Genomic DNA, 126,005 nt, shown 5'->3' with positions numbered 1-126,005 from the left:
CAAACAAGACAGTTGGGGAAATGAAACAAAGACAAAACCAAAATGAAATAATCCCTTCTCTCAATCAGTTTACAATACAATGGAGGATTGAGAGGTAAATGCCAAATACTGTACAAGAAAGCTCTGAGTTCAGATTCAGCCTTGGCCACTTACTGTATGACCTTGAGTAATTCACTTAAATTCTTTCTGCCTCAGTTCCCTCAACTGTAAAATGGGGGTAACAACAGCATCTACCTCTCAGGGTTATTGTGAGGATAAATATGAGATAATTTGCAAAGCATGTTTGTGAATAATTTGTCAACTTTAACGCTCTATGTAATTGTTTCTATTCAATTCAATTCAATAAATATTTAAGTTCCAAGTACTGTGCTAAGCATTGGGGATATAAATATGAAAAAAGAAAGATGGTTCCTGGCCTCAAGGAGCTTACAAGCTAACAGAAGAAGACAATACACAAAAGGAAGCTGAAAGGGGGGGAAGGGGAGGGAAGAAAAAAAAGGAAAAAAGACATTTACATGATAACTTTGTTGTATTTTTAGAGGGAATAGCGAGTTGTACATGGAAGATTTGCAGTTTCACGTGCAATCATCTTTTTTTATTGTACTGCGTTATGGAAATTCGTGTTTTGTTCCCTGGATTGAAAATATATATATATATTTTTTTGGCTAGGCAATTGGGGTTAAGTGACTTGCCCAGGGTCACACAGCTAGTAAGTGTTAAATGTCTGAGGCCAGATTTGAATTCAGGGCTTCCTGACTCCAGGGCTGGTGCTCTATCCACTGTGCCACCGAAAATAAAATATATTTTAAAAAAAGAAAAGAAAAAGGGGAGGGAGGTAACACCTGGGGATATAATGTTCCAGAGTAAAAACCAAGCAGAACTGCTAGTGGACAGTGGAATTATTTGCAAAATGCTAGCTGTTATTATTATAATTATTACAAAATAATAGGGGTGGCAGTAGAGTGGGTAGAGAGCTGGCCTTGGGGTCATTTCAGGTCTTGCCTCTGACACATACTTGCTGTCTGACTGTGGACAGATCTCTTAACGTCACATAAGATCATACAAAGCAGAGCAGTTGCTGAGCTGCTTCGGCAGAGGAGGGAATGCCTTCCAGATCCGGGGAGAACAGCCTAGATAAAAGCACAGAGTTGGGAGATAGAACCTCCTCTTAAAAGATCAGGCAGCAGGTTGGCTTGATCAACACGGAGAGTATGGGGAAAAGAATAGCAAATTCTGAGAAGCTATTGAAAAGCTGGGAGTTCTGGTTCCTGTTCAGCCACTGATTGACCTTGGGTGAAACCAAGGACCTCTCTGGGCCTTCCTTTCTTGTCTCCAAAACGGGGGGAATGATTTCTGTCCTGCCTCCCTCCCAGGTCTGTCAGGAGCATCACTGACGTCATGGTGCTTTGAACTCTTCCTGGGAAGGTACTCAATTAGCCCTAGGAACAAGGTGATGAGGAAGATGAAACAGATGTCCTGACCTATTTTCCTGGTTTCCCCTTCTAGGGTTTTGTGAGAATGACTCCCAACTGCCCCAGGCTGTTGTTTTACCCTAAAGGGAGAAGAACTAAATGTTTCTGGCACCGTCTGAAAAAGTCCTCTTGGCTACTGTGGAAGGAGCTTAAGGCAAACCTGGGATATATCATGGAGTGCAAGCTAGAACACATTGACCCCCAGGTCCCATTGCCTGCCAATATACTGAGTGGTCTGGTACTGGATCCCTGCTGCTGATTGACCAGAATTGATCAGAGGATTGACAGCTGGAAGACAGGGAAACTGAGCCCCAGAGGGAGGGAAGGAAGGAGGGAGTAAAAATAGTAAGTAGCAGAACCGAGATCCAAACTCAGTTCTTCAGATTTTGGCCCAGTGGAAAGAGCATGGACTTCATACCTGTGAGACCTTAGGCAAATCACTCAGCTTCCCTGGGACTCTGTTTGCTAATCTGTAATATAAGGGAACTGGACTAGATAGGTAGCCCCTGAAGTGTTTTCCAGCTCTCCAGTGAGGATCCACATTTAGGGCTCCTGTGTACATTGAAGTATTTGATCAAAAAATTCATTAAGTAGACAAGGTTGGTGGTGGGCAAGGAGAAAATTAACAGGCTTCTGGGAACAAACTATTTAGAAGCATCTGAGAAATTATTATTTGTGGGCCTGGGACAAGGACTGAGAAAGTGATCTCTGGGTCTCCCCCCCAAAAAAAATCTGTGAGGAAAAATGATCCTCTTCTCAATAATTCTCTGGAACTCAGCAGTGATGTGACAAAGTCTCATTTATTTCCTTCCTTCCTTCTCTTGAGAATTTGCACCCTATTGTGCAGCCAGTGGGTACAAAGAATGGAGGCTCATGGGCCCATTTTATCCTCTAGTCCCTAACGCAAATGGACCCTCCTCTTTTTCATCATTGATTTGATTACTCAAGGATTACAATCTATGTGCAAAAACTAGCTAATCAGAACACAGTATTCCCATCCCTAATTTCCATAATCATTCTTTTAGTTCTTAGCCAATGGGAGAGGTGATACAGGGACAATTCTTCAATCCTTCCTTATATGGACATAGCTCAGGATCGGACCTTATTGAGGCTCAGGGCTCCTTGAACCATGTGATTTTGTTAGCTGGAGGGGGAGGAGGGGATCTGAGACCTTTGTCCTAAAAACAGGTCAGGAGGAGTATGATTGACTGTTATATCCTCATTAAGAGGAGACAATTACCCATTTCCTCACAAATCTATTATTAATAATTATTTTCTTGGGGCAGCTAGGTGGCGCAGTGGATAGAGCACTGGCCCTGGATTCAGGAGTACCTGAGTTCAAATCCAGCCTCAGACACTTAACATTTACTAGCTGTGTGACCCTGGGCAAGTCACTTAACCCCAATTGCCTCGCTAAAAAAAAAAAAATAATAATTATTTTCTCACATTTGGAAATGTCTTGGATCATTGTATTGCTGAGAGGAGCTAAGTCTATCATAGTTGATCATCACACAATGTTACTCTTACTGTGTTCAGCGTTCTCCTGTAGACCATAGAATTTTAGAGCTGAAAGAGACCCTAGAACATAGCATATGAGCACTGAAAGGAACTTTAAGAAGATAGAATGCATTGCCCCGCCCCCCCAACCCCCCAAAGATAGCATGTCAGAGCTGGGCAGGCTCTTAGAACATAGAATATGAGCACTGAAAACAGAATGTCAGAACTAGAAGGTGATGTGGTGGGATGGAATTAATGTGATCAGATTGATCGTGAGTTGTCTCAAAGAATTACAAGACTTGGTGACTCAGTTTCCCAAGTTTTATTGAAAGACTGTTGACCACAGAGAGAGAACCAGAAAAATGGAAAGGTATCTCAAATAGGGAAAGAAAAGACAGTTATATTTATAGTATGGATAAACTGATTATCAATTTCATTATAATAAGCTATACCTTAGGGAGGTACAAGGGAGGGCTTATCCTAATTTAGAGTTCTTGGGGTCCTAGGCCAACCCCCAAGGTGGGTACCTTTTTCCATGGAGGTGTGTTTTGGGGGTTTGCACGTCATAAGGTGAACTAGGGACAAATTTGGCCTTTTCTTTGCATATTACCTCAACTTGCTAAGGTCAGAGTGTCCCTATGTTTTTCATTCCCAGGCCTAGTTTCTGGGTATTAACATTTATCAATTAGGATTTCCATAGCCTGTCTCTATGTTTTTGTTGCAGTTAGGGTCTCTGTGACCTGCCTCTTTATGTTTTTGTTGAATGGTGATTAAGGGGGTTAATTAATAGGAGCCAGATCTCCAGGTACCAGTTAACAAGAACCTAGGTCCTGACTTTGATGAGGGCCCAAATCTTAAGTTATCCATTAATCCCTTTCAGAACTGGGGTCTGAATCCCTCTTGGAGCTCTGATCTAAATTAGAGCTCAGGTCTTAGGTTTATCTATTAAGCCCTTCTAAGTACTAATGATAGTGACTATTGATGGGTTATCTGTTAAGCCTTTTAGCCTCCTGCATCAGAAGGGACTTAGAAGCTAGAATATTCTAAACTAGAATGTTAGCACCAAATCCAGACTGTAGAACAAATCATGTCCTAGCTGGAAGAGACTTTAATGACAAGACATAGAGTTGGAAGAGTTTTCTGAATATAGAATGTTATACCAGAAGAACTCTTTGAGGCTAAGCCCATACTCCTTATTTTATGGGTTTGTTTTTTTTTTTTTTGAGAAATACAAATTTTTTTTTTGGTGAAGCAATTGGGGTTAAGTGACTTGCCCAGGGTCATACAGCTAGTAAATGTTAAGTGTCTGAGGCCAGATTTGAACTCAGGTCCATCTGAATCCAGGGCCAGTGCTCTATCCACTGCACCACCTAGCTGCCCCTACTCCTTATTTTATAAGAACTAATTGAGACCCAGAGGGTAGCATAACTTGCTCAATACACTAATTAATGGTGGAGCTGGGCCTAGAACCTAGTGATTCCAGATTCATAGCCTAGTGACCTCTGACATGTGGCTTAGGATAAATCAGAAGTTTCTTCTGTGAGAAGTAAAACCAAAGATGACCAGAATAGGGCAGACATTTTGAGGAATCAAGGGACTATTAAAGGTTAGATTGACCAAATAGATATCAGGATAGACATACCTAAGTGCTGTAGGGATTGGGTTTAATTGATCAGATTGGCTGTGAGGCATCCCAAAGAATTACAAGTCTCAGTGACTCAGTTTCCTAAGTTTTATTGAAAGACTGTTGACCACAGGGAGATAGATGTCTTGAATAGGGGGACGAAAATGGTTATATTTAAATTAAAAAAAAATTTTTTTGTGGGGCAATGAGGGTTAAGTGACTTGCCCAGGGTCACACAGCTAGTAAGTGTCAAGTGTCTGGGGCCGGATTCGAACTCAGGTCCTCCTGAATCCAAGGCTGGCGCCACCTAGTTGCCCCATTTAAATTTTTTAAAAAATTTTTTATGGAAATTTCAGTTCTCTTGCCAATAAATTCTTTCTTTTTTTCTTTTCTTTTCTTTCTTTTTTTTTTTTTGTGTGCATGAGGCAATTGGGGTTAAGTGACTTGCCTAGGGTCACATAGCTAGTAATTATTAAGTGTCTGAGACCTGATTTGAACTCAGGGCCTCCTGAATCCAGGGCTGGTGCTCTATCCACTGTGCCATCTAGCTGCCCCAAATTATTTTTTTGTCTTTTTTTTTTTTTCAGGGCAATGAGGGTTAAGTGACTTGCACAGGGTCACACAGCTAGTAAGTGTCAAGTGGCTGAGGCTGGATTTGAACTCAGGTCCTCCTGAATCCAAGGCCAGTGCTTTATCCACTGCACCACCTAGCTGCCCTGAAAATTTATAGTGAGAAAAAATAGGTTATCTCCTCATTATCTTAATCTCCTCCTTGTTGGGAGGTCTCATTCTAATTTGGACTTCCTGGGGGTTCTAAGACAACTTCTGAGGTGGGTACCTTTTGACTTGAAGGTGTGTTTGGGGGTTTACATGTCATAAGGTGAACCTAAGGACACATTTGGTGTTTTCTGTGCATGTTCCTAAAAACATGATTAAACTTGTCAGACCCAGAGGGTCTGTGTTTTTGGTATCTCTTACTTTAAGATCTGGCTTCTAGGTGTCCTGTCATCTAGGAATATTAATAGCTATTATTGGTTAATGGTCCCTATTTACAGTCTCTGTTGATGGTGAGGGTTGATAGGGACTTGAACCCTCTTGGCAAACCTAAGTTTCGCTGTTAACCCTTTTAGGTACTATCGATAGCTACTTTTGATAGGTTATCTGTTAACTCTTTTAGCCTCCTCCATCATAAGGCATAAGGGGAGATAAAATGCTATAGCAGGAGAGTCAATTAGGCATGACTACCACCTGACCAGAGCTAGGAGACAGAGATAACCCCAAAGGTCAGGACCATCATTTCAATCCCATTCAACTCTCAGGAATATGACAAGCATCCAGGCTTTTCCCACCTTACCCCAAAAAGAATTTTCCATTTTCAGGTGGACACCCCATCTATCCTCTATAAAAGCTTTTGTTTTCCTTCTCTTCTCAGAGGGGGAGGATGTTTCTAAGTCCTCCCCAGGGGTGAAGTCTTTGACTCCCTACTCAGCCACTTTCTCTAGTGCCAACTAGAGAAAAGACCACTTTAATTCTAATTAGACTGTGTGTGAGTGTGATTCTTTATTGAGGAATACCCAAGGATCCCCACCTTCCCCATGACAACCTCCTAGTACCAAGTGTTCTAGTACCTCCCCTTCGCAATTCCCTCCTACTTTTTGATCTCCCTACATCCACTACTCAAAGTGTCTAATGCCCACTTGGTTTCCTGACCTCCCAGGCCTTGACATTCCTATGATGCTCACAATGCTCCATATCCAGCCCCCCCTCACACCGAGATCCCATAGCCACAATGTACTGACCACTCACTGCCCCCTGAGCGCTCTCTCCATCTTTACACTCATCCATTGCTCTAGAAAAAGCTGAAAGGGACTTAGAGGTCACCTCAGATTCTGGCTTATTCACACACACACTGGATTTCCCTCCATTGTCTGTCTCCTTATTCATTTCAAAGGGAGAACAGTTTCGGGTGATGCCCTCTGTCCTGGGAGGGGTGGTGTCTGTAACAGCAGGGGCTGGAGGCCTGTCAGGGCTGGCTGGGCTGTAGGGGGCGGGGTGGCCTTATGAAGTATCTGAGCCCCCACCCAAGTAAGTCAACAAGAGATGGGAGATGGGTGGTGCTCGTTGGAGAGGGAGCAAGGACATTTCGTTTATAGTGCTATGAACTTCAAAGCCCTTTCGTGGAAGGATCTCATTTTATTCTTGCTTGATGAGGATGGCAGGGAAGGGAGAATTATTCCCAGTTTCTAAAATGGTGGCAGTGAGGCCCAGAGAACCTTAATAACTTGTCTGATGTCACATAGCCTTGGGACATGGCTTAGACCAATCCTGGCTACCAAGGCACACAGCTCTCACAATCAGAGGGAGGAGGCAGAGGTGCCAGCAAGCATCCCCCCCACCCCATGCTTTGCATTCCTTCTTTATTTCCTTCTAGGTCTCAGGATAGGCAGGAAGTTCCAAATATGCCAGACTTTACAGAGAATCGTGAAGTTTTAGGGCGCTTGGAACATAGAATGTCAGAGCTGGGAGGGCCCTTAGAACACAGGATGTCAGAGCTGGGAGGGCCCTTAGAATACAGGATGTCATGGCTGCGAGGGCTCTTGGAACACAGGATGTTTGAGCTGGGAGGGCCCTTAGAAGACAGACTGTCAGAGATGGGAAGGCTCTTAGAACAGAGAATGTCAGAGCTGGGAGGGCCCTTAGGACACAGGATGTCTGAGCTGGGAGGGCCCTTGGAACACAGACTGTCAGAGCTGGGAAGGCTTTTAGAACACAGGATGTCAGAGTTGGGAGGGCCCTTGGAACAGAGAATGTCAGAGCTGGGAGGGCCCTTAGGACACAGGATGTCTGAGCTGGGAGGGCCCTTAGGACACAGGATGTCTGAGCTGGGAGGGCCCTTAGGACACAGGATGTCTGAGCTGGGAGGGCCCTTGGAACACAGAATATCAGCTGGGAGGGGCTTTAAAAGACCATCTAATCCAACGCCATTGTTTTACAGAAGAAGAAAGTCAAACAGGCAGAGAAGAGCAGTAATTTGCTCAAAGGCACTAACCAGGCCCTGTGTCTTCAAGTCTAGCCCACTTTCTAGATCCTGATTGGTGTGAATAGTAAATCCCTTCTATTGGCTGCATTATTTTGGATCTGCACTGCATACTGGCCTGGAACCAATGATCACATTCTACATCATTATCACTTTGAATAGTGTTAACTTTGAACCTATCGCCTCTCTTGGTCTCTATTAGTGATTCCTGAGGGTTGTGCTGAGGCCCTCACAGGGCACTCTGTTTCAGCTTGCTATGTAGTCTTTTTTTTTCTTCTTTTTTTTTGCAGGGCAATGAGGGTTAAGTGACTTGCCCAGGGTCACACAGCTAGTTAAGTGTCAAGTGTCTGAGGCTGGATTTGAACTCAGGTCCTCCTGAATCCAGGGCTGGTACTTTATCCCCTGCTTTGTAGTTTTAAATAATTAGAAGTAGACTTCAGAGATCACTTAGTTGACATCTCCCATTTTAAAGATGGCAAAACCAAGTCCCAGACAGGTTTAGTATGTTGCCTGAAGGCATGTAGTGAATTAATGGCAGAGTAAATACTCAAACCTAAGGGGGTGAATTTCCTCCACCTAAAACCTATGCCTCTCTACTTGGTTAAATAGATTAAAGGCTAAAAGTTGGGGCATGGTGGGGGTGCCAGAAGGGGCTAGCTGGGGGGATAAGAATGAGGGAGTCACACAGCCAACCATGAACAACGCAGGACCCATATAAGCTCGAAAATCCAAAAAAATTGTCTGAATTTACTGGTGATATTGATATAGGATCAGTTTTTTCCAGAATGTTGGTTGGGGCAGCTATATAGTACAGTGGATAGAGAACCAGCCCTGAAGTTAGGAGAACCTGAGTTTAAATCCTGCCTCAGATGCGTACTTACTGTATGACCCTGGGCAAGTCACTTGCCTCCCCCCAAACCCCAAAACACATTAGCCCCAAGATGTTAGTAAGCTGATAATGGTTTATAACATAGGCTTCACAGAGATAAACCTGAAATATCTATTTAAAAAATACAACTTAGATTCACATGACACTTAAATATATACATTGACTCAATGCCAAATGAAGGGAAAAGGGAACAAGCATTTATTAAACACCTACCAAACACTGTCCCAAGTGCTTTTTTTTTTTTTTAAGTGAGGCAATTGGGGTCAAGTGACCTGCCCAGGGTCACACAGCTAGTAAGTGTTAAGTGTCTGAGGTCGGACCTGAACCCAGGTACTCCCGAATCCAGGGCCGGTGCTCTACTCCCTGCGCCACCTAGCTGCCCCCTGTCCCAAGTGCTTTTACAATTATTATCTCATTTGATCCTCACAATAACCCTGTGAGGTAGGTGTTACTATTTCACAGATGAGGAAACTGAGACCAACAGAAGTCAAGTAACTTCTGCAGGGTCACATGACTAGTAAGTACTCCAAGACAGATTTGAACTCAGGTTTTCCTGACTCTAGGCTACCCCACTAAGGTGTCTAAATGAGGACCTTCTATCTAGGGAGTCTGATCTCATTTCCCTTCCTCCCCTTCCAACAGTTTTACGGATGAAACAACTGAGAGAAGCAGGTGACTCACCGAAGCTCAGTGAGTTTGTGGCAGGGCTAGAATGAACCTGGAGGTCTTGAGACTTGTAGTCTAGTGCTCTTCCCTTTGTTGATATTCTTTTTTTTTCTTGCCCATGCCTGTTTTCCAAAGGCATCACCAATGGTGATCACCCCAAGTGACTGGAAAGCCCAAGTTGGTATAAGTTGTCTCAGAGCCCTCCAACCCCGTGACTTTAGTGCTGGGAGCAGAGAGGGAAATAACTGGAAACACACACCCACATACACAGAATATATTTTATATAAATAAGTGTTTTCATATATAAAATTATATACATTATATATCATTTTAAAGGAGAGTGAGAGGAAGAAAACTTTTTAAAAAGGAAATGCCAAATCCTGAGCATTCAGAGAAAATCAGTTCATTCATTTGTTTCTTGAGTGAGGTCTGTCCCTGAGTTCTCACGTCAAAGATGTCCTGAAGGAGCACCCATAGACCAGAGTGCTTGCCTAGCACAGTGCTGAGTCCCCACGGGATATTAGTCCACAAATGTCAACTGGTAGAGTAAAGGATGGTGATCATTAGGGCACAGGGAACTCCAGTCCAGGTACAGTACAATCAACTGTTTGTAGGCCTGAGGCCACCATTCTAGTTCTCTAAGGCTTGAGTTTTTCTAGAAGACTCAGTTGTGTTCCAACTGGAAATCATAGAAGCATAGAGTACAAAATGTCAGAGCTGGGAGGGCTCTTGGAACATAGAATGTCAGAGGTAGGAGGATCCTTAGAACACAGGATGTTAGAGCTGGGAGGGCCCTTAGAACACAGGATGTCAGAGCTAGGAGGGTCCTTAGAATATGGACTGTCAGAGCTAGAAGGACATTAGAACACAAAATGTCAAAGTGGGGAGGGACCTCATGATTCATCTGGTATGCCCCTCATTTTTACAGAAATACAGAGTTATCTTAGCAACAGGCAGGAGACTTCTCTAACACCAGTAGCTGCTTTTCATTTCTTCCCAAGAAGATTTTTGGCATTTGTGTATGGATTTCTCTTGGGAAAAAATCAATATGCATAAAAAAAGTCATCCATCAATAGGCTTGTGAAACACAGGGGTTTAAGGCTTAGAAGGACCTTCATCTGACCCTGGCCTTCCTTCCCAGATAAACAGTCGTTGGAAAGGGGTGGAGGTTAGTGGTAAGGACTGTTGTATTTATGGCTTTTCTTATCTTTATGACAAAGCTCGAATGGGGATCCAAATGCCCGGAAGCGCACGAATCAGTTCTTCCCTAAATGAGAATCACACAATTATAGATTCCTAGGAAATCAGAACTATGGGAGACCTCAGACTGCAAAACACCAGGGCTCTTAGAATGTAAAGTGATAAGAACTGGGAGGGACCTTAGAACATAGAATGTTAGAACTGGGCAGGGTCTTAGAACATGGAGCATCAGAGCTAAGAACCTTAAAACCCAGATTGGGCCTTAGAATAAAGAAACATCAGAACAAAGTTTGTCAGAATTGGCCTACGACAATCCTTTCATTTTACAGAGAGAGGGTGAGAAACCCACCTACTAATCATTGTTCCAGTGCAAGGTAAAAAGTCAATATGGCAATACCCCCTGCTCTGGGAGTACTCTCCCTTTTCATCTATAGGCTCCCATCTTCACCCCAAACAGGTCTTATGTAAAGCCTAGGTGGAGGACTGGAGGCCAGCCAATATTGGTAAACAAAGGCAAGGAGAGCTGTTGGGTAGGCCTAATAGGGTCTTCACTTTCCAAACACACCTGCAGAACCAGACACCCTTCCAATGTTTGAATCCAATAAGGCAGGAGAATGTTTGGTTCAGGAGCTCATCCACTGTATCAGAGAGGACCCCCACTGCTTCTTGGTCCTTGTGAAATATAGAAGTCTCTGGCTGGAAGGAGTGAGTGAGTTTTCTCTTCTGGGGAGTCTTTCAATTGGCCCTTTCTCTATGCTAGGGAGCATGTCCCAGAAGGGACCAGTCAGGCAATCGAAGCCACATGGCTGTGTTTCTGCTGTCCAGGAAGGAGGGTTTTGGCAGGGTTGCAGCAGCCTCTGCCGCACGGTAGGCAGCAGAACATGGAGGAGAGCAACAGTGCTACACACAGAACGAAGACCAGGACCCACCGGATCATGCCAGGGTAGACGAAAGGGAGGATGAGGAAGATGAGAAGCACCAGCAGTAGCAAGTGGACAGCCAACCTCCGGGCAGCCACCTGATTGGCACTGGCCGAGTCCTCCCCGTCCTCCCCCGTCATGCTGGGCACCCCTCCTCCTGAGGGCTGAGTGAGCTGCTGGGGAGAGAGCTGCACTTCGGGACTGAGCCTCCCCATGACCTGTTCCTGGTCCCGAAGGTTGCAGATCAGCCCCCCGGGGACGGACGTGCCCATGCGGCACAGGGGGCAGATGACTCTCCAGGTGTCCTCCTGGATGGTCAGAAGGAACTTCAGGCACACGGCGCAGAAGACATGTTGGCAGCTGAGCACTTTGGGGGGCCGCTGACAGCTGTATCTGTGGCAGCACACCAGGCACTCCAACTCTCCGTCAGCAGGACTGGGGGAAGCCAGTGCCTCTGTTTCAGTGGCCAGTGCTCCCAGGGATTTAGGCTGGGGCATTTCTGCCTGCTCTGGGGCGTGGGCACAGACTCCTGGGGATGCTGCCGGGTCTGCTATACCTATTTCTGCTCCCTCGGAAAGTTGGCCTTCTGTCTCCTCCATTCCAGAAACTGCACTGACTGCAACCCACTTGGTTTGGCTGGGCTTGGATAAAGTTGTGCAGGGCTTTTTATCTGCTGCTTTTCCCTCACGTGCCTGAGCCTTTGATGATAGCTGCCTCTTGGGTTCGGCCCCTGTTGTGCTGTTACTGGTACCAGCCTAGGGCTGATTTTTTTTTTTTTAATTCATCATTAATCAGTAACCCAGAGGCTGGGAGACTTTGTCATGCTCGATAGCAGCCAAGCTCAGTCCCAGGGGGAATCAGATCTCACATGCAGGGGGCCAGGTGGAGCTGGGTCTTACCTGAAGGATTTGGGTTCTGGTATCCGGAGATCCGAAGGCATCAGGTTGGGCATCTGCCATGGGAGATGGGAAGCTCTTGGAATTTGTTGTGACTCCAGCTTGGAGCTGCAGAGCTGGGGACTGGCTCCCTTTCTGAACCTCTTTTTTTTTTTTTTTTTTTTTTGGTGAGGCAATTGGGGTTAAGTGACTTGCCCAGGGTCACACAGCTAGTAAGTGTCAAGTGTCTGAGGCCGAATTTGAACTCAGGTCCTTCTGAATCCAGGGCTGGTGCTTTATCCACTGCACCACCTAACTGCCCCCTGAACCTCTTTCTTCATGTGTCAAACGAGAGGGTTAGGCTAAATGACCTCTACAATCCTCTTTGGCTCCACATCTAATGGCCTCTTGTGCCATTCAGAAGAGGAGAATAATGGTGAATGGCATGTCTATAGGGCTTTTTTTTTTTTTTTTTTGCAGGGCAATGAGGGTTAAGTGACTTGCCCAGGGTCACACAGCTAGTTAAGTGTCAAGTGTCTGAGGCCAAATTTGAACTCAGGTCCTCCTGAATCCAGGGCCAGTGCTTTATCCACTGCGCCACCTAGCTGCCCCCCATAGGGCATTTTTAACACTTGCAAAATTCTTTATGTTTCTTATCTTTACATATATTACAAATACTATCTTTACACATATCATTTTATTTCAACAACTCTGTGGGGTAGGTGTTACAGATGGCATTATGACCATTTTCCAAATGAGGAAAAGGAGGATTACAGAGATTATGAAATAAAACCTGTGTATATCTGATGGAGGGGACAGGTAAGTGGTGCAGTGCATAGAGTACTGAGTCTGGATTCAGGAAGACTCCTCTTTCTGAGTTCAAATCTGGCCTCAGACACTTCCTAACTGTGTGACCCTGGGCAAGTTATCTCACCCTGTTTGCCTCAGTTTCCTCACCTGTAAAATGAGCTGGAGAAGGAAATGGCAAACCCCTCCAGTATCTTTGCAAAAAGCAAACAAATCCAAATGGGGTCATAAAGAGTTGGATATAACTGAACAAATCTGAAAGGTGGTGTTTGAACCCAGGGCTTCCTGACTTCCTGATAGTATTGGCATCTATTTCCCATGGTTGTTGCAAAACATTTCAGAAAACATAAAGCACTATCTAAATGATAGCTGTTATTATCGTTCTCCCCCCTTCCCCATCCTCCCTTCTTTCTTTTCTTTTTTTTTCTTTTGCAGGGCAATGGGGGTTAAGTGACTTGCCCAGGGTCACACAGCCATCCTCCCTTCTTTCTAACTTTCCTATTGCTTTAGAAGGCACTACCACGTTCTGTCAGCTAGAGTTCATTCTAGACTCCTCACTTATACACCCCCCATATCTGATTTATTGGCAAGTTATGTTGATATTATCTTTATAACTTCTCTCATTGTGACCTTCTCTCCTCTGACGATGACACCACCCTGGTGCAGGCCCTCATCACCTTGGGGGGGTGGGGGGGTGGGCTGCCTACATCAAGTCTCTCCCTAGTCCAGGCTATCTTCTTACTCAGAGGTCAAAAGGATCTTCCTAAAGCACCAGTTTGGCCACATCCCTCCTTTATTCCTTTATAAACTCCAGCAGGCCCCTTCTCCAGGACCTCCAGGATTGGATAGAAAGTCCTAGGAGCAGCTAGGTGGCACAGGAGATAAAGCACCAGCCCTGAATTCAGGAGGACCTGAGTTCAAATACAGCCTCAGACACTTGACACTTCAAATGCAGCCTTAGACACTTGATACTTACTAGCTGTGTGACCTTGGGCAAGTCACTTAACACTCATTGCCCCACTCAAAAAAGAAAGAAAGAAAGAAAGAAAGAAAGAAAGAAAGAAAGAAAGAAAGAAAGAAAGAAAGAAAGTCCCCTGCTTAGAATTAAAAAGCCTTCATAACCTGGCTGTCTCCCACCTTTCCAGCCTTCTTACTCCTTACCCAACCCTAGGTACTCTTGGGTCCGATGATACTGGTCTCCTTGGCCGTTCCTCCAATGGAACACTCCGTCTGGCTGCTCCAGGCATTTTCTCTGCCTTTCCCCTCCACGTCTACAATGCTCCCTCTCCTCCTTTCTGCCTCTTGGCTTACTTCAAGTCCCAACTAGAATCCCCCCTTTTCTAATCCCCCTTAATTATAGTGTTTCCCCTCTGCTGATTATTCCTAATTTATCCCATATAGAGCTTGACTGTGCCTACTTGTTTCCACATTGCCTCCCTCATTAGGTGGGGAGCTCCCAGGCTTTTTTTTTTTTAAACCTTTCTTTGCATCTTCAGCTTGTAGCACACTGCTTGGCACATGGTAAGGGCTTAATAAGTGCTGCTAGGTTGACTAACTGCCCGGAGGTCCAGTACTCTCAGAGAAACAGTTAGCATCACAAGGAATAGAGGAGGGGGCAGCTAGGTGGTGCAGTGGATAGAGCAGTGGCCCTGGATTCAGGAGGATCTGAGTTCAAATCCGGACTCAGACACTTGACACTTACTAGCTGTGTGACCCTGGGCAAGTCACTTAACCCCAATTGCCCTGCAAAAAACAAAAACAAAAAACAAGGAATAGAGGAGTGGTTAGAAGGGGCTCCTTGGTGTCTGTGTGGCAGAGACACTTGCTAATGAACACCTGCTTACTTACCCCAACCCCCTCAGGCAGATGGGGATCCACAGGGCCACCCCAGCTATGGAGGAGATGGAGGAAAGGTGGGATCTGAATCTGAAGGACCTGAATCCCCAGCTCTGCCACTTGCTGGCTGTGAGATCAGGCGCTTGCCTCCCTTTGCTTTTCTGAGCCTCAGTTTCCCCATCTGTAACATGAACACTCCCACTCCCACAGTTGCTTATTTGGGGTCTTATCACCATGACTTGGGGGTGGAGCTGGAGGTGGGGAAGAGGAGGGCAGGGTGGGGTGGGGTGGGTGGGAGGGACCAAAGTGAGAAGATCCAGATCCATTGATAACCTGAAGCAATCCTAGTTCAGGGGGCCTTCCATGAAGAGAATGCTGTGTGAACCTTAAAGTGCTATAAAATGGAAGTCTCCCTATAATTGGAATATCTTAGTTGAATTCTAAACTCACTTTCCCATTATGAAATGTGATCAGATGGGGGTCTGTAAGCATTGTGGTGCAGGAGACAGAGTGCTGGGCCTGGAGTCAGGAAGACCAGAGTGCAAATCCAGCCTCAGACACACTTACTAGCTGTGTGACCCTGGGCAAGTCACTTAACCTTATTTGCCTCTGTTCTTCATGTGTAAAATAAGTTGGAAGAAGGAAATGGCAAACCACTGCGGTATCTTTGCCAAGAAAACTCCAAATGAGGCATTGAAGAGTGGGACAGGACTGCAAAGTTTTTGTGAGCTAGCCTGGGAATTGAAACAGTTTAGTCCAATTTTTTCTCTGGGCAAATATGTCCTGAATTCTAAAGAAGTGTTTTAAAAGCAGAACTGCAGGACCACACTGCCTGTCAGTAGGAGAAAGCTGGTATCTCTAACCTGCCTGCCTGGTCAATGTATAACTTCTGTTCTAGGTTTCGGAGGCCCTGGCCTATGACAATTTGCTCAAGATTAGCAGAAGCCAAAAAGTGGTGAAGTACTTCTTGTCTGTTCTCCCCATTGAAAGTCCAGCCCTTTCTCTCTATTTTGAAATCAGAGGTTCTAGAAAGGGCAGTCAGTGAGCATCATAGTGCATAGAGTTCCTGAGCTCAAATCCAGCCCCAAACACTCACTATCTGTGTGACCCTGGGCAAGTCACTTCACCCTGTTTGTCTCAGTTTCCTCATCTGTAAATGAGTTGGAGAAGGAAATGGCAACCCCCTCCAGTATCTTTGCTATCTTTGTGATATCTTTTGTGACCCTAATGGGGTCACAGAGAGTCAGATACAAGTGAACAATAAAAAGGGGCTTAGAACTGGAAGAGATTTCAGAGGATGTCTGGTCCAGTATTTGCATTCACATATTAGAAAATGGAGGTTTGTGTGATTTGCCTAAGGCTGCTATAGTGGCAGAGTAAAGACTGGAATCCAGATCTTCTGACTCTTACTTAGTCTACTCCTCTTTCCAGAACTGCTGATGAGACATGAGGGATTCGTTCAACAGGCAGCTGGGTGGCACAGTGGATAGAGCACAAAACCTGGAGTCAGGAAGACCTGAGTTCAAATCCAGATACACTGCTTAAACTACCCTTCATGAGGGCAGGAGTTTGTTACAGATGGTTACAGTTTTCCTGACTGGCTTTAGGTCTGAAAGAAAGGGGGAGAGAGAGGGGGGGGGGCGGGGTGCTAATAACTATGTGAGCTGGGCAGCTCAGTTAACCTTGGTCTGCCTCAGTTTCCTCATGTGTAATAGCAGCTAAATAATAATAGCATCTATCTCCCATGGTTGTGAGCATCAAATGAGAAAATATTTGTAAAACACTTTGCAAATTTTAAAGTATTATATAGATGTTAGCTATTATTAATTCTTATTTAAGACTTTAGAGGTCGCAGACATATAGGAGAAGCATGCAAACACAGGTCTTTTAACTCTAACTCTAATTGTCTTTCCACTATACCACCCCACGTCTCTGAGCATGCTTCCTCATTTATAGTATGTGGCTGATAACACTTACTCCCACTAACGATTATGAAGAAAGCTCTTTGGAAATCGTAGAATGCTGTAGCAATAGGAGTGGTGATGACTTCAGCCTCTGTTCCTCCCAGCCAAGAGGAAGCCAGAGTGAAGTCAGTGCATTATCCATCTGGAATTTACTAGAAAAGGAGATGACTCAGCATATGCCATGAGCCAGATTCAAGATGAAAGCAGGTAATAGGTGGGCAAAGTCTGGGTGATCAGTGAACTAGAGAGAAAAGACTGAATCAGAGCCCAGTGAGGGTAGCTGACCTGATAGGCTTTTATTAGATTACTGATGGTAAGAAGTCAAGGGAAACGTTTCTGGAAGACAGAAAAAGGGGGGAAAAACAAGGCTGAAAATTAGCTTCCATTCACAATGCTTTGTTCATAGGACCTCCTGGAGGTGGGTAAGGGAAGGACTATTGACTCTATTTTCAGATGGATCATTGTTGTTATTATTGTTGATCTTTCATTTTCAAAGAGGACCAATGACATTATGGGGTGATATCTTGACTCATGGGCGGATTGGATTTAAGTGAAGCAGTTGTACAAAGTTATCAGCCTCACTCTCTCTTCTGTAGTCATCAAAGTTCTTTTGTAGGACAAAAGTCAGGCAACTGGTGATGGTACAAGATTCAGTGACCCTGGTGTCTTCAATGCCTGACCAAGCTCTAAGCACTCTACTCTTCAGCTGCCTTTAGGGCCATTAAAAAATAAAAAATGTTTTCATCTGCCCATTACACCAGGGAAGTCTTCAATGCTTGGGGTAGACATCCCCCTAACTAATGACGGGTTTGAGGCGTGTCGGTTACCCCCAGTCTCCTGAGATGATTTAAGTAGTGTGTGGCCACTGCCTCATGCTACAGCTTCTTGGAGCCACAGGTGAGAGCTGGTGAAGGTGGACAAAAAAGGAGAACGAGCAGTCCTTTTCAAAGGGCTTGGCAAGCCCTCCCACAAGAGGTCTGGATGGGGTATTCAGGGAGGATTAGCACCTCTGATTTGAGGGCTTTCAGATGGTTAAACCAAGGCTCCAGGAAACTGTCATGCAGTGTTGGCACTCATACACAGGTCTATCAGTCTCAAGGCTAGAGTCTTTTCCACTCTAACGTAGTTTCACTACAAGATAAGACCCAGTCATGGGGATGGTCAGTGCTGTCATTTTCCTTGTACCTATCCATCTATTGATTTCTCTGTCTTTCTACTTTTTTTTGTCCCCCTTTTTTGGCTCTTTTTGTTTCTCCATCCCTCCCTCTCCTCTTTGTCTTCCTCTGTTTCTTTCTCTAGCCTTTTCTGCTTTCTCCCTCTCTCCTCCCTCACTTTCTCCCCCTTTTCTTCTTTTTCTGCTCTCCTTTACCTCCCTCTAACTCTGGGCCTGTCTCTGACTACCTGTCTCCTATTTCTTCTTTCCCTCTCTTTTCTCCCTCTCTCTCTCTGTCTCTACCCCTCCCCACAAGCTGTTGCAGTCTCTCTCCCAAGCTCAGTTTATGCCTCACTCTCCCTCCATCCCTTCATCTTCTCTGTCTGTGCCTCACTTCCATCCCTTGCTTTCTTTTCTCTGTTCCTGCATTCCTTCCATCCTTCTTTTCTCACCCCACTGTCACACCTTCACACTTCTTTTGCATGACTAAGGACACACGTTTGTGAAGTAGCTGGCAGACCAGGGACCAGGAAGCCATTTTCTTGGTGCAAAGCTCACAGGACCCTATGGGAATCAAATTCACAACCTTGGAAGCACCACCCTCTGGCTGACTGGATTAACAGGATGACCATCAATGAAATCCTCTGCAGAAGGAAACCCAAGCTTCCTTTAGCAGCCAGGAACCCCCAGTGAATTCTGTCACCTCCCACACCAATCAGAACCAGCTTTTCTTTCTTTCCTTTTTAAAAAAATTTTTATTTTATTCTATCTATTTATCTATTCATTCATTCATCTATCTACTTATCCATTCATCCATTTACTTATTTATCTATTAATTTATTCACTTATTTATTTATTCATTTATCTGTTTATTTATTTATGCATTCATTCATTCATTCATTTACTTAGTTTTCAGGGAGGGCCAGCTTTTCAATCACCTCAGGCTGTCCAGTATCAGGCAGTGACCTAGAAGTAGGTGCTTTCTTTGCTTGCTTTTTTTTTTTTGAGGCAATTGGGGTTAAGTGACTTGCCCAGGGTCACACAGCTAATAAGTGTCAATGAGACTGGATTTGAACTCAGGTACTCCTGACTCCAGGGCTGGTGCTCTATCCACTGCACCACCTAGCTGCCCCTTTTCTTTGCTTTTTTTAAAGTAATAACTCCTTACATGAGTATACCCTTTTATAAGAGTATCAAGCTTCTTTAAAAAGTGTAATATCCTTTGGGAAGGTTAAGCTCATCAGTCATCTACACCTCTTTGTCTGTCTGTCTGATTCTCCACCTGCCCATCTTCCATCAGTGTGATGAGGTAAAGGAGCATTGTATCTGAGGTCGGTGGCCTGAGTTCAAATCCTGACTCTGCTTGTTTCTATCTTTTACATTGTGCAGGTTAATTCACCTCTCTGCGTCTTGGTTTTCTCATCTGGTGATAGAGAGTCGGACTAGATAATCCAACAATTGAACAACTCCCACTATGTGGAAGGCAGTTGGCATTGGGATTACAGGGACAAAAATCAAAGGAGTCTGCTTTCAAAGGGTTTGAATTCTATTGGGGATTACAGCACGCAAACAGATGCATGAAAATAACTTGAGGAAGTAGAAAACAACTGGAGATAACAGGAAAGGTTTCAGTGGGAGGTGGTACCTGCTAAGCCTTGGGGGAGGCTAAGGAGCCCAAGAGGCAGTAAGGTGGCACAGAGAGCTGTGCCTGGTGTCAGGAGGACCTGAATTCAAATCCAGCCTCAGACACTAAGCTGTGTGACCCTGGGCAAGTCAATGCTGTTTCCTCATCTGTAAAATGGGCTGGATGAGGAAATGGCAAACCACTCCAGTATCTTTGGCAATAAAAATTCTGAATCAGTTGTGAAGTCAGGCACAACTGAATGAGACGTGCCAGACCCCATGCTAGGTGCTTAATTGACAAGTGTTTGTTTGCCATTTCTATCGGGACCATTTATTAACTCAACAGTAATTTATTAAGTATTTACCATGTGTCATGGGGCTGGTGATGGAATGTATATCTTTGGTCCTAGGCCCAGCCTCTAGCTAAACGCTACAAGGTTCACATTTTTTTGCCTCATTTCTTATCTAGCCTTAAATCACTAAATGGTGTTGCCTCAGCCAGAATGAGAACTGGGAAAGACCTTAGCTTAAAAAGACCAAGGTCTTCCCACTGCATCGGGGCCATCTCCAGTTGTCCTGATCTCTATCTGGGTCCAGATGGCTCCAGAGGAAAGAGTTGGGCTGGTGACTGCACAGACCTCCCTCACTTAAATCCAATTCACTGCAAGTTATGACATCATCTCCCTATATCGTGGTCCTCTTTGAGAATGAAGGACGAACAACAAGAGGCTCATTATCACCAGTTTGGCTGCGGGAGATGGATGCTTCTCAAACAACATGCTTCCCAAGAGCCCAGAGTCATTCAGGATGTCACCCAAATTCCTCCCACCTCCTTTTTCTGTATTAGTCTAGCGGAGTAGGGGAAGGGTCGGTAATTTGTATGTGATGTTCAGGAGGACCAGCACGGCTGGTGTGAGAGCTGTCGAGTCCCTTTCAGGGCTGCTCCCCCACCTTGGTGTCTACCTGATACTCAACTCTCATCTCTGGCTCCAAGAGGTTGTAGCAAGCCCGGCGGCCACACCCTCGTAAACCGTCTTGGCAGATGGGCAAAACCAGGTTGAGGGTAACCAACAGGTTTGAGGTGAGTTAGGTGTCTATCCCACAAGCATGTGAAGACTTCCCTTGGCAGAATGGGTAGATAAGAACAGCTATGTTTAAACAATGTCCCAAGCCCTGTAATTTCACCAATTGGACAGCAGAGATTATTTTATTTTTTTGTTTTTGTATGCACCTAGGTGGTGTAGCATCAAGAGTGCCAAGTCTAGTGTCAGAACAACTCTTCTTGAGTCTAAAACCAGCTTCAGACACTTACTAGCTGTGTGACCTTGGGCAAGTCACTTATCCCCATTTGCCTCAGTTTCCTCATCTGTAAAATGAGCTAGAGAAGGAAATGGCACACCATGTGTTCTCTTTGCCAAGAAAACCCTAAATGGGGTCACAAAGAGTTATACCCAACTGAATGATTGAACAACAGCAACAACAATGCTTAGAAGACCCTTAACACACATAGTAGATGTGTAACAAAGGCACATTTATTTATTAGGAGTACTTCTTCATTTTGATTAGGGACTAACCAGGCCCCATGCCCTATAATCTTATCAGGTTGTTGGGGGTAGGAGGGGCTCAGGCACAAGAATCCTCCTCCTCTATGTTACAAATCTCATTTTTATGTTTGTCTTTTTTTTGGTTTTTTTGCAGGGCAACGGGGGTTAAGTGACTTGCCCAGGGTCACACAGCTAGTAAGTCTCAAGTGTCTGAGGCTGGATTTGAACTCAGGTCCTCCTGAATCCAGGGCCGGTGCTTTATCCACTGCGCCACCTAGCCGCCCCTGATGCCCTCTTTTTAAAAATGAAATTTGTAGGGGCAGCTAGATGGCTCAGTGGATAAAGCACCAGCCCTGGATTCAGGAGGACCTGAGTTCAAATCCGGCCTCAGACACTTGAGACTTACTAGCTGTGTGACCCTGGGCAAGTCACTTAACCCCCGTTGCCCTTAAAAAAAAAAAAAAGAGGGCATCAGCTAAGAATTTGAAGGAATCAACCAACTTTCCTTCGTGTATTTGCATTTTGAAAAAAGGATTGTTAATCTCAAGGGACAGATCTTGACCAGTGGAATTTCTGGCGTGGGTGAGGGTCTTTGGAGAGTTTTTTGGAGCGGGGGCAGGACAGGGCTTTTCTGTTGCCTGGCCTATCCTGGAGGTAGGATGGTGTGGTAGAAACAGCTTTGGTTGGAAGTGGAGTCAGGAGACCTGGCTCTGAGTTATAGCTCTTATTAACTTATTAACTATATGACCTTAGGCAAGTCACTTCTTACAGTCTCTTTTCCTCATCTGTAAAATTCAGGAGTTGGTTTAGATGATCTCTAAGGTCCCTTCTCGGGGCAGCTAGATGGTGCAGTGGTAAAGCACCGGCCCTGGATTCAGGAGTACCTGAGTTCAAATCCTACCTCAGACACTTAACACTTACTAGCTGTGTGACCCTGGGCAAGTCACTTAACCCCAATTGCCTCACTAAAAAAAAAAAAATTAAATTAAGGTCCCTTCTCTAACTAGCCACATACTATATTCTAAGACCCTTTCCATTTCTGACAATTTACTGTAAGATTTTTTCTGGCTCTATTTTCTCTTCTAAAGTCCCTCTCCGCATGAAAGGTGGGGAAAATTCTAAACAAACAAACAAATAAATGAATGAATAAATAGATAAGTAAGTAAACAGTTAAATAAATACATGAATAAGTAAATCAACAAGCAATCAAATAAATGAATGAATGAATGGATGGATGGACAAATGAATGAATAAACAAATAAATGAATAAACAAACGATCAATCAATGAATAAATGAATGCATAAAGTCACTCTCTGTCTTTTACATGGTCATTAATCAAACAACAATCTTTTATTAAGTGTTTACTCTGTGCCAGCTACTGGATTAAATACTGGGGAAACAAAGAAAAAGAAAAAAACAACAGATCCCTTCCAACTGGTAGATAATATACCTGGTCTGGAAATCAGAAGCACCTGAGTGTGTGACCCTGGTTGAGTCATTTAACTTCTGTCTGTCTCAGTTCTTTCACCCATAAAATGAGGACGAAAATAACACCTACCTCCCAGGATTGTTGTGAGAATCAAATGAGATAATATTTTAAAGTACTTAGCACAGTGCCCGGCACATAATAAGCAATTAGTAAATGGTTTCCCCTTCCTCTCCTCTTGCCATATCTTGCTAGATGTGTAATTGATCCTTATAAGCATTGGTCCCTCTCCATAGTAAACAGTGGTGGTGCTTAAGACTTAAATGTTTGCTAATCCTGATCTAAGAAATAGTGGGGAACATAAATGTTTGGCATTGGTCCTTGCAAAACCCCAGGCCTTGGAGCACATATAGGAAGGGGGTAATAATAGTAATACATATGATAACAATAATTGACATTTTTAATAGTATTTCAAGGTTAACACAAGGCATTTCTCACAACAACCCTGTTAAGTATTCTTATCTTCACTTTAAAGATTAGGAAACTGAGGCACAGAGATTTGCCCTAGGTCACAGAACTACTAGTATGTGTAAGCTAGTAAGGCCCTAGGACTCAAAAAACCAGATTTCCTTATCCTGCATTAGAGAGAAAATGTTATCACAGAGCATAAACTCTGTTCAAACTATTGACATTCTATTGACTAGGCATGTCTCCAGGTGTGTCCAGGTTGTTGTGTTGAAATTCACGTCACTCCACTGTTTCTAGGGAAATCCTCAGCTCTTCTATCCTGGGTTCAGCTACCTTGGAGGGCAACTCCCCATTGCTTCTCTATGCCCCACTGCAGGACTGTGAAACCTTACATTTCTTTTCCTGGGGCACATCGGGTGTCTACAGATTCTCCCCTGGACACAAGAAGGAAGCAGCTCTATCTGGTAAAGTCCCAGGGTTGGATCTGGGGACTCTGACTGACTCACTCTCTTTGATTCTGGGTCTGAAAGTTTGCGAAATAGGGACAATAAAACCCTTTTCTTCATTAACTCCCCAACAGATGAGACTGTTGAGAGGATTAATTAGTGCTATAAACTCCTCTGGGTTTACATACAAGGTGCATACCATATAATAGTTATGATTTTATATAGGACTGAAGATTTGCTTTGGAAAACAATCTTTAATGAGATCCAAATTTTCACAAGGTTTCATTCCTAAACTTAAGGGTTATAGTGTTCTGAATCTATAGTCACAGTGTCTGGGATTGATACCCAGCTTCATTATTTTTTTTTTTATTTTTTTTTCTTTTAGTGAGGCAATTGGGGTTAAGTGACTTGCCCAGGGTCACACAGCTAGTAAGTGTTATGTGTCTGAGGCCGGATTTGAACTCAGGTACTCCTGATTCCAAGGCCGGTGCTCTATCCTCTGTGCCACCTAGCTGCCCCGCCCAGCTTCATTATTAACCTTGGGGCCTTAGCTTTCTTATCTGTAAAATTAGGGAGTTGGACTAGATTATTTCTGTAATCTCTTCTATGCCTCAAAATCTATGATTCTGATTCTTCTGGGTGGCTGAATCCTGGGACCTGGTTTGGGAGTGAGCCAATGGGAAGTAATTGTCAAATACTCATACTGCACCAATTAAGTTTCAAAAATTGAGAAATAAAACACTACCAAAATTCTTTTATGAGGCAAAATATAGGCCAATAGATAAACAACAAAATAGTAAAACCAGGGAAGGATAAACAAAGAAAGAGAACTCTAGAGCAATAACTTGAATGAATGTTGATGCATATATTTTCTTTTGTTTGTTTGTTTTTTGCAGGGCAATGAGGGCTAAGTGACTTGCCCAGGGATGCACAGTTAGTAAGTGTCAAGTGTCTGAGGCTGTATTTGAACTCAGGTCCTCCTGAATCCAAGGCTGGTGCTTTATCCACTGTGCCACCTAGCTGCCCCCAAATATTTTCAATAAAATGATGATTAACAATGATCAAGTTGGATAAGGTAGTGTCTGTAAAGTTCTTTACAAATCTTAAAGAATTAAATAGGGGCAGCTAGGTGGCGCAGTGGATAGAGCGCCGGCCCTGGAGTCAGGAGTACCTGAGTTCAAATCCGGCCTCAGACACTTAACACTTACTAGCTGTGTGACCCTGGGCAAGTCACTTAACCCCAATTGCCTCACTAAAAAAAAAAAAGAAAAAAAAAAGAATTAAATAAATGTTAGATATTCTTATCATTATTGGATTTATATGAGGAATACAAGGATGGCCTAACATTAGGATGGTTAATAGCAGCTTGAGTTGAATACAACAGAGTCATGGATGTCTAGAGTGGGAAGAAGACTAAGTTTAGCATCAGAACACATGGGTTTGAGTGATGGTTCTGCTACTTACTAGCCATGAGACCTTGGGCAAGTCACTTCCTCTGTATAAAATGAGGATTATGATACTTGTGTTATCTATTTCACAGGGGAGTGTGAGGAAAGTGCTACATAAGTGTGACTGATTTATTATTACTTCAATTGAATGAGATGATTGACATGAGCTGTCATTAGCCTCTGATTGAGGAGGGGGACAGAGAAGTTGGGGGGGGTAGAGTCAAGGAAATACAGTTGGGACAAACATTGAGAGAAGAGACTAAAGACAGAGTGTATAGGGAGTTCAGACTCAGGGCAAGGGGCTTCTAGTGGAGGAACTGTGGTGTCAGAGGACTGGTCTGGATGCCAGTTCAGGTAGCTCTGCCCCTATTTCACTGGGTCATCATGAAGAAGTAATTTCTTTTTTAAAAAAGTATTTTATTATTTTCCAGTTACATGTAAGGATAGTTTCCAACATTTTTTTTCACAGAATTTTTAGTTCAAAATTTTTTCTCCCACCCTCCTTTCCCTCCTTCCTCCCCAAGACAGAAAGAAATCTGATATAGGTTGCATATGTACAATCACATTAAACATATTTCTGTTTGTTTGTTTTGCAGGGCAATGAGGGTTAAGTGACTTGCCCAGGGTCACACAGCTAGTAAGTGTCAAGTGTCTGAGGCCAGATTTGAACTCAGGTCCTCCTGAATCCAGGGCCTGTGCTTTATCCACTGCACCACCTAGCTGCCCTTGTTTGTTTGTTTGTTTTAAACATATTTCTACATTAGTCATCTTGTAAAAGAAGAATCAGAGCACAAGGGAATCAAAAAAGAAGGAAAAAAATCAGTCCAAAAGTAGAAACAGTATGGTTCAATCTGCATTCATAATTCACAGTTCTTTTTTCTGGATGTTGGGAACATTTTCTATCATGAGTTCCTTGAAACTGTTTTGGATCATTGCACTGCTGAGAAGAGTCAAGTCTATCACCATTGTTCATCACACAAGGTTGCTGTTACTGTGTACAATGTTCTCCTGGTTCTGCTCCTCTCACTCAGCATCAGTTCATGTAAGTCCTTCCAGGTTTCTCTGCAATCCTCCTGCTCATCGCGTCTTACAGCACAATAGCATTCCATCATATTCATATACCACAACTTGTTTAGCCATTCCCCAATTGATGGACATTCCTTCGATTTCCAATTCTTTGCCACTACAAAGAGAGCTGCTATAAATATTTTTGTACATGTGGGTCCTTTTCTCTTTTCTGAGGAAGTCATTTCTTGATGGGCCTATAGCTTCTCCATATCTTGCTGTTACATAGTTTGTTTACATGTTGTGTCCTTCATTAGATTGTAAGTGCCTTGAGGGCAGGGACTGTGCTTTTTGACTTTATATTTCCAGCTCTTAGCACAGTACCTGCCACATAGTAGGTGCTTTATAAATGCTTGTTGAATTATAAAGTAAGGAGGTTGAACTAACTGATCTCTAAGATGACTTCCAGCTCTAACAATCTGTGAACCATAATACCTGGTGAGGAGAGGGAGTCTTGGAGAATGTTAGGCAGGAAAAGTTGGTTTGGTATAGAGTACTGGGCTTGGAGTCTAGAAGACTTCGATTTGAATAGAATCGCTAGGATTGATGTAGCCCTTTAAGGTTTGCAAAGCACCTCATATACTTCATCTCCTTTGTTCCTCACAACCACCCTGGGTCACCCCCATTTTACAGATGGGAAAACTGAGGCAGAGAAAGATGGAATGACTTATCCAAAGTCATACAACTAGTATCTGAGGTAGCACTACATCGCCCAGTTTGTATCACAGATTTCGAACTGGAAAGGGATCTTACAATGAATGAGGGAATGAATGAATGAATGGATGGAGTGAACAAACTTTTATGAAGTGTTTGCTATATGAGGAGCACTGGGTTAAGCACTGGGGATACAAGGACAACAAAAAGGACGGTCCCTGTCCACAAGGAGCTTGCATTCTGATAGAAGGTAATCAATGAGGGGAACTGAAGTTGGAAGGGGCATAGGAGAGAAGTTGCATGGCCGTTGGGTTTCTAGTAAGAGAAGGAAATAGCACAGAGCCCATGGCCAGAGTCAGAACTGGGTGGGAACTAGAGGAGGAAGTGAAAGATCAGGCTAGATAGTTTAGAAAGGATCTGAGAGATGGCTGATACTCCCTCATTTTATTAATAAAAGAATTGTGAGTGGGTTAAGACCCAATTGGTGTGCCTTAGAATTGGTCCAGCTATTCTGGAAAACTCTTTGCAAGTATTCAAGAAAAGTAAATACACTCTCCATACCCTGAGATCTCACAACCGGGCATATTTCCCCTTTTTCCCAAAGTTAATTAATAAAGAAGGGTCCAATATATACAGAAACATTCATAATGAAGTGTGTGTGTGTGTGTTTGTGTGCGTGTGTTAGGAAAGAGCTAGAAACAAAGTGGTTACTAATTGTTTGGGGAATGGCTGAATGAACTGGAATATCCAAGTATAAGAAAACATCATTGAACAATAAGAAAAGGGGAATGATTGAGGTACTATGGGGCAGTGGAAATAGTATTTAATGTCTGAGGTCCTGGTTAAAATCCTAGTTCTGTCATATGTGAGTAGATGAAGGAATTGGGGAGTTTGGTCATTTGGTGGAATATCCATGTCTGTTGAAGTTCCCTAGAATGAGTGAGGGAGGTGGAGGAGCTGGAAGAAGAGTCAGATTATGAGCCAATCACTGAGCTTACTGAGAAAGGGAGTCAAGCATTCTGGGGGATAGGAGATAATGGCTCCTATAATGTGGTCTGGATGATAAATGTGGAGTGTACCTCAAAGGGGGAGAGGTTTCTGAGTGACAGTGGTGGGGGGAGAGGTGGGAACTGAGGACAGGGAGCAAGACGTAGAAGGATCCTCCCCCCATCCTGAGCATTTGAATTAGGGGCATGCATGGAAGTGCTAGAAAGAGTGGTCAGGTAAACAGTGTCATCCTGAGGTGACCAGATGTCATTAAGTGCCAGAAGATGGAAGGAGTGAGGAATGAAAAGTCTGATGAAGGATGCAAGCTTGTACCTTCTAGAACACTTGTTATAGAAGGTATAGAGACAAGGAAGGGTAAATCTCCAATGGCATTTGGGAGAGGGTGTGATTGGGGGAGATGAGGATGAGGGAGCAGATGGCTGAGGTTGGAGAGAGGCTTTACTCTTCTGCAGCTGAGGGTTTGGAATCACTGAGATGGGCAAGATAGAAGAGGGCAGGAGTGTGCTAATCATTGGGGAATGAATTGAGGCCTAGTAACAGTGAGGTTCTCTGCTGAAAGCAGGTGACTAACGATGATGGTTTGTGATGGCACAGTCTACATTGGCTTGATTTGCTCCATTGCTGTGAATTGGGACAAGTCCAGGAGTCTAGTAGCCCTAGTTTCGTTGTCCATTTGGGAAAACCAGAGAGGGGAGGAGGCAGAAGGTAATTTGTCCCAGTCCAGAAACCTCCCCAATAAACCCTGCATGGCCTAGTCAGCATGGCCTTGTCAGGGCATGCCCTTTGGCCAGTCCAGAAGACTTGGGAGGAGGTGGGAGGTGCTTTGCCCCGGTCCAGAAGATATTACTTTATTATTCCTATTAAATCTTGTACCAGCTTAGCCAGAGGTCCCCAGAGGGATGGATGATAAGAGCTTTAAATATGAATCATAAATAACTTTCCTATCAGACTGAACTTTACAAGATGCTACTGTTAAATTCTTACCATATAATCCCAAGTAATATGAGAAGAGTTAGGCACCCTGGTGGAAGTAACTCTGCTCAGTGTCTTCAAAGACTCTAGAGGGATCCTAAGCCTGGCTGTTACTGAATCCATTCATATCAGTTTGGCTGTAATTTTCTTACCTGTTAAAAAACAGAAAGCCAGAGCTGGACCTTAGATCATGAAATCAAATAGTATATAGAACATCAAAGCTCAAGTAGCTTTAGAAAGAACAACAAAAGCTAGGCGTAGAAGTACACACCTGCAATTCTAGGTAAGCTGAGGCTGGGAGATTGCTTATTTCATCTCAGGAGCTGTGAGCAGCAATGGGCTAACCTGACCAGATACCTGCATTATGTAGTGAACCCTGGGCACACACACACACACACACACACACACACACACACACACACACACACACACACACACACACACACACTGTGATAATTGGAGTGATGCCACTTGTTGGAGAATTACTGTAGGAAAGCTCCTCCATGAGGAGAAGGCGTCTGAGGGCAAGCCGTGTGACTTGGAAGGTCAGTTCCTTGGCGTCAGGAAGTGATGTTTGATGTTTCCAGTTTAGACAGGAGGTTTGTAGGATGAGAAGGGGCAAGGTTTTTTCTCTTTCATCAGGACTCTCGTGGAGAGAGGAGCAAAAATGCAGGCTCCCTGAGATATATAGATATAAACATCTAGGTCTTGTTCTCTCTCTTTGCCAAATTCCTATGCTCCTTAATAAATGCTTAAAAGTCTAAACTCTTGCTAAAGCTTCTAATTTATGGGCGACCACTCATTAGATTTTTAGACAGTATAGCTAGATAGCAACTTTACAACACACACATACATATATACACACATACATACACATATACACACACATATACACATATATACATATATATTGTGAGGGGCTAAAATTCTAGCTAGTCTGTCTAAAATATCTAATGAGTGGTTGCCAATAAATTATGAACTTTAACAAGAGTTTAGACTTTTAAGCATTTATTAAGGAGCATAAGAATTTGGCAAAGAGAGAGAACGAGGCCTAGATGCCTACATCTATCTATCTCAGGGAGCGCTCATTTTTGCTCCACTCTCCATGAGAGTCCTCATGAAAGAGAGTGAACCACACTTCCTTCATCCCACAAGCCTCTTGTGAAACTGGGAACATTCCATCCACTCACACACACATCTCCAAGTTAATTGGCTGCTAGCCTTGATTGACAGTACCCACGAGCAAACATCACTTCCTGACACCATGGAAAGCTGCATGGCTTGCCCTCAGGTGTCTTCTCCTTATGGCGGAGCTTTCCTACAGTAACTCTCCAGCAGGTGGCGTCATTCCAATCGTTTACACACACACACACACACACACACACACACACACACATACATACATATAAATGGGGGTGGGGTTGGGGGCAGGGTACCAGATTGCTCAACAAGGGATGAACTGACCCCGATTGGAAATGGAGCTGGTCAAAGCTTCCAGGCTGATGAAAATGGGACCAGGCCCATGGGGCACCTGAGTAGCTCCTGTATCTCCAGCCTAGGTGAGGAGATAGGGAGGGTCAGTCAAGGAAATGGAAGGAAATAAGCATTTATTAAGTGTCTACTATGTGTCAGGCACTGTGCTACCACTTTGCAAATATTATACATTTGATCCTCACAGTCCTGAGAGGTAGCTCAAAAAGCAAGGAAGGGGGTGCAGCTAGGTGGTACAGTGGATAAAGCACCAGCCCTGGATTCAGGAGGACCTGAGTTCAAATCCAGCCTCAGACACTTGACACTTACTAGTTGTGTGGCCCTGGGCAAGTCACTTAACCCTCATTGCCCCACCCCCCAAAATGTTGAAAAAAAAGCAAGGAAGGGACAGAGAGCAATGATTTTATCTTATGAATACCCTACAGACCAGCTAGGTAAGGAGTTTGGGGAACAGATTACAAGCCTGGTCCAGAGTCGGGACAGTAAGTCATGGGGGACTTCCATTATTTTCAAATTAGGTAGAGTTCACTCTTTGTCATGAGCGGGGGATTGAGTAACTTCTTGACTCGTTGAGTGATGATTTCATGCTTCCCGTGGTAAAGGACCCAGCAAAGGGAAGGATCAATTCTGGATCTGATTCTCACTAACAAAGAGGAAATGATTGCTGTGGTAAATAACGATGAAAACCTCAAGGTTGAAATGACCATCCTAGAGTTTGTTAAGCAGTCAGTCAACTTGTATTATTGTGATAGAGGAGGGGAAACGTGAGCATCATCTGACATGCATCCTAGCTTTAGGGAAAACAGATTCCAAAAAGTTAAGAGGAAAGATAAGCAGGAACCTATGGAATAAGATGCTTCAGGGAAATACTGAAGACACAAGAGGTCATAATTCCAATAAGAAAGAAAAAGAATTTGTCTCAAGAGATCTGACCTCCCGTTTCACATCTCCTACAGCCTATTAGATATCTTGAATTGAGTGTCCTATAGCCATCAAAAACTCAGCATGTCCAAAACTGAACTCATTTTTTTCCTAAAACCTCCCCCTTTACTAACTTCCTTATTACTATTGAGGATATCACCCTCCTCCCAGTCACTCCGGCTTGAAACCTAAGGGTCAGCTTGACTCCTTGCTGTTGCTCATCCTCATCTCATATTCAATACGTATCCAGTATTTTACCTTTGTAACATCTTTTGCATCTGTCCCCTTCTCTCCTATGACACTGCCACCACCCTGGTGCTGGACTTTCCCCTTATACAGCAGCCTGTTGGGGGATCTGCTTGCCTCAAGTATCTCCTCATTCTGGTCTGCCATCTACTCAACTGTCAAAATAGTCTGTCTAAAGCACAGGCCTTGCAATGTCACTCTTCACTACTCAATAAGCTCTAGTGACTTCCTCTCACCCACAGGATCAAATGTAAGATCATCTGTTTGGTTTTTAAAGCTTTTCATAAACTTGTTCCCTGCCTCCCACTACATTTCCAATTTTCTTAATCCTTATTCCCTCCTCTCCCCTCCTCCCACCACATATTCTTCTTTCTTTCTTTCTTTCTTTCTTTCTTTCTTTCTTTCTTTCTTTCTTTCTTTCTTTCTTTCTTTCTTTCTTTCTTTCTTTCTTTGTGTGAGGCAATTGGGGTTAAATGACTTGTCCAGGGTCACACAGCTAGTAAGTGTTAAGTGTCTGAGGCCGGATTTGAGCTCAGGTCCTCCTGACTCCAGAGCCGGTGCTCTATCTACTGCGCCACCTAGCTGCCCCCACAAATCCTTCTATTAGACAGCCTACCTCCCAAATCCAGACATTTTCTCTGGCAGTCCCCCATGCTTGGAATGCTTTCCCTCCTCATCTCTACCTCCTGTCCTCTCTGGCTTCCTCCAAGTCCCAGATAAAACCCAGCCTTCTAGAGAGGCTGGTGATTTTGCACAGCCCTGCCTCTCTTAGAGTGAATTCACTGCAAGTCATGATCTCATCTCCCTGATGTCACAGTCCTTTTCCAGAATGAAGGACAAACAACAATAACAAAAACTATGCCTTTCATAGGAAGTGTTTCCCAATCCCTCTTAATTCTAGTGCCTTCCCTTTGTGAATTAGTTCCAATTTATCCTGCATATTCTTTGTACACAGCTGTTTGCATAATGCCCCCTAGGTACAGAAATAAGAGTGGGGAGGCATGAATAGAAAGCAGTGGTCCTGAAAAAAGATCTCAGGGTTGTAGTGGACCACAAGCTCAATATTAGTTAGCAGTAAGATATGGCAGCTGACAAAGGTAATGGGATCTTGGGCTGCATTAAGAGGGCATAGTTTCCAGGGTTTTCTGCCCCCATCAGACCTCATTTGGATCTGGACCCCAGTTTAAGAAGGACAAGCTGGAGAATGTCTAGAGGAAGGCAGCTAGGAGGGGAAGGTCACATCAGAATTAATTGAAAGATCTAAATATGTTTACCCTAGAGAAGAGAAAACTTCATAAATCCTTTAGTTTCCTTTAAGTCTAGAGTCTTTTCTTTTTAATAAATCTATTATTTGTTTATTTTGGGCATTCATTTAAAATTTTTTCAAGTTCCTAATTCCTTCCCTCTCTCCTGTCCTTCTCTCACCTGTTGAGAAGTAAGCAATATGACATCAATTACACATGTGAAATCATGCAAAACATATTTCCATCTTGGCCATTTTGTAAAAAAGAAAGCAAGAAAAATAAAGTGAAAAAATTATACTTAAATTCACACTCAAGAGTTCATCAGTTCGCTCTCTGGAGGTGGAGAGCATTTTTCATCATAAATCCTTTGGAATCATCTTGGATCATTGTATTGATCACAGTAGCCAAGTCTTTCACAGTTGATCACTGTTACAATATAGCTATGACTATGTACAATGTTCTCCTGGTTCTGCTCACTTCTCTTTGCATTAGTTCATGTAAGTCTTCCTAGGTTTTTATGATACCATTCTACTTGTCATATCTTATGACAGTAGTATTCCATCACAATAATATACCACAGGGGCAGCTAGGTGGTGCGGTGGATAGAGCACCGGCCCTGGATTGAGAAGGACCTGAGTTCAAATCCAGTCTCAGACACTTGACACTTACTAGCTGTGTGACCCTGGGCAAGTCACTTAACCCCAATTGCCTCACCAAAAAAAACAAACAAAAAACCCCCAACACAATTATATACCACAACTTATTCAGCCATTCCCCAATTGATGGGCATCCCCTCAATATCCAATTCTTTGTCACCACAAAAAGAGCTGCAACAAATATTTTTGTACATGTGGGTCCTTTTCCTTTTTTAAAAAATCTCTTTGGGATACAGACTGAATAGTGGTATTATCAAGTCAAAGGATATGCAGAGTACCCAGAATGAGACACCTAGGAAGGGCCTTAGAGCTCAGAATGTCAGAGCTGGGAGGGCCCTTAGAACACAGAATGTCAGAGTTGGGAGGGCCCCTAGAACAGAGGATGTCAGAGTAGGGAGAACCCTTAGAACTTGGAAGGTCAGAGCTGGAACATAGTCCAACTCCCTCATTTTATAGATGAAGAAACTAAGATAGAGAGAAAGTGACTATCTCAAGGTCATCCATCCGGCTAACAACAAATCTGGGATCTGCTGACACCCAGATCAGTTTCCATTCTATGGCACCAGGAGCATAATTGAACAATCTGTGTTTGCCCATTCTATCTCCCTTTGATTATAAGCTATTTCAAGGGCAGGATTTGGGTCCAGAACATATGGTGCAGATCATTTTTCTCTAATCTTTTTAGCTTATATTTGAAATCGCCCAGCCTGTTACATCAGGTAGGTCCTGCCCACATCCACAATGCCACAGTGATACCCGATCTGATAACTGTGGGCCTGGTTGGCCTGAAGCAATGCTGCAGTGGGTGGGATTTAAAAGTCCTTAAAATGATTATTTCTTACAATCCAAATTTCCTTCATGGTCTTAGTTCATGCTGATCGGACAGGCGCCATACAGGGTCTGTAACCTGTTGTATCTGCTAGGTAAATATCACAAGTGACGTGGATTCACAAGGGTCCAAGCCAAGGTCGGCCGTAGTGGGATGAAGCCTGACTTTACAATTCAGCTGCCAACTCCTGTGGTGGCTGGAGCAAGCCTGGACTCCAGGCCTGGAAATCTCTTTCTTCCCCTGAAAACTAAGAGTCTGTGTTTCAGGCCTAGTTCTACCATCTATATTTCTCCAGCTCCATTTTTGTGTATAAAAATGTTGGCTAATTTTTTTGTGTGTGTGGTTTTTTTGTGTGTTTTTTATTTTTTGGTGGGGCTATGAGGGTTAAGTGACTTGCCCAGGGTCACACAGCTAGTAAGTGTCAAGTGTCTGAGGCCAGATTTGAACTCAGGAACTCCTGAGTCCAGGGCTAGTGCTTTAGCCACTGCGCCACTTAGCTGCCCCCAATGTTGGCTAATTTAAAAAAAAGTCATCTTAGGTGAAAGTATTCTGAAGTTGGTTACTAATACCCTAAGAAAGTTCATGGAATATTGGAACTAGAAGGGATCTTAGAACCCAGAATATCAGAGTTGTGAGGGGCCTTAGAATAATGGATGTCAGAGCTGGGAGGGACCTTAGACTAAAGAAAGGATGCCACACTTGGAAAGGACTTATAGAATATCAAAGTTAGAAGGGTCTTTAGAACATAGAATATCAGAGCTTAAGGGAACCTTAGAACAGAGAATGTCAAAATTGGAAGGGAACCTTAGAATCCAGGATGTCAGAAGTGAGAAGATACTTAAATGGGATTACCTAGTCTGCTTTAAAAATTTTGTACAGGAGGAACAGAATCAAAGAAGTCGTGGCCATTCTCTTTTCTCCAGTGCACCTAACCCCCCTACCCCAATAAAACCCCAACAACTTGACCATTGGGTTTTCTCTAGCTTCCTTTGTTCAGTTCCAAGGTCCCTTGACTAAGGTCGAAGAATAAGCTCGAGTCAGAGCTGGGAATAATAGCACACATTTATTTATATATATTATTTATATGCTTATTATGTGTCAGGTACTGTGCTAAGTACTGTCTAATTGTCTTGTCTGATCCTCACAACAACCTTGGGAGGTGGCTGCTGGTATTTTTCCCTTTTCACAGATGAGGAGACTAAGGCAAGCAGAGGTGAGGATAGCATTGACATAGCATTTACAGCTAGCATTTACATAGAACTCTAAGGTTTGCAAAACATTTTATAAATATTATCATATTGTTCTCACTACAATCCTGGGAGGTTGGTGCTATTATTATGCCTGTTTTGCAGAGGAGGAAAATGAGATAGACAGAGGTTAAGTGACTTGCCCAGGGTCACACAGCTACTAAGTATCTGAGACTGGATTTGAATTCAGGTCTTCCTGATTCTAGGCCCTATGCTTTGTGCACTGTGGTGGCCACCTAGGATAGAATTGGACAGGCTAAGGCTGTTTTCACTTAATCGTAGCTGTATCCCTCACCTGAATTCCTCTCCTGTGTTCCTGGTTCAGTAGAGAAAGGGCTTTCTGAAGTTATTTTCACTGAGATTCCTTCTTCTAGCTTAAGGAATGGAAGCATCTGTCCATTCTGGGCCAAAAAAGCCTTTCAGATAATGGGGCTGCCTGAACCCACCTTCCTCAGGTTAGTTACAAGACAGTGTTTTTGTTTGGGGCACATCAGAGGTGACTTCTAGATGGAGCATGGGCACATCCAATGTCCTAGAAATGGTATATCTGGAACAATGTGAGCCATTTGAGAGAGAGTCTTTCTGGATATTTTTATGGGGAAAAATCAAGAAATGCAGACTAGATCAAAACTTCTTAAACTGTGGATCATTAACCCATATGGGTATTATAAGGACTAAAATTCTAGCTATACTATATAAAATCTAATGAGTGGTTACCAATAAATTATAAGCTTTAGCAAGAATATTTAAGTGTTTAAGTATTTATTAAAGAGCATTAGGATAAGAGAGAAAGGTAAAAATCTAACTATATCTAAGAGACCCCAGCATCTGACCTGCCATGGTGAGGTCAGGAACAAAAAGGACCCCATGCCTCCTGTGGAGCTGGGAACATCTCCCCACATGCGCACACACAGCTCCAAGCTAATTGGCTAGCAGCTTTGATAGACAGCACCCAATAGCTTGTCCTCAAACGCCTTCTCCTCATGGCGGAGCTGTCCTACAGTAACTCCCCAGCAGGTGGTGTCATTCCAATCGTTAAAGTATGGAGGGTCGAGAATGTGAGGGTGGAGAAAAATTTGGCAGTGAATATTTGATTTATGTACCTATTTTATATACCTATATACTTGGGGCTGTGTAAAAATTACTCGGGCCTGTGGAAGGAGATTCTATGTGAGAATGGCTGCAAGGCTTGGTGGATCCAGAACCTGAGAGCTTTGTTCAAGCAGCTGAAGGACTGCTTATCAAGTAGAAGAGAGATTAGGCACATTCTGCTTGGATTCAGTGGGTGGAGCTAGGAGCCATGGGTAAGAATTATTGGGAGGAGGGGCAGCTAGGTGGCGCAATGGATAAAGCACTGGCCCTGGATTCAGGAGGACCTGAGTTCAAATCTGACCTCAGATACTTGACACTTACCGAGCAAGTCACTTAACCCCCATTGCCCAGCAAAAAAAAGAATTATTGGGAGGCAGATTTTGTCTCAATGGAAGGAAATGCTTCGTACAATCACAGCTGCTCAAAAGTGGGATGGGCTTTCTTGGGAGGCTGGATGGCTTCTCGTCAGGGATGATATAGAAGGGATTCTTGTTCAGGCCCAGGCTAGGTTCAGATGCCCAATGAGGACCCTTCTAGCATGGAAGTTCTTTTTTTTGGGGGGGGGGTGAGGCAGTTGGGGTTAAGTGACTTGCCCAGGGTCACACAGCTAGTAAGTGTCAAGTGTCTGAGGCCGGATTTGAACTCAGGGCCTTCTGAATCCAGGGCCGGTGCTCTATCCACTGTGCAACCTAGCTGCCCCTAGCATGGAAGTTCTAATAACATGAATGGTAGCTGACATTCATGGAGTGCTTCAAAGTATGCAAAGTTCTTTACAGACATAGTCCCATTAAATTCTTATAGCAATTCTGAAACAAAGGTACTATGTGTATTATCATTCCATTTCAGTGTTGAGAAAAAAGAGGCTAAGAAAGGTGTTCTTTTGCTACAGTTCCCCAGTTAGTAAGTGTCAGGTGGGCTTTGAACTCAGATTTTTCCCGGAATCCATGTCCAGACCTCTTCTCACTATGCCATTGCTCTCTGGGAACAGTCTTTGGGCTTTGTCACCAAATCATAATAAATCATAAACCACACCTTAAATATGCTTCTTTCTCTATCTGTGTGACAGCAGGAAAACACATGATAAGTAGTTCAGTTTGGCTGGAGCATATAATAAATAATGGGGAGCAGTGAAATGTAAGATAGGAAAGAGAGAGGGCCTATTCACGAGGATCCTGAATGCCAGGCTAAGGAATTTGAACTTTATATGAACACTAGTATCATGTCGTTCTTCATCTTCTCTGTGCCAGGAAAATCAACTCTGCTTCTTTCAAATGATCTTGTGATGGTGTGTTCTTCAGTACCTGATATTGTCATAGGAGTATAATGCAGACTACCTGGAAATTCAAAAGCAAGAGAAAGTCAATGAGGAAATTAGAAAACCACTCAATCATGAGTCTAGTATTGCAGCATGATAGACAATAGAGGATTTTTTTTTTCCTGAGGGGCAATAGGGGTTAAGTGACTTGCCCAGGGTCACACAGCTAGTAAGTCTTAAGTGTCTGAGGCTGGATTTGAACTCAGGTTGTCCTGAATCCAGGGCTGGTGCTTTATCCACTGCGCCACCTAGCTGTCCCCATAGGATAGAGGATTTTAATGTTGGCATTCTCTCCATGTCAAATGCAGAGTAACTAATACTTTCTTGATTTGCTTTAATTATCCTTTCATTGTTCAAAAAGTGGAGCAACCAAAGAAGGAAAGTTCTGGATCTGATTCTGATGAACTGGGAGGAATTGGTTTTTGTGTCAAGATGATGGGAACCTTGGGGGAAAGGATGACCTGTTCCATCTTAGAATGAATGGTGAGGAAAGTTGGGGCTACATTTAGGGAGAGCAGATTTCAAAGGGCTCAGACAAAAGGATAATTTGGGTCCTATGGGCTAAAATTGTACAGTGGAAGTCAGCTCAGGAAGGATGTGATGCTTTGAAGAATGAACATCTGAAGACAAAGAGAAACAATTCTGATGAGAAGAAAAAAGGGGATTTCTAAAATGAGACCTCATCAAGCAATGTGGATGAGATGCTTATGTCTGCAGAAAAGAAAGGGTCAGAGGTGAATATAAAGGAGGGGCATCAGTCTGTAAGATGTATCAAGAGAGCTAAGGTGTGAATGAGCTGAGGCTGGTAAAGTACAGCTAATGATATGATGGTTTTGGTTTTGTCTTTTGGCCATATTGGGGAACAGAAGAGGATCAAAGTTGAGAGAAAGACTTGCTTCAGAGATTAGGATGCTGAAGATCACTGGTGATGGAGAAAAGGCAGAGCTAGGTGTTCAGACTCTTGTCTTTATCTGCCAAGGGGAATTGTTTTTGGACTGGAAACAACAGAACAAAAATAGCCAATGGGGAGATGATACTCTAGAGAGGTTGGTCCTCTTCAAGAACAAAGGATAAAAAACAACAACAATATAGGTATATAGGTAAGGAGATAATATAGGTAAGGAGATAATAAGAAAGAACGTGGATACCCTTGATGAATTCAAATGCCTAGCTCAGATGAACTCAGGTAGGGGAAGAATTGGCAAATGTGAAAGCTGAGCCAGTGCCAGTCTTCAAGGATCACTGAAGTGTAAATGTAAAAAAGCATAGTAGAAGGGCAGCTAGGTGGTACAGTGGATAAAGCACCAGCCCTGAATTTAGGAAGACCTGAGTTCAAATCTCGCCTCAGACACTTGACACTAGCTGTGTGAGCCTGGGCAAGTAATTTAACCCTCATTGCCCCACCTCCCCTCCCCCACCCCAAAAAAAAGTATAATAGAGAACTGAGTACTGAACCTTGCATGGAGAGGTAGCTAAGGTTGCAACCAGAGTAGGAAGGACCAGAGAGTTAGATATCAAGCCAGTTCACTGTAATGTCATGGAAGTGAAGGAAGGAGATTCAAGAAGAGTTGTCAACAGAAGCTTGCTGCAGAGGAGTGAAGAATGAGAACTTTTAGAAAGCCATTCAAGTTTTTTTGAAGGAAATCTTTAAAGGGATATTTCAGTAGAATGATGGTGACAGAAGGCAAAATGTAAGGAAGTAATTTTATATTAGTAGATTTAGATAGTAAGTTTCATGAGGGGAGGGACCATGTCTCATTAGAATTTTCTGCCTCAGGGCAGCTAGGTGGCACAGTGGATAGAGCACCAGCCCTGGATTCAGGAGGACCTGAGTTCAAATGTGACCTCAGACACTTGACACTTACTAGCTGTGTGACCCTGGGCAAGTCACTTAACCCCAATTGCCTCACCAAAAAAAAAAAAATAATAATTTTTTGCCTCCTCCAGCAAATGTATGTGCTTCATGAATGGAAATGAACTGAGTTGATTGAAACAGCATACTACAACACAAAACACCTTGCCCTTGTAGTTAGGAGCCTGAATTCTAGTCTGGGCTTTGTTTCCTTGCTCTGTCACCTTGGACAAGTTATCTGTACTTCCTGAATTTCAGTTTCCTAATCTATGTGAACAGGGGAAGAAAGTAGTGGTATAGTGGAAAGTATAATTAAGCTGGAGTCAGAAAATTTGGGGTTATCGTACCAGTTCCTAGACTAACTAGCTTTGGGGCCATGGATGATATATATTTTTTTCTTTTGTAAATGTTTTCTCCAGTGCAGTCAAGATGGTAAAGTATCAGGGAAAAGTACAGTGAGCTTCCTTCCATAAAAACCCTTCAAAAAGATCTAGAAAATGCACCAGACTGAATCCTGATAGAGAAATCCAAGGAAGAGTCACAGGGAGTCATTTTTCTAGTCCTGGTTGGCATAGGGAGATAGAGAGGTCTATGGACACTGAGAGATGACATCTAGTTAGAAACCCAGGACCATCTGGAACATCCTAGGACTAGGGACTGAAAAAGGAATGAGGCTGTATACCAGGGCAAGAAGCACTTGGGCTGCAACAGGTCCCAGAAATTCCTCAAAGTAGTGCAGGTTTGGGGAAGAGAAACCAATGGGCAGTTTTGTTGCTGACTACCCAGTTCTGGTAATTCTAGGACAGTTAGGTGGCTAGGCCTGGAGTCAGGAAGACTCATCTTCTTGAATTCAAATTTGGCCTGGGCAAGTCACTTCACCCTGTTTGCCTCAGTTTCCTCATCTGTAAAATGAGCTGGAGAAGAAAATGGCAAACCATTCTAGTATCTCTTCCAAGAAAATCCCAAATGCATTCACAAAAAGTCAGACATTACTGAACAACAACTTCACCACCTTGTGCTGGGTCACAGATTCAGGATGGACTGAAGAAGGGACCTGCTCCCAAGGGTGGCAAGTTGAAGTAAGGAATGATTCAGGCCCAGGCTGTGTACTAAATGAGTAATGCTTGCAGCAGCTGTGTCTCAGACCCTGGTCTGGTGGATGGGAAAGGGATCTAGGTTCCAATTTCTAGGTCAGTCTGATGCCTGCTGTATAGTAACCAGGGTAGAAATCCGAACCCAAAGGGGAGCCTGTGCTTTTGTTTCTCTGAACAAGCAGTTTCCCAGCATTTTGATAGGGGCTAAGTCCAGCAGCACTCCAAAGGAGTCAAACCCACAGAAATGTTGCTCAGACCCAAACCTGGATTAGGAATTTTCAGAGTTCAGACTGGGAGTGAGGGTGGGGTGGTAATCAGACTTCCCCTGAATCAGATTACTTTGAGACCACTGAAAGCTTACACATCCCCAGTCCAAACAGTGCTGGAGATGCTTGAAAAACACAACAGTCAATACCTCCATGAAATGCAGCCCAGACCTTTCCTCTAGAAGTATACAGAGCCCAATCTGAAGTCAGAAAGTAGACTGGAAGAATCAGCAATCAAAAAAAAGAATCTCATCACAAATTGCTAATATGATGATAATGTCATTCAAGACACAAACCCAGAACGGCTCCAAGATATCTAAAAGCAAAGATTTAAAGAAAAACACAGAAAGGGCACACATTCAACTAGAATTCTTAAAAGAGTCAGTCGATAAACATTCATTAAGCACCTACTATGTTTGAGGCACTCTGCCACTCCAGGGATTCAAAGAAAGCCAAAAAAAAAAAAATTAGATCCTGCTCCCATGGAGTTCACAATCTAATAGGGGGAGATAACATGGAAACATTATATACAAACAAGATCTATAATGGGTAAATTGGAGATAATTAGTAGGGGGAAGTTTCCCTTGACAGTAATAGGGAAGCTTGGAAAGGAGGAGTTTTTTTGGAAATATAATAAGTTCAGTTTTGGACATGTTCAGTTTAAGATGTCTACAAGAATCCACTTTGAGATACCACATAGGCGATTGGAGATGTGCAACCAGAGGTCAGTAGAGAGGTTAGAGCTGGATTAGTAAATTTGAGAATCACTAGAATAGAGATGATAATTGAATCTATAGGAGCTCTATGGGAAAGCCATGGTCATTGGGTTGACCTGGACCAAGATCTAGCAAAGGAAACTGAGAAGGATCAGTCAGATAAGTAGAACCAAGAGAGAGTGTGTTCTGAAAACCTATAGAGAAAAGAGCATCAGGGAGAAGATGATCAACAGTGTCAAAGGCTGGAGAGAAATCAGGATGGATGAGGATTGAGAAGAGGTCACTGCCTTCGGCAATTATGACATCACTGGTAACCTACAATAGGTGTGTGGCTATGAAAGGGAGGAGAGATATGGGATGATGGTTAGCAGAGATGGAAGAATCAAGTGAGGGTTTGTTTTTTTTTTTCAGGATGAAGTTGACATGGGCATGTTTGTAGGCGGTAGAGAAATAGCCAATTTAGAGGGAGAGATTGAAGATAAATGAGAGAGCAAGACTGATAGAGGCGACAGTTTCCTGGAGGAAACAGGATGGAATGAGATCACTTGTGCAGGTAGAGGAGTTGGCCTTGACAAGGAGAAGTACCACCTAATCATGTGAGATGGGGTGAAGGAGGATATAGTGGTAGAAGGCATGTGGGGGATGTGAGAGAAAGAAGAGGGGAGAAGAGAGAAGAGAGAGCTCATGGTGAATGGCCTCAATGTTTTCATTAAAATAGGAGGCAACATTTTCAGCTTAGACCATAGGCAAGGGTGAAGCATGAGAGATTTGAGGGGGATAAAAAGATCTGGAAGAGTCAGAATGCTGAATGGGAAAGTAAGTTATTAAGGAGATATAAAAGGATTGCCTATCAATAGAGATGGCCCACTTGAGGTTATGAAACATAAATTCATATGTGCACCCACTGTGATTTTCTCTACCTTTGTTCAACAGTCCGTGTGTAAGAACAAAGGCAGCAGATGGTGGGAGTGACCCAAGGCTTGAAGCTTGGCAGGGAACTATTGGTGATATGATAAAGAGGCAAAGGGACTCAAGAAAAGGGCATGATAAAGATTTGAACTGATTTATCTAGGGGTCAAGATGGGGAAAGGAGAAGAGTGTGGCTAGTGCAGAGATGACAGCTTGGGAACCAACAGATCTTTTTTTTTTTTTTTAGTGAGGCAATTGGGGTTAAGTGACTTGCCCAGGGTCACACAGCTAGTAAGTGTTAAGTGTCTGAGGCCAGCTTTGAACTTGGGTCCTCCTGAATCCAGAGCCAGTGCTCTACCGACTATGCCACCTAGCTGCCCTGAAACAATGGATCTTAAAACTGAGGGATCAAGGGATTGGAGGTCTCACTGTGGACACAGAGCAGGATTTGATATTGGAAGGCAGAGAGAGAGGTAGAAATCCAATAGATGAAGCCAGAGTTTAAAAAAGTTTTTATAAATGAAATATAAGTACTAAAGAAAAAAAAATTGGAAAACCAATTTCCTCTTTAGAGGAAATAATTGGAAAGAGAAATAACTTGGGACAAGAGATACAAAATCTTATCCATGCAACAAACTCCTTGAAAATTAGAATTATTGGAGCAGCTAGGTGGTGCAGTAGATAAAGAACCAGCTCTGGATTCAGTAGGACCTGAGTTCAAATCCGGCCTCAGATACTTGACACTTACTAGCTGTGTGACCTTGGGCAAGTCACTTAACTCCCATTGCCCCCCCCCCAAAAAAAAAGAAAGAAAGAAAATTAGAATGTACCAAGTAGAAGCTAATGACTTCACAAGACAAGAAGAAATATTAAAAGAAAGCTAAAGGGGGGCAGCTAGGTGGCGCAGTGGATAAAGCACGGGCCCTGGATTCAGGAGTACCTGAGTTCAAATTTGGCCTCAGACACTTAACACTTACTGGCTGTATGACCCTGGGCAAGTCACTTAACCCCAGTTGCCCTGCAAAAATTAAATTAAATTAAATTAAAAAATAAAAGAAAAAAGAAAGTTAAAGGACCAAAAAATATAAAAGAAAATTTAAGGCATCTCATAGTAAAAACAACTGACCTGGAAAACAGATCAAGGAGAGGAAGTTTAGAGATCATTAGACTCCCTGAAAGCCAGAACAAAAGAAAAAAAAAAGCACGTAGACATCATATTTTAGGAAATCGTAAAAGAAAATTTCCCCAACCTCTTAGAAACAGAAAGCAAAGTGAAAATAGAGAATCCATTGGTCACCTCCTAAAAGAAACTCCCAAAGAAAGACTTCCAGGAACATTCTAGTCAATACCCAGAGTTTCCAGGTTAAAGAAAAAATACCATAAGCAGCCAGAAAGAAAGAATTCAAGTACTAAGGAGCCACAGTCAAGATTATACATGATTTAGCAACTATCCTAAAAAGGAGTGGAGGAACTAGAATTTAATATTCCAGAAGGCAAAGGATATAGGCTTACAGCCAAGAATAATTTACCCAGAAAAATTGAGTATAATCCTATGGGGGAAAATAGACTTTTAATGTAAAGACCAGAGCTATGTTGAAACTTTGAAGTACAAACCCAAGAGTCAAGAGAAACTTAAGAAGGTGAATGTGAATGAGCAATCATAATGAAATAAATACGGATAAACTGCTTATGTTCTAATATGGGGAGATGATATATTTGTTCCCTCCGGGGATTGTGGTCCATTGGGGATGATATACTGAGTCTAACCAGATAGAAGGCCTAGGGATGGTTCTGTTATGTGTTGATGATCTTAAACAAAGAGTGGAAAGGGAGGGGAAGAAGATTACCAGGAACATTAGGGAAAATATCTCCCATAATCAGGGTGTATAAGAAGTTTATAAAATAAGGAGGAAAGAATGGGGCGATCAAATGATCTTATCTGGATTGGTCAAAGGAGGGAAGAATACATAGACGCACATGAGTACAGAAATACATTTCACACAATAGAGAAATAGGAAGGAAAAGGGGATAAGGAGAAGGGAGAATTGGAGAGAAGATTAAGGGAGATATTAGTCCCAAACAAAACCACAAAATTTAACTAAAGATGTATAAAATTGTTTATAGCCCTTTTCACAGTAGCAAAGAATTAGAAACTCATCAATTGCTCATCAATTGGGGAATGACTGAACAAGTTATGATATATAAATATGATAGAATACTATTGTAAGAAATGAAGAAAGGGGTAGGTTCAAGGGGCAGCTAGGTGGCACAGTGGATAGAGCACCAGCCCTGGACTCAGGAGTACTTGAGTTCAAATCCAGCCTCAGACGCTTAACACTTACTAGCTGTATGACCCTGGGCAAGTCACTTAACCCCAATTGCCTCACTAAAAAAAAAAAAAAAAAGGGGTAGGTTCAGAGAAACCTGGAAAGACTTGTATGAAGCATTCCAGAGTAAAGTGAGCAGAACTAGGAGAACAATTTATGCAAAGACAATAATATTGTAAAGTCAAGCAACTTTGAAAGACTTAGGAACTCTGATCAGCATAATGGCCAACCATGATTCTAGAGGACTAATGATGAAACATGCTACCCACCTCCTAATAGAGAATGCAAAATGAGACAAAATTTTTTTGGACATGACCGGTATAGGAATTCATTATGTTTGACTATACATGTTTGTAAATTTTTTTTTTTTAGTGAGGCAATTGGGGTTAAGTGACTTGCCCAGGGTCACACAGCTAGTAAGTGTTAAGCATCTGAGGCTGGATTTGAACTCAGGTACTACTGACTCCAGGGCCGGTGCTCTATCCACTGCGCCACCTAGCTGCCCTTTCCTTTTTTTTTCTTAATGGTTCCCCCATTTTTCTGATTGGAAAAAAAATAAATAATGAGTTCCTTCATCTGTAAAAAAATAGACAATGATATTTTCACTGTGGCCCCCATAAGGTTGTTGTAAGAAAAGTAGAGTTTACCGAGTAGAGATGCTAGTGGTGGTGGCGGTGGCGGTGGCGGCAGTGGTGGTGCTTTATTGCAGTTACTTTGACAGTTGTATGGAGGACTGATTGGAGTAGGGAGACAGTTGAGGCAGGGGAAGCCAATTAAGGTGCTATGGTAAATCGTCCAGATGAGAAATGAGGAGGGCCTGAACTTGGGTAGTGATTGTGTAAATGGACAGAAGGGGAAGGAGGAGAGAGATGTGGGGGCCAGAGAAAGTGACATGCTTTGGCAACTGATTGGATATAGGAGCTGGGGAAAGTCAGATGTCAAGGATGACACTAAGGTGGTAAGAACTTGGGTGCCTGGAATAATGGTGGTGCCTCCAACTGTTGGAAGACAGGTGGGCTTTGGAGGAAAGTTAATCCAATGAGATCTTCCATGTGGTGCATCTCAGGCAATTCTAGTTTGTGCATCCTGTCTGACTCTCTCTGTACCGCCAAAAATGAAAAGGGAGGCAGGTTTCTTATTCATTGGTCACTGCTCCAGAGCATAGAAACCCAGGATCACCATAAGGTGATCTGGGATAGGGGTTACATATAGCTAGAATTTTTCCCCATTGCACCTACCCAGCTGTTGCTGTGAATCCCTGAGAGTCCCGAGGGTCTGAGTCTAGCTAAGAAGGGAGAAGGTGGGAGCTTGCACAGCAGAGGGAGGGAGCACAATGGGAAAGTACTGGGGGATAGGGGAAGATGTGGTTGTTTTGGAGACAAGTACCATGCCTGGCTATCATTCAAAGGTGGGATGTGACTCATCTTCTTTCCCTCCTGATCATACAACCTTTGGGATCTGTCCACTGCTACTCCAGGTTAAGGTCATGGCTCCCCAAGAGGCAAGACAGAGATGAGGGGAAGAGCATGCGAAACCACTGCATTATCCCACTCTTCCTTATTAACCTTAAGAAACACTATATAATACAGGTGGTTATTATGAGACAATGGGGGCCCTCTCATTTTTGACATTCTTCCACTTTGACATAAGTCCTTTGGTTCTTCTGTACTTCCTAGAAAGCAGGTGGAGCCAATGGCTTTTTATTGACTGTGGATCCAGATATCCAATGTGCTATTTTGCTGCCATCTGGTGTCCAGTGCAGGATCAGCATCTCATTTGAGTTAGTTTTCAATTGGGTGTAGCCTTAGAAATAAGTGCAGATGGTGCAATTAGGAGGCCATTGGTCTATGCTGAGTGACAATAAAAACATAAATCATGGAGTGGTTAATATTTTTAGTACTAGGAAAATACACAAAGGCAATCACCATGGAGTTATATAAGGTAAACTTGGGAAAGAAAGTATTAGAAAGTTCACTTAAAGGGTGTCTAGTCTGGCCGTGGGAACTTTTTATTTCTTTCCTAACAGGGTCCATTAACTCATAGCTGTCTTGTTCCCTCTCCACCCTTCTCTCAACCCTTTCAATTATAGAATGTCTTAGGTGAGAGGGCCCTTAGAACAGAGAATGTCAGAGCAGGGAGGAATCTTAGAACAGAGAATGTCAGAACTGGGAGGAATTTTAGAACAGAGAATGTCAGAGCTGAGAGGGTCCTTAGAACACAGAAGGTCAGAGCTGGGAGGGACCTTAGAACAGGGAATGTCAGAGCTGGGAGGTCTCTTAGAATACAGAAGGTCAGAGCTGGGAGGGGCCTTAGATCTAGAATTTTAGAGCTGATGGACATCTATTTAGCTGCACATAGTTGTTTGCATGTAGTCTCCCTCAGGAGACTTTGGGCTCCTTGAGAAAAGGGACTGTCTCTTGCCTTTTCTGTATCCTCAACACTTAGCACAGTGCCTGGAACATAGTAGGTGCTTAATAAATGTTTACCGACAGACTAACTGCCCTCAGGATAGAGAACTTGGGCATCTAGGTGGCACAGTAGATAGAGTACTGGCTCTGGGGTCAGAAGGATCTGAGTTCAAATTTAGCCTTAGACACTTACTAGCAGTGTGACCTTGGGCAAGTCACTTAACCCTAATTTCCTCCAAAAAATTAAAAAATATATATATTTTAAAAGTAGAGAACTTTAGAGTTGGAAGAAACTTTAGAATCTGGAGGCTCTGCTACTTCCTATTAGGGTGACCTTAAGCAAATTACTTAACCTTTCTGGGCCTTAGTTTAATTATCTGTGGAATCATACTTCAAAGAGATCTCTAAGTTCCCTTCCAGCTCTAAATCTATTATTCTACGGACATAGAATATTATATCTAGAAAGGATTTTCAAGTCCATTTAGTCAGACATATTATTTAATGAATGAGAAAATTGGGGTCCTGAGAAGTGAAGACATTTATTCAAAGTAACACCAGGTTATATAAATGTATATGTGGCACACTCCCTAAGGCAACTATCCCAATTCTCACTCTTTTTTTTTTTTTTTTTGGCGGGGCAATGAGGATTAAGTGACTTGCCCAGGGTCACACAGCTACTAAGTGTCAAGTGTCTGAGGCTGGATTTGAACTCAGGTCCTCCTGAATCCATGGCCAGTGCTTTATCCACTTTGCCACCCAGCTGCTCTACCCAACTCCCACTCTTAATTATGAGTCAGGTACCTGAACAAGGCAACATCTCCCCCTTACAGCTCTAGGGGTTACAGTGCCTTTCTCTAATGCTATTGACTTGAACCTCCATTCCAGTGTGTTCTCTCCAATGTCAGTCACTGGGATTTCGTGCCCAAGTCTCATTTAGTTGATTAACATCAGTTATCCTTTGCAAAGGGAAATTTACAGAGAAGATATAGTAAGAACAGAGAGTACAAAGCTTTCTCCCCAGCACCAGGAGGAACACTCTCCCCTGAGACATCTTGGTCTCTGAAGAGAGTAGGCTCAAACTTAAACCAATTTCTGCAGAGCATTTGACCCACAAAATTCAGTTTTGAATGTGGTATAACAGATGGTTCCTCTTCTTGGACTCAGAATCTTGGCTGTGAGGTCAATCCACTGATGGGTTGGGTTCTGGTCACTCTTCAAGGCTGTGCTGATAGACCACAGACTTAGTGTTTAATAACTGTATTAGTAAATATTCCTTTAAAAAATCTAATGGGCTGACTAACTGATGTCACTGAACATAATGGAAGGAAGTACCCCCCGGGGAACTTATGAGAAGGACATCCTCCTACTGCCCAATATAGCTATATCATTAATGCAGGGTGAGTAAATAAAATCCTATCTCAGTAAACAGATTTCATAATGGAAAATTTAGGTTATCAATTCAAATGATGAATTTCTATCTCAAATTTGTAACTGAATTTTTTTAACTTGGGTCAACAAGCACCACAAACCACATTTGAGACAAGTGAGACAAGGGGTATGGAACTGGGGAGTGGATACTCCCTAGTAGAAGGAGATACTAGGATGCTAGCTAGTACCCAGGGGGTACCTTGAGTCTACTCCCTACCCCCAAGGAAGTCATCTGGTAGCTTTCTGTTCTAACTAGTCTTTCTCTGAAGGAAATTTCCCACTCTTGGCAAAGCTCCTATTACCTTGCCTTGCTTATTCTTCTATGACTTCCTAAGAAATATTAACCCAAAGTGACAAAACATTACTCATATTTAGTGAAAGTTTGGTTTTCTCTCTTTGAACAATCTATAGTGTGGAAGATTCCATACCATCACCATCTACATTCACATTCAAAAATTAACACTATGTGATATATAACACTGAGTAAGGAAGAGATCCTAAGTGTGATTTTCATTACTGTAGGTGCTATAGGGCAGAACCATTAGGTTCCAAGAGTATTCTATGGAATGGGTCAAACCAAAATCACATCAGAAGAAATTGTAGAAAATTTTCCCAAGGCTAGAAAGATAGTTATTTTAAATGATCTCAGCATTTCAAATTAAATATTCATATCTTTTCTTTGTAATATCATTAAATTCTAAACTTTTAACATATATTTTCTACATGATTGCATTCTCTTTTTTTTAGTGAGGCAATTGGGGTTAAGTGACTTGCCCAGGGTCACACAGCTAGTGAGTGTTAAGTGTCTGAGGCCGGATTTGAACTCAGGTACTCCTGACTCCAGGGCCAGTGCTTTATCCACTGTGCCACCTAGCTGCCCCATGATTGCATTCTTGAAGTATTTGCCATTTGGAGTTTTTACATGGCATTTACCCTTATTTTTAGTTTGGGGTCTAAAAGGGGTTTTGGGGGTATCATTCTGATATCAAATTTGGAAATACTTGAATTGAATTGTTCTTGAATTAAATCTGAAATGCTAAAAAGAAAGGAAGAAAGAAATAATGAAAGAGACAAAGAAAAGAAGGAAGGAAAGAAGAAAGGAAGGAAGAAAAGAAAGAAAGGAGGACTTTCTCAACAATTCTTAGAACTCTAAGGCTAGCCATGCTCTGGGAACCTGTCTTGTCAATGCAAGTTAGAGTTGGGATAAGGGTCCCCAGTATCTACATTTGCTACACACATCTCGTGTGAAGTTTTCCCTAACTACTCAAAAAGGGAGCCATTTTCACTTTAGTTCCTTCCTTTCCTTACCATGCTGCTTCCATAGTAAGCTTCCTCCTAGTATTCATAGAATCATAGAATGTCAGACCTGGAATGCTGGATCTGGAAAGGATCCTATAATAGAATATAAAAGATTGGGTCCAGAAGAAAAGGAAATTCAAATAGCACAAGACTTGTCTGCATTCATCAGAAACTACAGGAGGGAATAGAATAGTGTGTTCCAATGAGCAAAGGAGCTCAAGATTCAAACCAAGATGACATCCTCTGCAAATCCGAGCCTAACCATTAATGAAAAAATATGGAAGTTTAACAAAAAAGAAGAAACATTTGAAACACCTACAAAGAAAACCAGAACTACTTAAATTATTTGCCTTGCAAACAACCCAGAAAACAGAAATACAAGAAAGGTAAACAAATACAACTAAGGAAGGCACAGCTAAATTACTCCAGAAAAAAAAAGAAAGAAAAACTAAAAAGAGATAGATGTCTCAGGAGTTAACAACAAAACAACAGCAATAACAGAATGATAATTGAGAGATCATTAAGAGATTTCTTCCTAAAAGTTCACAAGGAAACAAGAATGAAAACAGAAGCCAAATAGCAGAAGTTATGGTGGGAGGAATAGAACTCAAGCATCATGGACTAAACCTCACAACATCCTGTTTACAGGTGAATCAAAAGAAACTTTTTTTTTTGTGGGACTAAATTCTAGAATGGGAGGGTACATAAAAGGGAAGAGGGAAGAAAGCAGATAGAGGGAAATATGTGATGTACCTAATCAAGTTTAAGGCAAACAATGAAAGAAAAATAACTCCTGTAGTCTTTCAGGAAGAAGAAAGAACTGGAGAATTGACAAGGAGGCAAACGAAATAATTGAAAAAGGAGGGGAGGGGCAGCTAGGTGGCGCAGTGGATAGAGCACCAGCCCTGGATTCAGGAGTACCTGAGTTCAAATCTGGCCTCAGACACTTAACACTTACTAGCTGTGTGACCCTGGGCAAGTCACTTAACCCCAATTGCTTCACTAAAAAAAACAAAAACAAAACAAAAAAAGAAAAAGGAGAGGAAATCTTGTTTCAGTGGTGAGAGGGGGTACCACTCAAACATTCTCTCATAGAGTGAAGAGAGATCCTCTATAATGAGAGATGAGGACCTTACAAAGGTGTAACCTACAGAGTTTTGATGCTTAAAAGAACCACTCATTTTGCCTCCAAAGAACAACTGGCACCCCACAAAAGTGGGAATACATGGACCCAGAGAAGAGAATTCATGTCAAATGAGAAAAACATTCATGGAAAGGGAAAAAGGTAATGAAGAAGTGAACGTTCAGAGACATAGGAAATGGGAGGTGGTGGGTATTTGAGGGTAAGAGCTGGTGGGAATAGTGTTGTCTTAAAGTAGATTAAGCTAAAATAACTGAAGAGATAAAGTGCTATATTTACAGAGAAAGAAGAAAAAAATCCTAATTTGAAAGAACCTCCAATATTGGAGACAAAAAGAGGAAAAAAACAAACCTAACTCTCTTTTAAATATGAATAGAATAAGCAATCTAATAAAATGAAAAAGAATGACAGATTAGATAAGAAAACAAAACCCATAATTTGTTGCTTACAAGAAACACACCTAAAAAATAAAGGCATACACAAAACAAATATGAGAGACTGAAATAAAGTTTACTATGCATCAGGTAAATCCCTAAAACCAGGAGTTTCTATCAGATAAAGCAAAGCAACGCAAAACAAACTCCCAACATAAAAAGAGCTATGCAAGGAAATTACATTATGTTGAAAGGAATCACATGCAAAAAATATCAATAACAGCATTAAACTTATATGCTTCAAATGTCTTAGCATCTAAATTCATAAAGGAAAAATTATTGAATTATAAGCAGACATAGTAATTATAAGTCAACAATAGTTGCCGACGATTTAAATATCCCTCTCTTCATTTTAGAAAAATGTAACAGAAAGATAAACAAAGTAAAAATATGGAACTGAATAAATTGCTAAAAAACTATAACTAAAAGACTATTGGGTTCTAGCAAGTCCAGAGCAAGACCGCTCAAGGTGGACCGGGTGATGCGTGGTCAGAGAAAGGGTGCAGGCTCCGTCTTCCGCGCTCACGTGAAACACAGGAAAGGAGCCTCCAAGCTCCGGGCTGTTGACTTCGCCGAGAGGCATGGCTACATTAAGGGTATTGTAAAGGACATAAACCATGATCCAGGCCGAGGGGCTCCTCTTGCAAAAGTAGCTTTCCGAGATCCTTACCGATTTAAAAAGAGGACAGAGTTGTTCATTGCTGCTGAAGGCATCCATACCGGCTAGTTTGTGTACTGTGGTAAGAAAGCTCAGTTCAACATTGGCAATGTCTTCCCAGTTGGCACTATGCCTGAAGGGACCATTGTGTGCTGTCTTGAAGAAAAGCCTGGGGATCGGCGTAAGCTTGCTTGAGCATCTGGAAACTATGCCACAGTGATTTCCCACAATCCAGAAACCAAGAAAACACGGGTGAAGCTCCCGTCAGGCTCTAAAAAAGTCATTTCCTCTGCAAACAGAGCTGTTGTTGGTGTTGTTGCTGGAGGAGGTCGTATTGATAAACCTATCCTTAAGGCAGGTCGTGCCTACCACAAATACAAGGCCAAGAGAAACTGCTGGCCTCGTGTCCGGGTTGTGGCCATGAACATCCCTTCGGAGGAGGTAATCACCAGCATATTGGAAAACCATCCACCATTCGAAGAGATGCCCCAGATGGACGAAAGGTAGGTCTCATCGCTGCCCATCGTACTGGTCGCCTCCATGGTACAAAGACTGTACAGGAGAAGGAAAACTAAAGTACAAAATCCTGACAATAAAAATTATTTTGGAAATTGTAAAAAAAAAAAAGACTATTGGTAGCTTCTAAATGGATCTACTAAAAATAAATGTATTTCTCAGCACCACATAGAACTTGTATAAAAACTGACCATATATCAGGGCACAGAGATATGCAAATAAATGCAAAAAAGCAGAAATGGTAAATACATCCTTTGCAAAATAAAAATAGCAGTCACTTCAGAAAGCATGAACAAAAGGCATTGACCTAAAGGAAGATTTAATGATGAATCCTAAAGAAGTGGTTCAAAGAACAAATAATACTAACAATTCACAATTATGTTAAAGAAAATGATAATGATTGATTTGGAGAAGCCACAGCCTCTGAGATTCAGTTGCCTCATTTGTAAAATAGGAACAAAAAAATTGAAATTTGTGAAGATCAAATGAGAGAAAGTGCTTTGTTAACCTTAAGAAGCTATAAAAATGCCAATCATTCCTACTATGTTGCAATGAACTGTGCTAGTTTTAGCGGTTACAAAGATAGATAAGTATAAACTAGACCCTACTCTCAAAGATTTCTCAATTTAATCCAGAGGCAGGGTAAAAACATATATACTGATTACTATTCTTCAAAGGAGGAGTGAGTTAAGACCAAAGTAGGGGGTCCAGGAAAAGTCCTATGAGAAATATGAGATGGAAGGGGTTGTTTTCCCCTGCTGGGTATGGGGGAGGGGGAGGAAGGACAGAGGGGAAAGAATCACCATTCATAGAGAAGCTTTCCCTTTAACTGGGCCTTGAAAGAAGAGTGGGTGGAGATGAAGTTGGGGGGAGTCCATTTCAGACATGAGAAATTGCATAAACAAAACTAGAGAGGTACAAGGAAAGAAAAGGGGACAAAGGATCCAGTTTAGATGGAACACAGAGTGCATGAAGGAGAGTACTATGAGATCCTATGAACATACTTTTAGACCTAGAAGGTACTTTAGGTCACCTCATCCAACCCCCTTATTCTATTGATGAGGAAACTGAGGACCAGAGAGGTGAAGTATTCCTAAGATCATACAGGAGAGAATGCCAGGCTCTAGCCATTCCTTTGTTATCCTTCTTCACGCTTACCACATGACTAACCTATTTTCTCTTTCTGTCATACAATTATTTGATGACATCCTTTGCCATAGTCCTTTTTTGGAGTTGTTGGTTATACAGGGTTACATAAAGTTTATTAATTCAAAATTGCTTTTGGGATACTTTATGTGCTACAGTCTTCTCATACCTAGTATACACTTTCCATTGCTGTCTCTGTATTATTCATCATTAATTCTTCAGAGACATTCTAAATTTCATATAGCAAATTGTCATATAGCAACACTGGCAAAATGTTTCTATTGTAAAGATGGTCCTCTGCTTTCATGGGAAGCTCAGAGACAGTAAAAGAACTTTGCTATTTCCCTAAAGTAATGAAACCTGCTGTTCTCATCTTCAATTTTGTATTCAGTTCATCCTCCTTTTGTATTGTTTGTCCCAGATACACATACTGTTGGATAAACTCTATAGGTTATTCATTCAAGTAAATGTAGTATCCATGCAATAGGCATTCTTCATCCACTTAGTCTCTCTAGTGTGGATGGTTGGGTCAAACTCCTTTGAGTGATTACAGATCTCGGCTGGGAGTTCTGTAGTATCTTGGAGATTGATGCAATAAACACAATGGCATCCACAAACAAGAACATCTAGATGACTTCATCATCTACAGGGAATACCATGAAAGAAAGCCACAATTAAAAAAAAAAATAGATTTGCTTAAAAATTTATGTAACACTGGGGCAGCTAGGTGGCGCAGTGGATAGAGCACCAGCCCTGGAGTCAGGAGTACCTGAGTTCAAATCCGGTCTCAGACACTTAACACTTACTAGCTGTGTGACCCTGGGCAAGTCACTTAACCCCAATTGCCTCACTTAAAAAAAAATTATGTAACAGAGGCTAGCCAATGGGAGTCTTTGTGTTGTATATCTCCTGCCCTTATAGAGCCTTTCTCTGAATGGAGGGTGGAAGCCTTCTCTTAGAACCTTCATTTAAAGAGGGTGCCCAGGCTAGGCATCTATTTCTTACCAGGCTGTACTCTGGATTTCTCCATCATTTGTATCATCTTCCTCCTCCCTATCACTTCCAGGATCAAATAGTCAATCCTCTGTTTGGTGTTCAAAGACCTTCATAACCTCTGCCTCCCCTCCACCTTTCCAGTCTTCTTACACTTCTCCCTGTCCCCCACCACATACTCTGTAATTCTGTGACACTGGTTTCCTTGTTGCACAAGAAACTCCAAGTATTTTTACTTGTGTCTCCCATGCCTGCAATGCTCTCCCTCTTCATCACTACCCCTTTGCTTCCTTCAGCAAAATTCCAGCTAAAATTTTAGCTGGAAAAACTAAAGGGGCAAGCAGCAAAGTATGATCATGGTATTTTGTTTGTTTGTCTTGTTTTGTTTTTAATGGTCACTCATTCAAGTGTCTGGAGCACTAAGGAAAGAACAGACATGGGTTAACTAGTGGTTATTATTTTCTTCCCCTCCTTACTTCATCTGGGTATAGATATAATTGGCACTCATTTCTAAGAAGGTATGTTCCTTAACAATGTTCAAGATGCATCTGACCGATCCAATCTGATTTCTCATAATTGCCTGTGTATGTATTATTGTTCTTCATTCTCAAAGAGGATCATGACATTGGTAGGTGATATCATGACTTGCAGTGAATTGGATTTAAGTGAGGGAGGGCTGTGGGGAGAGAGAGAGAGAGAGAGAGAGAGAGAGAGAGAGAGAGAGAGAGGGAACTTTCCTAGCACTGGGTTGAGTTTCCAAATATCCTGCCCATTTTTAGAGAGTTTCTATTTTCTTTTTATCAGTTCTTTCTATAGGGGTGCATAGTAAGCTTCCTCATTAGTTCCTTGGGATTGTATTGGATCATTGCACTGCTGAGAGTAGTTAAGTCATTCACAATTGCTCATTGAACAATACTGCTGTCACTACGCACAATGTCCTCTCAGCTCTGCTCACTTCACTAGACATAGATGTTCATTAGTCTTTCAAGGTTTTTTGGGGATCATCCTGTTTGTCATTTCCTGTAGCACAAGTCCATTCCACTATAATCATATAACACAGCTTTTTCTATCATTCCTCAATTGATAGACATTCCCTTGATTCTCAATTCTTAGCCTCCACCAAGAGTTGCTATAAATATTTTTGTACAATTTTTCCCCCTGTTAAGGGCTAAAATTCTAGCTAAACTGTCTAAAATATCTAATGAGTGGTCGCCAATAAATTATAAGCTTTAGCAAGAGTTAGACTTTTAAGCATTTATTAAGGAGAATAAGAATTTGGTAAAGAGAGAGAAAAAGGCCTAGATTCTATCTATTAAAGGGAGAGCACATTTCTAGCTCCCTTCTCCACCAGAGTCCAGAGGAAAAGAGCGCGAGACTGAGCGCCAGTCTCTTCCTTCCTCCTCCCACTAGCCCGCGTCACTTCCTGACTCCTGGTCTTGCCCTCAAAGACCTTCCCTTCATGGGCAGAACTCCTCTACAGTAAGTATCCAGCAGGTGGCGTTATTCCAATCGTTACAGTCCCCCCTGTTGTTCCTCAAGAAACAAAATGTTTCCTTGACGGAACAGTAAAAACAATATGATAACTATTGCTAACTAATAATATGTGAACAACAATATAGAAAAGGAAGAGAGGAAAGTTTTGTCCAGAGGGGCGATTTTTTTTTGTCCTCATGAACCGACGCTTTTGACATTAGTCTTGCAAAGGGAGGGCCTCTGCAGAGAATACATGTTACAGATGGTGTATATTATAACAGAAAGAGAAAAAACCAACAAAAAGAACAAATCAAAAACTGTTCATTTAAAGTCTCTGAAAGTCTTTTCTCAGATGTCTCTAGGTGTAGTCATGGAATGGAAGTCTTTTCAGGGGTTGATGTGTGGATGCTGGTAATCAGCCAGGAAAATTTCCTACAAAATTGAGCTTAACACAACTTTAAAATAGCTTTGTCAATAATCAAATCAAACAATGAAAGTTCTCAAAACATGTCTAAGGGAATTCAGAATCTTAGTTGTTACACATGAAACATATAATAAAACAAAAATTGAACCATTCTTTAAAATTATAATATTACTATAGTCCCCCCCTTATGGAGGGTAATTGAGAAGACAATTGCTGCAATATTAATTATTAAAAATAATTTTTTATCTTTGTTTCATCACTTTTTGCATCATCTGCCTAATTATCCTCATGCCATTATGAGAAATTAAAAAAATCTAATATAATTGGTAACAGGTGTCAAGGCCAAATTCAACACTGTATTTATCATGACACCTGAGATAATTATGGGGGTTACCATAAAAGAACAGAGAAATGATGGGATATGAGCATTCCCACACTTAAGCAATATATACTGCCCATGCAGTATGCCAGGTTTAAAATAGGTGGATGGAATATATGTCCATGCCACCGAACATATTGGAGGAAACTGAGTCAGACTTAATCAGATGCATGGGATTGAGATGTCCATGGCATCAGGCATATAGGAGGGAGCATAGAAGCCAGGTGTAGAAGTGAGATGGGTGGGATGAATACTTCCAGCCATCTGTACAATATTGTGGGGAAAAAGAGAATAAAATATTAAACCAAGAGAATCCAACCTCAACATTTGTCAAAAGCCATTCCCTCGGCCATACCTTGACTTCATGCATGTCTCCCCTCATGTGACAGTTCAGTGTCTGCTCTTGCATGTATTCCTCTTGTGATTGGATGGCATCTTGGCCAACTGGCATCTGATAACTCAGAATAAAGGCAATTAATGTCTTAAATGATAAGTTCCCATAATCCAAGTCTCATATGGATTTAAAATTGAGGATAATAAATGATTGCAAAAAATGTGAATACATTTAATAATATATAATACATTTAATAATATATAATTATGCAACAATTTCAAATAATACCCTTTTTTTTACTTAGTATACAATTACTTTTTTGAAAAATCTGAACATATTTAAATACAAGTTAAAGCACAACACAATCTCAAAGACAACTTTTACAAATGTTCCCCTCTTTTTTTTTTTTTGGAATATGCTTATCAAAAATAATACTTCTAGAATCAATTTACACTTGCCATGGCAAACAATTTGCCAGGGAAATGCTTTAAAGAGTTTGATCAAATAATCAGTTGAGAAAAAATAACAAAAACAAACAACTCAGAATATGGGAGCACAATACTCCTAGAATTAACATTGTATTATGAAATCAAAACCATGTTTCAAAATTAGATAGATGAATGAATAGAAGAAAATACACGTGGAACAATAAAAGACAGTGAAATCCAAACTAAGGAAATCTAAATGAGCATGAACTTAATATTAATAAGAGTACTATAAAATATAAACTTGATCACATGACTATAAAAAGCTTTTACAAATATTCTCCTTGTTTTAAAAACTAAGTATGACACAATCTCAAAAGCATTAAAATCTCTATAAAAATAAACCCATACCATTAATTTCAAAATGTATATTTAATAGCACAGAAATCCTATGTAACCTCTGAACTGACATTAATAATCTGAGTGAACTCAGAACACTCTTGATTCCGATATCTAAAATCCCCAATACTCATATCAATACCTTGCTGCTTACTTCTACATTTCTCTAAAATATATACCCTTCCATGGCAAAAGAAGCAGAGTCTTGAACTATGTTGATGGTTGTCATTCTTATTCAGCTAAGTTTTTCTTCTTTAACCCCTTTATATTGTCTGTCAGTCTTTTCACCATACAAATGCTTTATAAGATTACTAATTAAAGACAAAAGCAGGTTAGCAAAATTATGAACAAAACAAGCATATCTGGAATTAAAAGAGTTTTCTAAGATTGTCTCAAAAGCACAGCCAGGCCGGGGAAGGGCTGAGCCTGAAGCTGCAAATGCAGGTAGAAAAAGTTGAGCATGCGCATCAGATCTCTGGACTTCCCAGGCAGGGGAAGCTATGGGCTTGGCCATAGGAGGAGTAGAGGGTGGGGTCTGGGGAGGAGGGGAGGGACCAGCGCAATTTGAATCCGACTTGATTTTGAACTCAGGCCTGGATTCCTCTTCCCCACTTTGCCTCCAGGTGCTAGGGATTAAAAGCTTCTAGAGGGTGGGTCATTGCCTCCAGGCATGCAAAATTAGAGCAACAATTAGTGTTGGAACTGGGAAAAGCAGCAGGAATCTCTTCAGGTTTCTCTGAAAAAGCATGGTTGGGAGAGGGAGAGATATTTCCTCCTGTGAGTAAGTTACTGGCTCTTTTAACAAAATAAAAAGAAAAATAGAAATCCACAAAAACAAAGCATTAACATGATCTTATCTCCCATTTGTCTGGTTAAACAGACTAAAATCAAAAATAGGGTAATTAGGGAGTTTAAAAGGTCCATTCGAAAAAATTTAAAGGGAAAACACAGCCAGTGCGTCAGTACTTAGCAGTTTAAAGGGTAGGGGAAATTTCTTACCCAACCGGAAGATCAGAAGTGAGGTTCAGCTTTCCTCTTCGTGGTCAGCCATCTGTTAAGGGCTAAAATTCTAGCTAAACTGTCTAAAATATCTAATGAGTGGTCGCCAATAAATTATAAGCTTTAGCAAGAGTTAGACTTTTAAGCATTTATTAAGGAGAATAAGAATTTGGTAAAGAGAGAGAAAAAGGCCTAGATTTCTATCTATTAAAGGGAGAGCACATTTCTAGCTCCCTTCTCCACCAGAGTCCAGAGGAAAAGAGCGCGAGACTGAGCGCCAGTCTCTTCCTTCCTCCTCCCACTAGCCCGCGTCACTTCCTGACTCCTGGTCTTGCCCTCAAAGACCTTCCCTTCATGGGCAGAACTCCTCTACAGTAAGTATCCAGCAGGTGGCGTTATTCCAATCGTTACACCCCTTTTCTCTTTTTCATGATGAGTTTCTATTTTCTAACTGGAAACATCATTGACCATTCATAGGCTTCATAACTACACTTCATACAGCAAAATTACTATAAATCTGGGGCCTTTAAATCTGCTTAATTAGACCACCAGCCTAAACATGTTGTAACTCATAGTAGTTACAAGAGTATTGGGGTTTATTACTGCTCAATTCAAATTAAAGCAGCCAGAGTGACACTTCTGGGTAGGGGTTTAAGGAGGCAAGCATTAAGAGAGATGATAGTTTATTTGAAGGAGGACAATAACAATTTTCAGGACCTGATACCCCTAGCGTATGTAAGCTTGCTGGGCAGCAAGGGATGAATTGGCCTTGCAAGCTGCCAGAGTGAGATGCTTGAATATGTTCATTTGGTTCCTGGCTCAGTAGATGACTAACAGCTCAGCCACCATGATTACCAGGTCTCCCTTTGCTGACAGTTATATGGGATTTTATGAATTTCTGAAAATACATTCTCCCCATCCTGTCATCTTTGATATTTACAAGTCCCTTGATTATAAAGCAGATTGCTTGAAAAAAAGGTCTGAGGATTTTAGTAGATTCTAAACCTAATAACTGACATAAATGAATGAGAGTTTCTGTGTAATTGTGTACCCAATATTAATATTTAGTTACTAATAGAAAAAGAATAATTTCCTCTCATAACAGTGAATATGATGATGTGGCAGCTCCCAAAAGCTAAAGTGATCTTAGGCCACACTGAGAGAGAAATAGTGTTATAGCGTCCATGATTAGGGAGGTGTCATGGAAAGAAATATGGAATCAGGGTTAGGAGAACTCAACTGGATTCCTAGCTCCAAGACTACATAGCTATCTGACTTTGGTCATACTGCTTCATGTTTTTTAGAATCAGTCTCCTTCTCTATATAATGGGGATAATAACACTAACATTATCTGTTTCAGAGTGTTACTGTGGAGAACATGCTTTGTGAACTTTGATGCTTTGATGAATCTAAGATTTCATTGATTTGATATTTGTTCCAGTGTTACAGATTGACATCTTTCTCATCCTGTGGGACTCTTTCCTTTGCTCTTGGTAAATCTTCTACATTGGAGATCCTTGACATTGAGTGGATAACAATAGAGCATGAAATTATCCATTTGTTCTTTTTTTTTTTTGGTGGGGCAATGAGGGTCAAGTGACTTGCCCAGGGTTACACAGCTAGTAAGTGTCAAATATCTGAGGCCGGGTTTGAACTCAGGTCCTCCTGAATCCAGGGCCATTGCTCTATCCATTGCGCCACCTAGCTTGTTCTTAAGTTACTAACTTGCTTTATTTTCTGGCCACACATTTCTCCCATGATTTTTTAAAAATGCAGCTTCTCTTTTGTTGGAATATATAGCAGCCTATTCAAAACCACCATGTGCCTCTCCCATTGCCCTTTGGGTGACCTACAACTGAGCTCCTTTGGAGATTGGTATTTCATAATTTGTAGTCATAAAGCATTATAGAAAGAATATTGAAGATAGGTCTTTGATTCATGGAAAAGCATGGGGTCATTAAAGGCAGATTTAAAAGGTAACCTAGAGGGGGCAGCTAGGTGGCAGCTAGGTGATGCAGTGGATAAAGCACTGGTCCTGGATTCAGGAGGATCTGAGTTCAAATCTGACCTCAGACACTTGACACTTACTAGCTGTGTGACCCTGGGAAAGTCACTTAATCCTCATTGCCCCACAAAAAAGAGGTAATCTAATTTTCTTTTCTCATAGTTGGTGCTGTGTTTATTGTTTACTGTTTTTTTTCTAAGCCATCTGATTCAGTAGAACAAAACACCCCCTTACTGGCTTTTTTTTTTCCCCAATAAGGTATCTCTCATATCTGTCAAAATCATACAATGCTCCTTGAAAGATGTAAAGATGGATTTTGGTGGATCTACTCTGGTGTAGCTACTTTGATGGCTGGTGGGAATAAAGGCAAAGGTCAGCAATCCTGTTCAGTCTTTTTCATGTTGTCCTGAGATTTTTATAGAATACTAATGGGTAGGTTGGTGGGGCATATAGGGATGGGGAGAGGAGTTGGTGAAAGCCTCTTTACCATAACTTCACTTGGATCCTTTGCACTTGCCAAGTGAAGCTCCTAGGAATGATGTTCCCAGATCGGGAAAATGATAAAAAAGTAAGTTGAATTTTTCAGCCCCTAAATCATCTTTTTCCCTACCTCCAGAGAGCTCTATGTTGTGTACTTCAGGAAGATGTGACTCCTGATTCAATGAAAGATTTCTGGGATAGAAAAATGTAGAAACAAAGGGAGACAGCAATATTATTATTATTATTATTATATTTTAAAAATTTATTTATTTTTTCCATTACATGTAAAGATAGTTCTCAACTTTTGTTTATACAAGCTTTCCAATTTCAGATTTTTCTCCCTCCCTCCCCTCCCTCCCCCCTCCCCTAGACAGCAGGTAATCTGATATAGGTTTATATAACATTAAACATATTTCTGCATTAGTCATGTTATAAGAGAAAAATCAGAGCAATGAGGAAAAACCTCAAAATAGAAAAACAATAGCACCGAAAACAAAAGAAATAGTATGGTTCATTCAGCATCTATACTCCACAGTTCTTTTTTTTTTTTTTCCTGGATTTGGAGATCCTCCTCCATCATGAGTTCCCTGGAACCCTTCTGTACCTTTGCATTGGTGAGAAGAATATCGTCCATCACAGTAGGTCAACACACAATGTTGATGATACTGTGTATAATGTTCTTTTGGTTCTGCTCATCTCACTCATCATCAGTCCACGCAAGACCCTCCAGGTTTCTCTGAACTCTTCCTGCTCATCATTTCTTACAGCACAATAGTATTCCATTACATTCATATACCACAACTTGTCTAGCCATTCCCCAATTGATGGGCATCCCCTCAACTTCCAATTCCTTGCCACAACATAAAGAGCAGCTATAAATATCTTTGTACATGTGGATCCTTCTCCCCTTTCCATGATCTCTTTGGGAAAAAGACCCAAAAGTGGTATTGCTGGGTCAAAGGGTATGCACAGCTTCACAGCCCTTTGGGCATAATTCCAAATTGCTCTCCAGAATGGTTGGATCACTTCACAGCTCCACCAACAATGCATTAGTGTTCCAATTTTTCCATAGCTTCTCCAACATTTATTATTTTCCTTTTTTGTCATTTTAGCCAATCTAATAGGTGTCAGGTGGGTACCTCAGAGTTGTTTTAATTTGCATCTCTCTAATCATTAGTGATTTAGAGCATTTTTTCATATGGGAATAGATAGCTTTGATTTCTTCATCAGAAAACTGCCTGTTCATATCCTTTGACTATTTCTCAATTGGGGAATGACTTGGATTCTTATAAATTTGATTTAGTTCCCTATATATTTTAGAAATGAGGCCTTTATCAGAAGTACTGGTCATAAAAATTGTTTCCCAGCTTTCTGCCTCCCTTCTAATTTTGGATGCATTGCTTCTGTTTGTACAAAACCTTTTTAATTTAATGTAATCAAAATCATCCATTTTGCATTTTATAATATTCTCTATCTCTTGTTTCATCATAAACTGTTTTCCTTTCCAAAGATCTGAAAGGTAGACTATTCCTTTCTCTTCTAATTTTCCTATGGTATCACCTCTTATGTCTAAATCATGTATCCATTTTGACCTTATTTTAGTATAAGGTGTAAGATGTTGGTCTATGCCTAATTTCTGCCATACTATCTTCCAGTTTTCCCAGCAGTTTTTGTCAAATACTGAGTTCCTATCCCAGTAGCTGGAGTCTTTGGGTTTATCAAACACTACATTACTAGTGTCGTTTACTACTATGTTTCCTGTGCCTAGCCTATTCCATTGATCCTCCACTTTATTTCTTAGCCAAAAGATAGTTTTGATGACTGCCACTTTATAGTAAAACTCCAGGTTTGGTACCGCTAACCCACCTTCCTGTGCATTTTTTTCCATTATTTCCTTTGATATTCTTGATTTTTTGTTTTTCCAGATGAATTTTGTTATTATTTTTTCTAGCTCTATAAAATAATTTTTAGGTAGTCTGATTGGTATGGCACTGAATAAGTAAATTAATTTAGGTAGTATTGTCATTTTTACTATATTAGCTCTGCCTATCCATGAGCAATTGATATCTTTCCAATTATTTAGATCTGATTTGATTTGTGTGAAGAGTGTTTGGTAATTATATTCATAGAGTTCCTGGGTTTGTCTTGGCAAATAGACTCCCAAGGATTTTATATTATCTACCGTTACTTTAAATGGAATTTCTCTTTCTATCTCTTGCTGCTGGACTTTTATTTGTCATGTATAGAAATGCTGATGATTTATGTGGATTTATTTTATATCCTGCTACTTTGCTAAAGTTGTTAACTATTTCAAGTAATTTTTGAGTTGATTCTCTAGGATTCTTTAAGTATACCATCATATCATCTGCAAAGAGTGATAGTTTTGTTTCCTCCTTGCCTATTCTAATTCCTTTAATTCCTTTTTCTTCTCTGATTGCTAAAGCTAACATTTCTAGTACAATATTAAATAATAGGGGTGATAATGGACATCCCTGTTTCACCCCTGATCTTATTGGGAAGGCCTCTAATTTATCTCCATTGCATATAATGCTTGCTGATGGTTTTAGGTAGATACTGTTTATTATTTTTAAAGAAACTTAGCTCATTCTTTAGGGAAGTAAAAGGGGAAGGGAAAGGGGGGACTGATGGAAGGGAGGACAAAAGCAAGGGAGAAAAGGGTAAAGAAAAGGGAGGGGGTGATAAAAAGGGAGGGCAGATTGGGGGAGGCAGGGATAAGAAGTAAAACATCAGTGAGGAGGAATAGGGTGAAAGAAGGGGGAAAAAGTACAAAGGGGGTAAATAGAATGGAGGGGAATAGACAGTTAGTAATAATAACTGTGAATGTAAATGGAATGAACTCTGCTATAAAACGGAAGCGAATTGCAGAGTGGATTAAAAACCAGAATCCTACAATATGCTGTTTACAAGAAACACATTTGAAGCAGAGAGATACATACAGAGTAAAGGTAAAAGGCTGGAGCAGAATATATTATGCTTCAGCTAAAGTAAAAAAAGCAGGGGTAGCAATCCTTATCTCAGACAAAGCAGAGGCAAAAATAGATCTCATTAAAAGAGATAAGGAAGGAAACTACATCTTGCTAAAAGGTACTATAGATAATGAAGTAATATCAATATTAAATATGTATGCGCCAAGTGGTATAGCATCCAAATTCTTAGAGGAGAAGTTAAATGACTTATAAGAGGAATTAGACAGTAATACTATACTAGTGGGGGATTTGAATCTCCCCCTCTCAGAATTAGAGAAATTTAGCTGAAAAATAAATAAGAAAGAAGTGAAAAAGGTGAATAGATTGCTAGAAAAGTTAGACATGATAGATGTCTGAAGAAAATTGAATGGGGATAGAAAGGAATGTACCTTTTTCTCAGCAGTACATGGCACATTTTCAAAAATTGACCATGTATTAGGGCACAAAAACATCATAGTCAAATGTAGAAAGGCAGAAATAGTAAATGCATCCTTCTCAGATCATGATGCAATAAAAATTACATGTAAGAAAGAGCCATGGAAAAGTAGAATGAAAATCAATTGGAAACTAAATAATTTCATTCTAAAGAATGAATGGGTCAAACAACAAATCATAGAAACAATCAATAACTATATCCAAGACAATGACAATAATGAGACAACATACCAAAATCTATGGGATGCAGCCAAAGCAGTGCTTAGGGGAAAATTTATAGCTCTAAATGCTTACATGAATAAAAAAGAGAAAGAGGAGATAAATGAATTGGGCATGAAACTTAAAAAGCTAGAAAAACGGGGGCGGCTAGGTGGCGCAGTGGATAAAGCACCGGCCCTGGATTCAGGAGTTCCTGAGTTCAAATCCGGCCTCAGACACTTAACACTTACTAGCTGTGTGACCCTGGGCAAGTCACTTAACCCCAAATGCCTCACTAAAAAAAAAACCAAAAAAAAAAAAAAAAGCTAGAAAAAGAACAAATTAGAAATTCCCAATTAAATACTAAACTAGAGATCCTGAAAATTAAAGGAGAAATTAATAAGATTGAAAGCAAGAAAACTATAGAATTAATCAATAAAACTAAGAGCTGGTTTTATGGAAAAACCAATAAAATGGATAAAATATTGGTTAATTTGATTAAAAAAAGAAAGAAGAAAACCAAATTACCAGTATCAAAAATGAAAAGGGTGATGTTACCACCAATGAAGTGGAAATTAAATCAATAATTAGGAATTATTTTGCCCAACTGTATGCCAATAAATTTGACAATCTAATGAAATGGATGAATATTTACAAAAATACAAACTGCCCAGGTTAACTGAAGAGGAAATAAAATCCTTAAATAAACCCATATTAGAAAAAGAAATTGAACAAGCCATTAATGAACTCCCTAAGAAAAAATCCCCAGGGCCAGATGGGTTTACATGCCTGTAGGTGAATTTTAACAAACATTTAAAGAACAATTAATTCCAATATTACACAAATTATTTGGAAAAATAGCTGAAGAAGGAGTTCTACCAAATTCGTTTTATGATACAAATATGGTGGTGATACCAAAACCAGGCAAAGCAGAAACAGAGAAAGAAAATTATAGACCAATTTCCCTAATGAATATTAAAATCTTAAATAAGATATTAGCAAGGAGGTTACAGCAAGTGATCACCAGGATAGAAGGGAGGACAAAAGCAAGGGTGGGATTTATACCAGGAATGCAGGGCTGGTTCAACATTAGGAAAACTATTAACATAATCAACATAATCAACCACATCAATAAGAAAACCAACCAAAATCATATGATTATTTCAATAGATGCAGAGAAAGCTTTTGACAAAATACAGCACCCATTCCTAATAAAAACACTAGAGAGCTTAGGAATAGGTGGCGCTTTCCTTAAAATAATTAACAGTATCTACCTAAAACTGACAGCAATATTATTTGATGAAGAACTGTGAATGACTTGACTATTCTCAGAAATACAATGATTCAAGACAACCCCAAAGGACTATAAATAAAAATATTTATTACTTAAAAAAAGTTGACATGAGTGGAACTGGAAGTCTCTGTCATGTCCCTTTCTCCAGCTTGTTATACTACTAGACATTTTGGGGAATTTCCTTTTTGGGTGAGAGCTGGGATTCTCTTGGTTGAGTAGAGTGATGGTTCCCAGTGGGAAAGCTCCTCTGCTCTCTATTGTCTGGTATATATTCTCATGTGGATACTTTCTCTGATTTATGTTTTGCTATTGACTTGGATAAATGGGTTTCTTTGCTACTTACTGTGTATATGCATTATGTAGCTGGCACTTGGTGGGGAGAGTCAAGCCTTGTATATAAAGCTTAGGGCCCTCCTTTCCTCATTAAGAAACAAGTATCAGGGCAGCTAGGTGGCGTAGATAGAGCACTGACCCTGGATTCAGGAGGACCTGAGTTCAAATCCAGCCCAGACACTTGACACTTACTAGCTGTGTGACCCTGGGCAAGTCACTTAACCCCAATTGCCTCACTAAAAAAAAAAAAAAAAGAAACAAGTATCAGAAATTTGGCTTGAACTCGAAAACCATATCCAGACTAACTATATGTAAGGGAGCAGATATAATTCTAACTTGTTAATCCCCTTCTCTGAGGGGGACTGAGTGGCCAAACTGCTGGTCTCTACCTTCTACTTCCCCTCTTGATAGGAATGAAAGTCTCCGCTGAAGAAATATGGGGGGAGAGGAGACTAGAGATGTCTAATCTTTGCCCCTGTGCTACACTTAGGTGGCCTAAACTTTCACACAAGGCCTAGATTGATTTACATAGGTGCAGAGGCCCAGTTTTACACTCATTTCTCATTGTTTAAATCAAAAAGGTACCAGATGGGGCAGCTAGGTGGCGCAGTGGATAAAGCACCAGCCCTGGATTCAGGAGGATCTGAGTTCAAATATGACTTCAGACACTTGACACTTACTCATTGTGTGACCTTGGGCAAGTCACTTAACCCTCATTGCCCCTGAGGGTGGGGTAGAGGGTGGGGGAAGGCATCAGAGCCAAATGGGATGGGGTGTTTTCTATACCACTGAAGGTATTTTATCTCATTTGATCCTTACCACAAACTGGTGAGGTAGATGCTATTTTTATCCCCATCTTACAGGTGACTGGAAAACAGTCATGAAAACTGGAGTGAGACATCTTAAGTAGCTTGATGCCCAATTACAAAGCTGTTGGGTTAGTTATCTGAGGCAGGCTTTGAACTCAGGTCCATTTTGAATCTAAGTCCCCTCCCCTCTCTCTATTATACGAAGCAGTCACTAGCCCCAAACACCAGCAGTGGTAGCAAAAAGACCCAGCAGAGAGTGGCAATAGCAACATTAATTATTTCCTATTTATTCTGTATATAACTTGCACAACTTTGTTTGCTTGTTGTCTCTCCCATTGTATTGTGAGCTCTTCTGGAGCAGGGAACATATTTTGCCTTTCTTTGTATCCTCAGTGGCTTAGCACAGTGTCTTGTATAGAGTAGATATTTAATAAATGCTTATGGACTGCCTGAGTGGAGGTTTCTAGAAGAGATCAAGCTCAGCAAATGTATCTAGTAGCATGCAGTATGGCAAAGAACAAACAACAAAACCCCAGTTCATTTCTGGAACCCCCCAAACCCCCCACATTTTATGTCACCAGAAGACATATTCCTAGTGCTTAGCTCAATACCTGGTACATAGTAAGAGCTTGGTAAATGCTTTATGTAATCATTCAGAGGCATGAGTTGCCCTGAACTTGGGTCTGTATGTTCTGGCCACATGAATTTCCCAGGCAATAAATAGAGTTTGGGACTTGGAGTCAGAAAGACCTGGGTTTACTCTCACCTCAGACTCTCTTGAGCTATGCGATCCTGAGCAAGTCATTTATCCTTCAGTTTCCTTAAATGTAAAATAAGGCCATTAATAGCTGTAGCAATTCTTTTTTGTCTTTTTTAAATTATAAAAGTATTTCATTATTTTCCAGTTACACATAAAGATAGTTTTCAACATTTGTTTTCATAGGATTTTGAGTTCCAAAATTTTCTCCCTCCCTTCTTTCCCTTCCCCTTCCTCAAGACAGAAAGCAATCTGATATAGGTTATATATGTACAATAACATTAAACATATTTCTGCATTAGTCATGTTGTGAAAGAAGAATCAGAACAAAAGAGAAAAACCTCAAAAAAGAACAAAAACACACAAAAAAGTAGAAATAGTATGGTTCAATCTGAGTTCAGAATCCACAGTTCTTTTTTCTGGATGTGGAGAACATTGTCCATCATGACCTTTGGAACTGTCTTGAGAAAAGCTGAGAAAAGCTAAGTCTATCAGAGTTGATCATCAATGTGGCTGTTACTGTGTACAATGTTCTGGTTCTGCTCACTTCACTCAGCATCTGTCCACTTAAATATTTCTAGGTTTTTCTGAAATCTGCTTGCTCATCATTTCTTACAGCACAATAGTATTCCATTATATTCCTATACAACTTGTTCAGCCACATAGAATAGATTCTTTTTTATTTTTTGTGGGGCAATGAGGGTTAAGTGACTTGCCCAGGGTCACACAGCTAGTAAGTGTCAAGTATCTGAGGTCGGATTTGAACTCAGGTCCTCCTGAATCCAGGGCCAGTGCTTTATCCACTGCGCCACCTAGCTACCCCATCTTTTGTTTTGTTTTGTTTTATTTTTTGTTTAATAGATTCTTTTTTTTTTTTTGCAGGGCAATGAGGGTTAAGTGACTTGCCCAGGGTCACACAGCTAATAAGTGCCGTGTTTGAGACTGGATTTGAACTCAGGTCCTCCTGAATCCAGGGCCAGTGCTTTATCTGCTGTGCCACCTAGCTGCCCCCTGTATAATAGATTCTTTTTTTTTTTTTTTTTTGGCGGGGCAATTGGGGTTAAGTGACTTGCCCAGGGTCACACAGCTAGTAAGTGATAAGTGTCTGAGCCCAGATTTGAACTCAGGTCCTCCTGAATCCAGGGCCAGTGCTCTATGCCCTGTGCCACCTAGCTGCCCCCTGTATAATAGATTCTTAATAAATACTTGATTGATTAGAAAGCTCAGCCTACTATCAAAACATCTCACTGGACCCGGAACTTGGTACGTAAGGTAACTGACTTGGAATATTGTAGCAATTCTTCCCCAGGGTTGTGGTGAGGATTAAATGAAATTATGTAAATCTTCAGGTTTACACAGTTATTCTTATCCTCATTTCTCACATAGGTATCTCATGCTACTGTATATTCTCTGGTTACACATATTCCCTGAATGTATCTCTTCTCCCAATGCTGCCATGGTACCTGTGAAGTGTGGTACCTTGTGTATGTGTGTGTGTGTGTGTGTGTACAAAATCTTCCTTTTTTTTTTTTTTAGTGAGGCAATTGGGGTTAAGTGACTTGCCCAGGGTCAAACAGCTAGTAAGTATTAAGTGTCTGAGGCCGGATTTGAACTCAGGTACTCCTGACTCCAGGGCTGATACTCTATCCACTGCACCACCTACCTGCCCCCATGTTGTTTAATTAAATATTTTTTACTCTGAGCTAACGTGTCCTCTGAGATGGCAAAACAAACACATCAGTGATAGCTCGAGTTATGATTTCGATGCTGACTCAGTGCCCACAATGTGCCTCAAATTAGGGGCAGGATGGGGGGGGGGTCAAATACAAGGTGCTGCAGAAATAATTTTATTTGATGATTCTCTGTGCCTCATATCTTTCCTCCATACAGCGTCCTGGACAGAGTGCCAGGCCTGGAGTTAGAAAGACTCCTCTTCCTAAATTCAAATCTGGTCTCAGACACTCACTAGCTGAGTGATGCTGGGAAAGTCACTTCACTCTCTTTGCTTTAGTTTTCTCATCTGTAAAATGATCTGGAGAAGGAAATGGCAAATGACTCCAGTATCTCTGCCAAGAAAACCCCAAATGGGATCATGAAGAGTCAGACAGGATTGAAAGGACTGAACAAAGACAATAGCAGTCAAAGTGACTTTCCTCTAGTGCAGGGCTGAGCATGTTCCCCTCCCCCCAAACATTAGTGGTTCCTTATTATTTCAGATATGAACTTCTGTTTGGTCCCTCCTTTTTTTTTACAGACTTTATACATATTATTCCCCTCCACTTACTCTACTGTCCTGTTCTACAGAGGAGCCTCCATCTCCTATCTTCATGCCTTTTGTACTGTCTATCCTCCATGTCTAAAATGCTCTCCCTGATCACCTCTGCCTTAGAGTCTCTGAATTCACTTTATCCTATTAGGTTATTTGGTTCCTCTGATTGCTAGTTAACCTTTCATCCACTCTGTATGTAGGTAATATAAATTAGGGCCTCTGTTGGGAACTTCTGCGTTTCCTCATCTGGAAAATGGGAATAATAATAGCACTTCGCCCCCAGAATCACTGCTCAGGAAAGACTCAGGTCTTTCTGACCCCAGATCTCCAATGCTGTTCATTGCCTGGGAAACTGCCCTGGCCAGGGCACACCCACTTCAGGGCAGCTCATGACTCTGAATGATTTGTGTAACGATTAGAATGACGCCACCTGCTGGAGACTTACTGTAGAAAAGTTCCGCCATAAAAGGAAGGTCTTTGAGGGCAAGAACATGGTCTTTTCTTTGGGTCAGGAAGTGACATTTGCTAGTGGGAGGAAGAAGGAAGAGCCGGGAGCTCTGACTAGCTTTTTTCCTGGGGATGCTGGTGGAGAAGGGAGCTAGAAATGCGCTCTTCCTTTAATAGATAGGAATCTAGGCCTTTTCTTCTCTCTTTACCAAATTCTTATTCTCCTTAATAAATGCTTAAAAGCCTAACTTTTGCTAAAGCTTATAATTTATTGGCGACCACTCATTAGATATTTTAGACAGACTAGCTAGAATTTTAGCCCTTAACATTTGATTAGATAAAGCATGTATTAATTGTTGTGAGAGTAGGCTGAGATATTTATAAAGACACAAAAAATTACCCTGGTGCTTAGTACAATGCCCGGTTGATTGATGCTCTCAAATGAGATAATGTAAGCAAATCCTTAAACATAAATATGAACTGTGAAAGAGACGCTGAGGTTCACTACCTTTCTGACCTTGGGCAAGTCACTTCCTTGGGCCCCAGTAAATGAATGACTTTAATAAAAGAGGTATTATCATTTGCTTTGCATGCTCTATGGACCATGGGATTTTTTTCATTTGTTTTGCCTCCGAGACCTAAGTGTGTCATCTGTTAGAATGTGAACTCCTTGAGGGCAGAGGCTATCCATTTTCTATTTGTACCCTCAGTGCTTAGCACAGAGCTTTACACCTAGTAAGGTTTTTTTTTTTTTTTTGGTGAGGCAATGGGGTTAAGTGACTTGCCCAGGGTCACACAACTAGGAAGTATCAAGTGGCCTGAAGCCAAATTTGAACTCGGGTCCTCCTGAATCCAGGACCAGTGCTCTATCCACTGAACCACCTACCTGCCCCCACCTAGTAGGATTTTAACACCCCATCCACCCATCCAGCCCTTGACCATTTAGGATTCTCATTTCCAAAGAATGCAAGGGTTGGAAAAGACAGCCTTTAAGACTCCTTCCAGCTTCAAAAACTTTAGGTCGGCCTTCCTCGGAGTATCACCTTCCCTGCTAGGGGGCGGTCGGAACACTACTCTGATCTGCGGGGCCTCTCTAGCTGCTCCCAGCTTCTCCGTCCCCTCTCTCTGGGCCCTGCGCATAGGCCACGTGACAGGGGTTCCTGGAAGCCGCTGCCAGGCAGAGGCTCGAGGGACGCGGCGCAAGCGCAGAAGCTACTCCGCCGTTGCCCCGGCGCCGCTGCCGCTGCAGCCGCCGCCTGCTTCGCCTCGTCAGCTGCGCTCGGGGCGTCGTCTCCCCCTCCCGGCGCCTGGGCTGGGGGCCGGGTCATGTCCCGAAAGCAGGCAGTGAAGAGCCGGCCGGGCAGCGGCCGGAAGGCCGAGGCGGAGCGGAAGCGGGACGAGCGCGCGGCTCGGAGAGCCCTGGCCAAGGAGCGGCGGAACCGGACGGAGCCCGGCGCCGGAGGCGAGGAAGAGTTCGTCAGCTTCGCCAACCAGCTGCAGGCCCTGGGGCTCAAGCTGCGCGAGGTGCCGGGCGACGGGTGAGGAGGCAGGGAGAGGATGGATGAGGGAGGAGGCGCGCGCCGGAGGAGGATGGATGAGGGAGGAGGCGCGCGCCGGAGGAGGATGGATGGGGGGGGGCGCGCGCCGGGGGAGGGGCTAGGGGGAGGGGAGAGGGAGGAGGCGAGCGCCCGGGGTCCGACCGGTGTGGGAGGGGGGGAGGTGGCAGGGGGAAGGGGGGGAAAGGGAGGAAGCGCGAGCCTCCCGGACCGGGGAGGAGAGAGGGAGGAGGGAGGATGTGCACACTTCGAGGACCTGGGGAAATGGGAGGGGTCACGACGCAGGTGCGGAGGTGCGAGCTGGAGACCTGGACAGGTGGAGAGGTGAGGGCCCATCCATCAATCTGCAAGTACTTATTAAGCACTTTCTGGCGCAGTCGCTTAACCTTTCTCAGCCTCAGTTTCCGAATCTGTAAAAAGGGCACCTACCTTCCAGGGTTGCCCTGTGTATCTATATCTGTATGTGTGTGGAGCGGTGTCAAATGAGATAATCGCTTGGCCAACCTTAAAGCGCTAGGTAATCTGATAGCTATTGTGATTCATAGCAGGGGACGCACACCGAATTTAGGAAACCAAACGGCCTTTGCCCTCCAGGAGCTTACTGTCTGGGGAGGCTTCGGTAGAATATTAGCGTTGATTAAACACTTAACTGTGTAAGTATTCGTCGGGCACCGTGCTAAGCTCTAGTGGTACAAAGAAAGACAAAAACAACTACAAAAATAGTCTGTCCCTGCAGCTCCTGGAGCTCACGTTTAATTGGGTAGACAGCATGCAAACAACTGTGAATGTATAGAATATATACATCAAGCCAATGGAAGTCGTCAGCAGAGGAAAGGACGTGCCCCCAAAAGGCTTCTTTCAGAAAGTGGGATTTGCCATGAGTTTCGAAGGAATCTGGGGAAGTCATGAGGAAGGAGAGCATTCCTGTCATGAAGGATGGCTTGAGCAAAGACAGGGAGGTGTAGTATCTAGTTCAGGAACAGTAAGAAGGTCAGTTTGGACCATGGAGTTTGAGAAGGGGAGTCATGTATAGAAGGCTGGAAAGGTTAAGTTACAACCAGGGTTGTGATGGGTTTTGAATGCCACACAGGGGTTTATATATTTAATTCTAGAATCTAGAGGTAGTAGGGAACCATCGAAGTTTATTGAGTGACAGGGTCAGAAAGAACTTGGCTAGCTGACCAAGTATATTGGCCTTCTGGATAGGAATTTTGGAGATAGGAATTGTGGAGGGGAAGGGGTGACGATATTCCTCTTCCTTTCTGGATCCCCCTGGGGGTTATATCAGTAGGCTTCCACCCGTCATCGACAAAGACCTGGAAGAGTAGGCTGTAAACTCCCTGAGGCAGGTCCTCATTGATTTCTGTTTTTGTGTTCTCCAGGGCTTTGTCATTGTTTTTGTCTGAAATTGTGATTTCATTGGTGTAGGAGAATTCCTCTACCAATCTAGATTCACACTTGTTTTGCACCTTAGCACGATGAATTTAGAACCTGAAGGGACTTACGGATCTCTTAAGTCAAACCCCTTCTTTTTACAGATGAGAAAACTCAGACCCAGAGGGGTTAGGTCGCTTGCAAAAGATTATACAGGTAATAAATGTCAGGTGGATTCAAATACAGTTCTGCCAACTCAAAATCCAGCACTTTGTCCTATAATGCTCTTTCTCTCACTTTAGAATTACTTGGAGCACTGAAACATTTAGGTGATTTGCCTAGAGTCACACCGAAATATGCCACGGTGGGGATTTGAACCCAGGTTTTCCTAATTGCAAGGCCTATTCTTTGGGCCTCTGCTTATTAAATTGGACTGGCTGGGTGAGGTGAGCCCCAGGAAACAGGGACAGGATGAGTGAGAGTGGACTAGGGAGTTGAGTTAGGAAGAATGGGGCAGTGGTAAGAGGGGAGATGGGAGAAAGGATTGTGGATGGTGGGACGGATGAGCCTAGAGAAGTAGGATTATCCTACTTAATTAAGAAGGAGCCCTTTGGGAAAGGAGAGGGAAAAGAATCTTAGGTGCACCTAATTCCTCAGTTATAGCCACGCTTTTCCTCATCGTGTGGGTCATCATGCCTGTTTATAGGTGGAAAAGCTGAGGCCCAGAGAAGTGAGATCATTGCTAATGCTCTCGCAGCTACTAAGTTTCAGAGTCTGGAACTAAGCTTAGTTAGGTTTACTGCTTTGTGGTCCAGGGCTTGGTCTAGTCTTTTAGGGGGAGAGAGGATAGGGGAGGAATATGTGGAAAGTGGTTAAAGAATTGGGAATGGGAGATCTAGGGGATTGGGTGCAGTGGGAGAGAAGAGGAGAAGAAATGTGGGCACAAGGGCTCATAGAAGGGGAGGAAGGGTTACAGGGTTGGGGCAGGGAGAAACACAGAGGAGGGGGTTGGGAAACATAGCATGTCTCTGACAAGGAAGGATGGGATGAAAGAGAAGAAAATTCAGTGGAAACAGGGTTATGCACCTTGTCTCAAAGGTGAAGAAAGGGGCTTTCGGTTCATACTGTGCTGCCACCTGGTATTCAAGGCTTTCAGTGATGGAACTCCAGAATACCTTTCCAGCCTGTCTTCCTACCTTATAGTCCAGATACACTGGGTGGTTCTCCAAGAAAGGGCCTTCTTTCTTCCTTCCTTGTTTTTGTTCATATTCTTTTCTCTCATCTTTGCCTCTTAATGTCCTACTTATCTTCTAAACACTATGCTCTGTTCTGGGGATACAAAGACAGAGACAAAACCAAAACACCCCCTGCCCTCAAGAAACAGATTCTATTGTGTTATAGGTCATCCTGTGGGCTCTGCTAGTGGTCGCTTTAGAGTCAGTGATAGGTTCCTTCACCATATGAGTAAAGATATTCCCTTGGGGAAGTAACAGGTGTTGGCGTGAATTGTTTTGTCATTATCATGTGGTAGTGATTTAATAACTTGTTGACTTCTACTTTTGAGCACCCCCTAGCTAACACCCCCCAAAATTCAGAGTATAGAAAATCTAGCCACTGCTTTGAATTTTTTTAGACTTTGTTGTGTTTCACAAAATTATGCAACCTAAGGTAACATTTACATGAAAGCTGTGACTTCCAGTGAGCATAGTAGTGATGGGATAGTAAGGGGGAAGCAGCCAGAACTAACTTGTATACCCCAGGCTGGGTTGACAGTTGTGTTTTGTGTGTGTGTTACTGTTCCTTGGTGACTCTGAGCCATTGCTGAATTGATGTAACAACTAGCATTAAAAGTTATTTAGAAAGATATACTTAGAATACATATTTCGATTTATTTTGAATTTATTTAGAAAGTCTTAAAGTCATAATAAAAAATTTACCTGCATACTTTCCCTTAGCTTTTCAACTACTTATCTTGCTTACCTCTAGTTCTGACTCTGCTAGTTTGGGATTTTATAATACATGGATGTGGGTTAGCCAGCGGCTTTACAAAAAAAAAATTACTCTAAAAAAAATTAGCGAAAATCTGCCTTCTCTCTCTTACTTTTTTTGTCTTCTTTCTACCTTCCTCTCTGTCTTCTCCCCTATTCCCCCTTGTTATTAAACCTGTTATTAAAAAAATTATGTTGAGGCAAAACAAATTCCCATGTTAGCCATGTCCAGAAGTAATATATCTCAATATTCATTGATCAAGCCATCCCCTCTCTCTTAGGAGGTTAGTAATATTTCATTAGCCCTCTAGAATCATTGCTTGTTGTTGGTTTGATCAGTCTTTCAAAGTTGTTTGTCTTTACAGTAATGTTGTCATTGTATAAATTGTTCTGCTGTTTCTGCTCACTTCACTGCAAATCAGTTCATACAAGTCTTCTCAGGTTTCTGAAACCTTACTTTCATTATTACTATATTATCTTCTAAACTAGATACTTCCTGAGATGATTCTGTGTAACATAGTGTAAGTTGGGAGATAATTGTTTCTGTAATGAAACTTGCCTTTATGGTGTCTAGGTTTAATTCACATTTATTGGATTTTAAAAACAAGAAACAATTGAGCCTTAATTTTTTTTTGGTGGGGGGGGCAGGGCAATGGGTGACTTGCCCAGGGTCACACAGCTAGTGTCAAGTGTCTGAGGTAGGTTTTGAACTCAGGTCCTCCTGAATCCAGGGCCAATGCTTTATCCACTGTGCCACCACTTGGCCTCCAATATTCTTCTTCTTTTTTTGGTGAGGCAGTTGGGGTTAAGTGACTTGTCCTAGTAAGTGTTAAGTGTCTGAGGCCGGATTTGAACTCAGGTCCTCCTGACTCCAGGGCTCTATCCACTGTGCCACCTAGCTGCCCCTCCAATATCATTCTTAAAAGCTTTAATGCATCTTTTCAGTTCAAAGGTAGTCCTTGGCCTTAGACAGTACGGTATTAGCATCTCTCTGACCTGTAGGTATAACCCCATATTATCTTAGTAATTAAAATATATGCTAATTTAAAATCTGTCTCAAATTTTAAATTTTGACTTACTTTCTTACAGCATCCCTCTCTATAAATGCCTACTTGTGAACTCACTTTTTTGTACTTTCAACTCTAAGAATGCTTGACTTTGTTTTTGAGCAGCCTGGCAAACTAGTAAAGCATGTTTTAGAATGAGAATATTATAAGAACAGCATTTTGTGTAGAAAAGTAAGACTGTGTCACTCTTCGACTTCAGTATGCATGTCCTGATTCTACCCATTGCTATTACTTTACAATTCTGAGGTTGTGTTCCTGTCTTGTTTGGATCTCAGTAGTATTGGGCCTTCCCCCCCCCCCCCAATCAGTGATAAGATTGGAAAATAGATTAATCTTTAAGAGATCTTAAAGTTCAGATGTTCTTTATTTGGAAACTGGTGACCAAGGTGAGTGGTTTTCCTTTGACAAGAGTAAGTGTTGTTGATCCCCAGGTGATTGGTGAGGAGTCAAGGGAAAAAACACGTTCCATTTCTTAATGGAGTTGTTTGTTCAATGAAAGTTTGTTCCCGTAGGTTTCTTCACTATCACCTTAGGATTCAGACTGGATGCAAGAGCTTTTGTCTCTCAAGCTGCTTAGCTGGACAGACTCCTTCAGAGTCTAGCAAACACTTACCTTTGGACGCTTTATCTGAAATGAGTAATGAGATCGCTGTGATAGCTGTGTCACAGAACCTCTAGTGGAACTTGGTTCAGAAAGAGGACAGTGGATGTGGATTGCCACGTAGACTATCTATTTCTAAGGTCATATGGGGAAATCCTAGATCTTGGGTCTGGAAGGGACTTCAAGAAGTCATCTGGTCTAGGCCCTTCCCTCTGCTCTTGTAGGGTAAAGCATTATCCTTATTTTACAGATAAGGCAACCGAGGCACAGAGGGATCAAATGGTTTTTCCATGATTGTATAGCTATTAAGTAGGGACAAAGAACAGAGGTCTTGTGCTCCTAGTGCAGAGCTTTTCCTACTATGCCACACTTTTTCAAGGAGATACTGTTCTTTCAGGGGCTGAGGAACTCTAAACAACAGTACAGTGGCCAACTAAAATTATAAAGAACTCTTGATGAAACATGCTCTCTATTTCCAGGCAGAGAGCCGATGGATTTAGAGTACAGATCAAGACATAGCTGCTTCTTCTTCTTCTTCTTCTTCTTCTTCTTTTGAATTTTATTTTGGACATGGCTAGTGTGGAAATTTGTTTTGACTCTACATATTTGTAATGGGTTTTGTTTTTCTTGCCTTCTCAATGGATAGGGTAGGGGGAGAGATTATTACTTTTATAGTGAAAAGATCACTCGCTTCGAAAAGCCAATAGGCCAAATTCTGCTTTCCCATTTGGTAGCCATGTGCCTGCAGGCAAGTACTTTCTGTCTCTGATCGTTACTTTCTTCATAAAATGCGAAGAATATTTGTATTTTATACCTCAAAGGGTTGTTGGGAAGAAATTGCTTTGTAAACCTTAGAGCATTAGATAAGTGTGGGGGAATCTGTGAAGGTAGTGTGGGCACTTGTTCTCATGCATATTTACCCTGATTGGTTGTCTGAGCCTTTCTCTAAATCCACTTGTGAGGATTTCTGACAATATGGTGTAATGCAAAGAAGAGTGGGTTTGCAGTCAAAAAACCAATAATGCTCTGAAGTCAGGGTTATGATGCTTATGACCTTGAACAGATTTATTGAACCTCCTCGAGCTCAGTTTCCTCTTATGTAAAATGGAAGCGATAATCCTTGTGCTGCCTACTTCATCCATTGGGCTGTCATGAGGAAATCGGTTTGTCAGTGAATTGTTATTAGTCAGCATCCTGGAGGCTTTCCTCAGATTTGTTTTATAAGAATTAATTTGTTAGCTATTTTTCTTGCTTTATTAAAATGAAAATATTGTTAATTGAAACTTCTTTCCTTGTAGCAATTGTCTGTTCCGAGCTCTTGGTGATCAATTAGAGGGACATTCACGAAATCATCTCAAACACAGACAGGAAACTGTTGACTATATGATAAGACAGCGGGATGATTTTGAACCCTTTGTGGAGGATGATGTTCCCTTTGAGAAACATGGTAGGTCAGTGGGATACTGTATCCTTTTGGAGAAATGCATTAGGTAATGATACTTATTAGCAGCCTCCTCTGTATTGTCACAAAGTGATTCACACCCCCCCCCCCCCACCGGGGCAGTGGGGCTTAAGTGACTTGGCCAGAATCACGCAGCTAGTAAGTGTCAAGTGTCTGAGGCCGGACATGAACTCAGGTCCTCCTGAATCCAGGGCTGGTGCTTTATCCACTGCGCCACCTAGCTGCCCCCTACAAAGTGATTCTTTAAAAGCGATTTTTTAATGAATGTCCGTTAAGTAATATCAAGATAATCCTCAAATGGGCCCTTCTTTGTGATTTATAACTTTGATTTTTTTATAATTTAAAATGAGAAAAAATGCAGGTCTTCTGGCTTTGTTTTCACTTAAAGCCTGTTCCAACTTGAAAGGTAGAAAGTAATCCTTTAAATGAACAGTTAGTATTGTTCAATGAACTGAAGTACTCCCTCCTAAGATCAATTTAGAATGGGAAAGGACCTTAGAGATAATAAACTCCCAACTCCCTCCTTTTACAGAGCCTACTCTCTGACAGCCTCTGAAAGGTGGTGACTTACCCAGGGTTACACTGTAAACCTAGAACAGTGTTGGTGGTCAACTCAGTCCCCTTACAACTAAATGCTTTGTTGTTTGAGCTCCCTTTATTTTGAGGAGATCTCTGTAGTTTTGTTGGAATGTTTTGCTTTTTTACACATTAGACTGAGACACCTTAGTCAAAATTCTAGGGTCATTTTCTACCCAGATCAATTAAGTAATGTTTAGCCAAATTATATGCATTTCACAAAATGAGTTTACAGCTTCGCAAGCATAAATTGCATTTTGAATGTTTTGAATGTTGAATGTTGAATTTGGTGTTGTAGCCCTAAAGAGAATCGAAACTTTCAATTATTTAATTTCCTGAAAAACTTATATGTAGATTAAGAAATGATTTTTAGAAAAAAAAAGCTACCAAAAAATGCTACTAAACATGCCTGATATTCCTGGAGGCAGATAAGAATGAGAATGAAATGACTGAGGGAGAGACTCTTATAGCAGAGATGAAAGAATTCTGCATGTATACATCTTCTCTCTGTGTCAGATTAAAGGTTTGGAAGCCAGTCTTTTCATATGTCATAGAAAAATTATAAGACATTTTTAAAAAATGTGACTTTTTTCACAAGAGTGGAACACTCCTGAAAATTAGGGTGAATAATCTTTTCTTTGAATATTAACTTAAGAGCTATTCAGTTATATTGTGATTTTAAAACTTTGCAGTTAGTTTAGAAGATAGTAAAATGAGTTAGCATTTTTAGAATGACTTGTTAATTTCACTTTTCTGTGGATACCATGTACCTCACTGGTTTTAAGACTTCAGTCTCAGTGTCTTGCTCCCTGCTAGGGAACCCATAACTCTTGAGTCTGGATTCCCTAGTTCTTTTTTAGAGGTTACAACCTTTTTATGACCACATCGAATCTCCATCTTTTCTGTAAGAATTTAAGGCAAGGTATCCAAGGTTGGTGTAGGTATTTCTCACCAGAAATGTACTTTATAGCAATTGATGATGAACCCTATATACTCCTACATATCTTTGTGTGTAGAAGAATAATTATACCGAAGCCTTGTTTGCATTTTTCTCCCATTTTCCTTTTAGTTGCCAGTTTGGCAAAAGCTGGTACTTTTGCTGGAAACGATGCAATTGTAGCCTTTGCAAGAAATCATCAAATGAATGTTGTTATTCATCAGCTCAATGCCCCTTTGTGGCAGGTAAGTCATCTATTAGAGAATTCACAGCAAAGCCTTAAATAAGTAAATTAGCTTTAGGGCTCCTTTAAGTGGAGGATAGGGACTGGAACTGTGATTCCATTGGTAAAGGGAACTGTCAGATGAGAAAATTCCCTCAAACAGTACAGGTCAGCACATTCCTTGTAACTTCATCTCAGAGCTACCTAAAGCAACAAGAGGTCAAATGACTTGTCCTGGGGTCTTAAGTAAAGTGGCCAGAAATATAATTGGTGGCTTATGCAGGAAAAACTTGCAGTAATTAATGTGGGTGCCATTGAGGGGTAATGTATTTGTGCACAGGAATGGGATTGTAATATCATAAAATTATACATTGATACACTGAAGTTTGTAGAAAGACAATCAACCAGAAAGCATTTGGTAAATGCCTATTTTGGGTTAAGACCTATCAAAGCCAGGAGTGTTTGAATAAGATAATTAGTTCCTTGGGAACAAAGAGAGGCATATCACGTGGAGTAGTTTAGAAATGCCGTTTCAGAAATTTATTTGATAATTTTAAGGAGAATTTTTTTAGAAATGAGGATTTTAAGGTAAAACATGACTATTATAATTCTGGGTTGGGGTATGTGGAAATAATAACAAGAAGTAACATTTTTATAGTGCTTACTTATGTGTTAGACACTGTCCTAAGCACTTTATAATTATTATTTTATATTTTTCATATGTCCTTCTGATAGCATCCTGCTCATCATTTCTTTCCCAGTTACTCTTGCTAACTGTATTGCCCTCCATCTTATTCCCTCCCCTTAATATTTACTCCATTTTCTATCTTCCTTCACCCTATCCCTCCTTGAAAGTGTTTTTCTTCTTACTGCCCCCCTTCCTTTGTCTCTCCCTTATTATTTTGTTTGATCCTCACAACAGCCCTGGAGATAGGTGCTGTTGTTATCCCCATTTTACAGATGAGGGGGTTGAAGCAAGCCATAACTTGCCCAGGGTCACACATCTGGCAGGTGTTTGAGCGGACTCTAGGCCTGGTGCTCCTTCCACAGTGCCACCTTACTGTACCTAATGGTGTATAAAATTCCAGTTCTGTTTCATTTTTTAAATGGTGAGTAGGAAAAAGAGAAGGCTCTCTGTACACTAAAAAAGAGAAGGTTTTTCTAAAAACAAATACCATTGATAAGCATAGCGCCTCACATTTGTATCAGACAGTCTAAAGGTGTGGAAGCTGAAGTGCTTCAGGTTGGGGCTTGACTGGGTCACACAGCCCAGAAGCCTCAGTTCAGCAAGCAGTGATTAAGTACTTGCTGTGTAATAGTGTTAGGGACTGGGGACTTGGAGACATTTTGGTGTCTGGGACCTTTTTCTTCTTTCACTGACCTCCTTGAAATATATCCCTAGCAGTGGGATCTCTGGCTCAGAGAGTATGAACAGCATAATCAGTAGCTGCAAGCTGGCCTGATTTCTACTTCTAAAGGCCATATGTGATATGAAGTTCTTGTGGCCGTCCTGAGGTAGTTCATACAGGCATGAATTCCTCATAGAAAAGCAGTGTCACTGGAAGGGTATTGGGTGTGGAGCAGGGTTTCAGGGTTTGTTGTTGGCACACATTTCTTCCTGCTTTGCTTTCAGATTCGTGGTACGGACAAAGCCAACGTCAGGGAGCTGCACATTGCATATCGCTATGGCGAGCACTATGACAGCGTTCGGAGAATCAATGATAATTCAGAAGCACCTGCCCATCTTCAGACAGACGTGAGCATGGTCTTCCTCCCAAATTTCTTAGCCTTGTAACAGTAGCCCTTGAGAGAAGCAGAGGGTACCCTTAGAGTTCAATAGCTTGTACGGATGTTTTCATAGAGAGCTGCAGGGTTGGTTTGTTTCTCGTTCAGCTCAAGTAGCTGAAACAGGAATGTTTTCTTGCCAGAGTGCTTTCTGCTTTCTTATAGAAGCACTTGGTATTTAAGCTGGTCTCCTTTCACTGAAGTTTCCACTCAGCCACTTATTCTTTTGCTTTCACCTTTGGTTTTCATATGAAGTAGCATTTTCCTTGCCTTATTCCCACCATAGACTAAGGCAGAGATGGTGATTCAGTGCCTCCTTTTCTTCCTTACAAACTAAGGCATGATATCACTTATGGGTGAGTTAGGTTACAGGAAGGGGTCATAGGGATCCAGGAGTGGGGTTTTTTTTTGCGATTATGGAAATTGAACTTGGTATTAATTGAGTGTGATAGAGACATCATTATGGAATTTAGGTATGTGAGATTAGATAAATTATGTCAGATGAGGTTGATTAACTGGCATGGAAACTATATTAGGTCATAACTTGTTGATTTTTAGTCAAAACCCAGGGAACCAGGTAAAAGATATATACTTGTGATTTTGTACCATCATCTGTGTCTTCAAACAGTGTCTGAAAGTAGACAAGCCCTCTCTTGTTGCAATAATTCAGCCGGGGCTAGAGCAATGCAGAGTGTGTGTGGGGATAGGTTCTTTTATTAGTGCCTTTGGCACTTCCCTGGAGATGGATTTGCCTATAATGTTAAAAAATTACTATCGATATTATGGTTTCTAGGGCCATAAAGAGCAGCTATGGCTGTTGTCTATTTGGTGTAGACTGGGCTAATGCTTCTCCATATCTAAGACAATTCAATAAATGTCTTAGGGGACAGCTGGGTGGCACCGTGGATAGAGCACTAGCCCTGGAGTCAGGAGGACCTGAGTTCAAATTTGGCTTCAGACACTTACCAGTTGTGTGACCCTGGTCAAGTCACTTAATCCTGATTGCCCTCCCTCCCCTTTTTATATTGAGGCCTTCTGCCCATACATCACAGTGGCTTCTAGAAGAAAACACCTCCTTCCTCATTGTAACAAAGAAAAACAGTTCGGCATTTTAATGTGGTGACTATATTTAGATACCTTTTTGTGTGTGTATGTGTGTGTGGGGGGGGAAGGGGAGAGTGTCAATCTCCTTACCCAAATGAAATGTTGATCTACTTATTGACATGATAAGTCTTGAAATATCTTAGTGTTTTTTTCATCATTTTTCTTTCATGCATTTTATTTTGTTTGAGATCAGAATATCTGCCTCCAATGAAGACAATAAAGACAGTAAGTTCAAATCCGTAATTCTTGTCTCCAAATTTAAATTTTTTTAGTTTCAGATGCTTAATAAAGATGAATCAAATAAGAGAGAGAAGATTAAGCCAAAGGAGGATGACTTTGAAGATGACTTGAAAGATGAAGTAGAAGATGCTGTACAGAAAGTTTGTAATGCAACTGGATGTTCAGTTAGTATCTACATAGTTGAAAACTACTTTGTAATCAATATTCTTTAGTGCACATAGCTCCCATTGGCCGCAGTTTGCAATGTTAGTACACTGAGAATATCTGCCCCTCTCAGTGATAAAAGTCTGCTTCTTGTGCCAAACTAGTTTCATGAGAATTTTGATTTCCTGTCTGATGATACCGTACTTACTGGGTAGCATTGGGTAATTATATATGGTGTGTTTTTTTCCCTAACTTTAATGAACACTGATTATTCATTTCCCTTTCATTTTGTAGATTTTCCTGGTATTGCTCTCATTATAAAAATAGCATATGTGGGTTTTTAAATTATTGTTTGGTATTGGTAAAAATCTATTAAAAAGAAGGGAACATTTTCCATTAAAAGTAGGGAACTAAACTAGTATTTAGCTCTGCCCCAAAGTTATTTGAAAGACTTTATTGATCATTCTTGATGCATACTCTGAGGTAGTGCTATTGTTGAAATGAAGGAATTCTCTATAAAGAGTAAAGTATATGGAAATTTTTAACTAGGATAGTTGCCATATGTTATTAAGTTGATGCAGTGTAATTGGATAGGCACATGGAAATAGAATATTGACACATCTTTCTGTTTTTTGGGTAGGATGTTAATTTAATAGTTCAGAACCTAGAAGCTGAGAATTACAATATTGAATCTGCAATACTAGCAATGGTACAGATGAACCAGGGGAAGAGAAACCGTAAGTAGATCACATATTGTTTATGAAACTGCAAAATGAATTAGCATTAATGGAAAGTGGGGTCTATAGTCTTCTGTTCTCTAACTATAGACGTTATGGTTTTTGTTAGCATTAGCTCCTTGAGGTAGAGTTCTTTGGCTTCATAGTTGTGAGAACCATTGCAGTTAAAATAGAATGGAAGGACAGAGCACCTAATTATATTATTTAGAATCCTTAGCTAGAATCTACCATGTTTATCTAAATCACCAACATCTGTCAAATGATAGCTTTTCAAATCTGGATCATCTTGAACTGTAGATCTTTACTGGTGCTGCAGAGATGAAGGGTTTAATATTACCTCATCAATTATTTGAGCCATATAGTTTTCCAGGTACTTTTGTTTGTCAAATTTTTACGTATTCTATATATTATACTTTATCTACCCCAAAGGGTTTAGTTACAGTATCTTCGATTTTGTGACTGGTGATATTCTTTCTTTAGTTAGTTAAATGAAAATGAGGATATGTTCTTAAAAGCTTATGTTGGAAATTGAAGCACCTTACTTAATTTCTATGAAGGTTGATTATGGGAAAGAGCATCAGGGTTTTTTTGGGGGTGGGGTGGGGTAGGGTGGGTGTCCACTTAACTAAAATCTTTCAGTCTATTTGGGTCCTTTATTGGCTGCTGTGATCAATTGATATTTGTGGCTTGGTAGGAGAATACCTCAAGAAAACTGGCTTCCTAAATGATAATATTCTTGGGACTCAATGAGCCCTGGAGTCATTTAACATGGCAGATGTAGTCTTTGAACATCTCGGGTTCTCAATTTATTTCAGCACAATACCTTTCTTTGGATGAAGCAGAGGAGAAACCGGAGATCTATGGAAGAGCTCAGAAACAGCGTGGCTCCATATGGGAGGAGGGTGGCAGTGGAAACAGAATCTTTGGAAGTCAAAGCTTAAGTGAAAGTGGAAATGAAAACAATAAAACACAGACCAGTCCTGTTGGAGAAAACAAAACAAGTAAAAGCCAGCCTCTAAAGGTATAGAGGAGGGGAGCAGAAAGGCTGATGGTGGGGTGCTGTTCATTAAAGTGGTTTGGAATTGAAGGCTCAGAGTTAGAAGGAACCCCAAACAAGTGCCTTCCCCTCCATACAGCCGAGTTGTCAAACTCAAGGGCTACACCAGATTACAATTTAATTGGGAAGTGTTTAACAAAAATACAATACAGCATAGATAATGTATATTTGTGATTTTCCAGGTCAGTATGTAGCCACAGGGATCCTATTCTCTTTGAGTTTGACACCAGTGCTCTACAGCATCCCTGACAATTGGTTATTAGTCTCCACTAGAACATTTATAATGAAGGAGAATGCACTAAGACAGTCCATTCCACGTTTGGACAGTTTTGGTTGTTAGAAAGTCTCTCCTTGTGTTAATCCAAAATCTTTTCTTCCTGTAACTTCCATCCTTTAGTTTTAATTACACCCTCTGGGGTGACACAGAATAATAAAGGAATAATAATTCCTCTTTCATGTGACAACTCACTAGGTATTTGAAAAGAGTTATTATATTTCCTCAATCTTTTTTCCTGGACTGAATATAAATTTTTTTTTTTTTTAGTGAGGCGATTGGGGTTAAGCGACTTGCCCAGGGTCACACAGCTAGCTATTAAGTGTCTGAGGCTGGATTTGAACTCAGGTACTCCTGAATCCAGGGCCAGTGCTCTATCCACTGCGCCATCTAGCTGCCCCTGAATATAAAATTTGATATAATTACTGGGATTCATTTTAAAAACTCAAATTTACTTAAAAAAAAGATCAGAGTAGCACAAGATAAGACCACATATAGAGACTTTCCTTGTCATTAGATTTGTGGAAAGGAACTTGTCATATAGTATGTTATATTTTGAGTGGTGGATGAGTGAAGATGAATGAAAGAGTAAGTGCCTACTGTGTCCAGTTTACTGGGTTTTGTGAGAGGCTAACCTATGTGTCCTACTTCTTGGGTGTGCATGCCTGTGTGCACTTTCCTGTGCTATTGTAGGAGTTTCCCTGCTTCAGATCTCTTCTCTTTCCAATCCATCTTTCACACAGCTGCCAAATCAAGGGTCCTGAAGCACAGGTCTGGCCATGACATTTCCCTTCCCACTTAACTCCACTGGTATCTCTTTAGGATCAAATACAAACTCCTTAAGCCCCTAGCAACCTAGCTCCAAACTGCCTTTCTAGCTTTACTCATCATTACCCCTCATGTACTCTGATGTTCTAGCCTCACATCCTTCACCTCCACTCCTAACCCCTAACCTCCACCTCTCCAGTTCCTCATTTTTCCTTCAAAGCTTAATTCATGTGTCACTTTCTTGCTGCCTTCCCCTGGTTATTAGTGCCACGGTATTTAGTTTTACATACCCATTTCCGATCAGACTTATTCTCCTCCGATAGAATGTAAGCTCCTTAAGGGCTTGGACGGTTCCATTTTTGTTTTTGTACTTTTGCTGAAGTAGAGTAACTGGGACATAAGTAGGTACTTAATGCTCAACAGATTGCTGTCCAAAAAGCTCTCACCATTTTACAGTGCATCAGCATTTTAATAGGGTGCCCATTTCTACAATACCAACCACCATTGAATTTTATTGTTTTTAGCAGTTTTTAAAAAATTGGGCTTGATGTTCCCTTAAAATTATTTTAATTCTCATTTTTTAGGTTATTAGATAATTTGAGAAGTAACAGAACTTTCACCGAGTATTGGGTCATGAAGGGAAGACTAGAGAGTGGAGAATGAAACTTAGTTATTTTGTTTTCTTACATCAAAGGTTATTTCTTTTCTGTGGAAAGTTTTCTGAATTCCTATGGAAAAGCTAAAGTGTGTGTGCACATGGGCATGTGTGCGTGCGCGTGTGCGCGTGCACACGAGCATGTGCATTTCTTGTTGGCAGCAGTGGTCTGTGTCAGAGCTGCATACACTGATATGGACGGTCTTCTTTTTCAGGTAACAAATAAACAAAAGAAAGAGCAGCAGCGCCTGGAAAAGAAGAGGCGCCAGGAGGAGCGACACCGTCAGAAAGCACAGGAGAACAGGAGTAACAACACTGATAACAATCGCAGTGAGGCAGATGCTAGTGCCCAGGTCACCTTGGTGAAGACCTTTGCTGCCCTCAACATCTGACTGGTCTTGGTGTCTTTTAAAACAATAAGCTGATGGAAAATGGATTGCTGAATAGGAAATAGACTAAGCTTTCTGATAAGGCCATCATTAAAAAACACACACACAAAGAAAGGAAAAAGCTTACAGAACATATACAAACACATTAGTTTGTCCCTAGCTCTTTTTAATTTAGCATTTCATCAGTGATGTGTTCTTTTGTTGTTTTGACCACATGTGCAGTAAAAATCACCTGTAAAACTCAAGAACTTAGGAATGGTTAATTAGGTCAGTGGAACATTTTAAGTGTGGCTCTGCTCTCCCTGATAGTGAGTTCAAAGGTTATGGACTCTTTCCTTAATATTTGGGGTGAGTTTTGCTGTATTGTTCACAAATTAATTCAAGTTGGTAGTTTCAGTTTTAGAATGACAAGCCTGTTTTCCTCCCCTTGTTTTTATGCAGACATTAATATACAGGGTAGTTTGCAAATGATCTCCAACTCAGGAACAAGTTTAGACTTTTATTTTCTTCTGATCCTAATTGCATAGACAAAAATTCAGGAACTGTTTTTCCAAAGCTGTATAATATAGGGACAGATGGGGCCTATAGTCAGGGTGAAAAATCAGATAATTTAGATTTCTCCCCCTCTTGGATTTTAATATTGAGTTTCAACCTGAACCAGGTGCTTTTCACGTCTAGTTGTACTCAAGCCATATGCTAGCTAATGCTTCTGACTGTTAAAGAGGGAAGAAAGAAAAAGCAGAAGTGTTGACTTCATGGGTACCCATTTCTTTGAAATGGAAAAGATTGCCTTATTGTTTACAAGACATTTCTGAAACTTTGGACATGACTGGAACAGGGTTTTCTTCTCTTTCATAGTAATGAAGGGGATATCAAGAAATTCCTGACCTGATGTCTGAGAAGAACCTGCCTTCAAAGGGATTCTTTATGTGTAGGACTGTTTTTATAAAGGGAGAACCATACTTGTTAGGAAGAATGATTTTTGTTTTTGTTTTTTCCCCTAAGTTGACATTCTAAACATCTCAGATTTCTTCCCTTCCATTTTAGATTTGGAAAGCTGCTATCAAAGATGTCAAGGAAACTTAACTGTGTTGGTCCATGAATTAAAATTTCTTTAGTGTCATGGAAATCAAATTCCTTGTAATAATGAACTTATTTCTCATTCTTGGGATTTTGATAGTAGAAAAAACTCACTGCACTTGTCATTGTGGATCATGGGTCAGAACAGATATCTCAGCTAAGGTCCTTAAACTCTGATTCTGAAATTGCATAGCAGGGTTTGAGCAATTTGAGCATGTTTTCTCAGGATTCTTAGCTTGTGTGAAAGAACACTTTCCTATTTGGGAATGTTTGTGTGTATGGTGTCTAATCTTCAAATTTTGACTGGTTTGTGTGAAAACAATACTTGATGAGTCATAAGTTATATTATGAATTGATTTCCCATTTAAAAAAGTGATCCCAGTTGTAAAGATTCCCAGAAAGGAGACCTATAAAAGCAATATTTGAATTGTATAGCTATTGTTGTCTGGGCTGGCCCTGGATTCATGAAATTATCTTTTTAGCAGCAGCATTTATGCTTTCTTTGGTTTGAATGATGTATTTTGATTTTTTTGTCTCCATTTTGATGACCTTTTGATTGGAACATTAACATTTTTCTGGGATTGTTCCCAGGACATTGTGGTTTGGGATTTTTCCAGAGTACAGATTGTAATATTTATCAGGTTTCTTAAACAGCTAGGTGGAGACAGACCATGCATACTGGTCAGTAGTTTTTTTTTCTCTTCTGCATATTGTAGAATCCTTTGGGTTGAGATAGTCTCCATTATTTAGCAAATGATTCCTTTTGTCTTGGAGAGCTACCTTTGAGTGCTTCTGAACACTTTTATAAACATAATTTAGGATGGTTACTCTATTGGTGTTCATCTCCGGGCACGTTCCTAATTGGGACCAAGCTTTTTCTGAATGAGCTGTCTTTCTGTTCTGTTGGGTTTGTGCTTCTCCGTGACAGCAGACAAAGGAGAATGGGCCCCATCAGAAAGAATGAGAAGAATGACGTGAACATGAAATTCAGCATTCTTAATCAGAGGTAACTGAAGGGACCCATCGTAGGAAATGTTGGAGGATACTACCTCTTGCTTCATTGGTCACTGTTAGTGGTCAAGAGGAGCTTGTCTATCTCTAGGAATTTGGGAGGCACTATAAAGATTAAAGAGCATTTATTTTGTCATATCTTCTTGTTTTTAGGATTGAGTAATTTATAATCCACAAAATTTCTGGGATTAAATGATAGTGGCTCTGTTCATCAACTAGCTACTTAATTGATTGGTGTCATTGTTTTCTTTCACATCTTCAGTTCTAAATTGATGCTGTTTCCGTGCTAACTTTTAGGAATTGGGGATATGGATTTTTATCTTAGTCGTCATCATTTAGTTTAAGATTTGATTTAAGAATTTATTGCCTCAGTTACCCATAAAGCAGGATAAATGAAATCCATGGATGTACCTTGAAAGGGCTTTTATATTGGTATGCAGTCACAATTTGGAAAGCTCTGTATTTTTAATATCTGATAAGACCACATTGGTGGCTGCTAGCCTAGTCAGGGTCACCTATTTGAATCATGATTAGGAATTGAATCTCTTTTAAACTTCCATGTCATTGGGACATTTAGTGTTAAATGGACTTTTCCCTGAATACTCTTACTGCAGAGAAAAGAAGGGAGCACTCAAAAGCTCTGTGGTAGTTTAATTAGTAGCACTACATTTATAAAGTTTTAAAGTAATTTTTCATATTAGGATAGGAGGGTGAAAAAACCCTCATTGGTGGCTGCTGAATCAGGGAGAAATGTTTAGGTCAGACCATTTCTATTTAGTACCCCTAGAAGCCACCAGAATGGATTGTGGAATTCAATTTTCTGTGTGTGTGTGTGTGTGTGTGTGTGTGTGTGTGTGTGTGTGTGTGTAAAAGCGTAATACTCTTTTGACAAACTGAATCTATGCTTTCAGGTATGATCTCTGGGTGAGGAAGTTGTGGCAAAAACCCTTAACCGCTAGTTGAGGACCATCTAGAGTTTCTTCCATAAGCACAGAAAACATTTCCATAGCTCTCTTGGCATCTGTCACTGTGTGACCTCTCCTGTGGAGCAGCTAGACCTGGGCTCAGGAGAAGCTGGAATGTAGGTAATTGCTAATGCTCTGTTAATGCTACTCTAGGGAAGCCGTTACCTGTGAAAGTGCAGTTGAAGAGGGGAAACCTTTTGTGAATGAGTTAAATGGGCTGTGTTGCTGTCCTGGGCATTCAGCAAGCAAGCCCCCATTGTAAATATGCCCTAACATCCCCTTTGAACTAATATGGTAGATCTTGATGCCACTACTGCAGCATTTCTAGTTTAGGGGAACCTCCCTAGGCCTTGCCTGGGTTTTACCAGGTCAACAATAGTGATCTCAGTTCACCATTCCTGAAATGCTAAATTCTAATGAAACTTTTGATCATTTTCAAAACAGTAAGTAAAGAAATATACATGTGGATCCTGAGGCAGAAGTAACCTCAGAAAGGCATGCTTGCCAACTAGAGATGAATAGTGCATTCTAATAGAGATGAATAGTGCAGTTCATTGCATATATAGTCTTAGTTCTTCCCCATTTTTGGAGTAGAAGTACAGGTGTGCACATTTTGGCCTCGGGGCACCGTTCATTTCAAAGTTTTTAACTACAGAAACTATACAGTTTGCCTATGTATTGTTGGCCTTAGTCATTTCCTAGTGTTATTCATCTCAGACTTCCTAGTAGATATCATTCCAAATCAGAGAGCTTCATACAGCCATGCTGACACGGATGGCATCATTGATTAATAGACATCACTTTTTATAGAGATGTCTTCCTGCAAAGTTGAATTTTTTTTACTGACAATTCTAAAATTTAAGTTTTGTCCCTAAGTTGTGATAACAACTCACATTTATGTAATGCTTTAACAAAGTATTTTTCCCACAACAACCTTGTGAGCTTGGTAGTGCAGGTGTTAGCCATATTTTACAAATGAGGAACCTGAGGCTTGTTCACAGTCACATAGCTAATAATTGTCAGAGACAGGATTTGAACCCAGGTCTATTGACTCCAAAACCAGCACTCTTTCTATAACACCATGCTGCCTAATGCTGAAAATAATCAGAATCCCTTTACAATCATATGTTTAAATGAAAGATGGCGAATTTCTCAGAACATAAGAAGATTGAAAATAAGTCACAAAGTGCAAATATGGTTCTCTATCTCAAAATGTAAACCTTGAAGATAGAGCCAGATGAGAGATGTATGCTTTGTCTGTTTCCTGGATGTTTATGTTCAGATATTTAGTAGTGTGGGTACCAATTTTGGAAACTTGTTTCCACAGGCATAAACTTCTATATAACAAATTGCTTTTAAGCTGGTGATACACCAGTGATACCGAACCTTTTATCCTCCCTCTCACCACCTCCCCACGCCCCTGTTAGCTGACTTTGATCAGGGTTGGTAGGAGTAGAAGGTAATTTACCACTGGATGATGATTCAGTGGTCCACGTGAAGTAGATTGGCAGGTCTAATGCCAGTTCTTATTAGGGAGTATCCTAAAGATTACTTGTATGATTTCCTTACAATAATTTGAACTTGGACATGGAGACCAAACTACTGTTTGTTCCTCTGGCTGCTCTGTTTGTTAGAGCCTCTGATGTGGAAGTGTTTGGGTGTGAACCTTATGATGTTCTGCCCTTGCTTCCCCTTTTTCTGTGGATTAAAGGGCATCTGGTTTCCCTGGCTATCCATCTGGTATACTTCAACAGCCATACATTCACAAAAGAGAAAGGAGAGAGGTGAATTGTCATCTCAAGCCTGCCTGCCCTTGGGTCTCCAGCCATGGTGCTGGCGTACCAGCATGCCCTTTAAAAAGGGTGTGAATGCCTGTTGATGTACGAGGGGCCTTCTCTTTTTTCAGATTGCACTACACTTGTTCTAGCTTCAGTTTGGAGATATTTAAGACCTCCATGGGGTCATGATCCATAGACTTAGCAAGTCTTGCCTTATCTATGGAAATTGATGATGAGAAACATGTCCTAGAGTCTAATGTCTGTAGTTTACACCCCAAAGTGTTTTTTTCAGATTCTGTCGATCTAAGCCTTTTTTATTTTTAATTTACCAAAGTACTGTACTTGGCTATTTGCAGTGTTTTCAAACCAAATGTTTCTGTTTTGTGTTCTTACTTTTAAATTCTTGGTGCAATAGAAGCTGCAAAGATGTGCCACTTTATCTATGAAAATGGAGTTTTGTATTCTGATGAAATCTAGATTAAAAACCAACTTTAAAGTTGTTTTACCAATGTGTGACCACATTTTTGTGAGTGAGACTGAGAATGGCTGTTGTATGGCTGTTAGCACTGTTGGCTTTCTTTTCTTTTTTAAAAACGCTTTTTAATCACCTACACTTCCCAATATGTCACTCTCCCACTCCCTTCCAGAGAGTCATTCCCTATGACAAAAAAATAAAAACTACAGCAAAACCAAACAGTGTATGCAAAAAGTATATGCCCTTATATGTAGCATTCTTTACCACCCTATCTCTGTAAAGAATAGGGCCAAAATTTTTGGCTTTATTTTCACCAAGCCAAGTCATATATAAAAAATGGGTGCATATACCAAACTGCTTTGGGGTCCAACTCTACATCCATTTGGGGAATGAACTTGAAACGGTGTTTAACCTGGGCTAAAATAAGTGGTTGTGGTATTCAAATGACCTTCTTTTCTCCCTCCAAATAATTCTTAAGTTATTCAGAATTGTGTTGCCAGTAAGTATACAAATGTCCTTGTGTGGTCAGGAACATGAGAGTTTATTACATGTGTATCACTTCTAGGTCTGAGATAGTTCTTGCTCTGGGTGAGCAATTTATGATGATGCCAAAGATTAGTATTCAAATGGAAGAAAGATGGAAGGTCTATATCTCTTCCTTTCAAAACTACTAATGGTTACTTTGGAAGAAACAGGTGAAAATCCAAGTGTGAAGTTGTTACTTCACAGAACAATATGGTCAGCACCCCTTGCCTTTCTTTCACTCCCAATGTAGTCAGTTAGATGGTAAATTTGTAAACATATGAAAACAATTTTGGTATTTTGGGGAATCTGTGGTTACTTTGGTGTGGTTCTTTCTTCCACTGATGTAGATCATGACTTCTTCAGTATCTTTTTATCCTGTGCTGTTCTAGTCCTTACTACCTTAAATCATCAGGAAGGGTTTACCAAATGTACTAGGGGTCTTCCTCTTGTTCTCTTAAAATTTTGTGGAATTAGTCTACTGTTTTGGCTGTTGTTTCATTCTTGCTATTGTGAACATCTTTAACCTTCTTTTCTGGTAATGCATATCTTTTTATACCTCTTCTGACACATAAGTAATCATTAGTGACTTGCTAGTTGCTTAATAACCATCATTAATCTTTCCATTGCCTTTTGGGTTGTCATTTTAATTCTTCTGAAATCATGGTGTCCCATGATTTGTAGCTGAATGATAGATATTGTTGAAAGCCAATGGAAAAAAGTAGCATTGGTGCCACAGAGAAGGGCTTTTTTGCAGCACCAGGTAGTTTGGGATCATTGAAAGTACTGCACAGTTTCCCAGATACTATTGGATCCCATCTCCTTCTCCCTCTGGATCCAGCACACTGTGCCTCTGTAAAACCTATCTAAGATACATACAGTGAAGGAGTAATTCAGTAGGTTGCCTGTCAAGCTACATGTCACAGCTTGGACAATGTGTTTTTTATTCAGTTTTTTGGTGTTGATTAAATTGACCTCTTTAACATTGCTATGGGATTTCACTGATCAGGCTTGAATTAATTAAAATACAGTGAAATCTGAAAATAATATTTGGATTAATATCTATGTCAATTTGGAATAATTTTATTTGAATTTTATGCATATCCGTGGTACTGAAGGACGTATTTGTTGAACATATTTCCTGGTAAATACCTTTTGTAGCTTTTTACTCTTCCAGGAAGGTTGTCTTACAGAAGGTCCACAAGGAAGTAGGAGTCTTTACAGATGGTGAGATGCTGGAGATGCTCCTATTTGCAAATGATATTCTGATTTCATCAAACCCTGAAACTTTACAAGGTCATTTGGTGAATCCCGTAATCATCCACAGACATTCCTAGAAAGGATCACAGTTGTAGACCTGGGAGCAACCTTGGAGACCATCTCATTCATAGCTTTCATTTTACATGTGAGGAAACAGTCCCACTAAGTGGTTTGCCCAAAGTCATACAGGTGATGTGGCATTTGAACCTAGGTAGTCCCACTCCAGAGCTATCACTTTTATGTTGTGCCCTGCTACTCCCCTGACAGGTAAGATGAATACCAGTCAGGAATAGCTAAATGGATGAAGAATTCCTGTTGATCAGACTATGCCATGGAGTTGGATGGTCAATCTATTGAGTTAGCCATTTGGGCCCAGAATTGAATAGAAGGGAAAATGCCGATTGTGGTTTGTGTTTGGGATAAGAGCATTAGAAGTCTCTTAATTGTCTTCATTTGCTTAAGATGATACAAAGACCCATCTTTTTCAACACAAATGTTCTCCTGGTGATACTTTATGGCGAGAACAATGGTGCTAATGTTTCTAAGGAATCAGATTTGGAAGAGTCATCCAAAGGTCACTGGGAAGACACAGGGTAAGCACACACACATTACAGCATAAGTCCTTTGATGATTTAAAGGTATGGTATAAGGGAGGAAATATTATTGACTGATATCAGCAAAGAAAGTAGACCCATCGTAGCAAAAACAAAGAATAATGGATGGCTAAAGAATAATTTTGATGCCCACAAGACATAAAAATATCAAAAGAGAGGCTTCCAGCATGTTGGTTGAACCTCTGGTGAAGCATGAGCAAGAATCACAGAGGAGGAGGAGGGGTGCATGGGTTGGGATCTGTCTCTGCTGATTAAAATGTTGTGATTCAATTCCTAGCCTTACTCCAGACAGTTCAAATGCTATCTTCTGCCAGAGGCCTTTCATAGTCCTAGTTGTCAGATCCTTTCCTTCTAGGGTTAGATCTACTTTTGTCTACTCTTCATGTATCCTGCATATACCTATTATGGATATTTTTTTCTTTCATTAGGATGTCAGCTGTTTGAGAGACTATTTTTGCCATTTTTTTTTTGGTAGATACAGAACTTGACACAGTAGTACTGCTCATGGTGAATGCCTCATAAAAGCTCTTCGACTGGTAGCAATAGTGACAGGGAATACCCATACCAATGAGACACAGATCCATGGAATTATTTAAGAATATATACACACTTTACCATTCTTGCTGTAGTAAAGTGTGTCTTGTTCATCGTTGCATCCCTCCTAGCACCGGGGAGGGACAGGTAGAGGATTCTGTCAGTTCATAAAATCAATGAGAATGAGTCACCGAACCTCACCTCGGAGATCCCCAGTTAAGGGGAACTTAAATCCCTCCACTGAAACCCATTCTACATTTAGAAAGCTCACATTGCTTGAATAGCTTTGATTGCCCCTTTCTGAAGTTGAAATTGTCCCTTTTATAATTTCTCTCATCCCAACTGCTTTTTCAATATTTTCGGGTCAGGCAAAGCAAAGTAGTTCTTCCACGTTCCACACTGGGGATGGTTACAAAAACAATAAGATAAGTCCCTGTTCTCAACGAGCTTGCATTCTTCTTTGGGCAAACAGCATAGGACCATAGATTTACAGTGGGAAGGAACCTTGGAGATCGTCTTGTCCAACTCCCACATCTTTGGATGAAGAAATTGAAGGCAGGAGAGGTTAAGTGATTTGTCCAAGGTCACACAACTGGAATTCGAACCCAGGTCTGATTCTCAATCCAGTGCTCTTCTTATTGTGCCACACTGCCTCTCAGGTAGACAAATAAGGAGATACAACATACAAAGGAAATGAAGAGTTAAAAAAAAAAGATGTGGTGGTGGTGAGAAGCAAGCAGGAAAAAGTTCCTCAGGACTTTTCTTGATGGAAAAGTCTCATGTTGGAAGTGGCACTTAATCAGTCTGCCCTGAAGGGAGCTAGTAGTTTCAAGAGTCAGAAGTGAGACTGGAAAGCATTCCAGACATGGAGATCAGTCTTTGCAGGGATTCAAATAAAGGAAATGGCGAGTTTGGGGGAACAGCAAGTAGTCCAGTTTGAATGGAATACATCTTATATGAACGATCTGGAAAGGTGGGATGAGGTTAGGACTTTCGAGACCAAATGGAGGGGGCAGCTAGCTGGCGCAGTGGATAGAGCACCGGCCCTGGAGTCAGGAGGACCTGAATTCAAATCTGGGCTCAAACACTTGACACTTACTAGCTGTGTGACCTTGGGCAAGTCACTTAACCCCAGTTGCCTTTAAAAAAAAAAAAGAACAAATGGAGGAGGTTTAGAGGCAGTGGAGTGATGTGTTTAAAAAAAATGTTGAATAGATCAGGACCAGGGACTTTCCTGGGGTGGAAATTACTCAAGATTTGTACAGTAAATAGTAGGTGCCTGATAAATGCTTTTTCAGTTGCATTTAATGTGAAAAGTTAAAATACAAGGCAGTCTGTAGTAGGCGTCATGAAGGAGCTCAAATATAGGAAACAAAAGAATGAGGCTTGGGTGCTTTGTATATTACCAGTCATGCTTGTCAAAAGAAATAAAAGACGCATCCTTCACTCTGCAGGATAAGTGGGCAATATTTGGTTGGGTTAATAAGACTTTAATAGAATGGAAACCTCAGCGTAGACTCTCTCTGAACCTTGAATCCTTTGCTCCACTAATCTGCCATCACTCATCATCCTTTTCTAAATGTTAACACTAGATCTCTCTCACTATCTGCCTTCATACTTGCCCATGTGTTGCTGAGTGTTCTTGAATTCTCCTTTCTGTTATTTATTAAAAGGCATTTCTAAATTCGATGAAAACTTTCTATGGATGTTACATTAGATTTCATTTAAAAAATAATATTTCCCCCCAATTACTTGTAAAGATAATTTTTAGCATTCATTCATTTTTTGGTAAGATTTTGAGTTCCAAATTTTTCTCCCTCTCCCCAAGATGGCAAGCAATCTGATATAATCTAATATTAGACATGTGCAATCATGCAAACAGGTTTCCACATAAGTCATGTTCTGAAAGAAGAAACAGAACAAAAGGGAAAAAAGCCACAACCTCTCCCCCACCAAAAAAAAAAAAAAAAAAGAAAGAAAAGAAAAGAAAAAGGAAACAACAAAAAACAACCAAAGTGATAGTAGTATGCTTCAATCTTCATTCAGACTCCATAGTTCTTTCTCTGGATGTGGAGAGGATTTTCCATCATGAGTCTTTGGAAATGTCTTGAATCACTCTATTGCTGAGAAGAGCTGTCAATCATATTTGATCATTGCACAGTGTTGCTGTTACTGTTCCCCCGGTTCTGCTCACTTCACTCAGCATCAATTCATGTAAGTCTTTCCAGGTTTTTCGGAAATTTGCCTGCTTATCATTTCTTATAGCACAGTAGTATTCCATTACATTCATATAGCACAACTTGTAAATATCTCTTCTTAAATCATCTGTAGCAGCCTCTCCTCTTTCCTTCTCAGCAAAACAAAACAAAACAAAACAAAACCCAAAAACCGTGCTTCATATTTCACTGAGGCCGACCACCAACTGATACCATATTCTGCAATAAATTCAAACTAGATACATGACTCAAATATTAAAACTCATACCTTCCCCCCCCCCGTATGGGGAGAGTTAATTGGATGGCTTGCCGTAATATTGGGGTTCAGAAAATAATAGGAGACCTCTCTCAAAAAGCGCCCCTTGCTCCTTCCTCCTCCTAGAAGCTTCCTGTCAAACAGGAAACAGGGCCATCCACACACACAACTCCAAGCTAATTGGCTGGCAATTTTGATTGACAGGACCCACAAACAAACATCACTTCCTGATGCTGAAGCCGCATGGCTTTTCAAGATCACGTCTTTTCAGTCTGACTATAATAAAACAAAGATGGGGTCATGGAAACCCCAAATCACAATTCCTTACACCCCCCCCCCCCACACAACCCAGATCAGACACATTTCACAGCTATGCTAGGGGTAGATTAACCAAACAAAGGTTAGATAGAGGTGTTTGTAAAAGGTAAAATACGTGGAATTGAATACTTTTAATGCAGCTAGGATTAGAAGTGTTTGAATGCAAAAGAATCTTTGTATCAAATATTTCTGATAAGGGCTTCATATCCAAGATATATCGGCAATTTTTAACAAAGAATATGAACAAGCTATCCTCAAAAGAATTGCAAAAAAAAAAATAACAGTCCTGTGAAATAATGTTTCAGATAATTATTAAGAAGAGATTCAAATCAAAACAATTCTGGAGCTTTATCCAGCAAACTGACTTGGATGGCTAAAGACAGGAATGTAGTCAGTGTAGCAGGGGTTGTAGAAGGCTTTTCCCATTAATGCACAGTTAGTGGAGTTGTGAATTGACTCAATCATACTAGAGAGCAATTTGGAATATGTGAAGAAAATAGCAAAAAAATCTGTACCCTTTGACCTAGAGAAACTATTGCCAAGCATATGCTCCAAGGAGGTCAGTGACAAAGAAGAGCCCCATCTACACCAAAGTATTATAGCAGTACTTTTTATAGTAGAAAAGAAACAAATCGATGGTATCCATCAATTGGGCAATAGCTAAGTAAATAGTGATCTATTAATGTGATAGACTTATTATGTTGTAGAAAAACAATACGAGTGCAGAGAAGCATGAAAACAAAGATGAACTGATGTGAAGGGAAGTAAGCAAAACCAGGAAAACAATTTGCATGATGACTGCAGCCATGGAAATGGAAAGAACAACCCCCACAACTCAACTGAGATACGAGAAGGCACCACTCCAACCCTCATCTTTGGGGAGGGGGTTCTATTGATATAGAACACTGCACATCACGGTAGACTTTTGATGGGTTGCCTAGTTCTGTCGAACTGTTTTTCCCCCTCTCTTTTTGTTAAGGGATGGCTTCCAGAGAGGGAGAGGGGAGGACCACATTGGGAAATGTAGGTGATACAAAAACAAAAGATCAATAACATTTATTATTATTATTATTTTTTTTTTTAGTGAGGCAATTGGGGTTAAGTGACTTGCCCAGGGTCACACAGCTAGTAAGTGTTAAGTGTCTGAGGCCGGATTTGAACTCAGGTACTCCTGACTCCAGGGCCGGTGCTCTATCCACTGCGCCATCTAGCTGCCCCAATAACATTTATTATTAAAGTAAGTAAAAAGTGAGGCAATTGTAAGCATCCCCACCCCCTACTTCCCCACCTCAAATTACCTCAGCATCTTTCCCTGTCCTATCCTTTACTTTGAAAGGATGAGTTGGCTCTTTTTGCCAACCCCTCTACTTGTTCCTTTGAGCTCATCCCTTCCTATTTCTCTTAGGGACTTGCCACTTAGATTGTTTCTCTCACTTCTAATTTTCAGTAACTCTTTATCCTTTGGCTCCTTGTCCACTGCCTACAAACATGCTCAGATCTCCCCTATATTCATTCATTCATTCACTCACTCACTCATTTATCTATTTATCTGCTTTATTTAGTTAATTGTGCATTTATTTATTCATTCATTCATTTATTTTTTAAAAATCATAAAAGTATTTTATTACTTTCTGGTTACATGTAGAGATAATTTTCAACATTTGTTTTTATAAGATTTATAGTTCCGATTTTTTCTCCCTTACTCCCTTCCCTCCCCTGTCTCCAACACAGCAAGCAACCTGATATAGGTTTTATATATATATATATATACACAATCACATTGAACATATTTCTGCATTAGTCATGCTGTGAAAGAAGAATCAGAACAAAAGGGAAAAACTTCAAAAAAGAAAAAAAAAGTAGGAATAGTATGGTTTTCAACCTGTATCTAGATTCCACAGTTCTTTTTTTCTGCATTTGGAGAGCATTTTCCATCATGAGTCCTTTGGAACTATCTTGGACCATTGTATTGCTGAGAAGAGTCAAGTCTATCACAGTTGATCAATACACAATGTTGTTGATACTATGTACAATGCTCTCCTGGTTCTGATCATCTCAGTCAGCATCAATTCCTGTAAGTCCTTCCAGGTTTCTCTGAACTCTGCCTGCTCATTGTTTCTTACAGCACAATAGTATTCTATTACATTCATAAACCCCAGCTTGTCCAGCCATTCCCCAATTGATGGGCATCCCCTCAATTTCCAATTCCTTGCCACCACAGAAAGAGCAGCCATTAATATTTTTGTACATGTGGGTCCTTTTCCCTTTTTTATGATCTCTTTGGGAAAAACACCTAATATTGGTATTGCTGGGTCACAGGGTATACACAGCTTTATAGCCCTTTGGGTATAGTTCCAAATTGCTTTCCAGAATGGTTGGATCAGTTCACAGCTCTAGCAACAATGCATTAGTGTTCCAATTTTTCCACAGCTTCTCCAACATTAATTATTTCCCTTTTTTGTCATATTAGCCAGTGTGATAGGTGTCAGGTGGTACCTCAGAATTGTTTTAATTTGCATTTCTCTAATCAATAGTGATTTAGAGCATTTTTTTCATATGGCAACAGATAGCTTTGATTTCTTCATCTGAAAACTGCCTGTTCATATCCTTTGACTGTTTCTTAATTGGGGAATGACTTGCATTCTTATAAATTTGATTTAGTTCCCTATATATTTTAGAAATGAAGCTGTTATCAGAAATATGGGCTATAAAAATTGTTTCCTAGCTTTCTGCCTCTTAATTTTGGATGCATTGCTTCTGTTTGTACAAAACCTTTTTCTTCCCTATATTTAAAAACCATCTCTTCAGGTCCTCTCTTCCTATATCTCCTTCCTATTCATAGCCAAACTCCTAGGAAATAATACCACTCTTTATTTCTGCTTCTCACTTTCTACACACTTCTCAAACCCTTGCAATCCAGCTTCTATCTCTGATATTTGACTGAAACTCCTCTCAAGGCCACCAGTAGTCTTTTTATTGCTAAATCTAATTGTCTTTTTTTAGTTCTTATCTTTGACCTTTCTGCAGTATCTTACACTGTTGATCCTTGATATTGTCTCCTCCTAGAGTTTTCATGACAATGATCTTTATGGTTTTCTTTCTGCCTGTTGGACTGATTCTTCTTGGTTTTCTTTGTAGTTTCGTCATCCATATCTTGCTTCCTGGGCATCAGTGTACTCAGGGCTCTGTCCTGGGTCAACTTCTCTGTCTTTATATATTCTTTGTGATCTCATCAATTCCCATGGATTCAGCTCTCACCTCTATGTAGATGCCTCCCAAAATTTCATATCCAGCTCTCATCTTTCTCCTGAATTCTAGTCCTTCATCTCTCACTTACCTACCCAAAAATGTTCAACTGGATTCCTAATAGATGTCTCATACTGAAGATGTATAAAACAGACCTCACCTTTGCCCCTAAACGATTTCTACTACCTTGCTTTCCTATTACTTTTTTTTTTTTTTTTGCGGGGCATTGGGGAGTTAAGTGACTTACCCAGGGTCACACAGCTAGTACGTGTCAAGTGTCTGAGGCCAGATTTGAACTCAGGTCCTCCTGATTCCAGGGCCAGTGCTTTATCCACTGTGCCACCTAGCCGCCCCCCTTTCCTATTACTTTTGAGGCCACCATCAATACTTTCAGTCACTTACGCTTGAAGCCTGATGGTTATTTTTGAATTTTCACTCTCAATCATTTCCCTCCCCTCCCCAATCCAATTAGTTGCAAAATCTTGTTGATGTCATCCTTCAATATCTCATCTTTGTCCCTTTTTTCCCATTCACCATAACCATGCTATTTTAGCCCCTTGTCCCTTCTCACCTACCCTCTCTATAGCCTCCTAATTGGTTTCCCAGCATTCCAGTCTTTACCTTTTCCAATCTATCTTCCATAGCTGCCAAATTGATATTTCTTAAAGCATAGATCTGACCATGCCACTCCACTCTTCAAGAACACTCAATGATTCCTCATTGCCTTTGGGATAAAAGACAAACACAAATATATTTTAAAACCTGTTACAGCCTGACTACAGCTTACCTTTCTAGACTCATTGTCCACTACTTCCTGTTAGTATTCTACTTTGGTGCCAGACGTGCCCCTCTCCACATGACATTTCATCTCCCATCGACCATCCCTGATGGTTGTAATGCTTTCCCTGCTCTCTTCTTCCTCTTAAAACCTGTTTGATGCTCAATTCAAGTGCCACTTCCCTCAAGAGGCCTTTTCTGATTCTCAGAGTGCTTAGTCCTTCTTCCCAAATCATTGTGTATTTATGTTTACTTCTCTGTGAACATGTAATCTATCTAGGAGAATGTAAACTGAGGGCAAGTACTCTCCCACTTTTGTACAGCTAAATCCACTTAGTGCATATAATGAATTCCCCTAAATTCATACTGCATATTTTCATTGGACTAAAATCAATGACCCTATTTTACATAATTATAACTTTAGTGTGATTTCACTTCTGGGGCTTCCTTATTCACACCACTTGGTACCTAGTTATATTTGTATCCCTCGTACCTAGCACCTGACCCATAGTAGGCACTTGTTGACCCATTCATTGGTTATCAAATCTGCTGCCATGTCATGGGTGAGAATTTTGTCTGTAGCTATCCTAATACTCTTACTACTCTCTGCTCTGCCTCTGTCTAGAGTATTGTGGCCAGTTCTGGCTTCTTTGTTTTAGGAAAGACATTGGCAAACTGGAGAATGTTCAAAAGAATATGAAAAGGGGGAAGGAATTGTAATTTGTAGCATGTGAGGATCAGTTGAAGGTGTCAACAGGCAATCATGATGTCACCAGACTTAGGTGAAAAGGTTTATTACAAGAGAAATGAACATGCCTGTAGAATCCAAAGGGTTCCCACTCTACAGAAGTTTACATTTTTATAATAGCAGGACAAAAGGAGGAAGGGATACCAGGAAGGGCGTGACACGGAAGGAGGATGGTGCAGCAAAAGTGGGAAAAAAGACAAGACCACTCTCTGTGGGGAGGAGCAAGATGACTGCAAAATCCTTATTCTTTTCCCTTAGGAACTGCTAGACTATGAAGATAGGAGGGTATGCTTATCTGCAAAGGTTCTCAACTGCACAAACATTATCCCAGCCTGGCACAGACTGGCTGATGCCTGTTTGGCCTCTCAAGGACACAGAGAGTCCAGCTTGGGGTGCAACAACAAGTTATGTCAGCTCAGGGGGAGCTTCATCCTTGACATGTTCAGGGCCTCCTGCACACTCTGGGTCCAGTGTTTCTGGAAAATATGGCAACTCAAAAAGACAAGTTCAGGGGACCCCTTACCAGATGCCTTAACAAAGGCATTCAAATAACAGAGTTTAGACTGAACTTGAGAATTGTTAAGGAGTGGGGTGGTAGGCAAAGCATAATGTCATAGGATTTAGAATGGAGAGGGATCTATTCCAGTTCCTTCATTGGAAAATAGAAACCTGTGGAAATCAAGGTCCAGAGAAATGAGTCAGTAACCATTCACTGTGTGCTGGGCAGAGGGAATACTGAGATGAAATGAAGTAATTTTTGCTCTCAGTGAATTTACAAAGAAGGATTAGCCTAAGACCGAACAGAAAATGACAGAACTAGGCTTTGAACCTCAGTGTTCTGACCCTCAAACCAAATGCTCTTTTCACCAGCAGAGGGTTTTGGATTGATCTAAGGCAGTTAGGTGGCATATTGGTTATAGCACCAGTCCTGGAGTCAGGAAGACTCCTCTTCCTGAGTTCAAATCTGGCCTCAGACACTAGCTATGTGACCCTGGACAAGGCACTTCACTCTTTTTGCCTTAATTTCTGTAGTAGGGGGATGGATTTAATTGATCAGATTGATCGTGAGGCATCCCAAAGAATGACAAGACTCAGTGATTCAGTTTCCCAAGTTTTATTAGAAGACTGGTGGCCACAGGGAGAAGCACCCGTAGGACATAGGTATCTTGAATAGGGAGATGAAAATGGTAATATTTATAGTGAGAAAAGTAGGTTGTCTTTTTATTATCTTAATCTCCTCCTTAGGGAGGCTCACAGGAGGTTCGTATCCTAATTTGGACTTCCTGGGGTCCTAAGACGTCCTCCAAGGTGGTACCTTTCTCCCTAGGGGTGTGTTTTGGGGGTTTAAATAAACATCATAAGGTGAACCCAAGGACACATTTGGTCTTTTTGAACATGTTCATAAAGATATGTTCAAACTTCTCAGACCCCAAGGGTCTCTTCTGTTGATGATATCTCTTTACTTTAAGATCTGATTTCTAGGTACAGTTACTGTTTCCTGCCATCCAGGAATATTAATGGCTATTAATGGTTAATGGTCTCTGGTTACCATCCCTAAGCTTCTGTTGATATTGTTTGTTAATATGGACTTGAACCCTCTAGTTACAGTTTATAAAAACTCAAACCTTAGTTTCTCTGTTGTTGAATATTAAATATAGTTTTCGTACCCATCCTCCTACAAGATAACAAACAGGTCAGAGACCTCAATAATATCTTCTATAATTTGTTCACCCAGATCAAAGAAGGCTACTTCTGCCTCTCTTACCAGAAGTAGGTACCTCATAGAAACCAGATCAGAGAATGGATAGGAAAAACATAATAACAATTTATTATTTTGTCCCAAGAAGAAATATAGAACACATGAGTCATGTGGAGACTCTCCTCCTAAGAGGGAAGCTCAGAGACCCTCTCCTTCTCAGTTGTTTTTTTTTTTTTTTGGCGGGGCAATGAGGGGTTAAGTGACTTGCCCAGGGTCACACAGCTAGTAAGTGTCAAGTGTCTGAGGCCAGATTTGAACTCAGGTCCTCCTGAATCCAGGGCTGGTGCTTTATCCACTGCGCCACCTAGCTGCCCCTCTAAGAGTTTTTTAAGGTTTCTTTTCCCATGGTACAAGGCATTGTCAGTTACAGATCAACCCAAAAGCAAAAACTATAACAAGAATGGATGTAACAGAGGCATCATGATAAGATTACAGGATTCCAAAAAAGGGCTTGGCAAGGATGAGGATGCCCAGATGTCACCATAAGATAGGGACTTACTATCCTGAGGGAAAAGAAGTCACTAGGTAGGGTCTTTTATCTGCTAGCTATCTGGGTTCAGTTTTGGGGGTCAGTTTTGGAGTTCAGTTGAAGACATTTTGCTCCTATTAACCCAGGGTTTCATAAAAAAATACTTTTGAATAATAAGGCATCTCCATCAAATCCAGGTGATCCATATATTCATATTAACTCTGTTAACCTAAGATTTGATCAATAGTAAGTAAAAGAGTTATCTGTTAACCCCTTTTAGCTACAGTTGATAGGTTATCTGTTAACCTTTTTAGCCTCCTCTGCCAGTTTCCTCATCTGTAAAATGATCTGGAGAAGGAAATGGCAAATTACTCCAGTATCTCTGCCAAGAAAACCCCAAATGTGTCAAGAGGAATCAAATAAGACTGAAAAAAGACAAAGAGAAGCTTTCTAGCAATTAATTTAGTCCGAACGTGAATTCAATTGTTTCAGGAGACATTGGATTCCCTGTTACTGGAGGTCTTCAGGTGGAGCCTGATAACCACCTTTGAGGGATGTTGTAGGAGAAATTACTGTTTGGGTATAGGTTATACTAGATGACCTGTCAGGTCTCCTAATGTTGAGTTTCTGTGAAAATTCAAAGTGGAAAATTTGTTGTGTCCCATGACCATGTGGAGATCAGTCCTAGGAATCAACTTTAAGTCATTAAATCTTTACAACCTTAATTATGCTTGTGGGGACAGCTCCCAACTGTAGTAGTTGAAGTGGAAGTTTGGTGGTAGATGCTAGTCTTTGAGAACCACCAGAGATGAATAGACTGGCATTATTGTATGGGCACATGGTGGTTTTGAGATTCTGTCTGGGTGGCTCAACAGCCTCATTAGTGTCCGGGGCCCTTGGCCTCAGGTACCTTTGTTTTGTAAGCTTGATTAGAGCAGGGATTGCTTCACTCTTTGGTCTATTTCCGGTGGCTAGCAGAGTGCCTGCCACTTGGTAGGGAGGTATTGAGTGCTTGCTGGATTGATCTGACCTTTAGACCATTGTAGTCACAAAAGCAGCATAACTGTGGTATAATTACCTTTCTGTCCTCCACCCCACCTCACTCCATCCCACTCTGCCAGGCACTGGTAAAATGGAATTGGAGGAAGAAAACTTGCTTGGAATACAATGATCCAAGGCCATTTATGATGGAAAATGCTCTACACATGCAGAGAAAGAACTATGCAGATGAAAGCATACAGTTTCATTTTTGTTGTTATGTTTTCTTTCTTGTGGGTTTTCTCCTTTTCTGATTCTTCTCTCAAAACATGTCTAATGGGGAAATATGTTTAACATGATTGTAATGTATAACCTATTGCTTGCTGGCTTGGGGAAGGGGGAGGGAAGGAGAAAAATTGGGAACTCAAAACTTACAAAAATGAAAGTTGAAAACTCTCTTCACGTGTAATTGGAGAAAAAAAATAAAATACTATTAGACAGACAAAAAAGAACACCAACTTGGAGAAATTCTGACAGCCTATGGGAAGAAAGCTTAATTTACTGTAACTATGACTTTTTAAAAAAGGTATTTTATTTTTCTTCCCCATTACATGTTATTTTATTTCTTATTTATTTTATTTTATTTTTTTTAGTGAGGCAATTGGGGTTAAGTGACTTGCCCAGGGTCACACAGCTAGTAAGTATTAAGTGTCTGAGGCCGGATTTGAACTCAGGTACTCCTGACTCCAGGGCCGGTGCTCTATCCACTGCACCACCTAGCTGCGCTCCCCCCATTACATGTTAAAACAATATTTTAACATTAAAAAAAAGTTTTGAGTTCCAAATTCTATCCCTCCCTCCATTTCTCCCTTCTCTCCCAGTGGTAAGCAATCTGATATAGTTTATACATGTGCAGTCATGTAAAAAAATTTCCATGTTAGTCATTTTGTACAAGAAGACTCAAATAGAAAAGACAAAAAGGAAGAGTGAAAAATAGCATGACATTAGTCTGTATTCAGACAGTATTAGTTCTTTCTTTGGAGACAGCATGCTTCATCATGAGTCCTTTTGGATTGTCTCGAATCATTGTATTACTGAGAAAAGCTAAGTTATTCACAGTTCATCATCGTTACAGTATTGCTGTCACTGCAGTTTTCTCCTGGTTATGCTCATTTCACTTTGCATCAGTTCATATGTCTTTTGCATTTTTTTATATCATCCTGTTTGTCATTTCGTATAGCACAATAATATTCCATCACAATCAGATACCACGACTTGTTTAGCCATTCCCCGATTGATGGGCATTCCTTTGATTTCTAATTCTTAGCCACTACAAAAAGAGCTGCTATAAATATTTTTATACAAATAGGTCCCTTACTGCCACCCTCTCTTGCTCTTTTTCCATCCATGTCTTTGGGATTTAGACCTAGCAGTGGTATTGCTAGATCAAAGGATATGCATAGATTTATAGCCCTTTGGGCATTTAACTATGAAAAGTCAGTTCTCAACTCTAGGGTTTATTTAGGACACATAGTTTCTAGATGTATTAGCTTGAGAAGAAAGTGAAAGGAACCTGATGTTTTCAAATGCTGTTTGATTTGTGCCTTCTGCTTTTAGGAAGTTTCAAGGGATTTATCAGGTGAATCTTAAAGATTAAGTGCACCTAAGCTACGTTGGTTTCTTTTTAAAATAATTTTTATTTTATTCTTTTGTTTTTATATTGCATGCATTTCCCTTGTATTTCTCCCTGGCTTTGATCTCTTTTCAAATCAGTTTTTGAGTTTTGGCAGTGTCGGCATTTTGACTTTGAAACACATGACAGTAAACAACCCTTAAGGAAAAAATTCTGCATACTATTTCTCTGGCCAATTTTACTTCTCTCAGTTGCTGGGAGGACCTGTTCAGGGGCACTGCAGGTTAATGATTTTCCAACACTTGCCTGTTGAAGATAAATGAACTTAATTCAGGCAATTTTCAGCCATGGACCTATTTCTGAGAAGCAGCATGGCATAGTGGAAGTTCTTTCCACTGGATTTAGAATCAGGGCATCTGGGTTTGAAGCTCTGCTCTGATACTCTGACCTTTGCCTTGAAGAGCCTCAGTTTCTTGATCTGTGAAACGATAGTAATAAATACACCACAATACTATGGTACTCAAGGTGATTGTGAAGAAAATGCTTTATAAATTTTGAAGTGCTGTATAACTGCGAACCATTATTATTCATATAAATTGCTTTGTGTCTCCTGTCAGAAACAACACAACTTGCTGTAAATAATTATGAACCTCCAACTCATTCCCTCCTTCCCACCTCCCCTTCCTCATGACACACAAAGCTGAAGGATGCCTTTGGCATTTTCACAAAAGAGGAGATTTTCACAAAAAAGGAATGGAGAAATGGCTTCAATGGAGTCAGAACCAAATTCTCAGATTAACACGAAGGGAATCAGAAATGTAAGCCTAATTTTCATTCTAGTTTTCAACAGATACTTGTTGAATGCCTCCCGCTATGTAACTTATAGGATCCTTGTGCTACTACTTTGTTCCACCCTCTACCTTGAACTCTTACTGGCCTTCCAGCTCCTGTCCTGGGATCCTTCCTTCCTGGAGAGAGTTCTTCATCTTTAGTCTGAGCAGACTTCAGTAAGTTGCTCTGCAGCCATGCATCCCTCCCTGTGTCTCCACTTCCACTCTAGCTATGACTACATAATCATACCAGCACTAACATTCCTGGAAAGGATTTGTGAGTTAATTTCCCCATTGTTTGACTCACCATCCTTGTTACTTCTCAGGGCAAATCATCTTTCCTTGACCATACTTCCCCAGCACCTACTACTGTTTTCCCTTATTAGAAAGTAAGCTCCCTGAGGCCAGTGCCTGTCTTGCTTTATGTGTTTGTATCTCTAGTACATAGCCATGTCTAGCATGTTGCCAGTACTTAATAGATGCTTTCCCATTTATTCATTCCTTTACAGAATCACAGAATTTTAGAACTGGAAGGGAACAGGATCATCTAGTCCAATTCATATCTAAAAAGGATGTTATTACTGTGCTAACACTGAGGGGGGACACAAGTAAATTTAATACACTGTCTCTTCCCTCCAGGTGATTAAAAGATGATTTGTGAGAAGACATTGGAAATAGGGGGCAATCAAGGTATGACAAAAAGAACACTGGAGCTCAAGGCAAAAATCCATTATGTGACCTTGGCCAAGTCTCTCAAGCTCTCTAGGACTCAGTTTCCTTATCCGTAAAATATATTTAGACTAAGTGAACTCTGATGTGCCTTTCAGCTCTTGTGTTATTTGATTCTCAGTAATAGAAGAGAGTCTAGGCAGTCCCCAAACAACAGATGTTTATATGTAAGTCAGTTACTTGTAACTTGGGCTACATTTTCCCATTGAAACAATGGTGATATACATGATGGTTCAGTTGCTCTCTTTCTAATTCCCTCTCCCTTTTCTCTCCTATTTTCTTGAGTGAAATGTATTTCTATACCTAACCCTGTGTGTATGTGAATGTATGTGTGTGTATGTGGATTTTCCATCTTTTGACAAGGTCACATAAGTGAGGTTCATGTCAGATGCACTCCTCACTCCTCTCTCCTTGCTTGTATCGATGTCTGTTTGTACTTTCTCTTCATGAATTCTCAAAATGTTTTATAAAGACTTATTTAATCCAAAATATGTTCAAAACACTATACATTTGCAATTGAAGATAATTGTTCAAATTCTAGTAGTTAAAGCAGAAAATCTAAAGTTGAATAAGAAATAGAAACATAGGATTTAGAATCGGAAGAGGTCACCACATCCTATCCAGTCACTTCACAGATTAACAAATTGAGGCCCAGAGAGGTTAATTGACTTGTTTATAGTTCTACTACAAATAATAGAGTGAGGTTTTGAACCCAGGGTCTCTGAAGCTAAATCCAGTGCTCTTTCCACTATACCAAATAGTTTTCTTGAATGAGGATGCTTGAGGAAAAGCAGACTTAATTTGAAGAGATTGAAGAAGTAGATGAAAATTTGTGGAGAATCTAGTAGGGAATTCTGGAAACTTTGAGGGACGTTAGAGGAGAATGGTACTATTTCTTTATTATGTCTAATTTCACTTCAAGGTTTATGACTTTACTTCTACCTCCAATATATATGTATGACAAACACTAAATTTGTGCTTTTTACCCACAATTTACATGGTTTCTTTGCTTCTTATATAGAACAAAGGAAGTGAGAGAAAAAAGATCAAGGTAGATTTTTTAAAAAATAAGAAATATTTTTATTTATAGGTTTGTTTTTTTTTTGCAGGGCAGTGAGGGTTAAGTGGTTCGCCCAGGGTCACACAGCTAGTAAGTGCCAAGTGTCTGAGACCGGATTTGAACTCAGGTCTTCCTGAATCCAGGGCTGGTGCTTTATCCACTATGCCACCTAGCTGCCCCCCCTATTTATAGTTTTGAGTTCTAAATTTTAACCCTCTTTTCCTCCTCTCCTCGAAGCGATAAGCAATCAAATATGGGTTATACATGTGCAGTTACATAAAACATGACCATATTAGTCATTTTGCACTAGAAAACTTGAATAAAAGAAAAAATGAAAGTGAAAAATATCATGCTTCAGTCTTTGTTCAATTAATATCGGTTCTTTCTTTGGAGGTGGATAGTATATTACATCAATAGTCCTTTGGGATTGTCTCGGATCATTGTATTGCTAAGACTAGTTAAGTCATTCACAATTCTTCATCAAACAATATTGCTGTCTTTTTGCATCTTGGTTCTGCTCAGTTCACTACACATCAGTTCATACAAATCTTTCCAGGCCTTTCTGAAACAAGATAGATTTTTGTGAGGCAAATGGACATCTGTTGGAAGAGAAGAAAAAAGGATGTGTGTATACTTGGTTCATTTAAACACGAAAATTACTGTAGAATTACTGTATGCAGGAAAAGACAGAGAAAAGGGGGACACGGTATGTGTGTATTGCCTCCCTGAAGAGAAGAAAGGTGGTGGTAGGGAAGATTGGGATTAGTTCTCTGTAACAACCACTAGGTGGTCCCATTAGCTCACGATATTCTTCTGGTTGCTGTGAAGCAGTTCGAAGATGGTTTGGAGACAGAGACAGTGTGCAGACCTTGTCTTCACTTAGGAAGGACTTTATGTAATGAAGTAACAGGCCAGGGGGAGTTCTTGAGCAAGGTAGTGATATGATGAGAGGAATCACAACTATACCTGCATGGCTTTTCTGCTCCTTCTCTTCTCCCTCCAACAAGTGGTCGTTGCTTCTGGATGTAAACATCTACAAATAGCCTGGCTTGGTTATACAAGAAGCCTTTGTGGAACCCCAGAGAGAGCCTCAGGATTAAGTTTCTCCACGGCGACATCAGCTTTTTCCCTTCTGCATTCAGTATTCAGTAGAAGGGACCTTTGGGATCATCTTAACCAACTCTTTTATTTTATAGATGATGAAATTGAGAGCTAGAGAAGTGATTGGTTCAAGGTTGCAGAGCTGACTAGTGTCAGAACTGACTTGACCTTTTCATTGAGGACGTGGCTGAAGACTTGATTCCATTGGAAGAACAAAGTTAAATTTCTTAACCTTTTATTAGATCACCAGTTGTTTATGGGAAGGATACATAGCTTTTTTTTGGGGGGGAGTCATAGACCCTTTTGGTTGTCTCAAAATAATATCTTAAAATAATTGAAGGAAATGCTAAATTTCAGTTAGAAGTTAGTGAAAATAAAGATGTATTTTTCCCCCATCTAAATGTTCATGAGGCCCCTTAATCGAGGCACAGATCTCAGGGAGTCCATGGACCCCGGATTAAGACTCTCAGCTTTAGGGCTTGTGACATGCTGATGGGATCTTTGGGAAAGAGTAGATCCCATTGGGTAGTGGAGGATACGCTATTTGGTGAAGCTTGACCTTCAGGGTATACAGTTATGAGTCCTTTGTCCCGTTTGTCTTGATTGATAGCTACCTTCCCTGAGAATGAACTGAGAGAGTCTGGAGCAGGTATGAAGAATGCTGAGGTTGATGGGGTTTGATGGAACATGGTCAGGTAAAAATGGTGTGGAGGAAGGAACTATTTTAAAGTGAGGACAGAGGGGATATCTCCTAGGAAAAGGCAAGCAGGACTTTTGTCAGCATTAACTACAGTGTTGTCTCTGTGAGGAGGGGCCTAGCAGTATCACTAGCTGGTCTTCTTAGTTGCTGGTGCCTACTTGGCTTTGCCAGATCGTTGATCTAGGCATTGTGGGGACACTGGGATCAATGTGGCTAGGGTCGACAGGAGAAGAATTGTTAGGATCTGCTCAGTATGCTAAATTGCTGTGACAAAATAGCCTTTGAACCTCTAGGCCTGGACATAGTCATGTCCTAGGTAGAATGTTATTGGTTCCTGTGACAAGAGGCTTCCTGTATGAGGTAGGCTTTGCTTCAGCTTTTTATGACATGCATCATATTTAGTGGTGGCTTTTTCTTGACCACTGATTCCTGGCCACCCCGCTGTTGGTACATCCTTGACTCACTTTTCCATTTCAGTGGTTAGCTTTTCTGTGGTCAGGCATGCTGCAGAGACTTAAAGAAAAGAAAGGGTTGAAGAGAGGGCAGGCTCTTCTTCCACAGTTCCCCTTTTAGACTACATTATACTTTTGTTACCTCTCAGCCTCCTACAGCCCCAAATCTGGGTTTTTTCATCAAAAACCAAAGTTCTTTTTCATGGCTATCCCTGTTGTAATAGGCAATAGGTGAGATGAGCTGAGAGACAGGGTTGTAAGCCAGAATTAGTAGAACTAAAGGCAAAGACTGGGAGGGTAGGAATAAGTAGAGAGGATGGTTGAAATTCAGAGAGATGGGTAGAATAGTTTTTAGGATCATTAGATTTATTTATTTTTTGTGTTTTTTTTTTTTTTTTTTGCAGGGCAATGAGGGTTAAGTGACTTGCCCAGGGTCACACAGCTAGTTGTGTCAAGTGTCTGAGGCTGGATTTGAACTCAGGTCCTCCTGAATCCAAGGCCAGTGCTTTATCCACTGCACCACCTAGCTGCCCCTTAGATTTTTTTTTTTTTTTTTTTTGGTGAGGCAAATGGGGTTAAGTGACTTGCCCAGGGTCACACAGCTAGTAAGTGTTAAGTGTCTGAGGTCCGATTTGAACTCAGGTACTCCTGACTCCAGGGCCGGAGCTCTATCCACTGCGCCACCTAGCTGCCCCCTAGATTTATTTTTAATGGCAATTTTTTCCTCTTTTTCTCTTTTAGATTTAATTTTATTTTTATTTCCAAATTCTTTTTTCCCCACCTCTTTCCTTACGCACTGAGAAGGCTAGAAAACAAAGACCATTACAAATATGTATAGTCGTGGAAAACAAATTCCCAAATTAACCATGAGCATAAACAAAAGAGGAAGAAAGAAAAGAAAATATGCTTTGATCTGTCCTCTTGAGTCCATCAGCACCTCTTGATAGAGCATTTATGAAGTACACATAGTGTCAGACACTGTCCCGCACACTGGAAGTACAGATACAAACCAAAAAGCTGCTCTCTAGACTTGTTCATCCTAATGGGGGGAGCTAGAAAACAGAGGAAGAGCTCTGCTCTGGGGCCATGTGGAGGAGTGTGGAGAATGATGAGTAGAGCTGGCAGTGAAGCGTGCACACCTCATGAAATGGTCTGGACCAGGGACTCAGAGGAGAAGGCCATGGGGAGGAGCACGGAGCCCAGCATACAGTAATGGCTTTGTCAACGTTTGTTTGATTGATTGGCCTGTGATTTGGGCACTGTGCGTTTGCCTCCCGTGGATGTGGGTCTCAATCCAGTTCTACTTTCTTTCTTTTTTTTTTTTTTTTAGGCAATGGGGGTTAAGTGACTTGCCCATGGTCACACAGCTAGTAAGTGTCAAGTGTCTGAGGCCGGATTTGAACTCAGGTCCTCCTGAATCCAGGGCTGGCATTTTATCCACTTCGCCACCTAGCTGCCCCCCAGTTCTACTTTCAGTGGACTGTTTTCATCATCCTCAGGCTAACATGAACAGCTCCATCTCTACATTTCCCTTCTTTGCTTGGTGAGTTTATCCCTGAACCTCTATTTGAGGAAGTACTTGTGCCAGCCTTGCTGACTCCAAACCTGGTTCAGCCCATGATACCCAGGACCCCAGTGGCCATCTTCACACTAGCAACACCTCTACCTCCGTGGTCTCCTCTGATTGGTGAGTTCATCCTCAAACCCCTATTTGAGGTAGCACCCACATCATCTGAGCCCTTGACTCCTCAGTCTCCTTCTGAAACTCGCCCCCGTCTGAATACCTCCTTCCATCCCGCTGCCCACCCTTCATGCTTTCCAGCTCCCTTGTGTGTTGTCTTTCCCCATTGGAATATAAGCTTCTTGAGGTCAGGAAATGTCTTGCTTGAATTTACACACTTAGCACATAGCCTGGCACATAATAAGTGTATAATAAATGCTTTATCTGCCAATCTAGGATCATGGGCCCCCTGTTTAGAGCTGGAAGAGACCTTAGATGTAGTTTATATGTTAACCCTTTTATGTTACAGATGAGGAAAATGAGGCCTGAAGCAGTGAAGCTCAAAGTCACACACTTCGTAAGGGAGCTGGGATTTGTGCCTGTTTGCTGTCTTCTAAGTCCAGTTCTCTTCCCTCTACTTAGGGAGGCTGGTCCTCACATGACAGACATAGAGTCCTTGTTCAAAGCCTTTCCAGCCTGACTGAATCTGCCAGAGATTGTGCTCTGCTGCATAGCCTTCATGCCACATGGTGACATTGAAGGAACTCTGCAGTAGAGGCCTACTAGCAAATGGAATATATATTTTTGGGGGTGTTGTCTTTTTTTTTCATTGAGCTGGGGGCTATGGGGGGATGGGGTAGCATAGCCCATATTCCTCTCTAGTATACAGAGCTCACGAGTCACTGACTAGGGATGATGCTTGAAGCATAAAAATGAAATATGTGGCAACAAGGTTCTCCATTCGACAGAGTTGCTGAAGCTTTGTTATCTTCCTAGTGGAGCCAGAGCCAAAAGTGCAGGTAGAACTGATGGGACTGAAGCAGATCTCTCCCAGATTCTCCATCCTTGAGCAATTTATGGTGGATACCCTATTTCTTCTTTTTATTTAATCATGTCGAGGTAATTAGATGAACTAAAACAAAGATTTCTGAATTGTTTGTGACTTCCCTGACACCTTGAAATCTGAAGGTGGAGTTAGGGGAGCTGGCAGTGATGTACTTGAGTATAAGTAAGTTAATAATATGTTAATAATATATATTATATAATAATATATGTTAATAATAATTTTTGTTGTTGTTGAGTCATTTCAGTCATTTCTGACTCTTCATGACCCCATTTAGGATTTTCTTGTCAAAGACACCAAAGCGATTTGCCATTTCCATCTGCAGCTCACTTTATAGATAAGGAAACTGAGGTAAACAGGTTTAAGTGACTTGCCCAGGATCACACAGCTAGTAAGTGTCAGATACTTATTAGTTATGTGAACACAGGCAACTTATTTAATGTTTCAGAGGCCAGGTTTCCTTGTGTGTAAATTAAGGATGATAATGATGTGTAAGACTTGCCCTGCATATCTCAGAGTTGTGAGGAAAGCACTTTGAAAACCTTCAATTGGCCTTGAAATGTGAATTATTTCATTTACACATGAGGAAACCTGGCCTCTGAAACATTAAATAAGTTGCCTGTGTTCACATAACTAATAAGTATCTGAGGCAGGATTTGAGCCCAGGTCCCCTGTCCAGCATTCAGTCTACTACACCACACTCCCTCTCAATTTATATCTCACTTTCCCCTTTTATTTTTAGTCAGGCAATTGGGGTTAAATGACTTGCCCAGGGTCACACAGCTACTAAGTGTTGAGTGTCTGAGGCCAGGTTTGAACTCAGGTACTCCTGACTCCAGGGCTGGTGCTGTATCTACTGTGCCACCTAACTGCCCCTCACTTTACCCTTTCTAAAGCAGCTAGTGCCCACTGAATAAAATATAAACTCCTGACCTTGACCTGTCATTATTTAGCTCTCACCAAACTGTCCAGCCTCATCTAATATTGCTCTTCCTGTCTTTGTGCATTAGCTCATATATCTGCCATGCTTGGAATGGACTCCTGTCTCCCATCTCCTGCTGTGAGCTCCCTTCCCTTCCTTACTTCAGGGCCCAGGGCAGATGCCACTTTCTGCATTAAGCCTTCTCTGACACAAATGCCCCACTTTGTATGCATCACATTTTATCTTTTTATTGTTGTAACCCTTGGCCCCAAAGCACACTGGTATGGGATTCCCCTTATTGATGGGAGTCATTGCCCCACATCTGTGGGAGGGGCAGTGAGGAGTCAGTGACTCTGGGAAAAAGATGTGGTCTCTGCAGGCTCTGCAGTCTCTTCTGTTTCGTTTCCATTGTTGAGAGAGAGGATAGTGGGATTCCAGCCTCTTTTCTGGGATGTGAAGGGCGAAGGACTCTGGGAAGAAGTCAGCTGGTGGAACTTGGGTCATGTCCTTATTCTCAGCTTGTGACACCAGAGAATTTGGGGAATTTTCTTTGGGTGAGATCAGGGATGCCTTCACTGGGAGAGCTTGTTCACTCTGTATTACCTTCTTGGATGTTTGCTTGGCTATTGACTTAGATAAATGGTTTACTTTGCTACCAGCTATGTGTGTTCATTGTGGAACTGGCATTAAGATAAAGTGACCAGGGGGCAGCTAGGTGGTGCAGTGGATAGAGCACCGGCCCTGGAGTCAGGAGTACCTGAGTTCAAATCCGGCCTCAGACACTTAACACTTACTAGCTGTGTGACCCTTGGCAAGTCACTTAACCCCAATTGCCTCACTAAAAAAAAATAGTGACCAGAAGTTTAATTTTAATTTAAAAAAATTTTAAAGTATTTTATTATTTTCCAGTTACATATAAGGATGGTTTTCAACATTTGTTTTCATAGGATCTTTAGTTTCAAATTTTTCTCTCACCCTCCTTTCCCTCCCTCCTCCCCAAGACAGAAAGCAGTCTGATATAGGTTATATATGTACAATCACATTAAACATATTTCTACATTAGTCATCTTGTGAAAGAAGAATCAGAGCACAAGGAAAGAACCTCAAAAAAAGAAGTATAAAACAGTCCAAAAGTAGGAACAGTATGGTTCAATCTGCATTCATAATCCACAGTTCTTTTTTCTGGATGTTGAGAACATTTTCTATCATGAGTTCTTTGAAACTGTTTTGGATTGTTGCACTGCTGAGAAGAACCAACTCTATCACCATTGTTCATCACACAATAGTTTAACTTGAATTTTAAAGTTACTTCCCTTAGCCTAACAATATTTAAGGGAGCAGATAGATACTCCAGTACTCCTTCTCTCTGAGAAGAGCAGAAGGGTCCAGCTCTGCCCCCAATGCCCTGCAGGAATTAGAGTCTCCTTTGGAGAAAGTTGTAGGGAGGGTAGAGATATACCTATTCCTGCCTCCCTGTAAGCCATACCTGGCACACTGTGTGTTACATTTTCTTATTTGTATCCATATCATTCTTCCCTCATTAGACTGGAAGCTCTTTGTATAATATGTAGAAACAGCTAGGTGGTGCGGGGGGTACAGCACTGAACCTGGAGGCAGGAAGACCTGCATTCAAATCTTATGTCAGATCCTTACTGGCTGTGTAACCCTGGGCAGATCATCCTGAGCCACAGGTTTGCTTCACTGTAGAATGGGGATAGCACCATCCTTCTAGGGTTGTTGAGAGGTTAAAATGAGATAATATTTGCCAAGTAAGTGCTATGGAAATGCTAGTTTTGATACTCATTATCGCTGTTAATGTTATCATTATTATTACCTTGCACATGGTATTGTTTGTTGAATTCTTCACAACCACCTTAGTGAGGTAGGTAGTCCATATATCCAGACACAAAGGAAACAACTCTGTTGAGAAAAAACGAGACTTATCTGAAGAGACTGATGTGGACATACAGAGAACATGCGTTAAAAAAGGAACAAAATTTGGAAGCAAGAAAAGGTAATGGAGAATGAATTAAAATACATGCTATCTTCAAGAAGAATGTCAGAAGGTAAAGGTGGTTAATTAATGTTGGAGGGGTTGTGGGACAGGCACGCTTATAGACTGTTGGTTGGGCTGTGAACTGGTCCAGCTATTTTGAAGAGTAGTTTGGAATTAGGCTATGAAAATAACTGGCATGCCCATACCCTTTGACCTAGAGACCCTATTAACAAACATATATGTTAGGAGGTCCAAGATAGAAAGAAAGGTCCCATATACATATAACAATATTTTAGAATATTTATAGTAACATTTTTTTGTAATAGTGAAAAGTATAAACAAAGTAGATGTCATTTGATTGGGGAATAGTTAAAATAAATTTTGTTATGCAAATATAATGAAATAAATTACTTTGTCATAAGAAAATGAATATGAAGAATTCAGAGAAGCATGGGAAAATTTCTTTGATTGATGCAAAATGAAGTCAGTAGAATCAAGAAAAAATATACATAATAAGAACACCTGAGTAAATGCAAAGAGCAGAAACCTCTAACTGAATACTGTGCTGAATACTGTGTATTTCAGCCCCAAGGAAGAGAGGGGAAAATGTACTTCTCTTCCTTCTTCACAGAGGTAGAAAATACTTGGTATACCACCAGACTCAGTTGATGGGTTGATTAGTTTTGCTGAAACTGCTTTTTTTCATTTTTTTTTGTTTCTAGAGATGACTTATGGAGTAGGGAGAGAGATATTTGGAAAAGATATAAATAAGGGGCAGCTAGGTGGTGCAGTGGATAGAGCAGTGGCCCTGGGGTCAGGAGGACCTGGGTTCAAATCCGGCCTCAGACACTTAACGCTTACTAGCTATGTGACCCTGGGTAAGTCACTTAACCCCAGTTGCCTCACCAAAAAAAAAAAAAAAGATATAAATAAAATCTTCTAAAATGAACAACACTTATATACACATACATTTAAAGCAGTGATTGGAAAGCCAAAGCTCAGAATGAATTTAGGTGAGAACAAAAAGCCAAGCTCAAAAGGTTTTAAAATTTTTTTTAGGGGCAGCTAGGTGGCGCAGTAGATAGAGCACCGGCCCTGGAGTCAGGAGTACCTGAGTTCAAATCCGGCCTCAGACACTTAACACTTACTAACTGTGTGACCTTGGGCAAGTCACTTAACCCCAATTGCCTCACTTAAAAAAAAAAAGATTAAAAAAATTTTTTTTAAAAGCTATATTGGAAGAACAGCGAGGTGGCACAGTGGATAAAGCACCGGCCCTGGATTCAGGAGGATCTGAGTTCAAATCTAGCCTCAGACACTTGACACTAGCTGTGTGGCCCCGAGCAAGTCACTTAACCCTCATTGCCCTGCAAAAAAAACCCCAAAACAAACAAAAACCAAAAAACCAAAAAAAAGCTATATTGGAAAAAGGAAGATCAAAGAAGGCATAGAATTTGTGTCTATGGATGGGATGGCAATAAATGTCGGATGAGCTAAGTTCTTATTTTGTTTCTATTCTCTCGGCAAAGGAGTGACCTTTGGATTGGAAAGAACCTTACAGAAATTACTAATAGGGAATTGATATAAAAAGTGAATTAGGAGACAGTAAGAGAGCAGGCACTTGTCCTGATGAATGTAAGTCACCTGCTTCAGATCTATATGAGCATGTGTATATTTTTATATCAATATCTCTATCATCTATATGCCTTTGAGTATGAAATGAATGAAATGAAGCAAATGTGATTGCTAAACCAGTATCAGTGATATTTGAAAGATCATGGAGATTTGCAGAGGTAGCACAGGATTGGAGAAGGGCAAAAGAACATGGTCTACAAGTTTGACTGATAACTGGCAAGAATTTAAAACAGATGAATAAAGAGATCATTAGTGAACGTCTAGGAAAGAAGCCAATAATTACAAAGAACCAAAGTGGCCTCATCAAGAACAGTTCATATCAGATCAACTATATTTAACTTTTTGATATGGTTGTTAAACTGTTTAGAGGCATCTTGGCATAGTGGCTAGAGAGTTGGCCTCACAGTCAGCCAAGACCTGAGCACGAGTTTTGCTTTTGACACATAGTAAATGTGTGATTCTGTGCAAATCACTTCAGCCCTTAGTTCTCCAAGCAATTCTCTAATTTTATATGTTGCAGAAAAGGTTCTGATCTGCACTGGTGGAGGAAATTCATCATTGGGAACTCCCTATACTAATGAAAACACAGGTCTGGTAAAAACCACAAATACCCTAAACTGGTAGGTCAGGGTAATATGATATAGAGTTTATTTAGATGTTAGCAAAGCATTTAACAAGATTTCCCCTGATACTCTTGTAGAAAAGATGGAGAAATGTGAAATAGATGATAGTGCAATTAGATGAATTCAGAATTGGTTGACTAGCTGGACTCAAAGGGTAGTCAGTTAAGTTGTCATGTCAACTTGTTGACAGTTCTCCAGTGGAATACCCCACAGAACAAAAGCTTTGTCCTGTAGTGTTTAATATTTTTATCAGTTACTTGGATAGATGGCATTCTTTTTTAATCTGCAAGTGACACATGGGATGACAGCTAGGATCTAAAAAGATCTGGATGGGCTAGAACATTGGGCTGTATTTAGTAGATGAACTTTAATAGTGATAAATGTGATCTTACTCTTGGATTTAAAAAGCAACAGGTACAAGATGGGAGAGGCATAGTTAGAGAGCAGTTTATATGAAAAAGATCTAGGGGTTTTGCTACAATGCAAGCTCAACATGAGTCAATAGATATGAATCTCAAATACTCAAATATATTTAGTATCTCATTAATCTGGATATTTTCTCCAAAAATGCAGATTGGAGCCTATCTGTAGCTGTCCATTCACATTATGTCCTTGAGGCTTTCTTCATACCAATGGAGTATTTTTCTTTTTTATTTCTTTCTTTCTTTTTTTTTTTGGTGGGGCAGTGAGGGTTAAGTGACTTGCCCAGGGTCACACAGCTAGTAAGTGCCAAGTGTCTGAGGCTGGATTTGAACTCAGGTCCTCCTGAATCCAGGGCTGGTGCTTTATCCACTGTGTCACCTAGCTGCCCCCAAGTATTTTTCTTAATATCAGTGGGATACTTAAGCTGTTCACCTTCAGTCTCATCACTTAAATATCTTCCCATCTTCTCTTCCCAGCACACGTTTCAGTGATGACATCTTTTACTACTGTTCTTCGGTTATATACAGCAGCTTGCTCAACAACTGTGCACTTCTTCATTGTCCTGAGCGAGATCCATTTTCAATTTGTCATGAACACTTGGGTCTCATGTCTTATAGCCATTCAACCACAGTGGCAGAACATTGATATTAAAAAGACTGGCCTTTGTTTTTCTGGGGAGTCGTCAAAGGATTTTTGAAATTTCATGAAAGCAATTCAGGCTGCTTTTCTGTTTAATTCTGAGCCTAACTTGCCTTATTGGGGTTTGTCAATTGTTCTTTTTCTAGTTTTCTTTGCTGCATGCTCAGTTCTTTGATCTGCTCTTTGTCCCTTTGCTGATATAAGCATTTAAAGATATAAAGTTTCCCCTATGTACTTCTTTGGCAGTATCTCACAGATTTTGGTCTGTCATCTTGTTGTCATTTTCTTTAATGAAATTATTGATGGTTTCTGGGATTTGTTCTTTGACCCACTCATTCTTTGGGATGAAATTATTTAGTTTCTAATTAATCTTTAATCTATGTGTCCAAGACCCTTTATTGAATTTAATTTTTTTGTATTATCATACAAAAAGGTACATTTAATATTTCTGCTTTTCTACATATACTTTTTCAAAATGAACAAATATTAAACACAACTGAATCAACTATCTCTGTACAGTTGGATCACCAACATGTTAGAGCCGAGATGAACAAATAGTAAAAGGCTAGAAAAAAATTCATTTTTATTTTACCTGTGATTTTATCAGTATCAGGAGCACCTATGAAGGAACATTCTTTACCAATGCAGATGGGCACCTTCTCTATGCCTTACAGGCTGAGAAAACTGCTTAGGGGAGTGAGAGGTCCCTGGCAACTATGACAAGGCAGAGGTGGGGCTGGAACCCAGATCTTCCTTATTTCTCTCTCTTTTTAAAGCTTTAATAATAGGTTTTGTTTTTACATTTCAGACTTTTATGTATTACTTCCACCCTGTGTGAGGTCTCATGACAAAACAAAACAATTAAGCAAAAACTAAAAATATAGTGACATCACCTGAAAGTTAGGCAATGAAATAAAATTCTACTCCCCTTACCTTCCATTTGTTTTGTTCATTTTAAAATTTCATCTTCTGTGTTTTTCCTCATCTTCATTATTTATCATTCCTTTCTGTCTATTCTAGACATTTATTCCTTAACTCTTGACCTTTATACTGATTTAATCCTTCTTTAATCTCTTTATACCTTATGGAATTAAAGCTTCTAAGGTACCTATTTTAGGTTCCTTCTCTCTTCTTCTTTTTTTTTTTTTTTTTTTGGTGAGGCAGATGGGGTTAAGTGACTTGCCCACGGTAACACAGCCAGCAAGTGTCAAGTGTCTGAGGCTGGATTTGAACTCAGGTCCTCCTGATTCCAGGGCCGGTTCTCTATCCACTAGCTGCCCCTGGGTTCCTTCTTCTAAACATTTTCCAAGTTATTGCCCTGTAGATGTTGCCCCCTGGACTTTTTTTCTCACTCATTAAAAAAACCCAACACCACCAAAAACCAAAACAAACCAAAACCAATTCCTGCAGGTGATAGGGAGGATATTGTCCCATGATAATAATTTTCCTATGTCCCTAATTGTGCTGTTCATTATTAATTTTTGCCTTCCTCATGGTCATTTTTGCCCATTTGCCTTGAGATTTCCTTTCTGTGTCCATACCCTCCCATTTTTTTTGGTGTCAGTTAATCCCAGTAGCTCTGGTTTCCGTTTTTCTAAGTGGGTTCTCTAAGCACCAAGTTCTTGGAGATTGTAATGTCCCCATCTCCTTTATAGGACATCTCTCTTCTCCTCTGAGAATATTCCTCAATGGTATACTCCCTCCTACCTCTGAATCAAGATTTTCTTCTTTCTTTCCCCCTTTCTTTTCTTTTCTTTTTTTTTTTTCTTTCTGGGCAGTGAGGGTTAAGTGACTTGCCCAGGATCACACAGCTAGTAAGTGTCAAGTATCTGAGGCCGAATTTGAACTCAGGTTCTCCTGAATCCAGGGCTGGTGCTTTATCCACTGCACTACCTAGCTGCCCCCTCTTTCCCCCTTTTAAACCCTCCCTTTGCATCTTTGCCCAATCCCCTGTAGGTTTTCTATTTTCCTAGAGACTACAGGAGTTAAATTTTCTTCAATGGTAACCTTTGACTTGATTAGGATACATCATTTATTCCCCTCTATCTTCTTCCTTCCCTCCTCCCTTTTATGTATCTTTCCATTTGGTAATTCCATTCTGCAAAAAAACGTTTATTCGCCTGTAGGTGAGTTTTAGTCCATGATGTTTCAGGTTTATTTCTCAACCATCACTTCTGTTTGGCTTCTGTGTCACCTCATGTATGTTTAGAAAGAAACTTCTTAATGGTCTTAATGGCTGTTTTTCTTGGTTGCTGTATTTGTTCACCCTTCTTATATTTCTGTTTCTTGGGGTGTTTGAAAAGAAAACAATTTCTTCAGGTCTGGTTTTCTTCCCCCTAGGAATGTTTTAAATGCTTCCTTTTTATTGAATGCCCGTCCATCTTTTTTAGTTAATGGTGAGGCTTAGATTTGTAAGGTTAAGTCACCTTGGATTTTCTTCTCTGCTTTTAGAAACACATTCGCTTCTCTTCTGAAGTATGTGGTGGGAGCAGAATAATATTTCATTATTCAAATTTATTTTATTTTTGATGGCCTTTTCCCCAGTCACTTGCTGAATTTGTTGTTTTTCAGTGGAATTGTTAAATTTAACCACTATCTATCTTGGAATTTACAGGTTAAGATTTTTTTTTCCCCTGGAGATGATTATATATTTATTTGGTTGGCATTCAGTTTTCTGTGTTCAGAAGTTCTGGGTAGTCTTCTTGTATTATTTTTTGTGTTAGGGTGTTCAGATTTTTTTGACTTCTCATGTTCTTTTGGGAGATTTATAATCCTTACATTGTCTCTATACATTCTGTCCCTCAAGGATACTTTGCTTATATGGAGATAATGCTTTCTCTCTCTCTTTCTTTCTCTCTTTCTCTCTTTCTCTCTTTCTCTCTTTCTCTCTTTCTTTCTTTCTTTCTTTCTTTCTTTCTTTCTTTCTTTCTTTCTTTCTTTCTTTCTTTCTTTCTTTCTTTCTTTCTTTCTTTCTTTCTTTCTTTCTTTCTTTCTTTCTTTCTTTCTTTCTTCCTTTCTTTCTTCCTTTCTTTCTTCCTTTCTTTCTTCCTTTCTTTCTTTCTTTCTTCCTTTCTTCCTTTCTTCCTTTCTTCCTTTCTTCCTTTCTTCCTTCCTTCCTTCCTTCCTTCCTTCCTTCCTTCCTTCCTTCCTTCCTTCCTTCCTTCCTTCCTTCCTTCCTTCCTTCCTTCCTTCCTTCCTTCCTTCCTTCCTTCCTTCCTTCCTTTCTTTTTTTTGGTGAGGCAATTGGGGTTAAGTGACTTGCCCAAGGTCACACAGCTACTAAGGGTCAAGTGTCTGAGACCGGATTTGAACTCAGGTCCTCCTGACTCCAGGGCCCGTGCTCTATCCACTGCGCCACCTAGCTGCCCCGATGCTTTCTTTTAATGTTACTGCTTTTTACTTCTCTTCTGACATATTGTCCTTTGCTTTTGTGTATTTGTATTTTCATTGTTTTTTGTTTGTTTGTTTTGTTCCTTTGGTGAGAC

The 126,005-nt window shown here is 40.9% G+C and overlaps 2 protein-coding genes and 1 pseudogene across 4 annotated transcripts; 2 read left to right on the top strand and 1 right to left on the bottom strand.

Annotated features, from left to right (window-relative positions):
* Positions 1-11,169: 11,169 nt before the first annotated feature.
* RNF186 (ring finger protein 186) lies at positions 11,170-12,053 on the bottom strand. The gene has a single exon (XM_043991502.1). The coding sequence runs from the start codon at positions 11,902-11,904 to the stop codon at positions 11,170-11,172; it is 735 nt and encodes a 244-aa protein (XP_043847437.1). The 5' UTR covers positions 11,905-12,053.
* A 73-nt stretch (positions 12,054-12,126) lies between these two features.
* Positions 12,127-52,789, top strand: LOC122748152 (annotated as a pseudogene).
* Positions 52,790-72,503: 19,714 nt separating this feature from the next.
* Positions 72,504-93,541, top strand: OTUD3 (OTU deubiquitinase 3). Of its 3 annotated transcripts, XR_006355726.1 has the most exons (9): positions 72,504-72,808; positions 79,155-79,303; positions 80,964-81,076; positions 82,688-82,810; positions 84,216-84,347; positions 84,968-85,064; positions 85,880-86,085; positions 88,034-90,293; positions 91,210-93,541. XR_006355726.1 is itself a non-coding variant. In XM_043996646.1 (8 exons), the coding sequence occupies exons 1-8, from the start codon at positions 72,597-72,599 to the stop codon at positions 88,208-88,210; spliced, it is 1,203 nt and encodes a 400-aa protein (XP_043852581.1). In that variant the 5' UTR covers positions 72,504-72,596; the 3' UTR covers positions 88,211-93,541. The 3 variants fall into 3 exon arrangements, 2 of the variants coding, with proteins under 2 accessions (XP_043852581.1, XP_043852580.1); XM_043996646.1 differs by having other exon boundaries at positions 84,222-84,347; positions 88,034-93,541; XM_043996645.1 differs by having other exon boundaries at positions 88,034-93,541.
* The last annotated feature ends 32,464 nt before the right edge of the window (positions 93,542-126,005 follow it).

The sequence above is a fragment of the Dromiciops gliroides genome, chromosome 3, assembly GCF_019393635.1.
Source record: "Dromiciops gliroides isolate mDroGli1 chromosome 3, mDroGli1.pri, whole genome shotgun sequence".
Taxonomy (NCBI): domain Eukaryota; kingdom Metazoa; phylum Chordata; class Mammalia; order Microbiotheria; family Microbiotheriidae; genus Dromiciops; species Dromiciops gliroides.
The sequence above is the reverse complement of the archived record's forward strand: the minus strand, read 5'-3'. Positions and strand labels throughout refer to the sequence as shown.

Excerpts from the sequence above, each read along its gene's own strand:
- RNF186 (XM_043991502.1), bottom strand. The coding sequence starts at position 11,904 with ATGGAGGAGACAGAAGGCCAACTTTCCGAGGGAGCAGAAATAGGTATA.
- OTUD3 (XM_043996645.1), top strand. The coding sequence starts at position 72,597 with ATGTCCCGAAAGCAGGCAGTGAAGAGCCGGCCGGGCAGCGGCCGGAAG. Across the intron at positions 79,304-80,963 it reads TGTTCCCTTTGAGAAACATG|TTGCCAGTTTGGCAAAAGCT; the intron begins GTAGGTCAGTGG and ends TTTTCCTTTTAG. Across the intron at positions 82,811-84,215 it reads CTGCCCATCTTCAGACAGAC|TTTCAGATGCTTAATAAAGA; the intron begins GTGAGCATGGTC and ends AAATTTTTTTAG.